Source organism: Oncorhynchus clarkii, chromosome 21 (assembly GCF_045791955.1).
Source record: "Oncorhynchus clarkii lewisi isolate Uvic-CL-2024 chromosome 21, UVic_Ocla_1.0, whole genome shotgun sequence".
Classification (NCBI taxonomy): Eukaryota; Metazoa; Chordata; class Actinopteri; order Salmoniformes; family Salmonidae; genus Oncorhynchus; species Oncorhynchus clarkii.
In genome coordinates, this window is record NC_092167.1 from 20,675,893 (window position 1) to 20,797,788 (window position 121,896).

Here is a 121,896-nt window from a genome sequence, read left to right on the forward strand (position 1 = left end):
AAATAAACATATCCAGGTGTTAGAATGGCCAAGTCAAAGTCCAGACCTGAATCCAATCGAGAATCTGTGGAAAGAACTGAAAACTGCTGTTCACAAATGCTCTCCATCCAACCTCACTGAGCCCGAGCTGTTTTGCTCGAGGTGGCGCTACAAAGTATTAACTTAAGGGGGCTGAATAATTTTGCACGCCCAATTTTTCAGTTTTTGATTTGTTAAAAAAGTTTGAAATATCCAATAAATGTCGTTCCACTTCATGATTGTGTCCCACTTGTTGTTGATTCTTCACAAAAAAATACAGTTTTATATCTTTATGTTTGAAGCCTGAAATGTGGCAAAAGGTCGCAAAGTTCAAGGGGGCCGAATACTTTCGCAAGGCACTGTATACTGGCTTAAGCAGGGGGACACGTCTGGCACTGCAGGATTTGAGTCCCTGGCAGCGTAGTGTGTTACTGATGGTAGGCTTTGTTACTTTGGTCCCAGCTCTCTGCAGGTCATTCACTAGGTCCTCCCGTGTGGTTCTGGGATTTTTGCTCACCGTTCTTGTGATCATTTTGACCCCACGGGGTGAGATCTTGCGTGGAGCCCCAGATCGAGGGAGATTATCAGTGGTCTTGTATGTCTTCCATTTCCTAATAATTGCTCCCACAGTTGATTTCTTCAAACCAAGCTGCTTGCCTATTGCAGATTCAGTCTTCCCAGCCTGGTGCAGGTCTACAATTTTGTTCCTGGTGTCCTTTGACAGCTCTTTGGTCTTGGCCATAGTGGAGTTTGGAGTGTGACTGTTTGAGGTCGTGGAGAGGTGTCTTTTATACTGATAACAAGTTCAAACAGGTGCCATTAATACAGGTAACGAGTGGAGGACAGAGGAGCCTCTTAAAGAAGAAGTTACAGGTATGTGAGAGCCAGAAATCTTGCTTGTTTGTAGGTGACCAAATACTTATTTTCCACCATAATTTGCAAATAAATTCATTAAAAATCCTACAATGTGATTTTCTGGATTTTTTTTTATTATTTTGTCTGTCATAGTTGAAGTGTACCTATGATGAAAATTACAGGCCTCTCTCATCTTTTTAAGTGGGAGAACTTGCACAATTGGTGGCTGACTAAATACTTTTTTGCCCCACTGTATGTATGCTTGCTTGCATTCATGTGTGTAGGTAGCCTACACTGTGCTGTGCACTAGAGATTTGACCACTTCATTATACTACGGTACGACATTTCTGCTGAGACAAAATATTTCATGATATTACATGCATGACGGAGTGCATGCCTGTATACTTCCACGCATGTATGTTGGTAGCCCACATACAGTACACTTGAGATGTGTCCTGCCCAGGGGAATCTCCAGAATTATACCATACTGTAGTTGAGGCAAAATATTGAAATTTGCTTCTCCTTCCTTCTCTGGAATGTGGAATACCATTCGCAACAAGTTTGATTTATATTTTGATGTATATCTAGTTTGAATGGTATGCGTGAAGATACCAGGCAGACCCAGACTTAAATGATGCAGAAAACTGATTTATTTCCCAGATTTACCCATGCTTCATTATTGGAGCATATTGGCTCTGGGCACTGATGTCAGTGTTCCCCAAGAGGCCCTCCCTGCAGGAATTTGTTTGATTGTAGCCTCACAGCTGGCTTGTGATGTGGGCCAGGTCTGAATGGAAGGATGGAGGGAGGAGGGGAGACGGGCGAGTCAGTTGCCCCCAGCTGTGAAAATCTAAAACTCAGTCTGGACCCTGGTGCAGGGTTGGGAAGAGGGAGGAGTTTCTCTCTCTTTTTCATTCTCGCTCTCTCTCTCTTGCTTTCTCTCTCCCCTTCTCTATCTGTTTCTGTGAGAGTGAGATAGAATAGACCAAAAATGCACGTGCACACACATATACCCACATGTCCTCAGCAGCATCCTCGCCTGGATGGGTGGAGGATATAAAAGCCTGCATGGTCCCTGCCCTGCTGTAGAGAGGCAGGACTCCCTCACTGTTTGGCAATTGGGCAACGGAATGGAATAGCCTAAAGTAGAAGTGCCTGCCTGCCTGCCTGCCTGCCTGCCTGCCCGCCCGCCCGCCCGCCCGCCCGCCCGCCCGCCCGCCCGCCTGCCTGCCGCAAATATGTGACAAACAGCAAAAGTAAGAGACACAAGTACGGAACAGACATACCCACATTTCCCATGAGAATATCTGTCATCCTCCGTGGCATGCGGTGTGGAGACATACCAGGGCTCATCTAATTTGTGTCCTTGCTGTGACTGCTGAGAGAGAGAGAGAGATAAAGGGAGAGAGAGAGTTAAAGAGACAGACTGCTGAGAGAGAAAGAGGGAGAGAGGGAAAGAAGCCAGGGAATGAAAAAAGCGACTGAGACCGAGACTGTATTTTGTATTGAGGCACAAACACACTGATGATGCATAGGGGCAGGAGACTTGTTATTGCCGTTATTGCTCCAGCTGTTCCATTTGGATGAAGAATATGTTTCATGGGACGTGTGAATGGACTATAAAACAGGGAAACAGTCTTGGGTGTGAAAACATTGTGTTAACGAGGCCCACTTCCATTCATTCAGGATAAAGAGGGTATTCTCGTAACCTGCACCTCAGCGTTCAACACCATAGTGCCCTCAAAACTCATCACTAAGCTAAGGACCCTGGGACTAAACATCTCCCTCTGCAACTGGAATCTGTACTTCCTGCGGGCCACCCCCAGGTGGTAAGGGTAGGTAACAACACATCCGCCACACTGATCCTCAACACAGGGGCCCCTCAGAGGTGCGTGCTCAGTCCCCTCCTGTACTCCCTGTTCACTCATGACTGCACGGCCAGGCACAACTCCAACACCATCGTTAAGTTTGCTGATGACACAACAGTGGTAGGCTTGATCACCAACAACGACGAGACAGCCTATAGGCAGGAGGTCATAGACCTGACCATTTAGTACAACCTCTCCCTAAATGTGATCAAGACAAAGGAGATGATTGTGGACTACAGGAAAAAGAAGACCGAGCACGCCCCCATTCTCATCGAGGGGGCTGAAGTGGAGCAGGTTGACAGCTTCAAGTTCCTTGGCGTCCACATCATCAACAAATTAACATGGTCCAAGCCGACCAAGACAGTCGTGAAGAGGGCACGACAAAACCTATTCCCCCTCTGGAGACTGAAAAGATTCGGCATTGGTCCTCAGATCTTCAAAAGATTTTACAGCTGCACCATTGAGAGCATCCTGACGGGTTGCATCACTGCCTGGTATGGCAACTGCTCAGCCTCCGACCGCAAGGCACTACAGAGGGTACTGCGTATGGCCCAGTACATCACCGGGGCCAAGCTTCCTGCCATCCAGGAACTCTATACCAGGTGGTGTCAGAGGAAGGCCCTAAAAATTGTCAAAGACTCCAGCCACCCTAGTCATAGACTGTTCTCTCTGCTACCACACGGCAAGCAGTACCGGAGGGCCAAGTCTAGGTCCAAGAGGCTTCTAAACAGCTTCTACCCCCAAGCCTTAAGACTCCTGAACAGCTCATCAAATGGATACCCAGACTGATGCTACTACTGATGCTACTACTCTCTGTTATTATCTATGCATAATCCATAATTATCTCAATTACCTCGACACCGGTGCCCCCCACACATTGACTTTGTACCGCTACTCCCTGTATATAGCCCCGCTATTGTTATTTACTGCTGCTCTTTAATTATTTGTTTTTCTTATCTCTTTTTTTAAAATTTTATTTGTTTAATGTATTTTCTTAAAACTGCATTGTTGATTAAGTAAGTAAGCATTTCACTGTAAGGTGTTGTATTCGGCGCATGTGACAAATAAAATTTGATTTGATTTGATGTCATTTATTGAGTGTAAACTGGACTGTGAATAGGTTGATGTGAAGCAGGATGACTTCTCACACATCACCCTTCGTTCTAGACCAGCGTTGTGGTCATTAGGGCACACTGTGGCAATCCATTTAAAAATGAAAACAAGTGGTTCCTGTTGGACAAGTCCAGGTAGTCCCTCCCTGCTCCCTGTTTCAGTACGTGTTCTCCCGTTTGGTGCCTAATGAACACAACCCTGGCTGCTTCACATGACCAGCCCCTGTTGCTAAGCAGCCAGTTCAGGTCGAGCTATTTTAATGGCTGACACTAGATCACCCATATTCTAATTACATTGGCTGGAGAAGCGGCATCCATCGCTAAAATGATAACCTGTTTATTCAATTCATTGACTGAATGCGCACATGTAATGACTACCATATTACATGCATTCATGAAAGGATGGATGCGGCTGGGCCTGGGGGACCTTCAAATATAATTTATATAATACTACAAAAAAATATCCTTGAGCTCCAGGCATCATTATAGTCGCTATAATATGCATTGGTTGAAACTCAATGTAAAATCTCCCTACCATCATATCTAAGCCAATATGACAGCAATGTCGATGAGAATTCGCAAATCAACTTGATTGACTCGCCTCTCGTCATGATTGTCCATCGTTAGGGCCGTTAGCATTAGGGTCGTCAGATTTTTAAAAAAAAATCCCAAACCTAGCTCAAATTTTAGACATCGGATTAAAACGAGGCTACAGCGTCGATAAAGTGACCATTAGATTTAGACACATTTGGACTGGATACGTTTGTAGGCTCAACAGTTTTGATTGAATTCACAATGAATGGCTCTCACGTGTACATTTCTGACCAATAAAAACCAAGGATGTGCTGCTACCTTTTCAGACCAGTTTCAGAGTTCTAAAACCAGTCGAGCAATTTGGTTGCTGCGCAACAGTAGCAGCTAGCTAGTAGAAAGCCAGCAGCTTTAGGTAGATAGCTAACACCAGTTGGATGAGAAGCAAAATAAAAAACTAGCTAGATATATTTCGCTATGTAAGGTTTTCATATGGCTGAAGACAGTCATCCGTGAAAACTGCTGACCTGGACTGCGCCGTAATCAGAGCACGAACAAATAAGTTAGCGAACATCCTTGGCTGCTATTATAGCCAGTTAGATACACAAACTTTGGTAACTTTGGGGAAACTGCCACATGGCTAATTATAATACATGCATGGCTAATTATAATACATGCACACACCAGACATACCGGTTGCTGTTAAAAGATCAAGAGCAAATTCTAGCCCTTACCTTATGCAGTAATTCCGTTCACTCCCTCTTCTGTCAATGACATTTTCTTCTTGTCATTATAATACACATTTACACTTTTTGATCAACACAGAGTCAAGTTACTTTTCAATGCGTTTCCAAAAACCTGACGTCTCTATCCACAAGTGAAAAGTAGCAGGGATGCAATTTGCACATGAAGCATCCAGGTAAAACAACATAATGATCATTGCTTTTTTTGCACGAGGTCAAAAGAAAACGCCATGCTGCTAACACATTCATGTAAAGCTTAGAGAGGATCTCATGTTAAATACCGTTGAAGTAATATGGCTACTGATTCATCTGCCTCATCTAAAGCCCATTCTTGTGGGAAGCTGCTATATACCACCAAGTGCTAACAGTCAGTATCTGGATAACGTGCGAAATGCTTAATAATGTGATATCAACAGAGAGGTAGATTTTCTGGGTGATTTAAATATCCACTGGCTTTCATTAAGATGCCCAATTAGGCTGTGTAATGAGGAGCAAACAGATGCTGAACTTGACACATTGATGAAATTGCTTATTCCAGTTACTAATAAGCATGCACCCAGTAAGAAAATGACTGAAAACTATTAAACTCTCGTGGATTGATGAAGTATTGAACAATTGTATGGTTGAGAGGGATGACGCAAAAGGAATGGCAAATAAGTCTGGCGGGACAACCAATTGGCAAAAGTATTGCAAATTTATCAAGAACCAAGGTAAGACCCAAGTACAGACTGTGTTAAAGTAACAATGTTTATTACAGCAACATGGGGCAGGCAAATGACCGGTCAAGGCAGGCAGGGGTCGATAATCCAGAGTAGCGGCAACGGTACAGGATGGCGGGCAGGCAGAGTGGTAGGCAGGTGGGCTCAGAGTCTGGACAGGCAAGGGTCAAAACCAGGAAGGCGAGGAAAAAAAGAGACTGGGGGAGGGCAGGAGCTGAGAAAACCGCTGGTTGACTTGAACAAACAAGACCAACTAGCAACAGACAGACCGAAAACACAGGTATAAACACACAGAGGATAATGGGGAAGATGGGCGACACCTGGAGGGGGGTGGAGACAAGCACAAGGACAGGTTAAACAGATCAGTGCGTGACAAAATTGAGAAATCATGTGACTAAACTGAATAAAAAGAAGACACTACACTATCAAACAAAGATAAATGACATCGCAGTGCTAGCTGTGTCACCAGAGACTCTGGGTTCGCGCCCAGGCTCTGTCGCAGCCGGCCGTAACCGGGAGGTCCGTGGGGCGACGCACAATTGGCCTAGGGTCGTCCGGGTAAGGGAGGGTTTGGCCGGTAGGGATATCCTTGTCTCATCACACACTAGTGACTCCTGTGGCGGGCCGGGCACAGTGCACGCTAACCAGGTCGCTGGGTGCGCAGTGCGTCCTCCGACACATTGGTGTGGCTGGCTTCCGGGTTGGATGCGCGCTGTATTAAGAAGCAGTGCGGGTTGGTTGGGTTGTGTTTCGGAGGACGCATGGCTTTTGACCTTCGTCTCTCCCGAGCCCGTATGGGAGTTGTAGCGATGAGACAAGATAGTAACTATTGGATACCACGAAATTGGGGAGAAAACGGGGTAAAAAAAATAAATAATAATAATAATTTAAAAGCACCTTAAATTAAATTTTGGGAAAAAAGGCAAACTCAGCTCAGTCATTCATTGAATCATTCATCACAAAACCGACTGATATTGCCAACTCATTGACATTATTAGTAAACTTAGGCATGACATGCTACCAAAAAACGTTGACACTACTGACCAAATTATGAAAGCCAAGCATTGTAATTTTGAATTCCGTAAACGTAAACTGAGTGTGGAAGAGGTGAAAACATTATTCTTGTCTATCAACAATGACAAGACACTCTGGTCTGACAACTTGGAGGGAAAATTACTGAAGCTAATAGCTGATGTTATTGCCACTCCTATTTGCCATATTTTCTATTTAAGCCTACTAGAAAATGTGTTCCCCCTCATCAATTTAGACACAATAGCCATAATGACAAAGTGAAAACTGGTTTTTAGACATTTTTGCAAATTTATTAAAAATAAAATCAGAAATACCTTATTTATATGAGTATTCAGACCCTTTGCTATGAGACTAAATTGAGCTCAGGTGCATAATTTTTCCATGGATCATTCTTGAGATGTTTCTACAACTTCATTGGAGTCCACCTGTGGTAAATTCAATTGATTTGACATGATTTGGAAAGGAACACACCTGTCTATATAAGGTCCCACAGTTGACAGTGCATGTCAGACCAAAAACCAAGCCATCTGTCGAGGCACAGATCTGGGAAGGGTACCAAAAAATGTCTGCAGCATTGAAGGTCCCCGAGAACACATTGGCCTCCATCATTCTTAAATGGAAGAAGTTGGGAACCACAAAGACTTTATAGTGCTGGCCGCCCGGCCAAACTGACCAATCGGGGGAGAAGGGCCTTAGTCAGGGAGGTGACCAAGAACTCAATGGTCATTCTGACAGAGCTCCAGAGTTCCTCTGTGAAGATGGGAAACCCTTCCAGAAGGACAACCGTCTCTGCAGCACTCCACCAATCAGGCCTTTATGGTAGAATAGCCAGATGGAAGCCACTTCTCAGTAAAAGGCACATGACGGCCTACTTGGAGTTTGACAAAAGGCACCGAAAGACTGTCAGACCATGAGAAACAAGATTTTCTGCTCTGATGAAACCAAGATTGAACTCTTTCGCCTGAATGCCAAGCATCACGTCTGGAGGAAACCTGACACCATCCCTACAGTGGAGCATGTTGGTGGCTGCATCATGCTGTGGGGATGTTTTTCAGAGGCAGGGACTGGGAGACTAGCCAGGATCGAGGGAAAGATGAAAGGAGCAAAGTACAGAGAGTTCCTTGATGAAAACCTGCTCCAGGGCCTCAGACTGGAGGTTCACCTTCCAACAGGACAACAACCCTAAGCACACAGCCAAGACAATGCAGGAGTGGCTTCGGGACAAGTCTCTGAATGTCCTCGAGTGGCCCAGCCAGAGCCCAGATTTGAACCCGAACATCTCTGCAGAGATCTGAAAATAGCTGTGCTGCGACGCTCCCACCCAACCTGACAGAGCTTGAGAGGATCTGCAGAGAAAAATGGGAGAAACTCCCCAAATACAGGTGTGCTGAGCTTGTAGCGTCATACCCAAGAAGACCCGAGGCCGTAAGTACAGAGTAAAGGGTCTGAATACATGTAAATGTGATATTTCAGTTTTGTATTTTTTATGCGTCGACATTATGGGTTATTGTGTGTAGATTGATGAAGGAAAAAAACAATATAGGCTGTAAAGTAACAAAATGTGGGTTAAAGTGAAGGGGTTTGAGTACTTTCCGAATGCACTGTATAATATTCAATAAATACGTTTTATTGTAAATTTCATATTTTGTAATAACTCACTATTGTTTATAGGTTATGTAGTACTAGGCCTTTGGGTGCCAAAGACATCGATTAAGGCAGACCCCCACACCTCTGATTCAGAGGGTGGTTGGGTTAAATGCGGAAGACACATTTCAGTTGAATACATTCAGTTGTACAACTGACTAGGTATCCCCTTTCTTCAGTAAACTTTAAAGCACATTTTCATGTCTTTAGTTAATGGGTACAAACTAACTATCTTAAGGTACTTTAAGCTAGGCTGTTTGAGAATGTTTGACTCCTAAGCAACCTGCCTACACATTGTTGGAAGTACAACAGACATATATAGCTAATGTAGTAGGTCAAAGCTGTGTGCTTGAAAACCTTGGTAGAGCATGGGTGAAGAACGCATTGTGGTGGTCGTGAATTTCCTTGCTTTTTCTGCTTCAGACCAATGCCTACTTCTCACTTAAAATGTAGTTATTTGTTTTTAATATAATTCCATTGACTGATTGAATATATTCAAAGAGGGATGGGGTGTCTCTTTTATTAAGAACACTTATTTATGTCTTTGGGAAATGGGACAAACACTTCAAAGCAGTCAGTTATGAGAGGAGCTTTTGATTTGGCAGGATTAGAGATAGGCAACCCCTAAATGACATAATCAAACGTACTTTACTCCATCATCTCTAGAGGAGGTTGAAAGGCAGAGCAGTAGATAAGAGGCAAGGGGCAAACACATCTATCACATGTATATTTACACTACATTGAAATGGGTACAATGTTTTCCAACACATTCATTTACCAGGACCACATTAAATCCAGTGTCAGGTGTAAATGGACCGTCTTTAGAGCTTTTTTGAGAATTACGACAAAACCAAAGGCAGGTCCTTGTGAACCACATGCAGAGATTGCCTGTTGGTACATTTTCTTTATTGGCTTGTCAAATATGTTTACCACACACTGACAGATTGAAGTTGTGACATCAGGGACCCACTATATTACCAAAGGGTCTTTTGTATTCTGAGCTCTCACCACTGTGAAAAGCTTTCTATCGATTGGCAACAAACTAACAGAGAGGATTTAGTACTGAGGAGAAGCACAAGCCATTTCCCTGGATTGAATATTCAAACAGTTCTTATTTGTTTAGGGACAGATCAAAATTTACCGTGGGGAGGGGTGGTCCAAAATAGGGGAGGGTTGTAAAATTTTTTGTTTTCCTTTGGGGAGGGTTCTGTGATTTTCTGGGGAAGGGTAGTGCGTTTTTTCCCTGGTTTACATTTGCTCTTCTGCTAGTATTTTTCCTATAAACAATGGCTTGATTTACTTTTGATGTTACCCTAATAAAGTTTAGAAAAGTTTGAAGGTGTGGCTATTATTAAGCTTTAGTTACTGCAGGCCTTTGATATGAAGGCAGTGTGCTCCAACCGACTCCGACAGTTGAACTTTAGATGAGGAAGGCTGTTTCAGGCCTACCATAGTCACTCTTACAATCTAACATTATAATGCTTATGTTTAAAACAAATATACGAATTACCCTCCTTCTGTACATCTTTTTGTATACCAGTAGCCATCTGACATAAAGAAATTATCGTAGCATATCTCTATCTCTCTAGGGCTAGGCCTAATCTTCCCTTCCTTTTTTATATAGGCTTCATACACTATATATACAAAAGTATGTGGACACCCCTTCAAATGAGTGAATTTGGCTATTTCAGCCACACCCGTTGCTGACAGGTGTATAAAATTGAGCACACAGCCATGCAATCTCCATAGACAAACATTGGCAGTAGAATGGCCTTACTGAAGAGCTCAATGACTTTCAACGAGGCACCGTCATAGGATGCCACCTTTCCAGCAGTTTTCCAGTCAGTTCATCAAATTTCTGCCTTGCTAGAGTTACTCCAGTCAACTGTAAGTGCTGTTATTGTGAAGTGGAAACATCTAGGAGCTCATGGCTCACGGCTCAGCCACGAAGGGGTAGACCACAAAAGCTCGCAGAATGGGACTGCCGATTGCTGAAGCACGTAACGCGCAAACATAATCTGACCTCAGTTGCAACACTCGCTACCTAGTTGCAAACTGCCTCCGGATGCAACACCGGCGTCGGCTGGAGTGGTGTAAAGCTCGCCGCCATTGGACTCTGGAGCAGTGGAATCACGTTCTCGGGAGTGATGAATCACGCTTCACCATCTGGGAGTACAACAAACAAATCTGGGTTTGGCGGATGCCAGGAGAACGCTGCCTGCCCCAATGCATAGTGCCAACTCTAATGTTTGATGGAGGCACACCATGGTTCACCAGCAGCCCCAAACATCTAAATAAGCTACGAGCCGAACAAGCTTGTAAGAATCGTACTTAAACTCCCCCTTATACTCATCTGGAGGTAGAATTTTGTCTCTATCTCTGTAATGTGTCTGTATCTAATTTAATTGTATACGCAAACCATGATATTGAAGTACTGAAGTCAGTATGCTTTGTTTATTGGTTGCGTGGTGCATTGGCACAGAAACCTGTTGGTGGAAAATTTGTTGTGTATATTTTAATATGGTATAACAATTTTGAAAATCGGATTTTCCATCTAACTGATAATTGTCTGCGGCCAGATCTGATCATAGTGTAATGAAACAGGTAGGGAGAGTGAGCTTGTGTGTGTGGTGGTCGGTGAACCCTCAACTCTATGGCCCGTAGCCCTGTGTGGCATCGACTGTGCAACTAAAGCATGCTGAAGAGGCAAAGTCGACATCCACATTTATAATGTGGGTCGCTACACTTATTGTTATTTGTTGTCGTAGACATGAGTTCATTCTGAGGGGGGGGGGGGGGGGGGGGTGTTCAATTTATTTTACAGTACAAGGGGAGGATCATGTGAAAATATTTTTTACTTTGGGGAGGGGGGTGCATTTTTTTATGACGCCTTGAGTTGGACCAGCCCCCCCCCTTCCCAGTAAAGTTCAATCTGTCCCTTATCATCTCTAAGAATAACTTTTTGGGTTGCACGTAACAATATCAACACAGCCCGCCATAGACCAACATGTACATTTGAGGCGCTGTAGCCCTCTATTGAAATCCAATAGAGTCAACTGTCAAGACATATCTCCTCAACATGGAATGAGTCTCATTAGTTAACAGCACAACCAAGAGTTAACCTTGAATGACCGCATATGACTGCAGTGTGTTCGTGTTTTATCAATTGCGGGAGTGTGTGTGTGCATATGTGTGTGTGTGCCTGCATCTTCACCAGTGTGTGCATGTGGGTGTGTGTGCCTGCATCTTCACCAATGTGTGCATGTGTGTGTGTGCCTGCATCTTCACTAGTGTGTGCATTTGTGTGTGTGTGTCCCAGCATCCCACTCAGCATTATATGTGTGGTCCCTGTCACATTAGCATTACTGATATGTGTGCTGTGTGCAGCATTACAGAGAATTAAGTGGCTGACTACCTTAAGCTGTCAGTGCTCTGATTAAAATAACTCTCTCTCAGGCTGATGGAGGAGCAATGGAAAGCTGCTAATTAAATACATTAAGGCCACATTCTGGACAAAAGGACTTCTTTAAGGTCAACTATCATGTTTCAGGTAAGACCCAGATGCAGACTGTCGAAGTAACAAAATGTATTACTAGTACAGGGGCAGGCAAAACGACAGGTCAAGGGTCGAGGTCAAGGCAAGATACATAACTGCAGGCAGGCTCAGGTTCAGGGCAGACAGGGGTCAGTAATCTAGTGTGGTGTGGCAAGATACATAACTGCAGGCAGGCTCAGGTTCAGGGCAGACAGGGGTCAGTAATCTAGTGTGGTGTGGCAAGATACATAACTGCAGGCAGGCTCAGGGTCAGGCCAGGCAGAATGGTCAAAACCGTGAATCTAGAAAACAGGAACTAGAAAAGCCAGGCGCAAGGGGAAAACCGCCGGTAGGTTTCACGAAACAAAACGAACTGGCAACAGACAAACAGAGAACACAGGTATAAATACACAGGATGATGGGGAAGATTGGCGACACCTGGAGGGGGGTGGAGACAAGTACAAAGACAGGTGAAACAGATCAGGGTGTGACATTAACAGTGTCAAAACAGTTTGCTTTCATTCCTATATATAGAATGATTTGTATTGAACCCCTTATAATAATCAGAATCGGTAACACTTATTTGGTTAGTCCATCTGTAGATGCTCTACAGACTATCTACCAACAATAAACATAGCCCTAACTTTATCCAGGCTCTAAACTTAACCCTTTGCCTAACCCTACCCCTAACCCTAACCGTAACCTTAGCAAGCAGTTGCTTATCAACAGATAGTATGACCATCTGTAGTCCATCCGTAGAAGCTCTATCTGGGCTATCCAAATAAAGTGTGACCTCATAATCTGTTAGATTTCATGTTAACAGTTGTGTTTATGTTCAATGCACCAATGTGAATGTTCATTTACCGAATTGCCATTCGAATGAAGATTGTCAAAGAAAGTTGACTTCATCGGTGAGATCCTGTTTTGTCTTAGCGAATATATTATGTAGGCTACAGACAACTATCCCCAGTGCACCCATTTCCTATAGTCACACAATGGTAGGTAAAACCTCCTTATCTTATTCCAGTGCGACCAGAGGGAGACCATAGTCAGTAAGCTGTCCTTGTCACCAGCCTTATTATCAGTTAAACATGGATTTAGAGGCCCCTAGTGTATGCTTCAGCCACACATCCTCAGCCACTGTACAGAATACTGAGTTTGACTTTCAATATGAGAGTATAGGCTATGGACGATATGTGAGTCTGGGGGTTTAAAACTTATGACCCAGCAAAAGGTCCAACCAGTGTGAGCTATTACTGTGTCCAACACCATCCATGCCACACCATTCATTACCATCAATAACCGTAATAATATTTGCACTGCACCTGGAATTGCTTTTCCTTTTTATATTTCAGTAGGATTTATGTTGTGTGTGTGTGTGTGTGTGTGTGTGTGTGTGTGTGTGTGTGTGTGTGTGTGTGTGTGTGTGTGTGTGAATGCATGTATGTACACCTGTGTGTGTGTAAGCGTTTCAACCATGTTTAAATACCCCCCCCCCCCCCCCAGCAGCCCGGCCTAGGCCCTGTAGTGAGTGGTCAGCAACCATGTTTCAGTGATATTAGTGAATTGATTTATATGTTGAGAAACACTGTGCACTCCCTCTAATAGAGCTTTAAGACAGGATGATGGAGAACTCCTCTGGATAGACTGCATTGCTGCATTTCTCCACCGTTAAAAGCAGCTGAATTTATTGTCGCTCTGATGTGATGAATTAAGCGCTCAGGCAAATTTAGCTTGTGACCTTTCTCATTCTAATCAACAAAGCAGGCGGCCAAGCCAAATATGTATACCCACACTGATCCCTCAGAACAGGTGTGTTTGGTTCAATACAAGAGGCAAATCAACATCGGGCTTGGGTCACAGTTCCACATTCCACCTCTTTGAGAAAGCCATACCGAAAGCAGTCAATGAAGCTATAGCATACTGTAGCCTGCCAAACAACATTCTGGTGACTTTAAGCCAATTAAGGACCCAAAATCAGCCCAGTCTATTTGCATATGGACCACATATACAATACCGCTGATTGGCTGGTAGATAATTGGACCCCCTCAGCCAGATGACAACAGACTAATTGACCTGCGTTGACATTCTCGACATTGTCGGACTAAGTCCTCCACCCGAGGAGAGAGAAATCACAGCCAATCAGCCAGAGATATGCAAAGGCACATGTGGAGGATCTTGAGAGTTGAGACCGTAAGGGAGGGGATCAGCTGCCCTAACAGGCCACCCTGTCTTGATCTGAAAACCATCCACTCTGTAGAAGAGAGGCGCCAAAGAGCCCAGACATGACTAATTTCGAGAACTAAATTGCTTTCACTTGAAAAGGCAAGACGGTGTTACGAAACAAACCCCTCGCAGTGTGAGAAGTTAAGTTGGTCTGTCCCCAAAAAATGGAATGGGGAGGAAGCAGCAAAACGTTTGGCCGCACCGTCGCTACCGTCTGCACTTTTCCTGCTTTAAAACAAACCCCTTGTTTGTCAATATTGTTGTGGCTCTCACCTTGTAGCCCTTGTGAGTGCACCGGTAAAACTGGAAATAAAATCTGAGTCCCGTAGTCACACTCTCCATCTCTTACGAGTTTCTCTGAGTGAAGGGGCCTCTTGCCACTCTCTCGATCTTCGGAGCTGGTCTGTGCCACAGGGAGCGGATTTCTTATTTGTTGCATCAGTGATTCGGACTGAGCTGAGAGAAGAGGAGGAGGAGGTGGAAAAGAGCGGAGTCTAGGCAGAGGAGGGGAGGACAGTGGCCCTCCAGGACTAGCAGTGTCCCTGACCTTCAGGAACTTTATTGGCTTTCACAAATGGCTCTGCAGGGTGTCGTCTCCAGCTAGCCTTAGCCACTACTGGCCCGACGCCACCTCCACCACCACTAACCCCTTTAATGATTACAGCTATAGGCCCGGTTTACCATATCTGAACCGGAGCTGAGGCCATCATAACGTGGGCGCAGCACTTTTCTGTAGCATTTTGCTGTTACTTTACGTCTTGTTAACAAAAAAAAAATCAATCACTTGTTTGTTTTCAGCCTTCAGATGAACCTGCTGGGTCTGCATAGGCCTACAATTAGTTATTTATGGAGAATGTTTACACATAATGACCTGATAATCGCTGACTACCACTGGTACAAATAGCTCGTCTTTTGGATGAACGCCAGCCTTCGGTACAGCAGCAAAGAAACTAACATAGATTACTTTATCGTTTTTGCCTGGTGACCTTTGTCTTTCTCCTCCTCCCCTTCTCCCTACTCCTCTCAACGCCTTCTCCTCTACCTCTCGCCATAATCTGTGTGGTTCCATTCTTACCCATTCTCTACCTCCTCTCGCTGTCCTTCTCTACATCCCGTTCTCTCTCCCTTTGTCTCTCTCACTCCCTCTCTCTAGTTCTCCTTCTCGCTGCCTCTCTCCCACACTCTCTCCCTCTCCTTCCCTTTATCCCCTCCTTCTTTCTCTCCCCCTTTATCGCTCCCTTCCTTCCTTTCTCTCCCTCCCTCTCTCAGGAGAATTATTCATAGAGGGACTCTGAATAGGGTTTCAAGGTTAAGTGGCAGTGTGTTCGGCGGTCGTGCTGAGTTGTGCACTCTGTGTCTGTTCTCTGTACCGTGGGGGGGGGGGCTGGGAGACAGCCTATCACATCGTCGCACAACAAACAGGGGGGCTGTGCCCTGGCCTGGAGTGAGAAACACAATAAGAGGCAATCAATAGGTTTCAATATGGCCCGCCGCAGGCTGGAGATGAAACTCAATTTTATTTCGCAATCTGGTGCATTTATTAGATGAGCGGATATTGATGGAGAAAATAGCCCTGGTGGTGCTCTGTCCAATACACACACGAGCTGGGTCTGGTTTATAGGCAGATTTCTTGAGCCAAGACGAGATGAGACACAGTGTCTTTTGTTAATGGATGCTATACTGTAAATAGATCCTTATACAAATACTATGTCGATGTATACAAAACATCAATTAGATTAGATACTTCTCAGAAAAGTCACAGTTGTCACCTTCCCTTCCTCACTCCCCACTGGTTGAATCAAAGTTGTTTCCACGTCATTTCAATGAAATTACGTTGACTCAACGTGGAATAGACATTGAATTGACGTCTGTGCCCATTGGGTCATCCTCCTAACCCTTCAAGCATATACCTGTAGACAGCAACCAAAGTAGAGACCTTCCTTCCATGTAGTGACTTTGGTTAATCAAGAGTCACAGCCCCACAGCAGATGCTGGAAGGGAACGTCCATCCCACAGATCCCGCAGGGCCTATCAGGAGTTAACACGATTAAAGTGGATCAAGGCTGATTGTGCCTAATTCACCAGTTAAGTAATCAGAAATACTATAGCAGATGGTGCTCTGCTCTCCATCCACTATCCCGTTCTATACTTTGCTTTCATCCTCCTCTCTCTGTCCCCCCCCCCCTTCCCCACCACCACCACCACACACACACTTTCCCTCTCTATCAACCAAGGACAGGGTCAGGGGGTCGAGATGTGTGGATGGTGCTTGTGTGTGTCTGGCTGTGCTGTTGGGCACCAAGATATGGTGTTATTACAGGACCCGGGGTCTGTGGTAGTGGTGGTGATGGTGGTGGTGGTGGTGTCAGTGACTGCGGTGATGGGATTGGTTGTGAATGCGGCTATTGGTTGTGGTATAAAGCTAAGGTAAAAAAAAGCTGCATGTTTAAGTCATGTCAGGGATAAGTTTATAATAATTCTTTGTCCTCCAAACACGACGAGTTGAGTTTTTACCAAAAAGTTATATTTTGGTTTCATCTGACCATATGACATTCTCCCAATCTTCTTCTGGATCATCCAAATGCTCTCTAGCAAACTTCAGACGGGCCTGGACATGTACTGGCTTAAGCAGGGGGACACTGCAGGATTTGAGTCCCTGGCGGCGTAGTGTGTTACTGATGGTAGGCTTTGTTACTTTGATCCCAGCTCTCTGCAGGTCATTCACTAGGTCCTCCCGTGTGGTTCTGGGATTTTTGCTCACCGTTCTTGTGATCATTTTGACCCCACGGGGTGAGATCTTAGTTCAAGGGAGCCCAGATCGAGGGAGATTATCAGTGGTCTTGTATGTCTTCCATTTCCTAATAATTGCTCCCACAGTTGATTTCTTCAAACCAAGCTGCTTACCTATTGTAGATTCAGTCTTCCCAGCCTGGTGCAGGTCTACAATTTTGTTTCTGGTGTCCTTTGACAGCTCTTTGGTCTTGGCCATAGTGAAGTTTGGAGTGTGACGGTTTGAGGTTGTGGAGAGGTGTCTTTTATACTGATAACAAGTTCAAACAGGTGCCATTAATACAGGTAACAAGTGGAGGACAGAGGAGCCTCTTAAAGAAGAAGTTACAGGTCTGTGAGAGCCAGAAATCTGGCTTGTTTGTAGGTGACCAAATACTTATTTTCCACCATAATTTGCAAATAAATTCATTAAAAATCCTACAATGTGATTTTCTGGATTTTTTTTCTCATTTTGTCTGTCATAGTTGAAGTGTACCTATGATGACAATTACAGGCCTCTCTTAAGTGGGAGAACTTGCACAATTGGTGGCTGACTAAATACTTTTTTGCCACACTGTATAGGACAAAATGCACATCACAACAAGAGAGACAACACAACACTACATAAAGAGACCTAAGACAATCACATAGCAAGGCAGCAACACACGACAACACAGCATGGTAGCAACACAACATAACAACATGGTAGCCACACAACATGGTAGCAGCACAAAACATGGTACGAACATTATTGGGCACAGACAACAGCACAAAGGGCAAGACGGTAGAGACATCACACAAAGCAGCCACAACTGTCAGTAAGAGTCTTTGAATGAAGAGATTCCGATAAAACTGTCCAGTTTGAGTGTTTGTTGCAGCTCGTTCCAGTTGCTAGCTGCAGCGAACTGAAAAGAGGAGCGACCCAGGGATGTGTGTCCTTTGGGGACCTTTAACAGAAGGTGACTGGCAGAACGGGTGTTGTATGTGGAGGATGAAGGCTGCTGTAGATATCTCAGATAGGGGGGAGTGAGGCCTAAGAGGGTTTTATAAATAAGCATCAACCAGTGGGCCTTTTGACGGGTATACAGAGATGACCAGCTTACAGAGTATAAAGTGCATTGATGTGTCCTATAAGGAGCATTGGTGGCAAATCTGATGGCTGAATGGTAAAGGACATCTAGCCGCTCGAGAGCACCCTTACCTGCCGGTCTATAAATTATGTCTCCGTAATCTAGCATGGGTAGGATGGTCATCTGAATCAGGGTTAGTTTGGCAGCAGGGTGAAAGAGGAGTGATTATGATAGAGGAAACCAAGTCTAGATTTAACTTTAGCCTGCAGCTTTGATTTGTGCGGAGAGAAGGACAGTGCACCATCTAGCCATACTCCCAAGCAATCGTATGAGGTGACTACCTCAAGCTCTAAACCCTCAGAGGCAGTAATAACACCTGTGGGAAGAGGGGCATTCTTCTTACCAAACCACATGACCTTTGTTTTGGAGGTGATCAGAACAAGGTTATGGGTAGAGAAAGCTTGTTGGACACTAAGAAAGCTTTGTTGTAGACCATTGTATCACACAATCCGGGGAGGGGCCAGCTGAGTATAAATGGATGAGACAGCTTCCTACTGCCTGAGCTATGTTGGTGATGTAAATTGAGAAGAGCATGGGGTCTAGGATTGAGCCATGGGGTTCTTCCTTGGTGACAGGCAGTGGCTGAGACAGCAGATTCTTTGACTTTATACACTGCACTCTTTGAGAAAGGTAGTTGGCAAACCAGGCCAAAGACCCCTCAGAGACACCAATACTCTTTAGCCGGCCAACAAGAATGGAATGGTTTACCGTATCAAAAGCTTTGGCCAAGTCAATAAAAATAGCAGCACAATATTGCTTAGAATCAAGGGCAGTGGTGACATCATTGAGGACCTTTAAGGTTGCAGTGACACATCCATAACCTGAGCGGAAACCAGATTGCATAACCGAGAGAATACTATAGACATCAAGAAAGTCAGTCAGTTGATTATTGACAAGTTGTTCCAACACTTTTGATAAACAGGGAAAAATAGGCCTATAACAGTTAGAATCAGCTTGATCTCCCCCTTTAAATAAAGGATGAACCAAGCAATGGGAACCACCCCAGAAAGGAGAGACAGGCTTGGCGATGATAGGGGCAGCAACCTTAAAGAAGAAAGGGTCTAAACCATCTGACCCAGATTGTTTTTTGGGGGTCAAGTTTAAGGAGCTCCTTTAGCACCTCGGACTCAGTGACTTCCTGCGGGCAAGGGAAAAAGAGCACCGGGGATAGTCACATTAGAAGGGGCGGGAGATGAGGAAATGTTGAACGGGCAAAGAGGCATGGCTGAGTCAAATAGGAATCCTGACTTAACGAAGTGGTGATTAAAGAGCTCAGCCATGTGCTTCTTGTCAGTAACAACCACAGCATCAACATTAAGGGACATGGGTAGCTGTGAGGAGGAGGGTTTATTCTCCAGGTCTTTAACCGTTTTCCAGAACTTCTTGGGGTTAGACTCACAGAGAGAGAACTGCTCCTTAAAGTAACTAACTTTGGCCTTCCGGATAGCCTGAGTGGACTTATTTCTCATTTGCCTGAACGATAGCCAGTCAGCCTGAGTATGCGTGTGCCAAGCCTTTCGCCAAATGCAATTCTTGAGGTGGAATAACTCTGCAAGATCACGGTCGAACCAGGGGGCTGAACCAGTTTTTTTTCTTTATGGGGGCGTGTTTGTTAACAATACCACTGAAAATATTAAAAAAGAAGGTCCAAGTGTCTTCGACAGAGGGGATCAAGCTGATTCTGTACCATTTTACAGTGTGAAAGGACAGTGTGAAAAGGAAATATCAGAGAAACCACAGTGTGCAGTTTGTTCGGGCCTGTGACGTGAATCAGGTATAATGGTCCCCTTGGCATCACCACTGGTCCAAGGTGAGTTGTGGCCGTGGTGGGATGACGCACTGTATCTAAAGTCTGATGGGGACTCATCAGGTTGGGGTTGTCTTCTGTCTCCATCTGTAACCCAGCATGCATCTCTTTAGAAATCTAATCGCACATTAAGGGACAACAACCTTGAGATCCAAACAAGTCTCCCTTCATAGAACTCCCCATTACTAATCTGTTGTCAGGGAGGGACACCAATATGGTGAGTTAGGGAAGGAGGAGGAAGAGTGAGTTACCGATGTGAACTCTCATCCTGTCCGTGCTCATTTTCAGCATCAAATTACCTCGCGAGTGCATCACCGTGCAATAACTGTAAATCACCAAATGAGAAGAAATTATTTAGCCATTTCTAAAGGGCAAAAGAGCTCAGCCGATGAATTACAAGGTAGGGGATCTAACTGAAGCAAAAGACTAATTAGAAGACATCAATAACCAGGCGAGGAGGAGAGCTGTCCACGGCCAGCAGACCAAAGGTTAATAGATAAAAGGATAGCGATCCCACTCCATGGGTTTTCAGTGACACCCGATTTGACTCTGAATATTCAACGACTTGTATTCATCCCTTTGACATGCTGTCAAAATGGAAATCTATCATTTGAATTGAAAGCAGTCAAGCACTTGCTTTCATAAGTGAGTGTGAGAGAGGGTGTTTGTGATTTTTTGTCATAGACAGGTGTTCTCTGTCGGCCGGGTGGATGCAACTTGAGAGTGTTATTTTGGAAGATATTATACATCATTTTTTCCTCCCCCTGGTTGTTACAGCGACTGCTTGACTGGTTGAGAGAGGAAATGATTTGTACAGCTGAATGAGTAAGCCACTGATGAGAAGTAAGGCTAATTAGAATTGTTTCTGTGATATTTAATTAGTTAATGTTATATCATTGTATTAATTTTCTCCACAGAGCAGTGAAGATCACTTCTCCTGGGTATTTTGGCGGCGCAAAAAAAGATTAGACTTATCAACCACATATTCATGATGTGATTATCCTTGCTGATTTGCACGTGAAATACTAGATCTGGTCTGTGGTTTGTGTGTTACACAGGGGAATGCAAATCAATTGGATGTGCAATGTAGTAAACTGAATTTCAACCCAACAATGTCCCTCTCTTCAGTTGTGTTTGGGAAGACATGCGCAAGTCAAAGTGACATTGTATTGTCAAGTCCGTTCTGTTGCTGGCTGAGTCTGTAGGGAGGTGAGAGAGACTGCATCTGAAGGGCCATTCTCCGAAGACGGACAGACATAACATTAGACATACACACATTCCCACAGGTGAGGGGATGACATAATGCATCAGCTGGGGGATATTGAATGCATGAAACCGGAGTGTTTGTCTGGAATGTGATTACCATTTTGATGACTCTTCTCATTTCTCCCTCTGGATTATCGATGAGATTTTCATTTGTTACATGTCTATCAGCTGTGATACATCGTATTTTTTCTGATGAATCCAGTGCCTTTTTTCCTGGTCTAGCTAGTCATTGGCTTTCTCTTTCGTGTGCGATGACTGGGGAAAGCAGAGAATTCAAATGCCAGTCACATCATCTGAATATCACGGTTTAAAAGGTTACGTGTGGGCAGAGCCTGGAGCTGAGCAGCAGTCTGTGATTGTGCTTCACAGAGAGACTCAAAGTCAGACCAGAACATCCTTCAGCAGCACAGTGGCAGGCCAGAACATCCTTCAGCAACACAGAGGCAGGCCAGAACATCCTTCAGCAACACAGAGGCAGACCAGAATATCCTTCAGCAGCACAGAGGCAGACCAGAATATCCTTCAGCAGCACAGAGGCAGACCAGAATATCCTTCAGCAGCACAGAGGCAGATCAGAACATCCTTCAGCAGCACAGAGGCAGGCCAGAACATCCTTCAGCAGCACAGAGGCAGGCCAGAACATCCTTCAGCAACACAGAGGCAGGCCAGAACATCCTTCAGCAACACAGAGGCAGACCAGAACATCCTTCAGCAGCACAGAGGCAGGCCAGAACATCCTTCAGCAACACAGAGGCAGGCCAGAACATCCTTCAGCAGCACAGAGGCAGACCAGAACATCCTTCAGCAGCACAGAGGCAGACCAGAACATCCTTCAGCAGCACAGAGGCAGACCAGAACATCCTTCAGCAGCACAGAGGCAGACCAGAACATCCTTCAGCAGCACAGAGGCAGACTAGGGACATCATTCAGCAGCACAGAGGGAGACCAGAACATCCTTCAGCAGCACAGAGGCAGACCAGAACATCCTTCAGCAGCACAGAGGGAGACCAGAACATCCTTCAGCAGCACAGAGGCAGACCAGGGACATCCTTCAGCAGCACAGAGGCAGACCAGGGACATCCTTCAGCAGCACAGAGGCAGACCAGGGACATCCTTCAGCAGCACAGAGGCAGACCAGGGACATCCTTCAGCAGCACAGAGGCAGACCAGGGACATCCTTCAGCAGCACAGAGGCAGAACAGGGACATCCTTCAGCAGCACAGAGGCAGACCAGGGACATCCTTCAGCAGCACAGAGGCAGACCAGGGACATCCTTCAGCAGCACAGAGGCAGACCAGGGACATCCTTCAGCAGCACAGAGGCAGACCAGGGATAGGGTATCAATGCAGCTACTGATGGTAAACGACTGTTGTATTTCAAAAGTATTTCTTGTTAGTGAGAACAAAATGCTACAGTAAACTGGAAAGCGGTGACAGTACTGATGGAAAAGGAAATGGCCGCCATAAATAATGCCAATGTATTTACTGCCCTTGTAAAAAAATATGATGGAATACATTTGAACCCTGAATGCATAGTAAAATGAGTTGAAGGATATATGGCGGATGGCTAACTGACTGTAATTGCGCCTTAGCAATAGGCCTTTCCTTTAAAGTGTGTATGTGGAGTAGTAAAGATAACCTTATCTATTGTAGAGGGGTGTTCAGACGGCTGACATACTGTATGGGAGTATTCCTTTAGAGGAAGTCATTGCTGCTACCCGCAAGGATAGCCAGCCTGGCACTTGATGACCTTGTTGAATTCACTGGCACACTCTCACACTCTTGCTGAGACACACGTGCACAAGCGCACACACACACATGGATACGTACACACGGACGTGCACAAACTCACGCACTCACACTCACGCAGACCGGCCACACACTCACATGCATGCACGCTCACATACACACACACACACACCAGCCAATAGATCTCAGTCTTCAGTGTTATCAGCAACCAGAAGCCACAGACAAGGAAGCTCTGTGAAGTACTGTCGACTCTACATCTACATAGATTCGGCTGTGTTCTACGATCCTCTCATGTTAATACACAGTTATCTATTTTCTGCCTCACACAGCTGCCCTTTACATCCTTTTATCAGGTTAAAGATCACAGAATGTTATAAAAATCCCTCCTTTCACAGAAAGCACAATACTTCCATCCACACCGTTTTGTGATCTTGGCATAATGATACACTCATCATTTGTGTGATTACGATCCTGATGATAGATCTGTCAGATGAAAATGAGTTTCCCTCACCTTGGCTACTGTACTGTAGAGCTGATATAAAAACAGCTCCTTTGAAACAAACCTAATTAAAAGAGGGTGGGTTGATGGGGAGTGTAATGAGAGAACCGGTGGTTGGTGGGGGAGATGGGAAAACGAGTTAAAAGGTTCCTGTTTTAGAAGAGCGAGAAGACCGTCTGACTGGTGGGGGACGCTCCCGTCATGGGAAGGAGCCAATCAGCTTGCGCTCTCCCTCTGAGCCGCTTGGCAACAACCTCCTCGGCAAAGGCAAGCTTCTGTGTGTGGGAGGAGTGTGTGCCCGTGTTAATCATACGACAGCCAGTACATGCCCCACTCCTCTGTATTCAGGTATTGTATGAGAGCCAGCTGTTTAATGCACTCAGGTTAGACAAAACACACACAGGCACAGGCGCGCGCACACACACACTTTCATTTGAGCTATAAAATGCATGATTCAGGGGTGACCACTTTCATCCCATGATTGACAGATAAATGGATGACCTCATGAATTTATAATGAAGGTCCAGCTATAAGTAGACATGGCACTACGGTCTGTATAGTTGGGACCAGAATATACAATGAGCCTTTACAAGCTCCAGTATAAACTGATAGTCCCACATGGAAAACATAAAGAAGAATTGAACAAGACTCTTATGTTCTACCTGCAGCGAAGACACATACAAGATTTATAGAAGATTCTTGTAATAGCTGACTTACTGTTTGTGTTGCATGTGTTGCATTACAAACCATTCAAGAGACGTGTAAACCAAGCCTTCTAAGGTGGGGAAATCACCAGTCATGTATTTCAATCAAACCAAATGTATTTATAAAGCCTGTCACGCCCTGATCTGTTTCACCTGTCCTTGTGCCCAGGTGTCGCCCATCTTCCCTATTATCCCCTGTGTATTTATACCTGTGTTCTCTGTCTGATTGTTGCCAATTTGTCTTGACCGTTCAAGCTTACCAGCGGTTTTCCTGTCAGCTCCTGTCGTTTCCCAGCTTCTCTTTTTCTCGTCCTCCCGGTTTTGACCTTTGCCTGTTCTGACCCTGTACCCGCCCACCTGACCTCTCTGCCTGACCCTGAGCCTGCCATCCTGTACCTTTGCCTGTTCTGACCCTGTACCCGCCCGCCTGACCTCTCTGCCTGACCCTGAGCCTGCCATCCTGTACCTTTGCCCTACCCTGGATTTTCAACCCCGGCCTGACTTGACCTGTCTTTGCCTGCCCCCGTTGTTACAATAAACAGTGTTACTTCGACAGTCTGCATCTGGGTTTTACCTTGATTCCTGATAAAGACTTTTTTTACGTCAGCAAATGTCACAAAGTGCTTACACACTATTCAATTGTGTTTGCCACATAAAGGCATTTACGTTAACGTATACAAATACAACCAATGACATATAATCGTCCAGAATATATTCTTATTTTGATTATTCTTTTCCATATGGATTTATAAACATCCTTTATCATATATGTATCAAGGTTAGTCCTATTGAGATACTGAGATCTCCATTCTATAAGGAAACCCAGGGCAAGAGGAAGTATAATAATTTATTAACCAGTGTAAAAAGGCTACGAACGGGTACAGTATATTCTCACTCACCAGCATATTAAGGGAATGAAAGGGTGTTCAGCACATGATATAAGTAAACTCCACTATTGGCTGTGTATCTCTCCGTTTCTGTCAGGGTGGCTGTGTTTTGGGCTCCTAGGCAATGTTTCTAGAGGAGATCAAGTCGGGTTCCCGCTGAGGCGTTGGCTCCACTGCCAGAGCGCTAGCTGGCTCGTGCTGCTCACTCACAGGTGTCTTCCAATGCACCCTGGCCTCCTGTATCTGGCAGATACACACAAACAGTTGTCAGCCTCAACGGGGGCCTGTATGTGTGTCACTGGCCTCCATCATGGGAGAGAGGGGGATGGAGGGAGAGGGGGGTAGTGGGGAGAGGGGAGGGTAGTGGAATTAGTGTAGTGTGTGTGCGTACGTGTACATGCTTCGCTGTGTGTACATATAAGTCACACATAGAGTTGTAGCTACAATGCATCTGTGCCCAAGATGAAAAATGCGCACCACTTGATTAAGGTTCAGAAAACATTATGTATGGACACCCTTATGGTGTCCGTCAGAGTGACATAGACTGACGGGTTTCTGTTTTACCTTGCGGATTCATTCAACAAACTATTTCATCGGTCTGTTAAGTGATTATATCATCTGATTTAAAACACAAATGCATATATTTTCTCATGGCAAACAAACATTGTTTTCGTAAATTCAGTGAAGTAGATCTGCGTCTGTTGAATGTTTACTGAAATGCAAATGATGCTAAATCTAATTTTATTGGTCGGTTGTAGCGGGTGTAGCAAAATGCTTGTGTTTCTAGCTCCAACAGTGCAGTAATATCTAACAATTCACAACAATTCACACACATTTAAAGTAAAGGAATTCATAATATATAAATATTTGGACGAGCAATGCTGGAGCGGCATACACTAAAATACAGTAGAATAGAATGCAGTATAGACATATGAGATGAGTAATGCAAAATATGTAAACATTATTAAAGTGACTAGTGTTCCAATTATTAAAGTGCCCATTGATTTCAAGATTATGTATATAGGGCAGCAGCCTCTAATGTGCTAGTGTTGGCTATTTAACAGTCTGATGGCTTTGAGATAGAAGCTGTTTTTCAGCCTCGCGGTCCCAGCTTTGATGCACCTGTACTGACCTCGCCTTCTGGATGATAGCGGGGTGAACAGGCAGTGGCATGGGTGGTTGTTGTGCTTGATGATCTTTTTGGCCTTCCTGTGACATTGGGTGCCTTAGGTGTCCTGGAGGGCAGGTAGTTTGCCCCTGGTGATGCGTTGGGCAGACCGCACCACCCTCCGGAGAGCCCTGCAGTTGTGGACGGTGCATTTGCCGTACCGGGCGGTGATATAGCCCAACAGGATGCTCTCAATTGTACATCTGTAAAAGTTTGTGATGGCTTTAGGTGCCAAGACAGAAATAATTGCTGTTGCTGTTGCGCCTTCTTCACCACACTGTTTGTGTGGGTGGAACATTTCAGTTTATCAGTGATGTGTACCCCGAGGAACTTGAAGCTTTCCACCTTCCCCACTGCGGTCCGGTCGATGTGGATAGTGGGGTGCTCCCTCCTATAGCAAAGTATATTGAATTCAGAATTCAATATATTTTGCTATACATTACAGACACAAGAACACAGTAGAGTAGTTTCAGAAGTGACAGAAGCACCAATGTGCTATTCCCAAGGCGCTCTATTTGTAAAGCATAGTGCATAAAGACCTGCCATTCCATTCAGTTTAGTGGTAAATAACTGCCACCTGCTGGTGAAAAATAAAAACTACAGTCTGCTTGACATTACTCAGACACACGTGTAAATGTTTTTTTTTAATTATAAAGATGAAGACATAAATACACAATTCTAACCTGTTTAAAATAATGTAATATACAACGCAATCAAATACCTCCTATTATAAATTTAGATTATATCGCAGTACAGTACAGTATCCCTTCACCCCTTCATAATCATTTATTTGATTGAAACATGCTCTAAATAATCCACTGTGTCATTCTCTCCTCCCATAACAGAACCTGGATGATATGGGAGAGGAGAGGGACAGTCACAGAGCCATATCATCAGGAAATAAATTGTGCCATTAACCCATACGGGCTCTTTTGAGATAAGTGCTCCGTTCAAGTAGGCCCTGCATCAAGCGCAGCAGACAGCACCAAGACAAAAGGCTTATGTCTAAATCCTTTCTAAGAACTGCTTATGAGGCTGACGATGAGTGACGACCCTCTCTCTCTTTGGCAAGCATGCCGTTTCAACATGCGTTCTGCTTGTGTAAAGTGGATTGTGAGCCACGCTCTCCTGTGAGTGTTGAGAGAGGAAGACTGAAAGGAAGGGGTACCTCACTATGAGCAGCGGCTCTGGCTGAGGTCCAGGTACTGTTGAAGGAGAGTCTTCCACAGTCTCATCTCCCCCAGGTAAGTCCTCTCCACCTCACTACCGCCTGCTAACTCACCCATCCAAGATGTTGTCACAACTGAGGACACAACATAGAAAGATAGAGATGATTGAATGATTGCTTAAATGAATGAATGAATAGGGGTATAAATATGTTGTGTACAATATATGCCTAGCATAAAGCAGGTAGGATTGGGTTTCTTGAGTGATGTAGGCCTCTAGCATTTGAAATAATGCATGTAGGATATTGCTAGGTTACCCATGAGATAGACAGCGTAGGCAGACAGCAACAGGATTAGCAGCAGAGCCAAAGTCAGGAGGATGAAGAGGATGAGGAACAGTCTGGGTCGAGGGTGAGTGTGTGATGTTTTAGTGAACTCCTCTTCCTCACTGGTGTGTCGTGTCTTAATGCGCTCCTCTTCGATGCCAACAGTACTGTGTCCATTCACCAGCTTCATCACACCACCCAGGCAGCCTGGGAGATGAATAAATACTTTAACCTTATCGTCGAGCGTCATGTTTTGTTTGTAGAGGTAGATGGAGACACTGCCTCTGGCTCTTCTAGAACATATTTTGCATGCCAAGGAGCCTTATCTATGTCTATTGATAGTACTTTGATTGATCCCTGGTAAATTAGTAGGAATGGATTCAGAGGTGTCGTAGACATCTTTTTTTAAACATATAATTAGGCATAATGATTATGGCTCTAGATTGCAAGAAAAAGCTGTTTCAGGTGTTTGGAAAATGCTAAATTCGGCAAACCCCCCTCCATCCTCACATACTTCGCGCCCCCTCTACAATAATGGGTGCATGACACCCCTGAATAGATGTGTATACTTTGCCACCCTTACCTGCTGCAGGCCAGTGTTATGATACTGATGATTTGTCGTAACAGATGGTTTGTTCACGTTCTACCGTTGTGGCTAGATGGAGTTGGCCTACAGCTCCATCTAGTGGTCATGTCGGGGACAACAGTGGTTGACAACTGTAGCAATGAAGCTAAACCTAACCCTAACCCTTTCCATGAGCATAACCTCATTCTCCTAACCTGCTACGTTAATTCACCTAACCTGCCAGGTTAATTATTCTAACGTACCATGTTAGTTATCCTAACTTGCTTTGTAAACAAACCATACCAATGGCATCACCACACAGGTCAGTGCTGTTGGCATTCTTCCCTCTTCTTTCTCCAGGAGTGGGTGCGGTCTGAGAGCTCATTGGCTGTTCTGAAACCAACCAGAAGAGAGGACAGCCTACTACTATATCTACCCGGAACACTTAAAGACCAATCACGCTACCAAAGAAAATAAACCATGACATTATAGATACAAGTCATATACTGGACCATCATGACTGGAGAATTTATAACGCAATCTGTTGTAACTGATTCCAGGCAAACCATGCGAGGGACATTTTATTTCCTGGATTCTGTCAGATCTCTGTCTTTGATCAAAAATAAATACATGTCTCACCATGGGGGATTATCGATATGCACACATTAATAATCAGAGTACATACAACATGCATGTGCATATATGAATATCTGAGTACATACAACATGCATGTGTATACATGATTATCTGAGTGCCTACAACATATACAGTACATTTTGCATATATATATATATATATGTATGTATCTGTATTTATCTATCTGGATTCTTGTTGATGAGGAAAGATAGAGCGGGCAGAATATTCAGGAAATGATCATCTCTTCCTTCATTCCTTCACCGTATTGGTGCATGCTCAATCTCAATGCATAATTTCCTCCTTCCATCATATTTCCTTCTGTAAAAGAAGATTGATATCCACCGTATTGAAACAAGGCCAGTAAAAACACCTCACTGTGAGCCTATATGTGTACCTGCACCTCTCAGTGAATGTTTCTCTGACACAACCACAGCCCCACACTTCCTTTGTGCCTTGTCACTAAGGCAGAGAGCCTCAAGGCCAGAGCTGGCTAATTATACCCCAGCGGAGGTGACACACTAACAGGTGGCCGCTCTCCCAGTCTCCCTAGGGACATGGACAACCGTGCCACCACTGCAGCCAGCCAGCACTCAGCTCAAGTCTGTTTTTTTTCTCACTCTTACAGTACCTCTGGAGACTAGTTTGCTGCATCTGATTTAAAGGCACTCAACATACGCCACCATGGAGAGGTTCAGATTAGATATACTGTAGATGCTAGCAGTCACCTGGACATTGTGAAAGCAATGCATGCATCTTCCAGTGTGTTCACATCCATCAGTGGGAGCTGCCATTTTGTCAGTGAGGCGTTCTGCGTCAGTTTTTTATTTATTGTGATAGGCAGCAGAGCTGGCTGGCTGGCTCTGGGGCCAACTGTATACAGGGGTGGAGGGATGATGGGGGGGGGGGGGGGGGGTAGCTGCTGAGGAGATATAAAAATACTGTGCATGAAAGTGGTTAGCATCCATGTGGAAGTGTGTGTGGCGTGCGTGCGCCGACGTTGTCGCACCTGTTCGTAGGCTTCAATAGGCTGGATGCCTCTAACACCCTGGGGGGACTAACCAGCCGTGGTAATGACTCGCTCACAGCTTTGCACCTCCCCACTTTCACTAATAGTTTGCACTAAACACATCAAACATACTGTATAATACCTACGCACATATGCAATGCCAGTGCATTGCATGCTATTAACATGCAATGGAGACAGTTTAAAGTTCATTATAACTCTAACATGATTGGAGACTGAAGGATAACTACTCATCACTATCAGCTATTCCATGCTGTTCAGACCTTCAAGCTCACAAAAGGTCTAGACGATATTCTCCTTCACCATGGAAAGCTCATATTGGTAATCCTAGAGAGGTTTAGTGAAGAAAAAGTGCTAAGTCATTCAGTAAAACAAGGCCAGCCATTGAGTCTAGACAAAAGTGAGGACAGAGAATGCATTCAATAGTCTGACGGAATTTGTACCAGCCGAGGAACATTCCTAAGCTTCTTCTTCGTATCTCGGACTGAATAACCCGCAGACAGATAAAGAGCTCATATATTGTAAGAATCCACACAGCCTCGAGAGAATAGTGTATGTGGACTGACTGACCTAGTCTGCATGCATATGATGTGGGAATGAATAAGACAAGTCACTAATAAACAGACACCAACCTGTGAGTTTCAGCAGGTCCTTGGGGTCGGCACACACGTTCATCTTGTGGAGGTCGTTCAGTGATTTTGCCGTGTACAGTTTCCTCTCCTTGTCGAAGCATTCCAGGTATAGAGATATCTCTGTCATTGTCTCTGATGTTAGGAACAACTTGAAGACAGGAAAGACTCTGTCAATGGAGTGTTATCACAAACTTAACCAGAGAGCGCCAATTCCATGCCTGAATTTAACCTTTATTTAACTAGGCAAGTTAGTTAAGAACAAATTCTTATTTACAATGACGACCTACATCGGCCAAACCCGGACAATGCTGGGCCAATTGTGCGCCGCCCTATGGGACTCCCAATTACAGACGGTTGTGATACAGCCTAGAATCGAACCAGGGTGTCTGTAGTGACACCTCAAGCACTGAGATGCAGTGCCTTAGACCGCTGCGCCACTCGGGAGACCAAGCCCCTTCAATAAACTAGATACTTTCAAAACAAATGGACTTCAAAATGAGTTGAATCCAAAAATAGTCCAAATTAAGAGTCTAATAGTCTGTTGATGAAGTCAGTCAAATAGCCTGGCTTTAGTAATGGGTAACCCAGTGGCCCCTGAGAAATGAGTCCAGGGCTGGGCATGGACCCCCTGGGGAGGCATGTGGGACATGACCCACAGCAGGTCCATCCGGTGTTATAGTCTGGCACTGCCATCCCCTATATCCCTCCGTCGCTCCCAATTCGTCTGACAGACAGACAGCTTTGCCCTTGCCTTTTCCAATGGGTCCCTGATAAATGACAGCTCAGGGGGATTTAGAGAATGCCATTTGCCATAGCCAGGAAGGGTCTGACATCACACATTAAAGGGTCAGTCCATGTCCATTAGCACGCAGCCTTCACCCCGATTAACACTGATAGGTCTATCGGTCTCTGGTTCAAAGTGCCTTATAAAGTGACATGTACAGTAGTCTGGTCCAAGAACCGTATGTGATTTATCCAATTCCCCTGAGTATCATTATTATACATACATTATATAGCATGATAATAGACTGTGGAGTGAGTTATCTATTGCCTGCCTTGCTCAAAAGTTTTCTGGCAGTAAGTCATTGTTTTTCGATCACTGTACTTACCAGTCTGTAGGAGAAAAATGAAGCCCGAAAGATAAAGGATTTCCAAGCTGGATCACAATAAACTTGTGTGGTTGTTACCTCAATAACCCAGGCGGATACAGTGTTATTATCACAACATTGTGTGTGTGTGTGTGTGTGTGTGTGTGTTTGTGTGTGTGTGTCCTCCTTTGCATGACGATCCATTTATCCCGACTCAATTTGGCCCGAGAGAGACAGAGCAGAGGATCAGGTTTCCAAATAGGCCCACTACTACCCACCAGAACTTTAGATAAAGACCCTCCCGTTCCCAATGTAAGTAGAAACCCAAGGCATGAAAGATGCATCTGTCTATTTGTTCCTGACTTGGTGTTAAGCGATACCGTTCTCATAGCCTAAAGTTCAAAGCTTTGGTAGACTAAAGGGATAGTTTATTCAAAACATTGATTTCCTTACCCTATAAGCAGTCTATGGACAAGGTATGACAGTATGACATAGGTATGACAGTACACTATATACACTGCTCAAAAAAATAAAGGGAAACACTTAAACAACACAATGTAACTCCAAGTCAATCACACTTCTGTGAAATCAAACTGTCCACTTAGGAAGCAACACTGATTGACAATAGATTTCACATGCTGTTGTGCAAATGGAATAGACAACAGGTGGAAATTATAGGCAATTAGCAAGACACCCCCAATAAAGGAGTGGTTCTGCAGGTGGTGACCAAAGACCACTTCTCAGTTCCTATGCTTCCTGGCTGATGTTTTGGTCACTTTTGAATGCTGGCGGTGCTTTCACTCTAGTGGTAGTATGAGACGGAGTCTACAACCCACACAAGTGGCTCAGGTAGTGCAGCTCACCTAGGATGGAACATCAATGCGAGCTGTGGCAAGAACGTTTGCTGTGTCTGTCAGCGTAGTGTCCAAAGCATGGAGGCGCTACCAGGAGACAGGCCAGTACATCAGGAGACGTGGAGGAGGCCGTAGGAAGGCAACAACCCAGCAACAACCGCTACCTCCGCCTTTGTGCAAGGAGGGGCACTGCCAGAGCCCTGCAAAATGACCTCCAGCAGGCCACAAATGTGCATGTGTCTGCTCAAACGGTCAGAAACAGACTCCATGAGGGTGGTATGAGGGCCCGACGTCCACAGGTGGGGGTTGTGCTTACAGCCCAACACTGTGCAGGACGTTTGGCATTTGCCAGAGAACACCAAGATTGGCAAATTCGCCACTGGCCCCCTGTGCTCTTCACAGATGAGAGCAGGTTCACACTGAGCACGTGACAGACGTGACAGAGTCTGGAGACGCCGTGGAGAACGTTCTGCTGCCTGCAACATCCTCCAGCATGACCGGTTTGGCGGTGGGTCAGTCATGGTGTGGGGTGGCATTTCTTTGGGGGGCCGTACAGGCCTCCATGTGCTCGCCAGAGGTAGCCTGACTGCCATTAGGTACCGAGATGAGATCCTCAGTCCCCTTGTGAGACCATATGCTGGTGCGGTTGTCCCTGGGTTCCTCCTAATGCAAGACAATGCTAAACCTCATGTGGCTGGAGTGTCAGCAGTTCCTGCAAGAGGAAAGCATTGATGCTATGGACTGGCCCGCCCGTTCCCCAGACCTGAATCCAATTGAGCACATCTGGGACATCATGTCTCGCTCCACCCACCAACGCCACGTTGCACCACAGACTGTCCAGGAGTTGGCGGATGCTTTAGTCCAGGTCTGGGAGTAGATCCCTCAGGAGACCATCCGCCACCTCATCAGGAGCATGCCCGGGCGCTGTAGGGAGGTCATACAGGCACGTGGAGGCCACACACACTACTGAGCCTCATTTTGTCTTGTTTTAAGGACATTACATCAAAGTTGGATCAGCCTGTAGTGTGGTTTTCCACTTTAATATTGAGTGTGACTCCAAATCCAGACCTCCATGGGTTGATAAATTTGATTTCCATTGATCATTTGTGTGATTTTGTTGTCAGCACATTCAACTATGTAAAGAAAAAAGTATTTAATAAGAATATTTCATTCATTCAGATCTAGGATGTGTTATTTTAGTGTTCCCTTTATTTTTTTGAGCAGTGTATATAAAAGCATGTGGACACCTCATCAAATTAGTGGATTTGGCTATTTCAGCCACACCTGTAGCTGACAGGCGTATAAAATTGAGCACACAGCCATGCAATCTTCATAGACAAACATTGGCAGTAGAATGGCCTTAGTGAAGAGCTCATTGACTTTCAACGTGGCACCGTCATAGGATGGTGCCACGTTCAAGTCAGTTTGTCAAATTTCTGCCCTGCTAGAGCTACCCCGATCAACGGTAAGTGCTGTTAATGTGAAGTAGAAACATCTAGGACCAACAACAGCTCAGCCGCAAAGTGGAAGGCCACACAAGCTCACAGAACTGGACCGCCGAGGGCTGAAACGGGTAAAAATCGTCTGTCTCTGGAAGCAACGTCAGTCAGCACAACAACTGTTAGTCGGGAGCTTCATGAAATGGGTTTCCATGGCTGAGCAGCCGCACACAAGCCTAAGATCACCATGCGCAATGCCAAGCATCGGCTGGAGTGGTGTAAAGCTCGCCGCCTTTGGACTCTGGAGCAGTGGAAACGTGTTCTCTGGAGTGATGAATCACGCTTCACCATCTGGAGGTCCGACGGACGAATCTGGGTTAGGCGGATGCCAGGAGAACGCTACCTGCCTGAATGCATAGTGCCAACTGTAAAGTTTGGTGGATGAGGAATAATGGTCTGGGGCTGATTTTCATGGTTTAGGCTCCTTAGTTCCAGTGATGGGAAACAATGACATTCTATACAATTATGCGCTTCCAACTTTGTGGTTTGGGGAAGCCCTTTCCTGTTTCAGCATGACTATGCCCCCATGCACAAAGCAAGGTCCATACAGAAATGGTTTGCGAAGATCGGTGTGGAAGAAGTTGACTGGCCTCAATCCCATCGAATACCCATGGGATGAATTGGAACACCGACTGTAAGCCAGGCCTAATCACCCAACATCAGTGCCCAACCTCCGTAAGGCTCCTGAGGCTGGATGGAAGCAAGTCCCTGCAGCAATGTTCCAACATCTAGTAGAAAGCCTTCCCAGAAGAGTGAAGGCTTTTTTAGTAGCAAAAGGGGGACCAACTCCATATTAATGCCCATGATTTTGGAATGAGATGTTTGACCAATTGGGTGTCCACATACTTTTAGTAAGGTAGAGTAACTACTATATGGTACCTATGTTAGCATGTTCACATTTCCCATTCAAATCATATATAAATAACTTGAGTCACAGAGTAGATTTTTATACTTTAGGTTGATTTGGACACGAAGCACAAAATGCTTCCATTGACTTGCATTGGTGCAAATATGTCATTATGCAATTTGGTTGATCTATCCCTTAAAGCTAGAATCCTTAGTTGCTACATCAATTTTTGGACTTATAAATTAATATATACACGTAACACCTCATGACCTTAGTTCAACTGTCGTTGAACCCAAAATAAGCTTGTTTTACTCCGTTTGTAAACAAACACTTTATAGCCTCGAAAAATGGTTAAAACTATACGTTTGATATCATGCATGGTCAGTCAGTCCTTGCATCCATAACTCTGAATTTGAGTGTGGTTACATTTCTCCGTAACACTATTTTGGTAGTCCGCCTGTAGATGCGCTACAGCAGCGATCTACTTACCCTAACGATGGCCGAACCAAATATTGTGGCCCATTCCTCATCTTTTTTTTTACCAAAACAGAGGCGGGTGATCACTTTATGGTTTTAATTAAGGACTCCATAACTCGTATTTTTTATTCGATAGCAGGTATTTGGGGCCCAAACTCCAGAGCAGGGACGTTCTTGGTTGTTTGACCAGTTACCGAATCATGCATCTCTGCTGTGCTGCAGTGTAGCGTTAAGTGTTCTACGAAAATAAAACAGGCATACTTGTGGGAAAGAACATCAAGTACTGTAATGCTAATATCTTCTTCCCCTGTCCTTTCCTCACTCAGCTTGCACAAGCACATCTCTCTGGAGGACCCATTTTACAGCCATATGCACAAACTGCAACATTCTCTGAAAAAACAGGTTTAGATGGACACATTGACAACTACACATTTCCAAAGCAACTGTAAAGCAGTTCCTCTTCCTCAAATGTGAAATCAGCTTCCAGGAAAAGCTGAGACTAGGTTAAATTAACCAGAAATTCACTTTGTGCGCATCTGAGAGATTACATAATGACATACTTCCGCTCAATATGCTACTTATCCTCTGACTGGTCTGAAGGCTGGCCATAAACAATGATTGACCTGGAGATAAGTACTGAAGAGCAAGAAATGCACATTGAGACTGGTCCATAAGTATTTTTTTTGGTATCTCACTTCCCCAATAGACCTACTAAAATACAGTGAGTGTACAAAACATTAACACAATCTTTACATGACAGACTGACCAGGTGAAAGCGATGATACCTTATTGATGGCACTTGTAAAATCTACTTCAAATCAGTGTAGATGAAGGAGAGGGGTTAAATAATGATTTGTAAGCCTTGAGATGCGGATTGTGTATGTGTGCCATTCAGAGGACGAACAGGCAAGACATATTTAAATGCCTTTGAACACGGTATGGCAGGTGGTGCCAGGCACGCCGGTTTGTGTCAAGAAATGCAACACTGCTGGGTTTTACACACCGTTTCCCCCCCCATGTGTATCAGGAATGGTCCACCAACCAACTTGACAACTGTGGTAAGCATTGGAGTCAACATGAACCAGCATCCCTGTGGAACACCCGACACCTTGTAGTCCATGCCCCGACAAATTGAGGCTCTTCTGAGGGCAAGGGGGTGACTCAATATTAGCAAGGGGTTGCTAATGTTTGGTATACAGTGTATAACAAAATACGTCAGGATTCAGGGGGTCCATAGGAAATGTTAACCAATTAGTGCATTTTCAAATAATACATCAATGTTAAATGGACCACAAACAAAAACAGAGCAACAAAGTCTACATCTCACATGACACTTTATTCCCTACAGACACTCTGGCTAAAATTGGTGCACAGGCAAGTTTATATGGGGAATTAAGGCATCACTTGAGACAGACATGATTACTCATATTTACAAATACCAACCACTTGACCATCGGATAAATTAAGGATAGTAACAGTGATATTCAAGATTGTTAATAAAAAAAAGAGCAGGTCCGACCCATTAAAACTCCCCGACGTCAACCCTCTTGTCTCTGAACTTGTTCCTGGCCTTTGTCCGAGCCTTGAATGCAGCTGCGTTGTAGAGATGCTGGAAAAGACCGCAACGTGAACACAATAAGAGACCGGTTCTTTTTTTTTTTTGCACTGGAAGTATATCCTTGCAAATGTCATGCCAATAACACATTTCAAATGTAAAATGGGATAAATAATTAAACGCAATGAGTCCATTTGGACTCCTAGACCATTTTCGATATTGTGCGTTTCGGCTACTGACTGCTGGGTTGTACCTTTGGATTCATCTAGTTCTCCTAGATCCGTTGGTCTGTGTAGTTAACGGAGGGGTGGGGTGAGCTAGAGCTGTGTTTGCGAGACAAGGGCGGATCCCGAAGGGGCTAGGTCTTTACAGACTGGTTGGGAGCTACTGTTTATGTCAAATTGTTTTTTTTTAATGTACTTGTAGACCTGGTTGTCCTGAAAATAAAAACATTTCATTGGGAGGCTAAATATAAGGGCTGGACAAATTTTGATCAATGAAAAGATGATTTTTGGCTGGGGTCTCGAGACTGGTTCATTGAAAGAAAATACACTTGTGACATTTTTAAAAACATTAGTCGCGTTAAATTAGCCATCAAAGAAAGAAAAGCATGCAGTCTAGTAAGGATAATTACCCTTTCGAAGCGGGAGATTTTCATGGACTTCAGTGTGGCCGTGTCAACCAGCACGGGTGGTCCCAGTTCAAACACACCACGAATAAACTCATTGGCCTGTAGGTGGTAATTCATACCAGAGCCCACAAACTCCCTGAAGGCATCGTATGTCCTCTTCCTCACCCAGCTGTCGATGGTCATACGCTCAGTGCTGAAACGAATTGTCTCAGTCTGAAAGTCCCTCTCCTAAAACACACACACACACTCTGTACACTGTTCTGGTTTCTCACAAGACAACAAAATGGGTAAACGTTACTGATAACTAGATGGGTAGATTATATCAACACAGGCACACAACTCACGCCATGAATCAGCAATGAGTCATCACATGAAATTCAAGCTCTATTCCCCAGACAGTGACCTACTATTGCATAATATGCCCACTCACCTCCACAGCCTTGAGCACATCCCTGAACACAGACCTCTGCTTCCTCTTGTCAGTCTTGGCACGGTGTTTGTTGCAGTCGGTGGCCAGAGAGTTCAGCTTGTCACACAGGGGCTCCCAGTCATCATACTCAAACGCCTGAGAACATCACATCAGAGCACAGGTCAGTCATCACTAAAGAAGTGTATACAGATTAACACGCTTTGCTGGCACTGCATTTCAGTCAAATTCAATTTTAAATTCAGTACAGGGTGGGGATGTGCACAGCGAAACAAAACAGACAGTATTCAAATACTTGTGAGTATTAATTTGAGCAAAAACTATTTATAGGTAGGTATATTTTAATTGAAAAGGCTTTGTCTAAATTAAAATATCCATGTGACATTGTTACATACAAGGTTATACCATAACACTACAAATTATACATTTTATCCAAACATATTTTTCAATGTGGATATTGGGGTGGCAGGGTAGCCTAGTGGTTAGAGCGTTGGACTAGTAACCGGAAGTTTGCAAGTTCAAATCCCGAGCTCACATGGTACAAATCTGTCGTTCTGAAAATAAGAATTTGTTCTTAACTGACTTGCCTAGGTAAAATTAATTTATTTTTATGAAATGCCCCAATAAAACAAGCACAACTGGAGCCTTCACGTAATAGCTTATCGTTTATGTTAGCCATTCAAAGCAGCTAAATGTTTAGCATATGATTTAAAATAATTATAAAAGTGACTGAAATGAGAAGGAGTAGGCTACTAACAGGAAGGCCATTTCATCTGAATGGGTGTTGGGGAGAAACCGCAAAATGTTGCCTCAACTAGCTAGCTTTTCAAGGCTACTCCAGGCAAGGCGAAATGGAATAAATAACATTGCGACTGCTACAAGTTAGCTAGTCTTGGCTGTAGCGTCCCCATCTCTGCCGACATCTGCTCGCTCCAACCTAACCGGCACCTCCGCAGCTGCAGCCTCTCCCATTTTCTTTTACATTTTAGATAAAAAGAAGACATTTTCTTCAAACAAAGATAAAATGACATGCTACAAACAGATGCACAGAGAGCCCTTTACTTTTATTGATGGACATGTTCTAAAAGCGAGTGATGAGAGTTAATGGTCTGTGTTGTTTATAAGTCGGCTACAGGCGCTGGAGGAATGGTGTTTCTTCAGTAGACTACCGTGTGTGTGTGCCCTTGTGGTTACTACATAGAATCATGTAGTAACCAAAACGAGTGTTAAATCAAAATATATTTTAGATTCTTCAAAGTAACCACCCTTTGCCTTGAACGCTTTGCACACTTGACATTCTCTCAACCAGTGTCATGAGGTTGTCACTTGGAATGCATTTGAATTAACAGGTGTGCCTTGTTAAAAGTTAATTTGTGGAATTTCTTTCCTTCTAAATGCGTTTGAGCCAATCAGTTGTGTTGTGACAAAGTAGTGGTGGTATACAGAAGACCGCCCTATTTGGTAAAAGACCAAGTCCATATTATGGCAAGAACGGTCAAATAAGCAAAGAGAAACGACAGTCCATCCAAACATGAAGGTCAAGTCAATACGAAACATTTCAGAAAAACTAAGTTTCATCAAGTGCAGGTCGCAAAAACCATCAATCGTTATCAAACTGGCTCTCATGAGGTCCGCCACAGGAAAGGAAGACCCAGAGTTAACTCTGCTTCAGAGGATAAGTTCATTAGAGTTACTAGCCTCAGAAATTACAGACTGTTGCATTGCAACTGTTCAGAGGATACTGCGTGAATCAGGCCTTTGTGGTCAAATTGCTACAGAGAAACCACTACTAAAGGACACCAATAAGAAAAAGAGACTTCCTTGGGCCAAGAAACATGAACATTAGACTGGTGGAAATCTGTCCTTTGGGCTGATGAGTCCAAATTTTAGATTTGTGGTTCTAACCACCATGCCTTTGTGAGATGCAGAGTAGGTGAACGGATGATCTCTGCATGTATGGTTCCCACCGTGAAACTTGGAGGTGTGATGTGTGGGGGTGCTTTGCTGTTGACACTGTCGGTGATTCATTTAGAAGTCAAGGCACACTAAACCAGCACGGCTTCCACAGCATTCTGCAGTAATACGCCATCCCATCTGGTTGGCAGTTAGTGGGACAATCATTTGTTTTTCAACGGGACAATGACCCAACACACCACCAGGATATGTAAGGGCCATTTGACCAAGGAGGAGAGTGATGAGTGCTGCATCAGATGTCCGGTGATTGTAGAGGCCAGGTCCCCAACCCAATTGCGATAATTTGGGATGAGTTGGACTGCAGACTGAAGGAAAAGCAGCAAACAAGTGCTCAGCACATGTAGGATCTCCTTCAAGACTGTTGGAAAAGCATTCCAGGTGAAGCTGGTTGAGAGAATGCCAAGAGTGTGCAAAGCTATCAACAAGGCAACGGGTGTCTACTTTAAAGAATCTAAAATACATTATGATTTGTTTAACACTTGTTACTACATGATTCCATATGTCTTCACTATTATGCTACAATGCTGAAGATAATAAAAAATAATAAAAAATAAAAATAATAAAAAACTTAAATGAGAAGGTGGGTCCAAACTTAGTACTGTAGATTATTTAGAATGTCCGGATATCCGACAAACTCATGATGCTATTAGAATAGTGACATTTCAACCCCCCCATCCCTAGTATACGGGGATTGAAAATCCAATGCAAGATTTGAACAGCACTTTCTAAATGAAATAAATGATTCTCCTGAATTTAAAATGGAACTGAGCCACAGACCAAAGAACAGGTGAGCACTTACAGGGTCCATATCCCTAGCCAGCTCAAACAGCAGAGCGATGGTCTCTCCCGCTGCTATTCTCATGTTGACATCATCATTCTCCAACAACCGGGGTAGTTTGGGCAGGTGCCTGACAAACATATTCCAGTCAAAAACAAGTAGAGTCTCAATTTAAGACTCCCCATCCCCATTATATTTCCTTTATCTACGCTGGTAAGACAACTGGACAGGTAAAAACATCTCAAGCACACATTCACTATATTGTTTTGATCAGATGCATCCAATGACCTATAGGCTGAAACGGACTGAAAGTCGTGTCCCAGAGAGACTTCGAGGTTCACGTTAAGTACTTGTGCGAGTACATACTTGCGTGTGACTGCTTTGACCTGGCTGCCTGTGCAGATTGTGAGCAGCAGGGCCCAGGAGAGGAGGGCGTTGGTGTGGAGCAGGGTGGTCTGGGGGTTGAGAGAGGGGCAACTCCCATCCTCCTTCACATAGGAACGCATGAACAAACTCTCAAAGCTCTCCATGGTGGCATACACATCCTGGAGACCCAGAGAGAAAGGGGTTAGTCATTTATGTTTAACCAGGGTGAGATTGGACTATGCAGACATTTGGAGAGTAGTCTTGGTTTCTGTAGCTTGTGCCAAATAATGAACAGAAAATGCTAAACAGAATGCCAAATTTTTCAGCAAAACAACGCATTTCCACACACACACACGCAAGCATAGAGAATATCACATTGGAACATCAAATACAGCCACATACCAGGATGTCATCTTCCACCACGAGAGTGCACAGGCCCAAACTTGTTGCGCACTATAAAAGAAAGAAAAGGCTTTCAGTAGAACAATAAAGGCCACTTCTAGGAAACCAAACTTATTTTAAATGATAGGTTCCGGGCAGATACTCACCGCTTGTCTGGTTTGGATGTTGGCCGCTCCATCCAACAGAATGTTCTTGAAAATGGGTTTGAGGGTCTTGAACACCTCCTCGCTCTCAACGCCTGAGCCCAGCTGAATACACAGCAGACAGGCCAGGGAGGCTGCTGCACACTGCTCCTGTCCTTTACCTGGGAGAGGGATTTGATTTATTAGGATCCCCATTAGCAACAGCTAGTCTTACTGGGGTCTGACAAAAAAATACATTACAGACAAAAGATTTTACATACATTAACATGTAGTGTGCGCGCATCGATCAGTTCCACATACACACAAGTAGGTCAGTACATACACACAAGTAGGTCACATGGGGGAGAGGCATTGTATTTGTTTCTTGAAACCAGGTTTGCTGTTCACTTGCGCAATATAAGATGGGAGTTCCATGCACTCATGGCTCTGTATAATACTGTACATTACCTTGAATTTGTTCTGGACCTGGGGACTGAAAAGACCCTTGGTGGCATGTCTGGTGGGGTAAGTGTGAGTTTAAGTTGACTACGCAAATAATTTGGAATTTCAAACACATTGTTTAAAAAAAAGTGACCAAGTCAGTCTTTCCTCAACTCGTAGCCAAGAGAGACTGGCATGCGGTGTCCCTAAACCGGGTCAGTTGTTGCTCAATATGCAATTAGGTGACTAGAATGACATTGGAAACGGACAGCTTTCCGGGACATAGACATGTCTTATATGGGCAGAATGCAGTTAAATTAACAATAATTTAATCTGTGTCCAATTTACAGTAGCCATTAGTGAAAAAATACCATGCCATTGTTTGAGGATAGTGCACAACAACAAAACACTTATCACAGAACTTGGTTTGATACATTCACCTCTAAAGGTAAATAATGTACTTACATTCAGTAATCTTGCTCTCATTTGTCATCCTGGGGGTCTCAGATATAAAATGTAGCGTAGTTTTGTTTGATAAAATCTATTTTTAATATTCAAATGTAGGAACTGGGTTCTACAGTTTGACCCCACTGCAGTCTCTGGCGCCACACCCACCCCGCCATCTAGTTGTGTTACGGTTAGTATCTTTTCTGCAGGGAAGCTAATGATCCATCTTGTATTTCATTCCTGGGAGTTCGTAAACACAATTTTTTATTACCATAGCATTTTTTGTATGATCTCTATAGTTATGTACTCAAATGTATAAATTGACCAATTTATACAAGACTTGATACAAAATATTGTGTAGTGATCTAATTCTTCACTGGATCTGTCTGAAACTTTGCACAAATTGCTGCCATCTTGTGGACAACATCTAAATTACACCTACAATCCTACATCACTGTCTGGCCTTTCTCTTGTATTTCAAAGATGCAAAAAAGAAAAACACCTGTTTGTTTTATGTTACCAGAGCTAATGTGTTATATTCTCCTACATCAATTTCACATTTCCACAAACGTCAGTGTTTCCTTTCAAATGGTATCAAGAATATGCATATCCTTGCTTCAGGTCCTGAGCTACAGGCAGTTAAATTTTTTTTTTTTTTAAATCTAACAATTTGCTAAGCCCTCGTAGCAAGCTGATAGGTCTGCTTTACTACTCTTGGGTACAGGAATGACTTTGCCTTCTCTCCAGGCCTGAGGACAAAGACTTTATTCTAGGCTCAGATTAAAGATATGACATGAGTGGCTAGAGTCAACTACCATTATCAGTAACTTTAAGGGGGTTATAGTAACTGCTGAAAACTCAATACTACAATGTTGCTGTATTGGTATTCGGGGAATATAACACATGACTTGGTGAAAGACTGAAAGCCTGTAGTAGCTAACCTTTCTTGAGACAGCGCTCAATGCTGTCGGTGATGGTCATCCTCCTGTCTGAAATGAACTCGTACAGGATCCTAGTTGCCATGGCAGCCTTCAGCCCATCCAGAGCTCCTTGTCTGGTCTTGGCACTGTCAATGAGGTAGAACAGTAAAAGATGTAGGCCTAGTGTTTGCAGTAGCTTATGTAACATCTACACAATTCAGTTTTCAGCAGCAATCTTATGAATGGAAGGGTTGATGTCTTGTTGCATTGTGTTCATTAGTTAACATCTCAGGTTCTGTCGATCCAGTTCTAGGCCTATGTGATCTGGTTCCACATCTTCTGAAAGAGATATAGCTAACAGAAATAGCAGGTAGATCAGTTTCCCCACAGTGGTTTAGACTTGCCTCTTATCCACAGTGCTGTCAATGAAAACATTCAGCTTGTACTGTAAATCCTCCTGGGCTGTCTCCTCACCTGCTTCCCCTCCTACACATAGGAAGATGAATACAATACACCATGAGAAATACAGAATTGTACTATGCTATTCCCCTAGTAGTTCGTATTTTTTTAACCATTTAAGATAGAAACATAAAAAGGCTGTATGACATTTATCACAACATCACAGGTCAATTGTTACAGCGCTTTTTACTTGCCTGTTGTTGCTTTATGAATGGGACACAGGCAAGCGTGTGCACACGATCACATACCTTCGTCTGCCACACTCATGGCATCACTGAAGCTGCTGCAGTGGCTGAGGGTCTCGATGGAGGCATCCTCATCGCTGAAAGGTTGCACAGCTCCATGAGGCCCCCCTAAAACAATTACATGAACCCCCCCCCCCCAAAAAAAGTATCATACATAGTCATGGTACAATGTGTGCATTCTACTCTGGGGGTTTAACCAGTACACATCTATGCAAGCACAATGTAGAACTTTAAATGCAATTATTTGACAGGACAAAAGCCATATAGCTACTTTTATGGGATATGCACTTGATATTTTCTCCCTCAAAGTCAAGGGCTCCCTAAAGCCCCTTAAGTGTGTAGCTGGCCAGGCAGTGACAATCTAAACCCAGATGGTGCAGCTTATTATGTTAAGTCTGTTCCCATCTAAGAGGAAGGGCCACACGGTCTGCTCTGCACATGTGTAAAAGTGACCATGTTCACATGGCAATCCAATGCTTCCTTCTCAGACCATAGCACTGAACAGACAATTCTGGGGGGAAAAAAGTCGACTAACATGATCCTGATTTATATCAATGCTGGCCCTATAACGTGTGCCAGCTATGTAGCTAGCTTGTTGTAATGTGAATAACTGGTTAGCTAGCTAATCCAGCGAGTGTTATATAACATTGAGGGGATTGGATGAATCTGTCCCGGTCAAGCGTGTTTTACACCGGGTGAAAGTTGATAGCATTCGTTTTGAGCCAGGTGCCCCGTTCAAAGTCCACGGCGAAGTCGTCACAAAACAAAAAGTTAGGTAGGCGCGTGCAGTAATGAGTAGTATTTGGTGTTCTCGCATGCAAAGGTGAATGCTTTTGATATCTGCCTTCCAATGAAAGCTGGTTAATTTCAAACGTATTTTATGGAAAAGCATGTTGTACATTTCTGGATGATCCACCATGCTGCCTTGTTGACAGCATGACCAACACGCATAAATAACTGTTTGACTTGAGAAGGGCGCTCCTCCCTCACAGTTTTTGAACGTTAACGTCACGGGGCATAGGACGGTGCCCTGCGGCTCAGCATAATCGATTTAAAATTATTCATAAATATTATCCTGCCAACCACTATATGAAGAAGTTTAAGGAAAACATAAACTCAAATTGCTCCTTTTGTAATGACCACCCAGAAACAGTTTTGCATCTTTTTTTGGCATTGTATGCATGTAAGAAAACTGTGGCAAGACATCAGTAGGTTTATAATTGAACACATTTATGAAGATTTTACACTATTGTGGAGAGATGTACTGTTTGGATTCTTTACATACAATAGAAATAAGCTGAAACATTTATGTAATTAATTTCATTATTCTTTTGGCCAAATTTCATATACACAAATGTAACTTTACAAACAGAAAACCACATTTTCGTACCCTACAAAAAGAAATTGAACTGTATTTTAAGACGGTTAAATGCTCTACTAACAAAAAAAGCTGTTAGAATTGTAAGTATATGCATGTCCCTTAAGGTCCTTGTGTAATTGTAATGTGATATTGTACCCCCTAGCTCGATTGTCTATTGTTTGTAATCTATGAATGCTTGTGTTCCCTCATGTGATTTATGTATTGATTTGTTGTTAATAAAAATATTTTTTTTTAATAAAAAAGGCTCAGCATAATCGAAGCCGCCCCTTATTTCACTTGATTGCCTGCCGACCTCACGCAACTGTTGTGGCGTACTTCCAACTAAAGTTATTGTACTGAAACAACCATCCCTTTGCAGGAAGGGAGTCCAGGAGAACTCGCTAAAAACTAGCACACACGACTAACACTGGCAAACTGACGTTATGTTGCTAGGTAACAAATTCGTTTCAAAAGTCAATCTAAAAATAATGTAATCGCGGTATTGGGTGTAATTTCTATAATCACAATACTTATACAATGTCAGCAAACAATATGATATTGATCGTTGAAGTTAATTACAATTGTTTTAAGAGAAAGCGAGTTATGTCTGAAAGCTCTTGGCCTGATGTCAACATAGGCAATGATGCCACTTTTGTAGTCCTGTCAGACATTACTTGTCGTTGATCTCAACACGCTTTAAGAATGCACATAACTACAATTCCTACAATGCATAAAACTCAAAACCACGAGAGTAGGCCAAAATCTACCCGGTATGTAACGATTTACTCACCCCTGGAACTCCTCTTCTTGGATCTTGGCATTTTCGTGCAGAAATATGAGAATATGAGCTAAAATAAATCAGCCGACACACGACCAGTTTTTATTAAACTGTATCATAAATTGATAATCTTTCCGTGGCACGGTAGAGAGAAAGGAATTAAAAGCGATCCTGGAGAAAGACTGTGGGCGAAGACGATACATTTTTCCTCGGGAAAAAAATAGAGCTGCGTTAATGTCGCGAGGTTCTAAGAATTTATACGACCAACGTCACATGATCAAACATGGGTTTACCCCTACACCAACGACCAATCATGTTGCATAAGTGTATGACGCATTGTGATTGGCATCTCTTTGCTGTCTGTGGGTCATGTTCTCTGTGGTCATGTTCTTTGACAGCCACACGAGAGTGCTGCTACCCTGTCCACAAAAGCCCTGCTGTATCGGTCGTTGCTATTCGGATTCCTTTGGACGTCCAATTCTGACGTCACCATATCGAAGTTGAAAATGGTTAGGGTTACTAAGGTTATGTAATAGTTTAGGTTAGGGTTTATGATGAATAATGGTAAAACATTAAATAGGGTTTAGGGTAGGGATGTCCCAAGGATGCCAGATAGCACTAACCCTGCTGTATCCCTGGCCTAAAATACAGTTTTTCACAATTCCTGACATTTAATCCTAGTAAAAATGCCTTGTCTTAGGTTAGTTAGTATCACCACTTTATTTTAAGAATGTGAAATGTTAGAATAATAGTAGAGAGATGTATTTATTTCAGCTTTTATTTCTTTCATCACTTTCCCAGCTTCTACTTTTAAAAAAAACACCCTTCCAGAAACAAGTCTCTCACAGTTGCCGCTTGTTATAGACCTCTTCAGCCCCTAGCTGTGCCCTGGACATCATATGTGAATTGATTGTCCCCCATCTATTTTCAGAGTTCGTACTGTTAGGTGACCTAAACTGGGACATGCTTAACACCCCGGCCCATCCTACAATCTAAGCTAGATGCCCTCAATCTCACACAAATTATCAAGGAACCTACCAGGTACAACCCTACATCCGCAACCATGTGCACCCTCTTAGATATCATCCTGACCAACCTGCCCTCTAAATACACCTCACTGTCTTCAACCAGGATCTCAGCTATGCCTCATTGCCTGCGTGCGTAATGGGTCCACGGTCAAACGACCACCCCTAGTCATTGTCAAACGCTCACTAAAACACTTCAGCGAGCAGGCCTTTCTAATCGACCTGGCCCGGGCATCCTGGAAGGATATTGACCTCCTCCCATCAGTAGAGGATGCCTGGTTGCTCTTTAAAAGTGCTTTCTCACCATCTAAAATAAGCATGCCCCATTCAAAAAAATGTAGAACAAAGAACAGATATAGCCCTTGGTTCACCCCAGACTTGACTGCCCTTGACCAGCACAAAAACATCCTGTGGCATTCTGCATTAGCATCGAATAGCCCCCGTGATATGCAACTTTTCAAGGAAGTCAGGAACCAATATACTCAGTCAGTTAGGGAAGCAAAGGCTAGCTTTTTCAAACTGAAATTTGCATCCTGTAGCACTAATTCCAAAAAGTTGTGGGACACCATAAAGTCCATGGAGAATAAGAGCACCTCCTCCCAGTTGCCCACTGCACTGACGATAGGAAACACTGTCGCCACCGATAAATCTACAATAATCAATCATTTCAATATCAATGATGCCGCTCTTGCTGCTGGTGATTCTCTGATCCACCTCTACGCAGACGACACCATTCTGTATACATCTGGCCCTTCTTTGGACACTGTGCTAACAAACTGCTAAATGAGCTTCAATGCCATACATCACTCCTTCTGTGGCCTCCAACTGCTTTTAAATGCTAGTAAAACTAAGTGCATGCTCTTCAACCGATTGCTGCCCGCACCCTCCCGCCCGACTAGCATCACTACTCTGGATGGTTCTGACTTAGAATATGTGAACAACTACAAATACCTAGGTGTCTGGTTAGACTGTAAACTCTCCTTTCAGACTCACATTAAGCATCTCCAATCTAAAATTACATCTCGAATCGGCTTTCTATTTCACAACAAAGCCTCCTTCACTCATGCTGCCAAACATACCCTCGTAAAACGAACTATCCTACCGATCCTTGACTTTGGCAATGTCATGTACAAAATAGCCTCCAACACTCTACTCAGCAAACTGGATGTGGTCTATCACAGTGCCATTCGTTTTGTCACCAAAGCCCCATATATTACCCACCACTGCAACCTGTATGCTCTCGTTGGCTGGCCCTCACTACATATTCATCGCCAAAACCACTGGCTCCAGGTCATCTATAAGTCTTTGCTAGGTAAAGTCACGCCTTATCTCAGCTCACTGGTCACTATAGCAACACCCACCTGTAGCAAGCGCTCCAGCAGGTATATTGCACTGGTCATCCCCAAAGCCAACACTTACTTTGGCTGCCTTTCCTTCCAGTTCTCTGCTGCCAATGACTGGAACGAATTGCTAAAATCACTGAAGCTGGAGTCATATATCTCCCTCTCTAACTTTAAGCATCAGCTGTCAGAGCAGGTTACCCGATCACTGTACCTGTACACAGCCAATCTGTAAATATCACACCCAACTACCTCATCCCCATATTGTTACTTATCCTCTTGCTCTTTTGCATCCCAGTATCTCTACTTGCACATCATCATCTGCACATCTGTCACTCCAGTGTTAATGCTAAATTGTAATTATGTAGCCTCTATGGCCTATTTATTGCCTTACCTCTATACTCTCTCTTTTATACATTTTGGAGCATGCATCTTAATGGAACCCCAAATTACATCATATGACTTTTTGACCACATTGTCTGTTGTTGGCGTGTTTAATTTAAAATGTATATTTTGCAATCTGGTGTGTGGGATGTTTAAACAAAATATTTTCTATCAAAGAACCAGAGCTCAAACACTCTATAGCAGGGTCACAGCCAAGCATAATGAAATAAAATAATCAGAATTTCAGAATGTGGGACAAGTCCCCCCCTGACCCCCAGTGAAAGTTGCACCCTTGTGCTAAACTGTGCAGAAACCACACACAATCTAATTGGGTAATCATGAAAGGGTTGGTGACCATAAAATACCTATATTCATATTCTATCGACCGTTAGGCCTATGTAAAACGAGTTGATTGCACTTACCAGCCAGATGTCTTCTTCACCGTTGATCTCTGACTGTATCACTGGTTGAAGATAAGTAGTACTTCAATCACCCAGAACCCATGCTACATACACTAAAGCAGGAGTGTCACTTTGGTTTTAGAAGTTGAGGGGACATGACCTGCCGGGGGGTCAGGGGGTCCTCCCCCATAATTAAAAAAAGCTAATTTCCTGCATTTTTACACAATCCAATATGCCTTCTCCATGTAGAACAAAAAGTAAGCAACAATGCCCACAGTCATCAAGCTAGGTAAGATATCATTATTAAATGTGTTTAACCTTTCTAGGGTAAGTGGGATGGTAGCGTCCCACCTGGCCAACATCCAGTGAAATTGCAGCGCGAAATTCAAAAATACAAATTTCAAATATTTAACATTTTTGAAAATATATGTGTTAGACATCAAAATAAAGCTTAACTTCTTGTTAATCCAGCAGCCGTGTCAGATTTCAAAAAGGCTTTATGGCGAAAGAAGGACAGCGCGCCACATACAAGCACATGAAAATCATATTTCAATCAGGCAGGTGCGACACAAAAGTCAGAAATAGCGATATAAAAAATGCCTTACCTTTGACGATCTTCTTCTGTTGGTATTCCAAAAGGTCCCAGTTACATCACAAATGGTCCTTTTGTTCAATAATGTCCTTCTTTATATCCATAAAAAGTTTAGCTGGCGCGCTACAGTCAATAATCCATCCATTTTCCCTCCATCAAAATGCATACAAAATGAATCCCAAACGTTGCTAATAAACTTTTACAAACAAGTCAAACAACGTTTATAATCAAACCTTAGGTATCCTAATATGCAAATAAACGATAACATTTAAGACGGAGAATCATTATTGTCTTTACCAGAGAAAAATACCAAAGAACGCGCTTTCTTCCACGCGCTTGGAAACACTACTGCAAAACTACAATTTATGGGTCATTTTTTCAAAAACCAGCCTGAAACTCTTAATAAAGACTGTTGACATCTAGTGGAAGCCCTAGGAAATTCAATCTGGGAGGACTTGACCTTGTAATTAAAGTAATAGCCATTGAAAAAAGTGGTAAGCTGATTTTTTGGGGGGGGTTGGGATGCTTTGTCCTCTGGGTTTCGCCTGACATATCAGTTCTGTTATACTCAGACATTATTTGAACAGTTTTAGAAACTTTAGAGTGTCTTCTATCCAAATCTACCAATTATATGCATATCCTAGCTTCTGGGCCTGAGTAACAGGCAGTTTACTTTGGGCACACTTTTCATCCGGATGTCAAAATATTGCCCCCTACCCCAGAGAGGTTAAGTGATTAATAAGACTGAACTAGATCTAAGGTAATTCAATAATAAATATTGTGTTGCACCTTTAACCAAATGCCTAACAAATGAACAACTCTTGAAAAAATACAAAGACTTTTGATTGTCTTTATTAAGACATCCTCTATATTCCATTTTAGCCAGAGCGACCAGTCAGCCCGGGCCACCTGCACGCAAGACCCCCACCAGTCTAGTCAATGACTAAACTCTCTCCCAACACAATTTATTTTGCGGTACACAGCTTACATTGCTTTAATTCCCAAGGGAAGGTTTGGAAACTAAAAACTAAAAACTCACATACACATCAAATATACATTAACACACAGAAACAGCAAATCCTCCCTGTAATTAATCTCATAGGACTAATTGTACTGTAAAGCTCTTTTTACTTGCACACAATATAGCTGGATAGCACACAATGCATTTCTTAGCCGGTATAAATGATTGGTTACACAGTTTCTTCAGATAACAGTCTCCAGTATCAACATTTCCAAGCAAACAAAAACAGGGAGTAGGGGGAATCTGTAGACTTGCTGAGATAAAAGAACATACTCTTTGCCAGAATTCAGCCATTCCTCACAAGACCATGACATATGCAAATATGTCCTCTTTTGTGTTTACACCTCCAGCAGAGGAATTCCATTTCTGAGTAATTCAGGATCACTGGCATATACAGTGGCAAAAAAACGTATGTGAACCCTTGGAATTATCTGGATTTCTACATAAATTGTTCTTAAAACTAGATCTGATCTTCATCTAAGTCACAACAGACAAACAGTCTGCTTAAACTAATAACACACACATTGTTGTATTTTTCTTGTCTATGTTGAATGCATCATTTAAACATTCACAGTGTAGGTTGGAAAAAGTATAGGGTGTGTTCAATAAAGACACGAAAACATATAATTGTGTGTTATTAGATTAAGAAGACTGTGTTTGTGTATTGTTGTGACTTAGACGAAGATCATATCAAATTGTGTGACCAATTTATGCAGAAATCCAGGTATTCCAAAGGGTTCACATACTTTTTCTTGCCACTGTAGTATGTTCTATGGATGGCCTTAAATTGCAGTAATTTATGTCTGAGATTATATGATCATAACGGGGCATTCAAACACATCTGTATCCATTCATCATCATCAATAGCTTCTACTAGGTCTTCCTCACATTTTTGTTTTACATGTTTTGTATCATCAGGAAAAGTCTATCAACCCTTGATACAATTTGGAAATGAACTTTGGAGGTTTGTCAGACTGCCATAAAATAGCATCTGGCTTGTCCAGTGTTTGCTGCACAGAGGGAACAAAGTGTTGTAACTGCAAAAATTCACCTCACCTCCATCACAGCCTGGTCTTCCCTGGCTGCCTGACCCTGCTGAGACCCCTGTCGCCATCTGATCCTCCTAAAATGAGGCATGACAAAGAATTACCTTGGTGTACATTTATACATTATATTATCCAAGAATAAAATCAATGGTTCAATAATTGAAATGACCATTATTTCCAGATCCCGGACTGTAGCTTTAAGTTTAATCTGCTGTCCTGTAGCTACTGTTGGTCTACCCATCAAGATGGAACTTTGTATCATTTACTGATATTTTTAATAAAGGCCTCCTACAAAATTCACCTGAGCTCTGTAGACTGGCTGTCTGACCCTGCTGGGACCCCTGTCACCATCTGATCATGATAAAACATGAGCACTGTGCTGTGTACTGACTACACTAGAGGGCTGCATTCCCTCTATTCCCTCAAATGCAACCACGCGCAATGATCTCTGTCGGGACCCGCAGGTCCCACAGGCATCCAGCGGGTCCCGACAGAGATCATTGCGCGTGGTCGCATTTTTCATGCTACAGAGGGAGCAGGGTTTCAGACAGACAACTTTGGGATGAAAATATTTTTGTTGTCCCACAGCTTATTGGAAACGGTCCTCTTTCATTGTATTAAAAACATATTTTTATTTGTCTCTGCCTGCAAATCGTCCTCACAAAATGTAGGCTATATCATATAGGCCTATGCAAAACGTAGCAAGTGTCGCTGTCATCATTCTTGATGCTTCCAGTTCATTAGCCATACCTGCGAGATCATGTGCGAGTGGGATCTCAAAATAGAGTAGGCTAAAGCCTATAAATGGGCGGAGAAGCACTGGCAGTTATCTTTCCAAGGACATGTTCTTCCTTAATAGGCCTATGATTATAGTTTACTACATAGCCTAGAAATAGTCCTGAAAATATTGATCACCCATATTTCTCCATCTGAAAATCTTCCCTCTCCTAAAAGGTAGGCTTTGAAAAATAGTTATAGAGAAAGTGCAAGTCTCTCCAAATCTGTCTGCTGTTGGCTGATACACTGTAAAAAATATTGTGCCCCTTTTAATTCAACATTTTTTAGTAACTATTTGCATCAGCCTTTTAAGTAAATCCAACAAGGAGGATCATTTAAGTACAATATTTTAGTGCATTACAAACTCAAATATATTAAGTGCAAACAACTAACAGGATCTCAAAAATTCATTTCATTCAACTTAATTTTATCAGGTTCAGAAGTTTTTTCTAGTTTGACCTGCTTAAGTCCTTCAAGTCCCAGAACTAATGTTATAAGTTTGATATACTTAATGTAATCAGTTACAGAACTAATATTGTACGTTTAATTTGCTGAATTTACTCAGTATCGTAATTTATATTCTATGTTTAATCTACAAATGTTTTTTTGCTCAGTTACTTATGGTACTCAAGTTAGTAAAATGCATTTAAATTGGGTTCCTACTACTCAAATATATACTCACAGCTATACTTAAAAAGCTGATGCAAATAGTTACCTCAATATACTTGGGATAATTGATTAAAAATGATTATTTCTAAACAAGGGAATATGCAAAAAGAAACAACAGTGTTCAGCTTCAAACTTCAACACCTTTATTTTGAATAAAGGTTTTCTTCAAACTTCAATCTCAAATTGCCCCTTAAACCCTACTCCTTAAGCATTTGTGGAGATCTCATTATTTTTTAATCTGTAAGCATTCTGGGTATAACTCCACCTTGCCTCCTAAAGTTACATCCAGATAGCTTGCATCTGACTACAAATAATTTCAGATCTTCACAACTCTATAAAGTTTAGGTGATAGTTTGGGATTAGCACTTTGACCTCACATGTTGTACATTTTGGCAAGAATTCTCTAGTGGTCTGTGTGCCCCTTAACATCAAAGCGATATTTTACCCTTTGAGAGTTTTTATAGATATCTTTAGATATCACTGAAAACTGAAAGATAACTTCATCTTTAGAGCTTGGACCCGTGGGGAGGTCCTGAGATCATCAAGTTCCAAGAATACTTTTTGGAACACCTCAAAGGTATATTTCAGTTCTTTGGGGTACCTTAGAATTAAGCCATAGATGAGGCCCAAAAGCAAGGCTTGGGGGTAGAAGCTATTTAGGAGCCTCTTGGACCTAGACTTGGCGCTCCAGTACCACTTGCCGTGCGGTAGCAGAGAGAATAGTCTATGACTAGGGTGTCTATGGAGTCTTTGGGCCTTCCTCTGACACCGCCTGGTATAGAGGTCCTGGATGGCAGGAAGCTTGGCCCCGGTGATGTACTGGGCCGTACGCACTACCCTCTGTAGTGCCTTGCGGTCGGAGGCCGAGCAGTTGCCATACCAGGCAGTTATGCAACCCATCAGGATGCTTTCGATGGAGCAGCTGTAAAACCTTTTGAGGTTCTGAGTACCCATGCCATATTTTCAGTCTCCTGAAGGGGAATAGGTTTTGACGTGCCCTCTTCACTACTGTCTTGGTGTGCTTGGACGATGTTAGTTTGTTGGTGATGTGGACGCCAAGGAACTTGAAGCTCTCAATCTGCTCTACTACTACCCCGTCGATGAGAATGGGGCTGTGCTCGGTCCTCCTTTTCCTGTAGTCCACAATCATCTCCTTTGTCTTGATCACATTGAGGGAGAGGTTGTTGTCCTTGCACCACACAGTCAGGTCCCTGACCTCCTCCCTTTAGGCTGTCTCATCGTTGTCGGTGATCAGGCCTACCACTGTTGTGTCATCAGTAAACGTAATGATGGTGTTGGAGTTGTGCTTGGCCACGCAGTCGTGGGTGAACCGGGAGTACAGGAGGGGACTAAGCACACACCTGAGGGACCCCCGTGTTGTTGCCTACCCTTACCACCTGGGGGCTGCCTGTCAGGAAGTCCAGGATCCAGTTGCACAGGGAGTTGTTTAGTCCCAGGGTCCTTAGCTTAATGATGAGCTTTGAAGGCACTGTGGTGTTGAACGCTGAGCTGTAGTCAATGAATAGCATTATCACATAGGTGTTAATTTTGTCCAGGTGTGAAAGGGCAGTGTGGAGTGAAATAGAGATCGCATCATCTGTGGATCTGTTGGTGTGGTATGCAAATTGGAGTGGGTCTAGGTTTTCTGGGATAATGGTGTTGATGTGAGCCATGATCAGCCTTTCAAAGCATTTCATGTCTACAGACGTGAGTGCTACAGATCAGTAGTCATTTAGGCAGGTTACCTTAGTGTTCCTGGGCACAGGGACTATGCTTGAAACATGTTGGTATTACAGACTCAGACAGGGAGAGGTTGAAAATGTCAGTGAAGGCACTTGCCAGTTGGTCAGCGCATGATCGGAGTACACGTCCTGGTAATCCGTCTGGCCATGCGGCCCTGTGAATGTTGACCTGTTTGAAGGTCTTACTCACATCGGCTGCGGAGAGCGTGGTCACACAGTCTTCCGGAACAGCTGATGCTCTCATACATGTTTCAGTGTTACTTGCCTCGAAGCAAGCTTTGAAGTTATTTTGCCCGTATTGGGCAGCTCTCGGCTGTGGTTTAGTTTGTAGTCTGTAATAGTTTGCAAGCCCTGCCACATCCGACGAACGTCGGAGCTGGTGTAGTACGATTCTATCTTAGTCCTGTATTGAAGCTTTGCCTGTTTGATGGTTCATTAGAGGGCATAGCGGGATTTCTTATAAGCTTCCGGGTTAGAGTCCCGCTCCTTGAAAGCAGCAGCTCTACCCTTTAGCTCAGTGCGAATGTTGTCTGTAATCCATGGCTTCTGGTTGGGATATGTACGTACAGTCATTGTGGGGACGACGTTCCTCGATGTACTTATTGATGAAGCCAGTGACTGATGTGGTATACTTCTCAATGCCATCGGAAGAATCCCGGAACAAATTCCAGTCTGTGCTAGCAAAGCAATCCTGTAGTTTTTTTATACAATGAGTCAATGGTGCTTCCTGCTTTAATTTTTGCTTGTAAGCAGATATCAGGAGGATAGAATTAGGGTCAGATTTGCCAAATGGAGGGCGAGTGAGAGCTTTGTACGCGTCTCTGTGTGTGGAGTAAAGGTGGTCTAGAATTTGTTTTCAACTTGTTGCACATTTAACATGCTGATTGAAATTAGGTAAAACTGATATAAGTTTACCTGCATTAAGGTCCCCGGCCACTAAGAGCGTCGCCTCTGGATGAGCATTTTCCTGTTTGCTTATGGTGGTATACAGATCATTGAGCGCGGTTTTAGTGCCAGCATCGGTCTGTGGTGGTATGTAGACAGCTACGAAAAATACAGATGAAAACTCTCTAGGTACATAGTGTGGTCTACAGCTTATCATGAGATACTCTACCTCAGGCGAGCAAAATCTTGAGACTTCCTTAGATATTGTACACCAGCTGTTGTTCACATATATGCATAGGCCCCCACCCCTTGTCTTACCAGATGCTGCTGTTCTGTCCTGCCGATGGAGCGTATAACCCGCCAGCTGTATGTTCTTAATGTCGTCGTTCAGCCACGACTCGGTGAAACATAAGATATTACAGTTTTTAATGTCCCTTTGGTAGGATATACATGCTTTCAGCTCGTCCCATTTATTTCCAGCGATTGAACATTAGTTAGCAGGACGGAATAAACACTAGTTTAGTTTTTTTTCTGTTAAGTTAAGCAGCAGTTAGGGCCTCCCGAGTGATGCAGTGGTCTAAGGCACTGCATCGCAGTGCTAGCTTTGCCACTAGAGATCCTGGTTAGAGTCCAGGCTCTGTCGCAGCCGGAAGCAACCGGGAGGCCCACGGGGATGGCGCACAGTTTGCCTAGCGTTGTCCGGTTTAGGGGAGGGTTTGGAACAGGGATGTTCTTGTTCCCTCGTGCACTAGTGACTCCTGCAGCGGGCTGGGCGCAGTGTAAGCTGGCACGGTCACCAGGTGTACGGTGTTCCCTCCGACACATTGGTGGGGCTGGCTTCCGGGTTAAGTGGGCATTGTGTCAAGAAGCAGTGCGGCTTAGCTGGGTTGTGTTTCGGACGGCGCACGGCTCTCGACCTTCGCCTCTCCCGAGTCCGTAACTACCAATTGGATATGACGAAATTGAGGAGGAAAAGGGGTAAAAAATGTAATAAAATAAAAGTTGAACAGCAGTTACATTGCCAGCTACATCAGTCAACTAAAGAGGAGCCAGTCTCTGCTCTGCTTGCCTTTAAAACTTGGTGAATGGGCACAACACATACACACTGAACAATGCTCAACTCTCCAGTGTTGATCCAGCCAGCCTTCCAGATCCTTTGCCTTCACACAACTTACCCGGCCGCTCGGAAGAGTCTGCATGGTCCTAAACCACTCCATTGCCACCTTTTTTTAATCACATTGCTATGATAAAACTGGGGGGACAAAAATGCAATTTCAGAATGTGGGGAGGACATGACCCCCGTCCCGTCCCCGTCCCCAGTGAAAGTTGCGCCCCTACACTATAGTCAAACATGATCCAAATATATGCGTGCGTGTGTGCTTGTGCGTTCCTCCACCCTGCTGACGGCTTACCCTTTCAATGACTATTTCCCATAATATGCCCGTGCTTACCTGTATGGTAGCATACAGTGGGGCAAAAAAGTATTTAGTCAGCCACCAATTGTGCAAGATCTCCCACTTAAAAAGATGAGAGAGGCCTGTAAATTTCATCATAGGTACACTTCAACTATGACAGACAAAATGAGAAAAAAAATCCAGAAAATCACATTATAGGATTTTTTATTAATTTATTTGCAAATTATGGTGGAAAATAAGTATTTAGTCAATAACAAAAGTTTATCTCAATACTTTGTTATATACCCTTTGTTGGCAATGACAGAGGTGAAACGTTTTCTGTAAGTCTTCACAAGGTTTTCACACACTGTTGCTGGTATTTTGGCCCATTCCTTCATGCAGATCTCCTCTAGAGCAGTGATGTTTTGGGGCTGTTGCTGGGCCACACGGACTTTCAACTCCCTCCAAAGATTTTCTATGGGGTTGAGATCTGGAGACTGGCTAGGCCACTCCAGGACCTTGAAATGCTTCTTACGAAGCCACTCCTTCGTTGCCCGGGCGGTGTGTCTTCACAAGGTTTTCACACACTGTTGCTGGTATTTATTTACACGGATCAGTCGTCCTGGTCCCTTTGCAGAAAAACAGCCCCAAAGCACGATGTTTCCACCCCCATGCTTCACAGTAGGTATGGTGTTCTTTGGATGCAACTCAGCATTCTTTGTCCTTCAAACACGACGAGTTGAGTTTTTACCAAAAAGTTATATTTTGGTTTCATCTGACCATATGACATTCTCCCAATCTCCTTCTGGATCATCCAAATGCTCTCTAGCAAACTTCAGACGGGCCTGGACATGTACTGGCTTAAGCAGGGGGACACGTCTGGCACTGCAGGATTTGAGTCCCTGGCGGCGTAGTGTGTTACTGATGGTAGGCTTTGTTACTTTGGTCCCAGCTCTCTGCAGGTCATTCACTAGGTCCCCCGTGTGGTTCTGTGATTTTTGCTCACCGTTCTTGTGATCATTTTGACCCCACGGGGTGAGATCTTGCATGGAGCCCCAGATCGAGGGAGATTATCAGTGGTCTTGTATGTCTTCCATTTCCTAATAATTGCTCCCACAGTTGATTTCTTCAAACCAAGCTGCTTACCTATTGCAGATTCAGTCTTCCCAGCCTGGTGCAGGTCTACAATTTTGTTTCTGGTGTCCTTTGACAGTTCTTTGGTCTTGGTCATAGTGGAGTTTGGAGTGTGACTGTTTGAGGTTGTGGAGAGGTGTCTTTTATACTGATAACAAGTTCAAACAGGTGCCATTAATACAGGTTATTAGTGGAGGACAGAGGAGCCTCTTAAAGAAGAAGTTACAGGTCTGTGAGAGCCAGAAATCTTGCTTGTTTGTAGGTGACCAAATACTTATTTTCCACCATAATTTGCAAATAAATTCGTAAATTCATTTTCTGGATTTTTCCCCCTCATTTTGTCTGTAATAGTTGAAGTGTACCTATGATGAAAATTACAGGCCTCTCTCATCTTTTTAAGTGGGAAAACTTGCACAATTGGTGGCTGACTAAATACTTTTTTGCCCCACTGTATCTGTCAATGATCAACAACATTTAATGTAGGTCTAAGTACCTGGAACTGATATAATAAAGTGTCGTCATTTTCCAGCCCTACCTGTGGATGTCTCATGAGTCGCAACAGTATGAGTCACAAGTTCACAACAAAACATGTGACAATGTGTGTGTGTGTGTGTGGTAGGCTAACTGAGGGCATTTCACAGGAGACATTTTCCAAGAGAAAATACTATTGCTTGCCTCTGACTTTATTTCCTGTGTTTTGAATGATTGTTTGTTGTTGAGGTGGGGCAAAAGAGAAGTCACATTTACACAAGCCTGTGAAAGACTCCCAACCTTCAGAGTGGGATAGAGGACAGATAATAGGGTGGTTGAATATCATGGGTGCCTGCTAAAACTAACTCTGGGGATTTCCTTAAGGAATAGAATATTATTGTTGTCCATTTTGAAGGTAGCTGAATCGCTCTATCCAGTCTCAGAGAGACTTATATCAGTCATAGACTATGCCTGCAATATAGTCACAACCTTTACCCATTACAGCCAGCAGGTTGATATGGCCTATACAGACAGGGAACAGACTGGCAAGCAGTTAAAGTATGTATTATTTTTGGAAGGGGATACATTTGATAGACATTAGGAATAGTCCAACACCAACGGATTGTATAATTGTGTCCTAATATGTGAATAACTATCAATTTAGAAGAACAGATAAAATAGCAATGTCATTGTTTTGTTTATTTAACATGACTAGTTCACCACGGGGTTGACGTGTCACTATTTGGGGGTTCTCACATGTAGGTAAAACAATCGTCATGCCAACTTGGTTTCAATTTCGACCACATACAAACGTCGCTCTGACGTTTACGGAAGACAGGTTATAAAGAAACACCAGGAGTCAGTCGGACAGGCAGCAGCTAGCAGGCAGAACGAGAGTTTTAAGAATCAGAAGAACGCTCATTCACCGGCGAATTTATAACTTAAAACGTTGGCAACTAGCGCAGACGTAGTACTGTTATACGTAAGTAGGCATGGCTTTTTATTTGATAAATAAGTAAGTGCCGATTTATTAACTTAAACTTTGTTAAAGTTTTACTGTCCCTGGTTGGTTTCCCAGTACGCGCCTGGTAGTAGACGTTTTTGTGAGAAATCTTCCGAACAAGAATTTCGCATTAATATGAAAATACTTCATGTAATGTCTCAAAGTCGATATATATCTTATCTCGATATTGTGCCGAAAATCTCCCCCCTGGCAGAATTCTTTATTTTTTTCCCCTCAGGCCACCATTGAATTATCCCCTCCAATAACCTTTGAACGAATTATGTTGGCGACATGAGGTTTGAGCCATTGGCTTTCTTAGAGGAGTATCTACACAATTAACACATTTTATTTTACACATTGGTCAAAATATGCGTTTTTGATTGTCTTAAATAGTAGTGTGTACATTCTGGATAATTTAAAATGATTATAATTTGGTGGGTACGTATTTGTCCTATTTAACACATTTAGGCAGCTACAAGTGTGTTGTACTTGTATGCGCATTGGAAATATATATATTTTTGTGTCCCAACTCCAAGTGCTTTGCTCACGGTCACATTTACATATTTTTCACCTTCAAACTAGCAACCTTTCAGATACTGGCCCAAAGCCCTAACCACTATGCTACCTGTCACCTATTGATGTCTTGTCAGACTCAGAACTCACAGGACTAAAGGGTGTGCCTTGGTATGTTGTCTTCCCATTTTTTGGCATCAGTTACGCCCTTTACCACCACATGAGTGCTGCTGCTCTCTAGAGGTTGTTTTAATGTTTTTTTTTCAGTAAAAATTCTCATTCTCTATTCCCAATGTGCTGTTTGGGGGGACTGTGCATTGCACTCTTCCAGGAAAGTATACATTCATAAACTGTTTTTAAACTGCATTGGAAAACTTACAGATCAATGTTGTTGGATTTGTGTAATAGGCTGTTGCAGCTATACACTCACTTCCTGTTCCTGGTTTGTTTGTTTATTTTTGTTTAGGGAGATGGCAAACAGCAATGCCAATGGGAGTACCAACAGTAATGTGAATGGGAGTGCCAAAGCTGGGCTGCCAGGGGATATGGATGGCATGGAGGACAGTGTGGAGTTCAGGCTGATGATGGCGTACGCCCAGAGGAGGAGACCTAGGGAGGTGTTGTGCCCGCTACCTCAAGGCACAGACACCCAGCCGGGTGGTGCACAGACACTAGAGGGCCATGCAGACACATTTATAAAGAAGGAGAAGAAGAGGAAGAAGAAGGGGATGAGAATGAGGCTGCAGAGCTTGTTGAGCTGTATCCGACCCCACAGAGACAGTACAGTTGTAGCATCAGGACCACCAAGAACACCATCGCCACCAACGGGCACCCAGAGGTCCTCCTTCAGATCCTTTGGCAACTGTGAGTTTGTATCAGGGGAAGGAGAGACGGGAGGGTTGTTTGATTGCATGTGTTGGTGTAATACACTGTTCCTTACATTTTAAAGTATGTTTCTTCTTTAGGCAGATGGTTTGTTGACATGCCAAGTATACTAAAGCTGTGTGTGTTTGTTTCCGGTTTAGCGAGAGATGTGCTGGGGGAGGTAGCTGACCGGTTGACTCAGATTGCTGACGGAGTGACCTTCAGTTCTGAGGACCTGGAGACTGACGGAGAGGAAGGTATAAGACCAACTCAGCCGTCATATATGGGATGTATTCATTAGGCACCAAATGGAAAAGGGACTGAAAATGGGAGGGACTACCTGATCTTGTCAAATAAGAATTGCAAGTAAAAACGTTTTTCTACGATGTGCCTTAATCAATACGACCCTGAACTCCTCTTTGTTTTTTACTTATGACCTCTAACCCTTACCCTCTTATCTCTGCCTTTCAGATGCTATAGAGAGGCTGGTGGGGCTTCTGCTGAGAGGAGCGGGAGACAAACTCAATGAGGAGGTAAAGTATGGCAGGAAATATATCCGTTTCTGTAGATAGAACCTGTGTGATTGTGTAGTTCTCTGCCCACTTGGTGTCCCTCTACACACAGATAATATTAGTCTATCTGCAAGACTGGGATCCCCTCACAAAGAGAAACGGAAAAAATGGTGTTGCATTTATCATTCATCCATTTTTCATCACATTCACCCAGAAAATTCTTGTGGGATTGGGGTGTAAACTTTATTGTCCTCTATCATGTCCCTGGCAGGTCCTGAAGGACGCCTCTCTGTCCTCAGAGCTCTTTGGCTACAGCTTGTATGAGAGGACCATCTCCACCTTCCTCGGCAGACTTGGCCTGACCTCGGACCCCAGCACTCAGGGGTCACCCACGGCCCAAATCGCCATGACTTGTGAGGTAATCATGACAGAATTACATTTACATAAAACATTTTTTTCCCAATCCTTTTTCTAACTAATGGCCATTTTCCCAGACACATATTTGAACATACTCCTGGACTAAAATGCATGCTCAAGAATCCCTATTGAAAGTGTTTTTTACTCCAGAAATAAGCTTAATCTGGGTCTTAGAAACTGTCCCTGTAAGTGCTTTAGATTGTATGCGGCTAAATCACCCATCGGAGTACCACAAGCATGTATACCCATTGGTTGCATGGCAGCCATTTTGTGTCAAGTCTCAACCCTCTGCTCCACCAGGTGACCAGTCGCCTGTCAGCGGTGGACAGCCTCCCTATGAGCCGGGTGCTGGGATTTGGAGCGAAATACCTGCAGGATCACTTCTCTTCATGGGCCATACAGCAGGGTGGATATGTACGTACATACAGAGAGATCTATCGCCTATAGTACTGGAGGTCCACCTTCTTGTTCCTATCAATGATCTCCAGCTGACAAAAATATCAATGTTATTTTGTGAGATGTTGGTCAATACAGCTTTCATTTCTCTCTCAACAGGAGGAAGCTTTTGTGAATGATGAGGAGGAAGTCGACTGAGTCAGAGGGATTTTCCCCATCCTATACACCCATTGGTTCTTCCTGATTATCCACCCTTTTCCCAAAGTATGCTCTTGCGCACTTTCTTCCATGGATCAGAATTTCATTGGTGTAGGTATTGGCTAAAGTGAGTTTCCACCATTGTTAAATACATGGGAAAGGGTGGAGAATTGGGATGTCGCCCTCTAACCCCAACCCCTAGAGAAGTTTCAACTCAGGTTAATATTGCATGCCCAATTTTACATTGATTTTGCACAAAGAAACATGCACATAGAAATATAGACTGTCTTCCAGAGCCATAGTATATAAGAAAATGTACATCTCAAACCCCATTCCTTTTTTTTGAATTATACATTGATATGATATAAGAATGTATGTGTAAGTACAGTATTCAGGTGTTTTGTTAACATTTTAATTTGGACTATAGGAATGTAAAAAAAAAAAATAGAAACATATTTACTTGATTATTTTATTTTTTATTGTAAGAATAATAATGATGATGAGACTGTCGACTATTGATGTAGCCTATACTGTCTGATCCAAATAATGTTTACATAAAGCAAATAAGTCAAAGAGGTCAACATACCAGACCTCCAGGACTTATGTCCTTAGTTGATCCAGAGATTGAACCACTACATGGTTAAACCATGACTGGACCAAAGACTGGGGCAGCTACTGTAGCCTACATATACTGTATGGAAGTGCATCTATTCTTACTGCTATATGGTCACACTTTCATTCTGTGTGCTGAGTCTATGCATTGGAATGTCTGACTTGTTTAGGAATAATTAAACAAATTCCATGTTATGATTATAGTGTTCAATGTTAACACTGATTTAGACAGCTTTGTGACTGATTTGTTTCAATATTGATTTATTGAATAAAAATAGTTCTGTTGAAGACTCCTGACATTGTGTAAAATGATTTAGGACCAAGTGGTAATTTATATTGAAATGCAATCTCAGAATCATCACGCACAGCATGCATGTGCAGGGATTGTGTACAGGTACGTCACTCATGGAGGGAGGGGGGATTTCTTAGGGTCTGTACTGAAATTAATCTAAATGGTTTCTTGCACCTGCTCAACCTGCTTACAGACAACAAGAACAGGCCAGAGCGAGGAAGCAGTGTCATCTATTCACACAATGTGGATTTCAACATGTAGGTAACATGTACCAAACTAAACACCTTGTTCTGTATCTCATCTGTGTTGCGCACGAAGAAGACTCATCGTTGCTGTCGCCTGTGTGCCCGAAAGAGTGCGTACGATCATGCACCAAAGTAGGAAGTACTCACCGATGCGCTACATCGCGTGATCGGTGTATCACAGTTAGCTGTGGATATCGCTAATAAATCAGCACTGAAGACGGTGAACTACAGTCGAGGGGAATTGTTCAACCCGCCTAGGATGTACCATTCGAAAGTCAAGGTAGTCCGAGCCGCCCGAAGGCATACCTCTACTCCAAGCAGGAGTCTGGAGAACATCGAGGCGGTCTGGTGCAAGATCAGAGCGGACTCGTTACCAAACCTCGAAGAGAGAAGACCGGAGCCGGTGAAGGTGATGAACCCCGCGGAGAACGGCTGCCCTGTCCGCGGCAGTAGGAAAAGGGGGTTCAAGCCCCCGGATGTGAGGACCATATTCTCCCCCAGTGAGAGAGACTCCCAGATGAGGGGGGAGGGACACACCTTCTACCTTGGTCTTTCGGGCGCATGGTGCGATGTTTGCCGCGTATACATCCTCCACTTCTCCCTGATGTGTTCAGGTGAGTTCTACAACTGTATTATGTTTCAGTTGAGATCGCTTGACTGTCTTAGAATCAATATCATCTACTACAGCAGACAACATACTGGTTAACAGAGAGTCTCAAGGTATGAAACTTATCAATTTAATGATTTATCAACTGGATACCTAAACTGCCTTATGAAACTAGACTTTCTTACAGGCTCCATACAATCTGGATATTAAGATATATTCATACCCCTTTGCTTATTCCACATTTTGCTGTGTTAAGACAGAATTCAAAATTGTTTTTTTGTCACCCATCTACATACAATGTTTTTAGACATTTATTAAGACCTGTATTCAGAGTGAAAAACGGAAATATCTCAAATACACAGGTATTCACACCCCTGAGTCAATACTTTGTAGAAGCACCTTTTGCAGCGGCGATTAAAGCTGTGTGTTTTCTGGTTTAAGTCTCCAAGAGCTTTCCACACCTGGATGGTGCAGCGTCTTCCCATTATTCTTCAAAACAATTCTTCAAGCTTTGGCAAATTGATTGTTGATCATTGCTCGACAACCACAGAAAAAGTCAAGGGTTGGGAATACTTTATGTTGGTTGTACATGTTCAGGAAGGCATGGCTACGTATAGTCTACCCCTACACAGGGCCGGGCTCTACGCACACACTCACACCGTGCTGATAAACTGGTTTATAAACTGTACATTTGTACACGTGCTTTCCTCTCGGCTCAGCTTTCTCTGTATTCTTCCACTGATAGGCATTCACTTCCTCGATCTAATGTCCTAGGAACCTGTTTACTGATGATTGATACAGTACATTCTTGTTGTTACTCCTATCATTGCTGCATTACTCCCCACTGGGCAAAAACTGGTTGAATCAACGTTGTTTCCACGTCATTTCAATCCCCCTAATCTATGTTATGACGTTGAATCAATGTGGGAAACTGATTGGATTTGCAAAAAGTCATCAATTTAAGGGCATTTCTTTTAACCTAAATCCAATGACATGGTGACATTTGTTGATTTCACATTAGTTGACAACTCGACCTTGAACTGACGTCTGTGCCCAGAGTGGTCCATCAGTCATCACACGTTTAAAAGCATTGCTTGTACATTGATGGTTTCAAAGTGTAACAGTATAGCTTCGGTCCCTCTCCTCGCCCCTACCTGGGCACGAACCAGGGATTTGTTTAACAATTTCTTGGTTATTACATGATTACATTTGTGTTACTTCATAGTTTTGATGTCGTCACTATTATTCTACAATGTAGAAAATAGTAAGAATAAAGAAAAACCCTTGAATGAGTAGGTGTGTCCAAACTTTTGACTGGTACTGTATATGATGATTCTATGTGAGTGAGTGTGTGTAGACTCAGCATAATTGTATGTGCATAATACAGTTGAAGTCAGAGGTTTACATACACCTTAGCCAAATACATTTAAACTCAGTTGTTCACAATTCCTGACATGTAATCCTCATAAAAATTCCCGGTCTTAGGCCAGTTAGGATCACCACTTTATTTTAAGAATGTGAAATATCAGAATAATAGGAGAGAGAATGAGTTATTTCAGCTTTTATTTCTTTCATCACATTCCCAGTGGGTCAGATGTTTGAATACACTCAATTAGTATTTGGTAGCATTGCCTTTAAATTGTTTAACTTTGGTCAAACGTTTTGGGTAACCTTCCACAAGCTTCCCACAATAAGTTGGGTGGACGATTCCTATATCGAACACAACCTGAAAGGCCGCTCAGCAAGGAAGAAGCCACTGCTCCAAAACCACCATAAACTATGGTTTGCAACTGCACATGGGGACAAAGATCGTATTTTTTGGAGAAATGTCCTCTGGTCTGATGAAACAAAAATAAAACTGTTTGCCCATAATGACCAAAAAAAAGGGGGGAGGCTTGCAAGCCGAAGAACACCATCCCAACCGTGAAGCACGGGGGTGGCAGTATCATGTTGTGGGGGTGCTTTTCTGCAGAAGGGACTGGTGCCCTTCACAAAATAGATGGCATCATGAGGTAGGATAATTATGTGGATATGTTGAAGCAACATCTCAAGACATCAGTCAGGAAGTTAAAGCTTAGTTGCAAACATGTCTTCCAAATGGACAATGACCCCAAGCATACTTCCCAAAATTGTGGCAAAATGACTTAAGGACAACAAAGTCCAGGTATTCGAGTGGCCATCACAAAGCCCTGACCTCCAATGCTATAGGAAATGTGTGGGCCGAACTGAAAAAGTATGTGCAAGCAAGGAGGCTGCAAACCTGACTCAGTTACACCAGCTTTGTCAGGAGGAATGGGCCAAAATTAATCCAACTTATTGTGGGATGCTTGTGGAAGAGTAGCTGAAACGTTTGACTCAAGTTAAACAATTTAAAGGCAATGCTACCAAATACTAATTGAGTGAATGTAAACTTCTGACCCACAGGAATGTGATGAATTAAATAAAAGCTCAAATAAATAATTCTCTCTACTATTATTCTGACATCTCACATTCTTAAAATAAAACAGGGAATTTTTACTAGGATTAAATGTCAGGAATTGTGAAAAACTGAGTTTAAATGTATTTGGCTAAGCTGTATGTAAACTTTGTGACTTCAACCGTAAATGTGATATTTCAGTTTTATATTTTTTATAAATTAGCTAAAATGTCTTAACCTGTCTTTGCTTAGTCATTATGGGGTATTGTGTGTAGATTGATGAGGGAAAAATACTATTTTGGAATAAGGCTGTAACGTAACAAAATGTGGAAAAAGTCAAGGGGTCTGAAACTTTCTGAAGGCACTGTATGTGATGGGATTTATGGACAGTATGTGGATCAAATATGTACTCTATCTGAAGAATACGTTGCATACAGTAGTATATTTTCAGCAGTAGTTGAATAGGATGGACCGGACGAAAATACAGTATATTCATATGAAATGGGTAAAACAGTATGTGAACATAATTAAAGTGACCAGTGTTCCATGTCTATGTACATAGGGCAGCAGCCTCTAAGGTAACCATGTGGTAGCCAGCTAGTGACAGTGACTAAGTTCAGGGCAGGGTACTGGGTGGAAGCTGACTAGTGATGGCTATTTAACAGTCTGATGGCCTTGAGATGGAAGCTGTTTTTCGGTCCCAGCTTTGATGCACCAGTACTGACCTCGCCTTCTGGTTGATTGCGGGGCTCGGGTGGCCTTGATGATGTTCTTGGCCTTCCTGTGACACAAGGTGCTGTAGATGTCCTGGAGGGCAGGCAGAATGCCCCTGGTGATGCGTTGGGCAGACCGCACCACCCTCCGGAGAGCCCTGCTGTTGCTGACGACGCAGTTGCCTTACCAGGCGTTGATACAGACCGACAGGATGCTCTCAATGGTGCACCTGTAAAAGTCTGAGGTTCCTAGGTGCCAAGCCTAATTTCTACAGCCTCGTGAGGTTCTTCACCACGCTATCTGTGTGGATGGACCATTTCAGATTTTCAGTGATGTGTACGCCGAGGAACTTGAAGTTTTCCACCTTCTCCACTGTGGCTCCGTAGATGTGGATGGTGGCTTGCTCCCTCTGCTGTCTCCTGAAGCCCACAATCAGCTCCTTCATTTTGTTGACGTTGAGAAAGAGGTTATTTTCCTGGCACCACTCCGCCAGGGCCACTCCGCCGCGTCATTGTTGGTAATCAGGCGTACCACTGTTGTGTCGTCTGCAAACTTGATGATTGAGTTGGAGGTGTGCGTGGCAACGCATTCATGGGTGAACAGGGAGTACAGGAGGGAGCTGAGCACGCACCCTTGTGGGGCCCCTGTGTTGAGGATCAGCATAGTGGAGGTGGTGTTGGCTACCTTCGCCACCTGGGGGCGGCCCGTCACAAAGTTCAGGACCCAGTTGCACAGGGCTGGATTCAGACTCAGGGCCCCGAGCTTGAAGGGTACTATGGTGTTGAAGCCTGAGCTGTAGTTATTGAACAGCATTCTTACGTAGGTGTTCCTCTTGTCCAGATGGATAGTGCAGTGCGATGGCGATTGTATCACCCGTGGATATATTGGGGCGGTATTTATCCCTGTCATTCACACAGAACCATTGGCCTTATAAGCCCAAATGGTCAGCTAGGCCTGTGGGCCTCGTCCATAGCCATTTACATGGAGAGGTGAGAAGTTCGTGAAATTAGATTAGACACAGAGGAGATGGGGGATTAACATGACCATTCATTCACCACGGGGAAGTGTTAGAGACCTGTTGTGCTCCTGGATTTGAAATAACTTGTTGTAATTCCCCATGACTAGATCAGCTTTCATTCTCGACTGAAGGCTGTGTGTGTCTGTGTGTGTCTCTGTGTGTGTCTCTGTGTGTACTTGCCTGCCTGCGTGTGTGTTTTCCCTAGCGCCCAGCTGCTGTTTGTGCAGGTGCAGTGACAGTGTGGCTCCAGAAGACACTACTCTCTCATTGTGACAGGTTAATGACCCATCACAATGACCACACACACTTTATGTATTACTATCCTTGTGGGACCTAAAATGTATTTCAATTCATAATCCTATTTATCCTAAACCTGACCTTAACCCCTAACCCTAACTCCTTCACCTAACCCCTAATTGTAACCATAACCCTTAACCCAACCCCTAAAATAGCCTTTTCCCTTGTTTTACTATCCTTATGGGGATTTCCAGTACTCACGAGGATAGTAATCCTCACACACACACACACGCACACACGCACGCACAGGGTGAATGGGGGGGTGACAGTAAGGGGAGGGACTAGCACAGGCCAGACATGACACAGAAAAGCCAGACAGGGCAGGATAGAGGGGGAGAAAGAGAGGAGGAGAAAGAGGGTAGAGAGGGGCCAGAGTGAAAGACAGTCTGGGATTTGCAGGACCGGGGCAACCTTATGTTGGATCTGCGCAGTGCTCTCTGCAAAATGGAGCCCACTATATATGAGTTGGAACCTGGGTGTGCGAGCGTATGAGTGTGTGTGAGTGAATGAGCAATGGGGCTGGCTAAAGGATTTGGGAGGACTCTGAGAAGGTTATCAGGTTTCTTCTTCCGTGTTCCCAAACTGATCCGCCGCTCTGGACGCCTGGAACTAAGCCTGCTTTGGAGGAACTCTGGTGAGTGTGTGTGTTTGTGTGTCTGTGTGTGTGTGTCCGTGTGTGTGTGTGTACATTTGTATATGTGAGTGTGCGTATCTGGGCCTGTGTTTAGCCAACCCCAGAGCATGGTGTTAAGGCAGACAGACGGTTTGGTGTCACTTAGAGGCCATGAGCTGAGAGATAAAATAAGTGTATAAACACATTGATTAGGGACCTACAGTTCAGGTCCACAGATGCAGTGTTGTGTCCACAGACAGATCACTCAATGTCATCCCTGACCTGTCATGAAACACCCAAGACTCAGCACAAACACTTTGTGTGGAAGACATGCAGGTAAAACAGACAGACAGACTCTGCAGAGAGACCGAAAGACAGAGGAAGGGATACCCGTGAGAGGGAGAGTGGAAGATATGCACGTTCCATAATTAAGTGTGTGTGCATTTCAGTTAGGTGTTTAGCAGCCATGTGTGAAAAGGCTCTTAAGTGCTGAGGGAATGGGTTTAGTCCCGTCGCTGGTGTCTATGGGAAACGGATTACCGTTGACTTAGGAAAACAACACTACCACAGTGGAATGACAACCCTTCCGTCTCCTCCACTGACAGTCAGCACGGTCTGAGACCACCTGCTGTCCTGGCAGTGTGTATGTGTGTTTTTAGTGCGGTGTGTTTTGTTAGTGGGGGCCTGAGTGGAGCCGGATAGGAATGAGAGATGTGGAATTCCGAATTGAAGTCTCCGAATGTGGAATGGGGAACTAAGAGGGCTGTTAAGTTTGCGCAATGCTGCTTCAAGAAGGAGATCTATTTTCTACAGTCTAAAGAAAGCGCAGGAACAAATACAATGCACCACCTGTCTGGACTAGACACACAAACACACAGCTCTCCAGCCCCAGACCATTCTACTCCTATTACAGTCCAGAGCCTTAGTGTCATACCAACTGCCTCAGTAAGTTGATCACGTCAACCCACAGCCCAGATACAGCTATTGTGCCTACTGAAACACAAGGCTTCACTCCAGATTTGATTACAGGATAAGAAAACTATATCTCACACACACACACACTCCATCCCCAAACACGCACACAAGTCTACCTGGTCACAGCGGGACTCCAAGAAGAGTAGGCTTGAGTACTGTTATGTCTTCTGCAACCACACAGTGTCCTCTGGGTGAAGGTCTGGCCCTCTCTTACTTGCTTTTAAAACCAAGGCTATGGTCTTTACATGTTGGGATTGATACTGCAAGATGTGTGTGTTGTGGGGAGGGGGAGGCAGAGTTTGGCTGAATTGGCTCTTGGCACGTCAGTGAGAAAGTCGCCACAGGTTCCTCATCTCTCCTCCCAGCACACAGAGACATGGTTAGACAGCCAGCTCTAAATACTACACACAGCTGACACTGGCTAGGCTCAGGGGCGAGTGGTGTTGGTACGCATCTGTTTGTGGAGTGTGTTGTTGTTCTTTGTGGGAGTGTGGGAAGATGCTGACTTGCGCTCTGTTCTCCTCTCAGCTCCACTGATTAAGTCCGATCGATTGGTTTTGCCTGGCTGATTACAGGAAGGGCTATTATCAACGAGACAGCACAGCTATACACACACACACACACACACACACACACACACACACACACACACACACACACACACACACACACACACACACACACACACACACACACACACACACACACACACACACACACACACACACACACACACACACACACACACACACACACACACACACACACACACACACACACACACACAAAAACACTCCCCACAGGCCCAGGAGACTCCCAGAGAGAAAAAAAAAAGTGCTTAACTCATCAGACAGACAGTAAAAACCATCATCAGATCGTCAGTCTTTTGCAGTTGTGTAAGACATGGAAGTGTGTTTTATTTCTCCTCACTGGGGCGAGACAAATCTCTAAGTTCATGCATCACAGGCATAGGGCCTTATGTCTGATGACATAGCCTGTTGTGGTGTTTGTTATTATGTCATGGCGTCGTGGACGGACAGTGTACCGTTTCCTCTCTGGTTCTGTCCCAGCGCCAGGGCCTAGCTGAGACAATACCCAGGCTTTGCCTAATTGTATCGAAAGCTACAGAGGGTTAGTGAGTGTTAGGGCAGGAAGCCTAGCAGACAAGAGCTGACCACCCTCTTTGTGTGCTGGTGAGCTCAGAGAGGAGCATCCCTGGCCTACACCCACACACACGTATGCACACACTCTCGCACACACGCACGCACGCTCGGACACACACTCTCTCTCTCTCCCCCCTCCATCTCTCCCTCTCTCTTCTCTCCTACTGTCTGTGTGTCCATCACTGTGACCCACTGAACCTCCATTTGACAGGCAAATCACCCACTCAGCACTACCATACATAGAGAGTGGGAGGGGGAGACCGAGAGTGAGTGGGCGAGTGTGAGAGAGAAAGCGAGAGAGAGTGGTAGCAGCTAGGCAAATGAGTCTCTGTGTAGGTCTGGGCTAGCGAGGGAGGTGGGGGGTTCCCAGTCCATACAGGCTATTGTTCCTGATGCTTGTTGTGCCTGTGTGTAAGAGAGTGAGTGCGTCGAAGCTGGGCCTGTTGCAACTGGCCAGTGGTGGTCAAGGAGTATTGGTTGAGCAGTGAGGGAGAGCTTCAGAGAGAAGAGTGTGTGAGGCAGGAGGGAAATGGTGTGCTGGTCGGGGATGGGAGCAGCCATCTGTAGACTGTCGGTGAAGCTCAGCCGACAGGTGAAGAGGAGGTCCTCAGGTAAGAGAGGAGACACAGACAAACGCACGCGCACAGGCACTCTGTTCCTGTACACCGGTGCTAACAACGAGGACTCGCTGGATGTTCTGTACTCTGCAGAGGGAGTGTCACAGTGATGTGTAATGTATTCTGTGTTGTTAGCGGTCTCTCCCTGTCTCTCCTCCACGCTGGGTTAATTCTAAGTGGGCTGCTGGATGCTGGCCAAGCCGGCGCAGAGAACGAGAGGGGAAAGAGAAAGAAAGAGAGGACACATTAGAGATTCCATCAACCTTTTTGTTCTGCCGTGGCGGAGTTACAGTGTGCACGGGAGGAAGTGTGTGTGTCACTTGGAGACTTTTCCCCGACCTGTCAGACAGATCTGATCGAAGGGCAGCGGAACAGTTCCCCTTGTTCTTTGTCACTCCGATGTATTATATCATGTTTACATTTTTCTTGCACTTGGAATAGTTTGGAATGGTGACTTCTGTTTCACTTGGCTGAACTGAATGTTTTCGAGAGCTCAGGTGAAAGATTTTTTGCACTGGTGACTGTGAACGGGGTCAGTGGGAGTGTTCACATACTGTGGACAACCTCGTTTCCATCTCGTCCTTTCCCTCCAGACACAACACAACCTCGCCTGGTCATTCATTGCTGTTGCTGGAGACCCGAGCCTGGAGTCCCAGGGAATATTTGCGTAGCAGCTTGGGGTTGCGTTACAGATTAAATAAGTTAGTGGCTGGGTTATACATTAGTTATTTGGTTATGGGTGAAACCTGTTAGGGGTTGGCGGAGTATTTAACATAGTACTTGTGACCTGAGTGAATCCACGGGTCTCTGTTAATGATCGCGCTGCTATTGAGTCCAACACAGATGAAATATTTGAACTCCTCCTGGCAAGGAAGTGGCAGGAGTCTTCAAGAGGTGGAAGAATAACTAGAAGTATGAAATGAGGGTATTTGGTGCAGTGTTGAACGCCGCCCGCTCCGTTGACACACACCGCGAGACAATGCAGGCTCTATGAGTCTGCCAGGTCAGGTCAGAGTGTGCTCTTTACAATTATTTAACAAGCTCCTCTCCTCTTGCTCCAGGGTGTAAGTATACGTGTCACCCAGAGTGTCGGGAGCAAGTGTCATTGGACTGTCACCCCGGTGGTCCTGTTGCCGTTGACACCCCCCTCAGCCAGGACCACCTTAACAACAACACACCGGCCATTGTGAGTACCCACCTTCTCTCTCACTCCCTCTGTGTGTCTGTGTTGTCTAATTAAAGGGTCAACACTTTGTTCCTTGAGATGAGTGCTGATATTATTTTCTGTGATGGTCACATTATGACTGTATTTTGTGTGGTTCACCACAAGGGGGCGTTAGAGTGCATAGAATGAGTATTCGCCCTGCCTGTGATTACAGTGAGTGACTGAGACGTAGTTCACCAATGTACCACCAGATGACGCTCTCTCTGTCTCTATACTGTATCTCTTGTCATAGAACTCTTGGCTGGAGTGAGTGACTCTTTGGGGGATGTGTTGCTCTTAGGGTTTTTTTGGGGGATAAATGGCTTGGCTCTAGGTAGTCTGATGGTATCATACTGAAGGGTGCGTGTTTGGGATTAGCTAGGTGGGGCCAATGTTTTGAGACCAGCTGTCCATGTCATTCTCTATATAATAGGAAAGGGAAATGGAAAGTGGGGGATACCTAGTCAGTTGTACAACTGAATGTCTTCAATTGAAATGTGTCTTCCACATTTAACCCAACTCCTCTGAATCAGAGAGGTGCGGGGGGGGCTGCCTTAATCGACATCCACGTCTTCGGAGCCCGGGGAACAGCTGGTTAACTGCCTTGCTCAAGGGCAGAATGGCAGGTTTTTACCTTGTCAGCTCGGGGATTCGATCCAGCAACCTTTCGGTTACTGGCCCAATCAAATCAAATGTATTTATATAGCCCTTCTTACATCAGCTGATATATCAAAGTGCTATACAGAAACCCAGCCTAAAACCCCCAAACAGCAAGCAATGCAGGTGTAGAAGCATGGTGGCTAGGAAAAACTCCCTAGAAAGGCCAAAACCTAGGAAGAAACCTAGAGAGGAACCAGGCTATGAGGGGTGGCCAGTCCTCTTCAAATCAAATCAAATTTTCTTTGTCACATACACATGGTTAGCAGATGTTAATGCGAGTGTAGCAAAATGCTTGTGCTTCTAGTTCCGACAATGCAGTAATAACTAACGAGTAATCTAACCTAACAATTCCCAACAACTACCTTATACACACAAGTGTAAAGGGATGAAGAATATGTACATAAAAATATATGAATGAGTGATGGTACAGAACGGCATAGGCAAGATGCAGTAGATGGTTTAGAGTACAGTATATACAGTGCCTTGCGAAAGTATTCGGCCCCCTTGAACTTTGCGACCTTTTGCCACATTTCAGGCTTCAAACATAAAGATATAAAACTGTATTTTTTTGTGAATAATCAACAACAAGTGGGACACAATCATGAAGTGGAACGACATTTATTGGATATTTCAAACTTTGTTAACAAATCAAAAACTGAAAAATTGGGCGTGCAAAATTATTCAGCCCCCTTAAGTTAATACTTTGTAGCGCCACCTTTTGCTGCGATTACAGCTGTAAGTCGCTTGGGGTATGTCTCTATCAGTTTTGCACATCGAGAGACTGACATTTTTTCCCATTCCTCCTTGCAAAACAGCTCGAGCTCAGTGAGGTTGGATGGAGAGCATTTGTGAACAGCAGTCTTCAGTTCTTTCCACAGATTCTCGTTTGGATTCAGGTCTGGACTTTGACTTGGCCATTCTAACACCTGGATATGTTTATTTTTGAACCATTCCATTGTAGATTTTGCTTTATGTTTTGGATCATTGTCTTGTTGGAAGACAAATCTCTGTCCCAGTCTCAGGTATTTTGCAGACTCCATCAGGTTTACTTCCAGAATGGTCCTGTATTTGGCTCCATCCATCTTCCCATCAATTTTAACCATCTTCCCTGTCCCTGCTGAAGAAAAGCAGGCCCAAACCATGATGCTGCCACCACTATGTTTGACAGTGGGGATGGTGTGTTCAGGGTGATGAGCTGTGTTGCTTTTACGCCAAACATAACGTTTTGCATTGTTGCCAAAAAGTTCAATTTTGGTTTCATCTGACCAGAGCACCTTCTTCCACATGTTTGGTGTGTCTCCCAGGTGGCTTGTGGCAAACTTTAAACAACACTTTTTATGGATATCTTTAAGAAATGGCTTTCTTCTTGCCACTCTTCCATAAATGCCAGATTTGTGCAATATACGACTGATTGTTGTCCTATGGACAGAGTCTCCCACCTCAGCTGTAGATCTCTGCAGTTCATCCAGAGTGATCATGGGCCTCTTGGCTGCATCTCTGATCAGTCTTCTCCTTGTATGAGCTGAAAGTTTAGAGGGACGGCCAGGTCTTGGTAGATTTGCAGTGGTCTGATACTCCTTCCATTTCAATATTATCGCTTGCACAGTGCTCCTTGGGATGTTTAAAGCTTGGGAAATCTTTTTGTATCCAAATCCGGCTTTAAACTTCTTCACAACAGTATCTCGGACCTGCCTGGTGTGTTCCTTGTTCTTCATGATGCTCTCTGCGCTTTTAACGGACCTCTGAGACTATCACAGTGCAGGTGCATTTATACGGAGACTTTATTACACACAGGTGGATTGTATTTATCATCATTAGTCATTTAGGTCAACATTGGATCATTCAGAGATCCTCACTGAACTTCTGAAGAGAGTTTGCTGCACTGAAAGTAAAGGGGCTGAATAATTTAGCACGCCCAATTTTTCAGTTTTTGATTTGTTAAAAAAGTTTGAAATATCCAATAAATGTCGTTCTACTTCATGATTGTGTCCCACTTGTTGTTGATTCTTCACAAAAAAATACAGTTTTATATCTTTATGTTTGAAGCCTGAAATGTGGCAAAAGGTCGCAAAGTTCAAGGGGGCCGAATACTTTCGCAAGGCACTGTACATATGAGATGAGTAATGTAGGGTATGTAAACATAAAGTGGCATTGTTTAAAGTGGCTAGTGATACATGTATGGGGCGGCAGGCTAGCCTAGTGGTTAGAGCGTTGGACTAGTAACCGGAAGGTTGCAAGTTCAAACCCCCGAGCTGACAAGGTACAACTGTCGTTCTGCCCCTGAACAGGCAGTTCACCCACTGTTCCTAGGCCGTCATTGAAAATAAGAATTTGTTCTTAACTGACTTGCCTAGTTAAATAAAGGTAAAATGTAATTAAAAATGTTTTTTTTACAAAAGATGGCAAGATGCAGTAGGTGGTATAGTGTACAGTATATACTGTACATATGAGATGAGTAGTGTAGGGTATTCTAAACATTATAGTAAGTGCCATTGTTTAAAGTGGCTAGTGATACATTTTTACATCAATTATTCCATTATTAAAGTGGCTGGAGTTGAGTCTATGTTGGCAGCAGCCACTCAATGTTAGTGGTGGCTGTTTAACAGTCTGATGGCCTTGAGATAGAAGCTGTTTTTCAGTCTCTCGGTCCCTGCTTTGATGCACCAACTGACATTTACTCAGTTTACTATGGCTGTGCCGGGTGGAGATTATAACAGAACATGGCCAAGATGTTCAAATGTTCATAAATGACCAGCATGGTCAAATAATAATAATCACAGTAGTTGTCGAGGGTGCAACAAGTCAGCACCTCACGAGTAAATGTCAGTTGGCTTTTCATAGCCGATCATTCAGAGGGGGGGGGGGGGGGGGGCCTGTCCCTAAGTCCATGAGCCTTGGTCAACCTAATGTACGCAAGCATGCACACACACACAACTCTCGTGTGGGATGGATGGATGGATGGAAAGAGTGAGGGCATTACGCCATATAGACACACCTCTGGATCATATTCTATTATGGCACAAGGTGAGACCCAGATGCAGACACAGGAGGCAGACGGTTGGAGCCTTACAATATTTATTAATCCAATAGGGTAAGGCAAGAGAATGGTCGTGGACAGGCAAAAAGGGTCAGAACCAGTTCAGAGTCCAAAAGGTACCAAAGGGCAGGCAGAATCAAGGTCAGAGCAGGAAGGATGATCAGGCAGGCGGGGAAGTAGTCCAGAGTCAGGCAGGGGTCAAAACCAGGAAGACTAGCAAAAAGAGAATAGCAAAAAGAGTACGATAAAAACACGCTGGTTGACTTGAGTAACCTACAAGACGAACTGGCACAGAGAGACAGGAAACACAGGGATAAATACACTGGGGAGAATAAGCCACACCTGGAGGGGGTGGAAACAATCACAAGGACAGGTGAAACAGATCAGGGCGTGACATATTCAGCATGTCAGGGATCTTCAACTCTGTCAAAAACAGTCTGGCTTCAATACTGCAGTGAAACAGTTTAGTGGTGAGATGTTAGCTCAGCAGAAACCTGGGACCAGTGCTGAACAGTGCTGCTGAGACATGCAGATGTCTGTCGTTGTTGTTTCACAGTGTCGTGTTTCTGTTTCTGTGTTAATCTGTGGTTGGGTGTGTGTGTCTGTGTGTCGTCTGTGTCTCTGTGTGCGTGTGTGCGTGCGTGCGGCCGGGTCAGACAGCGGGAGGCATTGTTGGGTTTTGATCAAACTCTCCCATGTGACTGCCCAGAACCAGATTCCTATATTTATATGATCCTTTATTATCCTTATATAAAGTACTCTGAACCTCCCAGTAGACCGTAGCTCTATCTCTGTCCAACTCTCTGTCTCTGCTCTGTGGTCTGTGGTTCCAACTCTCCTGAAATGGACAGATAATGATATGAACCCATGAGACAGGAAATGTCTCGGTGAAGGAAATGGAATCGGAGAGAGGCTGGATGGATGGATCTTCTCAGCTTCTGTTATACCCAGAGGACACAGACACAGGAAGACAATGAGCTCCTTATCCTAGTTTAGAAGTCTGTAATAAACTAGGAATAGAGAGGGCCTCTACAATATTACTCAGTAACTATCACGATTAATAGATTAACACCTAGTGGTTGTCTGTCTGTCTGTCTGTCTGTCTGTCTGTCTGTCTGTCTGTCTGTCTGTCTGTACGTACGTACGTACATACGTACGCACGTACAGTGGGGCAAAAAAGTATTTAGTCAGCCACCAATTGTGCAAGTTCTCCCACTTAAAAAGATGAGCGAGGCCTGTAATTTTCATCACAGGTACACTTCAACTATGACAGACAAAATGAGAAGAAAAAAATCCAGAAAATCACATTGTAGGATTTTTTATGAATTTATTTGCAAAGTATGGTGGAAAATAAGTATTTGGTCACCTACAAACAAGCAAGATTTCTGGCTCTCACAGACCTGTAACTTCTTCTTTAAGAGGCTCCTTTGTCCTCCACTCGTTACCTGTATTAATGGCACCTGTTTGAACTTCTTATCAGTATAAAAGACACCTGTCCACAACCTCAAACAGTCACATTCCAAACTCCACTAGGGCCAAGACCAAAGAGCTGTCAAAGGACACCAGAAACAAAATTGTAGACCTGCACCAGGCTGGGAAGACTGAAGAACCACATGGGGGGACCTAGTGAATGACCTGCAGAGAGCTGGGACCAAAGTAACAAAGCCTACCATCAGTAACACACTACGCCGTCAGGGACTCAAATCCTGCAGTGCCAGACATGTCCCCCTGATTAAGCCAGTACATGTCCAGGCCCGTCTGAAGTTTGCTAGAGAGCATTTGGATGATCCAGAAGAAGATTGGGAGAATGTCATATGGTCAGATGAAACCAAAATATAACTTTTTGGTAAAAACTCAACTCGCGTGTTTGGAGGACATGAAGAATGCTGAGTTGCATCCAAAGACCACCATACCTACTGTGAAGCATGGGGGTGGAAACATCATGCTTTGGGGCTGTTTTTCTGCAAAGGGACCAGGACGACTGATCCGTGTAAAGGAAAGAATGAATGGGGCCATGTATCGTGAGATTTTGAGTGAAAACCTCCTTCCATCAGCAAGGGTATTGAAGATGAAACGTGGCTGGGTCTTTCAGCATGACAATGATCCCAAACACACCGCCCGGGCAACGAAGGAGTGGCTTCGTAAGAAGCATTTCAAGGTCCTGGAGTGGCCTAGCCAGTCTCCAGATCTCAACCCCATAGAAAATCTTTGGAGGGAGTTGAAAGTCCGTGTTGCCCAGCAACAGCCCCAAAACATCACTGCACTAGAGGAGATCTGCATGGAGGAATGCCCCAAAATACCAGCAACAGTGTGTGAAAACCTTGTTAAGACTTACAGAAAACGTTTGACCTCTGTCATTGCCAACAAAGGGTATATAACAAAGTATTGAGATAAACTTTTGTTATTGACCAAATACTTATTTTCCACCATAATTTGCAAATTAATGAATAAAAAATCCTACAATGTGAATTTCTGGATTTTTTTTCTAATTTTGTCTGTCATAGTTGAAGTGTACCTATGATGGAAATTACAGGCCTCTCATCTTTTTAAGTGGGAGATCTTGCACAATTGGTGGCTGACTAAATACTTTTTTGCCCCACTGTATGTACAGTACGTATGTACGTACCTGTACTACTAAATGAATCACAGACGTTACGCGATGAAGTTCACAGGAGTGAAGCCGACTCAATATGGCTGCCAGTCAACACATGGTGACATTTTATAACTAGGAATCCTACACACTGTAACACAGCCTCAGAGTGTGACAAGATCTGACAGTTGTTAGGAGGAGAAGAATGTTGATGTATTCCCTCTGGGCTTCTTTGCTGCTCGTTAACCCCAAAATGTTAGCTTAGGATAACCTGCATAAGTTGTTGAACTTTAACCTTTGACCTTTGTGACACCTCTGTTAATATGTGCATTCTTCACAAACCTTCACAGAACTCTTTATCTGTGGCGGAATGCTCAGGGACTCTACACCTCTCTGAGCTCTCAGACTAACGGGAGTCTCCCTTATTCCCTTCCCTCTTCTCCTCCTCATCGTGCGCGGGGTAATGTAGTACGTCCTATAAGGTGGCTTGCGTCATGTCATAGGTATGCTATCTTACCTGCTTCAGTCAGGTTAAGCTATGGGCCAAAATCAAAGGATACCGTAAGTATAGACAAGAGGACAGGAAAGGCTCTACATAGATCGAACAAAGCTTTAGACCTCATGCTGAATGAAGATTCCTCAACAGCACACTGTGCAGCCAACAGAAATAGCCAACAGAAATAGCCAACCGTTTCCTTAGTGACCCCAAATGTTAAATACAATTCTGCGTGGCTCCGTTGGTTTTTCATGGTGCTTGTAATGCCAAGGTTGTGGGTTCAATTCCCATGGGGAACCCGTGTGAAAAAAGTATGAAAATGTATGCACTCACTACTGTAAGTCATAAGAGCGTCTGATAAATTACTAAAATGTAAATGTTTAGTGGAAATACCCCCGAACACTGTTACGATTCTCTTTTTCACTTTTGCTATGTTAATCACTGAAAGGCTGCTCTGTCACACGGCTCTCGTTATAAGATATAGGCCTACACTCCTCTGATAACAGAACCCAACCTCTCAGCAGAGTGCCTGGTCCTGGAACCGTTCTCCAACCCAGAACCCAGAACTCGGAAACAAAATCCACCAAATCATATATTGCGTAACAGCTCTGTTCTATATGATTAGTGGGCTGTAATTTAAGATAGTTTACCTTTTAGTGACCTAACCTCAACTGCAGGGATATTGCGAAACACACAGTTAAAAAGGACTTGGTTCACCAAGTCACACCCGGTCCTGATTTACTGTAGATGTTGATGTCGGGTTTTTATTGTTACGTGGTTGTTGTGAGGGAGCGGGGTCAGAGTTCAGCCCAGATTGGTTCATCATGTTGCTGTTTTACAGACAGGGTGTTCCAGTTATTTCAATGTTCCCTCTCTGTGTCAAACTGGGCAGATAAAGATGTACGATAACATCTTCAACACACCAGACATCCCCAGGCTTTCCCCATAACCCAGCTACCTCTGACAGACAGTGTTTCCTATCAGCAGACATAGCAGACATGACTGTCTGGATCAAATAATCGTCTGGGACTCTACAGTGAACTCTATTGAACTAGAATGTCTATCACTACTAGTCAATATTCATTTGGTCTGCGATACATCAGTGGTCATCCCAGTCCCTTATGGTTCCAGCGTAGTTCCCCTATCATTCACAGCCCTACAAGAAAACCTTATGTCGAGCCACAAGACAGAGTGGCTTCTGTGCCACGATCACAATCAAAACCCCATCACGATCACAGCCTGAGGACTTCCAGGTCAGCCTGTAAAAACTGGATGTATTATTGTTTCTTATCTGCACCTCCTCTCCCCTGTTTCCCATCGTCTCCCATCTTTCCTGCCAGTCCGTAGTGTAATCAGTGAGTCATTGTGTTGTGACCTGAGCAGAGGAGACGTCCATGTTGTTGACAGAGCCAACAGCTCATCAGAGCCTGTGTCTAATCCAAGTGTGACGAGGGGATAATCTCACCTGATGTTTTATGTTGCCTGTAGTGGCTGTGTGTTTTAACTGTAGCGTCGCTGTGCTTCCCCCTCAGTGTCTATAGGTAGTGTTTGTGCTTCCCTCTCAGTGTCTATAGGTAGTGTTTGTGCTTCCCCCTCAGTGTCTATAGGTAGTGTTTGTGCTTCCCCCTCTGTGTCTATAGGTAGTATTTGTGCTTCCCCCTCAGTGTCTATAGGTAGTGTTTGTGCTTCCCCCTCAGTGTCTATAGGTAGTGTTTGTGCTTCCCCCTCAGTGTCTATAGGTAGTGTTTGTGCTTCCCTCTCAGTGTCTATAGGTAGTGTTTGTGCTTCCCCCTCAGTGTCTATAGGTAGTGTTTGTGCTTCCCCCTCGGTGTCTATAGGTAGTGTTTGTGCTTCCCCCTCAGTGTCTATAAGTCCCCCTCAGTGTCTATAGGTAGTGTTTGTGCTTCAACCTCAGTGTCTATAGGTAGTGTTTGTGCTTCCCCCTCAGTGTCTATAGGTAGTGTTTGTGCTTCCCTCTCAGTGTCTATAGGAAGTGTTTGTGCTTCCCCCTCAGTGTCTATAGGTAGTGTTTGTGCTTCTCCCTCAGTGTCTATAGGTAGTGTTTGTGCTTCCCCCTCAGTGTCTATAGGTAGTGTTTGTGCTTCCCTCTCAGTGTCTATAGGTAGTGTTTGTGCTTCCCCCTCAGTGTCTATAGGTAGTGTTTGTGCTTCCCCTTCAGTGTCTATAGGTAGTGTTTGTGCTTCCCCCTCAGTGTCTATAGGTAGTGTTTGTGCTTCCCCCTCAGTGTCTATAGGTAGTGTTTGTGCTTCCCCCTCAGTGTCTATAGGTAGTGTTTGTGCTTCCCCCTGTGTCTATAGGTAGTGTTTGTGCTTCCCCCTCAGTGTCTATAGGTAGTGTTTGTGCTTCCCCCTCTGTGTCTATAGGTAGTGTTTGTGCTTCCCCCTCAGTGTCTATAGGTAGTGTTTGTGCTTCCCCCTCAGTGTCTATAGGTAGTGTTTGTGCTTCCCCCTCAGTGTCTATAGGTAGTGTTTGTGCTTCCCCCTCAGTGTCTATAGGTAGTGTTTGTGCTTCCCCCTCAGTGTCTATAGGTAGTGTTTGTGCTTCCCTCTCAGTCTCTATAGGTAGTGTTTGTGCTTCCCCCTCAGTCTCTATAGGTAGTGTTTGTGCTTCCCCCTCAGTCTCTATAGGTAGTGTTTGTGCTTCCCCCTCAGTGTCTATAGGTAGTGTTTGTGCTTCCCCCTCAGTGTCTATAGGTAGTATTTGTGCTTCCCCCTCAGTGTCTATAGGTAGTGTTTGTGCTTCTCCCTCAGTGTCTATAGGTAGTGTTTGTGCTTCCCCCTCAGTGTCTATAGGTAGTATTTGTGCTTCCCCCTCAGTGTCTATAGGTAGTGTTTGTGCTTCCCCCTCAGTGTCTATAGGTAGTGTTTGCGCTTCCCCCTCAAATATACAGACAGAGTGGGGACCTGATGATTCTAAGCCCTGTGTCCATCTAAGGGCCAGACAAAGGAGCCACAGTTAGTTACTGTATATGGGGCATAAGGCGGGGAGAGAGCAGGTCTATTGTCACTCTTTAAGCGAGTCCTGACCTGCCTATAGTATTATGCCTGTGAGCAGCAGCTGTTCCTGTGTTGTCTGCAGTTATGAGTAGGATAAAGTTGCCCCTATACATTTATAGATCTGTGCCTATGTGCTGATCGTAGGGTAGCCAATGGTGTGGTATGAATCGGGTCTGTGTGTGTTTATGTTTACAATGCTGCCTTGAACTCTGCCCACCGTATCTATCCGTATAATCGCTGCCTCCTCCTCCTCCCGCTCCTCTCCAATAAGCTTCCACTGCAAATGGCACACATTCGTCACTGATAAAGGTATAAATGTACAAAATTAACGTTGAAAGACTTGAGATTCAACTAGATTTGAGAATACAGAGAGCGTGTGAAGTGGATAGTGTTGATCTGGCTGTGTTGGCAACGACGAGTGTAGAATTATGGGCAGCAGCTCAACTCCCCAAAGAGTAAGTATGTTACCCAGTATAATAGTCCCTTTGATCTCTCCGGGGTCAACGCTGGGTGCCAGGTTCTTTACCGTTTGAAGTGCAAAATGGAGGGTGGTTTGTGTAGCTCAGAAACCAGTTAAGTGAAATACAGTAGTCTGCACATAACTAAGAACTTTTTGTTGTTGTTGTGAGCTTGTGAGAATTAGGTAACTACAGAAGCAAATATGGAATATATTACAGTAGCATAGTGTCCGTATCCAAGCATTCCTATGGTGTTTGCTCATGAGTGAGTGGCGCTTCTTGGCTGTCAGAGAATGTTGTGAGTTACTGTGCCTCAGAGGAAGAGAGGCAGCAGATATATTTCAACACACACACTCACTCCAATGCACTCAGTGCCTCAGAAGAAACACAGGAGAAGTCAAAGTTGAGTCACTCAGGCCTTATTTGGCGAAGTAAAAGGGGGTAGGGACAGGTATCCAGTACTATTCTGGTGTAATCTAACCTCGTATATGGCCACAGGTGTTGAACAAAAAAACTCAGCAATCTACACACAATACCCCATAACGACAAAGCAAAAACAGGCTTTTAGAAATTTTTGCAAAAGTATTCAAAATAAACAACTGAAATATGTATTACATAAATATTCCGACCCTTTACTCAGTACTTTGTTGAAGCACCTTTGGTAGCAATTACAGCCTTGAGTCTTCTTGGGTACGACGCTACAAGCTTGGCACACCTGTATTTGGAGAGTTTCTCCCATTCTTCTCTGCAGATCCTCTCAAGCTCTGTCAGGTTGGTTGGGGAGCGTCGCTGCACAGCTATTTTCAGGTCTCTCCAAAGATGTTCAATCGGGTTCAAGTCCGGGCTCTGACTGGGCCACTCAAGGACACTCAGAGACTTGTCCCGAAGCCACTCCTGTGTTGTCTTGGCTGTGTGCTTCGCGTCATTGTCCTGTTGGAGTTTGAACCTTCACCCCAGTCTGAGGTCCTGAGCGCTCTGGAGCAGGTTTTCATCAAGGATCTCTCTGTACTTTGCTCTGTTCATCTTTCCCTCGATCCTGACTAGTCTCCCAGTCCCTGCCACTGAAAAACATCCCCACAGCATGATGTTGCCAACACCATGCTTCACCGTAGGGATGGTGCCAGTTTTCCTCCAGACGTGACGCTTGGCATTCAGGCCAAAGAGTTCAATCTTGGTTTACCAGAAAATCTTGTTTCTCATGGTCTGAGAGTCCTTTAGGTGCCTTTTGACAAACTCCAAGAGGGGTGTCATGTGCCTTATACTAAGGAGTGGCTACCGTATGGCCACTCAACCATAAAAACCTGATTGTTGGAGTACTGCAGAGATGGTTGTCCTTCTGGAAGGTTCTCCCATCTCCACAGAGGAACTCTGGAGCTCTGTCAGACTGACCATCGAGTTCTTGGTCACCTCCCTGACCAAGGCCCTTCTCCCCCGATTGCTCAGCTCTAGGAAGTGTCTTGGTGGTTCCAAACTTCTTCCATTTAAGAATGATTTCACGGTATATGATTACACCTGTTGTATTCGGCGCATGTGACAAATAAAATTTGATATGATTTGATGAAGCCCACTGTGTTCTTGGGGACCTTCAAAGCTGCAGAATTGTTTTTGATACCCTTGCCCAGATCTGTGCCTTAACACAATACTGTCTTGGAGCTCTACGGACAATTCCTTCAACCTCATGGCTTAGTTTTTGCTCTGACATGCACTGTCAACTGTGGGGCCTTATATAGATAGGTTTGCCTTTCCAAATCATGTCAAATCAATTGCATTTATCACAGACTCCAATCAAGTTGTAGAAACATCACAAGGATGATCAATGGAAACAGGATGCACCTGAGCTCAACTTCGAGTCTCATAGCAAAGGGTCTGAATACTTATGTAAATAAGGTATTTGTTTTACATTTTTTATACATTTGCAAAAATTTCTAAAAAACGGTTTTTGCATTGTCATTATGTGTGTAGATTGATGAGGAAAAAATGTATTTAATCCATTTTAGAATAAGGTTGTAATGTAACAAAATGTGGAAAAAGGAAAGGGGTCTGAATACTTTTCCGAATGCACAGTATACAGTATACTGAAACTAGCTATCCATCACTCTTATGAGTGAGCATTCCTCATCTGTGTTTTATCTCAAGCACATCATATATCATTGCTCATAGGAATATTTGTTGTACTTCCTGATAATAAAATAGGGTGAATTATTACAACAATGTCGTCATTCTAGATGATAAAGGTAGGGGAACTCGGACTCCCACACTCACTGATTAGCCTGAAGTAGAGAGTGTCAGTTTTCTCACAACACTCTCTCCACAGACTAGCCTTTGTGGTGGAAGTCTCATTTATGGAGTCATTTATGGGACATTCCTTACGCCTCCCCGACCTCACCCACTCACCTCCTTATGCACCTACCCCTTTTACCTCACCCTCACCTCTTCTTACCCCTTCACCTATAACTAACTAAATCTGCAGCTTGGAAACAAGCAGTGTGCTGAGAACCTTAACCCCCTGTCTGCAGAGGAATGTGGGTAATGTCTGCCAAGGGCTGTAGCTTTCAGCCAGAGAGACTACAGGCCTAGTGAAGGTTCACCTCTTTCTCTCTCTCTAGCCTGGCCTGCCTGACCGCTCTCTCTCTCTCTGTGGAGATCGGGAAGGGGGGGGGGGGGGGGGGGGGGTTCAAGCCGAGTGTCCATTGTTTTACACCAGGGAAGGGAGAGGGAGTTTGAGGGGGTTGGGACTGAGAATGAGTTTCCATGTGTCTGAGACATTCTCTGTGATTTTTTTTCACACGCTCCCATGCACCTACAGGAGCCTATCTGTTGGTTCCAAAGTCAGCACAGTACTACAGAAATACAGGCCACGGAAGCCATAACAACTAGTGCCCATCACTCCACCTGACCAGAAGCTGTTGGTTAGACAGGGTTCTAGTGGAGTGTATAGTTTGTCCTCGACAGACATGTGGGCAGTTGGCTCTGAGACTGCAAGAGAACTGGACAGAGAGGCCAGCTGTATGAATCTTCTCTGGCCAGGCTGTGGTGTGGTTGAAGGGTTTGGCTGTTCCAGTGCTCCTAGGTTATTTTTAGGTCGCCTCTGCACTCTGGGTTTAAATTAGGGCTGTCCCTCCATAAACCCCAAAGAAGCCTGCTACAGTATGTGTTGGGTGTGGTCAGGATAAGGGTTGTACGCCTTATTCACTACAGATGTTACATACGTTTGACCCAGTATCTGACATTGTAACATCCTTTCTAGTGACTGGGTGGGCTAGTTAGTTGAATGATATTAGTGTGTTAAAGAACAGGCCACACAGGAGGAGCCATGTAGAAATGTACTCAGAAAAAAGCCTTAGGCAACTAAAATCCTAATAGAAATTAACTGCATGCACTTTTCATTATGGCTGTTAAAGCATTATAGCTCTGCTCTCTGAGAATCGCAGTAATGGGTTCCATTTGTTGGCTGATGCAAGACAACTTTATCAGACACTAAAAACACCACCACTGAGTTAAAACATGAATAAAAAACATATTACACATTTATAACCAAATAAACCCAGGAGCCAGCTAGCCTCCCCACCGTCAAACACCAAATGTGTTTTTAAGAATGTTTATTAATACTTATACAACAGATTATCTGACACTGCATGGGGTGGTTGTCGTAACAACAGCATGAGAAGCTGCTGATGAAATGATTACATTTTCATGACTCGCTGTGATCAATGCCAGTAGGAGAGAAAGCCAACCAACATCAGGGAATGAGAGTCAGTAGCAGAGAGGGGTTTATTCCTGGCTAGAACCCAACCCAGTCTCATGTCTAACAGAGAACAAGGCTTTAATTTGGGTGTTTTTATTCAGCTTTTCTTCATCCATGCCAAACATTTACATAACTAATGTTGTCCTCATATGGTAGAGATGGACCAGAGATGGACTCCATAACCAAAGCCTTGACCAGTTTGGATTGAAAAGTGAGAATGCAGTTGAACCGGAGTTCCTGCGTAGGGTTCTCGTTGTCCCATTTCCTGGTTACTGATGATGTCATGTTACCCCTGGCTACAGAATCCCGTCCGAGCACATTGAGCTGTGTTAGGGTGGATCCCATAGGCCTATGCAGAGTTTAGAAAGGGGCAAGACATTCTGATTTTATATATAGGTTATATGTGGTTCTGGTAGATAGGCAGGGGTTTTTGACATGTACACACTAAGAGACACACAAACACACACTACCACAACTATCAAGGGTCACTGGGAATTTTAAAAGGTTGGTCTGACTGAACGCCTGATGTTCCACCCATTCATCTGGGCGTATGTAAGTCTAAAGTATTAAATGCCTTTGGTCTGCATTTTTAGTTTAGTTGGTCCTGGAGCTCGGGTAAAGCAGCATGTTGCAGGGAAGGAAAATAAGAAAGCTAGCTTCGCTGTGCTGCATGTTCATTGAGGTAAGTGGCAAGCAGATGTTATGTTGTCTCTTTAGGATGTGTGCACCTATGGATTCATATGGATTATTTGATGATGAGTGGAAGTGCTGAGCATATAGACCTACAGTATAAAAAATAATGTCACCTTTATTTAACTAGACAGTTAAGAACAAATTCGTATTTACAATGACGGCCTACACCGACCAAACCCGGACGACGCTGGGCCTATTGTGCGCCGCCCTATGGGACTCTCAATCACGGCCGGATGTGATACCGCCTGGAATCTAACCAGGGACTGTAGTGACGCCTCTTGCACTGAGAAGCAGTGCCTTAGACCGCTGCGCCACTCGGGAGTATGTCATCAAGTGCCACACTGACTAAGGAAAGAAAAGTATGAGAGGCAGGAAGTAAGAAAGAATGAAATAACTATTGGTTTCACTTCATTGATGTGAATGTAATGGAGAAGCCGGTGGAAACTGTTGGTTGGGAAGAGGCGAAAGAGGTGCGAATGGCGCATAAGATCAGAGGTTTGTCTCCTGAGTTTGAGGAGTACATACTGTACATACTTACGTCTCCTGATTACAAACCAAGTCATCTTACTTATAGGTCTTCATGCTCTCTTGAGAACCTTGAGGATCTTGAAATGGAGTCAGTCGGCAGTGGTGAGCACTCTGAAGTTGAGCCAGTCCAGGATGTAGTGGTCCTACATGCGGCAGCAGGTGTGGTAGAGTCTTTCAACGTTTGCCCCGAGAATCCTACCGGAGAGTGAGATTTTAGAAAAGGGTTGATTCCGGCTTTTTGGGCAACCCGTACGTTGTGTCAAGCTGGGTAAAGGATAAACTGGGAATGGTTACATCTGAAGTTTCGAGAAGTGGAATTGTTTGGATTTTTTATGTATCTGCCTCCCAGAGGAAGCGGGTGCTTTAAGTCACGCAGCTCGGGGTTCAACCTGTGGTGTGCTTTGCTCTCCGGAGCAGGGCACCGCTGAAAGGGGTGCCCTGTGGGGAAGTGTTGAATGTAGAGGTGGATCAAATGAAAATGAAGATTCCTAGTGTTTGTGACTTCCGCCATTTGGTGAGATGTAGACCCAATGGCAAGACTGAAAATACCCTGTCTGTTTTGTTGAGCTTTGACCCAGAGTTTCTACCTGTTAAGGTTAGGTTATATTTGCTATTCTGTGAGGGCCTATGTTCCGAACCCGCTACGGTACTTTTAGGTGCCAGGGTTTGGACATGTTGCAGCAGTAATGTAGAAGGGAAATCCCACGATGTGAGAAATGTGCATGAGAGCACAGTCAGAGGGAGTGTACTGTTGGGATAAAGAAAGCACTGTGTGTCAACTGTGAGGGTGCCAATGCAGCTGGGGATACGAAGTGCCCTGTGAAAGAGAGACAGGTTGAGATTGCCAGGGTTCGAGTGGGTCAGAAAGTTTCCTATGCTAAGGCAGCCGACTGGGAGCCCCCCAGTGAGCAGGCATGAAGAGAGCGAGCCAGAGAGGATAAGTTTTAGTAAGGTTGGATTTCTTGCGGTTATAGCCATGGTGATCAACTGCACTTCACTGATGGAACAGACACCACTGAAGATAGATGTGGTAGTTGCAGTAGCAGAGAAATATTTGGGTGTGGGAGATTTTAGTGCAGAAGTTCTACAGGAAGGTTTGAGAGAAGGGGTTCCATCCATCGGGCAAAAATAGTGGAATGGGGTGGTGGGTTTTTGGGGATAGTGTATAGTTGCATGGTTAGATGGTGGTGCAATTTAAATGTGTCCAATTCCTCTTTCCCTTTTTTGGGGGTGACCAAAATGTGCAATTTGCTCTCCGACCTGTAAACGGCAGCAACACAGCGTCTAGTCTGCCGGAAAACCACACGAAGAAGAAGAGGAAGAAAGTCAAAGGTGATTTCTATAGAGGACTTTTCAATGAATTCTAGTAGGCGTGTCTTCAGAGCGGCTGACAGACAGCGGCTCCATAGTTGCTAGAGTGTGAGGATTCATCAGTAGTTGGTTGAAGAGTGAACGGAGGATTCGAGCGTTGGAAAGTGTTCGGCTTTTTGCGGTTCACAAAACAAGTTTGCGGAGGTGTAGCCAACTTTATTTTCAAGTTGTTGCTTTGCTGCAGCCAAATTTGAAGAGATTAGTTTTCTCCTCAAATGACGTGGACTAGCACCATGAGTAGTGGCTACAGTAGTTTAGAGGAGGACTCCGAAGAGTATTTTTTCACCGCCAGAACTTCGTTCTTCAGGAAGCCTTCAGGGAAACCAACCCAGTACAAGGTACATGAACTTTAATTTGTGCCAACGTCTCACCTGTTAAATACTGTGTTTTGTCATATAAAGTTAGCAACCTGTTGCTAACGCGTTAATTTAAGGAGTTACCAGTTTCGCGTGCAGTCCTGCTCTACAGTATGTTCAACGTAACCAATGGTAGGCAGGCTGGCTATCCGTCTCATGAGCTAACTTTAGCTATCAATTATTTGTTTAGGCTAAATCCGTATTGGTTTGCCAGGCTTTATGATTTTAGATTTGAATGGAGCTAATCTGATGGTGGACAATTATAGCCGTAATCTGAGTGGCACGTGCAGCTAATATATTTCAGAACCACGTGGGATCATACTTTGATAGGGGCACCTAAATTGCTATCCTAACACTTTATATTTTGAGCTATAGTCAACAATTAAATTGTATAGTTGTATTTTAAACAGTGGAAGAGTTGGTTAACGTGCATGCCAGAGGTGCATGCCAGAGGAGACCTTTAGCCCCTGATTGGGTTAAAGCCCATGACATCCTGACTATGGGTTCTGGAACTCATAAGTAGGTCAATTTGTGCTCATCAATACTGGTCTGTCTCCCAGACTCAAGACTCTGCATATAATGTAAGTTATTGTCCTGTCTCTCACACACAACTGCATTCACTATGTGTGTGTTGAGCTTGCAAACTCTTCTCAGCCTGACCTCTCATATTTCCATATGACCTTGACACAGTCATATTCCATGCCAGGCTGCGGACAAAGTGGCCCATGCAACACACACACACACTATGCCATGAAGGGACTTGCCCACTAAGCATAATGCTGTGTCTGCACCCACAATTGTGTTATTGTGAGTGAAACGTCACTCAGAGGGTCTCTCATAGTAGCCCCTCCAGCAGCTCAAATCCTGCTGTATGGGGTTCTATTCATCCAGTACCATGTGGAAGACTTAATGCCTTCTTTTTAAATGTACTGTTCTTCATGGTGCCATTGGTTATGCCACTGCTACTTGTTTCAAATAGGTTTCATGGGCTTAGATAACTCTCTTTCCTTACCCCCCTGACAGCCCCAGCAAACAACAGTTTAATGATAAAGATGAGGGGCTAGTTAGGTTCTTCCGTAGCAGTGTCTCCTCTTGCGCAATGGTTTTTGTGACGATTTAGATTCTCTGTTGGCCTTGGCCCATGTTTAACCAAGAGTGCCTGTTCATTGTGGTGTGTGTCTTTACAAGTCAAAATTTCAGCTTCAACATGCCTCTAGTCTTTCTGTTTACCCCTTAGCACCATGGACATTCAAAGCTCTGACTGCCTGGGCTGCTGGGAAACAGCAGCAATAGACACACACGGCGGCGGCACAGCTTCTGAGTGACGGGGCCTCATAACCCTCCTCAGCTAGTCTCTGTCTCCAGAGTAGCTAGCTAATACTGTGGACTACTCAGTAACTCACAGCCCTCTTTCTTTATACGGGAGGAGAGAACCCTAATGGGTTTGTAGTGGAGCTATGTGATAGATATATTGCTGTATAATACATTAATCATAATAGTAGGTGTGTGTAGTGTTAGTTATGGTTATCGTATTAGCTCCTGAGTGGCACAGCGGTCTAAGGCATTGCATCTCAGTGTTAGAGGCGTCACTACAGACCCTGGTTTTGATTCCAGGCTGTATCAACAACCGGCCGTGATTGAGAGTCCCATGGGGCGGGTCACAATTGGCCCAGCGTCGTCTGGGTTAAGGTTTGGTACGCCGTCATTGTAAATAGGAATTTGTTCTTAACTGACATGCCTAGTTAAATAAATACTTAAAGTAGTTAGATTTTAGTAGAGCTGTTTGGGAGTGAGTTGGTCTGTTTCAATCTAACATGGCAGCCGTGTAGGAAGAGAGGGCTGCTGTTTGTTGCTCTGCTCCAAAGTCAACAACGGCAGACGCTTATGTAAGATAATCATCACGCATTATCTCCTCTGGCAGTCTTCCTGTATAAAACTATAGGCTGCCTCGGTCACAGAGAGGGCTGTTGGTTGGGTTGAGTGGAGGACAAGCGGTGGCTGTTTGTGTGTTTAGGGTGCTGTACAACAATAATGCATTTCAGGTTCTCTCCTTGAGTGCTCTCTTTTTCCAGATGGAGAGGGTGGGAGAGAGATCTGTCCAACAGAGGGAGGGAAAGAAACAGCTTAGTACCGGTCTTCCTCAGACATCAGAAACACTGCTCCGTCCGGACCAGAGGATGCCCCAGATTACTAGAAGGGGATGGAATCACACCCATGATTTCTGTGTTGCTACAGATAAAGAAGCTGCTTTAGCCTCCCTTCCGGTCTCTTCTGCTGCTGGTGGGAAAAGGCCCCTTTTAGTTGGATCTCAGTCCCGCAGACTATATTCCTGTGTAAGTACAGGAGGGTTTTGATGGCAGTGGCATTGCCCCCACACACGTTCAGGGAGGCTGGGTTTGACTTGTCTATGACATTACCTGGCAGCATGGTGTGCAAACGCATGTCAGGACCTTGATCAACCACACAATCCATTAACACACCCTCCCTCACGCGTCTCCCCCTCTGCCACCCCTAGTTCCTCAGCTATTGTGTTGCAGTTCCTGCTTGTTCCCAGCTTTGTATCTGGTTCTCTGTTTGCTGTCACTTTCAGTTCAAGTTGTGCATAACGTATTTTTTAAAATTTGTGCTATCCAATTGGTAGTGACAGTCTAGTCCCATCGCTGCAATTCCCGTACTGACTCGGGAGAGGTGAATGTCGAGAGCCGTGCATCCTCTGAAACATGACCCCGCCAAGCTGCACTGCTTCTTGACACATTGCTCGCTTAAAGCGGAAGCCAGGAAACACCGTACACCTGGCAACCTAGTCAGCGTGCATTGCGCCTGGCCCGCCACAGGAGTCGCTAGAGCGTGATGGGACAAGGACAACCCGGCCGGCCAGCCAAACCCTCCACTAACCCGTACGGTGCAGGGCCAATTGTGCGCTGCCTCATGGGTCTCCCGGTTGCGGCCGGCTGTGACACAGCTTGGGATCGAAGCAGGATCTGTAGTGATGCTGCACACAATACTTTACATACTGCAGGTTTTTAAAGGACCAAAGAGTTTGGTCTGCTTCGTGTTTTCATTTTTGCCATCCAAAAAATATTGCGCTATTGGTATCGTCCTTGCCCTAATTATTACAGTATCACATTTACCACAGTTCCTCCATTTTGTCATGCTTGTCATCTTGCTGTAGGAAATGAGGAAATGTAAACAAACATGCAAGTCCAAAGTACATACAACAAACCTGTTCACCAGGCCTGCTCTTCCTCCTGGGCCGTACTGTGCTAGCGTTTACTTAGCACTAGCTTTCAGGGAGTGGAAAAGGTCTGAGTGAAAGAGAAGACTTCCAGGAGCCCCAGCCAATCTCAAACTCACACTAGAACCTTCAGTCTGCTGTGAGTTTACATAACGGCAGCCAGACCTCTCCAGACGCCTGTTCCAGAAGAAGTGAGAACGCCTGAGAGCTTTGTCTGTTATTCAGGGACGGGGTGTCCGTTTTTTCCAGCATACCGGTCTGTGTGTGTGTGAGAGAGAGATGACTCCTCTGACTTGAGTTCAGATTTGGAGATGAAGAGAGTATGTCAGTGGCACACCCAGCCTAGACAAAATGTAGGATCTGCTCCAGGGAGATCTCCAATAGATCTGTGTAATTAACAAGTTATATATATATACTTGCTGTCCAAGCGGTGAATGACTGGTGCCACGACAGTTGTACCTTCATCAACCTTACACAAAGCCTTTCGTGTCTCTTTATGTGTGTTTCAATATGGCGTGTTAATGATAGGCGATAGAATAGCATGACTAAGCAGTGGCAGAGGGCTCGGGGCACCACTTGAGGTACAGACTGTTTGAAGAGGAGTCCCTGAGGCTTTCATCTGTTTATGTTCACAACCTAGCCAGCCCTAAACACTGCTCAGCTCGACTCAGCTGTGTGTGCCTTGTAACCAACCGTGTGTTTGTGTCAGTGGGTGCCATGCAGGCCTGTTTCCTTCCTGCTGTTGTGAGTTTTGTTCTGCTGCAGAAAGGAGAGAATGTCAACTGTTTCTCTGTTTTCATACTTCAGCTAAACAAAGCAAGACCCACACAGCATACTCCACCAATTCAGCCCTCGCAGCTACTGATAAAAAAAGGCTGATTATGGAAACGTGCTTCTTAGTTTAGAAATGCAAAACGGGGCCCTACGTCATCTAGCCTACATACCAAACAGAGCCATGTTGAAAAAAAGACTGTGCTCCAAAGGTGGGTTTTACTGCAGGGAGTTGGCATGGGAGTAGGCTGCTTCATGATCCGTGGCCAGTCTTCCTCTCTTATGTTGCTGTTGCATGACCTGCCTGCATGTTACATAAAGCCCTTTTTATAACTGCCTGCTGCTCTAAGTGTTCTGTTCCAGAGGAAACTCAATTTGATTGTTTTTGCAATGGCCCCGGTTGCTATCGCAGTCTCTTCCCCCCCCCCCCCCCCCCCCCCCCTACACGCACACACAGAGCAGGCTCCTTGATAATATGATTACCTTTCAGACTGCCTGCGTCATGGAGCAGATGAGGTGTTTGTTAAACACTGGACCCGTGTGTGTGCTCGACTACTCGTGCATGCACAGCCACATCAGTTATGGAACGGCAGCACTTGATCAAGCTTCCAGACCTACTGAACTGTATCACCTGTGGTCATGTCCCATCCTAGCAAGACAACAGAACAGGTGGTCTATTAGACACACCCCCTCACTGTCTGTGAGAGAATCCCCTCTCCTCTGGACAACAAACTATCATTATCCTGAATAATGCCCTGTATTAGAACTACTGAGTCCCAATAGGAGCTGGTTCTTACTCATAGGTCCTAGAAGACACCTGGCCTAAAGGTGTCTATTACACACTAGGAAGGGTATCCAGGTGGTCATTTAACTGATGGCTGTCAGCCACCACCCTCTCATTTCCCCTGGCTAGGGTCAGAAGCCAACTGGTACAGAGCAGAGAGTTGTGGGTCACTATCCTTGAAGATCCCTGGCTACCATATGCTGTTTCTGGGAGCAGTTAGAGAAATTGGCTGTGGCTGTAATTACTCTACCGCAATCACACACACTCTGCACATGGTATCTACACACATCATTACACACTACGTACAAGCTCCACACACACCATTGCACACTACGTGAGAGGAGAGCGAGAAAGGGAGGACATGCCAACAGCATGGAGTGAATTGGATCTCGTAGCTACTTGCTAGCTATACCTATTGCCATGTGTACATTTAAATGTATACAGTGTATCAGCTGCTCAATCATGTCACTTGTAGGTCCATGAAACAGGACGTCTTGGAGAGATGCGATTGAAGTTGCTCAGGCCAGAGTGTTGTGGAAACCCAATCTTTACTGTGGGCCTAATGTGTTTATTGCTTTGTTGGTGGGTATCCCAGCACTCTCAATACACTCGTATGGGTGTACCAGCCCTCACAGCATAATGAACACCATTTGCCTAATTCAAATCAAATTGTATTTATCACATGTGCCGAATACAATACTGTGAAATGCTTACAAGTTCTTAACCAATGCAGTTTTAAGAAAATAAGTTTTAAGAAAATATTTACACAAGTAACAATAATGAGGCTATATACAGGGGGTACTGGTATTGAGTCGATGTGCGGGGGTACAGGTTAGTGAAAGTAATATGTGTTAGTGGTGCCCTTGACTGGTGTGTGTTTGGACCATGATAGTTTGTTGGTGATGTAGACACCAAGGAACTTGAAGCTCTACTAAGCCTCGTCAATGTGAAGGGGGGCATATTCGATGCCCCTCCCCCTTTTCTGTAGTCCACGGTCACCTCCTTTGTCTTATGTTGAGGGAGAGGTTGTTGTCCTAGTACCACACTGCCAGGTCTCTGACGACCTCCCTATAGGCTGTCTCATTGTTGTCGGTGATCAGGCCTACCACTGTTGTCGCCAGCAAACGTAATGATGGTGTTGGAGTCGTGCTTGGCCACGCAGTTGTCGGTAAACTGGGAGTACAGGAAGGGACTAAGCACGCACCTGTGTTGTTGCCTACCCTTACCACCTGGGGGCTGCCTGTCAGGAAGTCCAGGATCCAGTTGCCGAGGGAGGTGTTTAGTTCCAGGGTCCTTAGCTTATTGATGAGCTTTGAGGGCACTGTGGTGTTGAACGCTGGGAAAGGGCAGTGTGGAGTGAAATAGAGATCGCATCATCTGTGGATCTGTTGGTGCGGTATGCGAATAGGTCTAGGGTTTCCGGGATGATGGTGTTGATGTGAGGCATGACCAGCCTTTCAAAGCACTTCATGGCTGCAGACGTGAGTGCTACGGGGCAGTACTCATTTAGGCAGGTTACTTTTGCCTTCTTGGGCACAGGGACCAATTATGCCTATGGATTGTGGCATTGTAAAACAACAGATAAAGGTGCAATTACTGGTGTTTTCACTGAGCCTTATTATTTTTCTCTGGGTTTTAGTCACTGCCCCGCTATGGCTGGCTGCTACAGTCACCGCCCCGCTATGGCTGGCTGCTACAGTCACCGCCCCGCTATGGCTGGCTGCTACCGCCCCGCTATGGCTGGCTGCTACAGTCACCGCCCCGCTATGGCTGGCTGCTACAGTCACCGCCCCGCTATGGCTGGCTGCTACAGTCACCGCCCCGCTATGGCTGGCTGCTACAGTCACCGCCCCGCTATGGCTGGCTGCTACAGTCACCGCCCCGCTATGGCTGGCTGCTACAGTCACCGCCCCGCTATGGCTGGCTGCTACAGTCACCGCCCCGCTATGGCTGGCTGCTACAGTCACTGCCCCGCTATGGCTGGCTGCTACAGTCACTGAACTGTGTGGCTATAGCTGCTGGTCTCCGTCCTGGCTAGTACTGAAGCTGTGTCTGATTTTAGTGAAGGCTTTAGCAACGGCTCCTGTCAGCATAGTCCTCTCTGTCAGCCAAACCATTCATATCACACTCCATTGTGCCAGAGATGGGCCTGTTCAGGTTTCTATTGGTGCTTAGAGGTGACTGAGCCTCGGGGGTCTGTGACCTGTCATGTCCAAGTTGTATGGGTTTATTCATGGTAGGAAAAGCAACAACACACCCCTGTCCCATTCCCTCACAGAGAGCGTGGACAGGTTGGTAAGTGTGACTTTGTAACCCTATAGAGCCTCTGTGTGCTGTGTTTCTGCACTTGGTTAGTGCCTGACTATGGTCTAAGCATGCATTAATGCGTTACACAGCCCTGGTATCATGTGTTCTTCTACTTTGAATGGATTTAATTCAGCACTTATTCCGTTTTGAACATGCTCATGGTAAAACGTGACTACTGTGTTGTAGTAGGCTACTGGCGCTTATCTATCTAATGTCTCTCACACACACACACACACACACACAGACAGGCTGAGTTAATTATTGTCACAGGAGAGTAGCCTATAGTTAGTTAATGCCGGTTAGCTAGCTGCCTTTAGGCCAATATTGTTAACAGACCTTCAGTTTCACTATAAGAGGCTTGTCAATATCTCCATACTCCAGGTTGAGAGCCTTTCATCAACGTTGATTTAAAGTAGTGCAGTTTTGATCGTCAGAGTTTAGTCTACAGTTATAGTGTTAGCCTGTTTTGACTGGCTTGGAACTGTTAGTACAGTAGCTTCCCAGAGGTTGTGTTTGATGTGACAGTCTGTACCTTGCAGCCAAGGACCTTCAATTCATTTTCCACTGCAGGTTCCCTGCAGCCATGCCGACTGAGTGGTCTAGCGGAGCGTGTTGGTGCTATTGCTCTTGTTACGCTCTCTGCAGAATGGTTCCTGTCTGTCTTTGCTAAGTGCGGGTTAGACATGATAGTGGGTCAATGCTACTCCCCATAGACTAGTTCTACAGGCTAGCTCCCTGCCGCTTCATACCTCCGTGGCAGTTTTTTATGGTAAATACTCTGAGTCGTTAGTCAGACAAGTCTACTTCCTCCCCGAGTGAACCACATAGTATCACATCTGCTCAGTCATCCCCATATTCCACATTCTGCTCTCTTGTGTGTTCTATTGTATTCCTGTCTCTTGCCACAGACACACCTGTTTTTCATCCCTCTTTATTATCCTCATTGTGTTGCTCTATAGGAATGTTTTCCATGTTACTGTAACTAGACCTGTCTGAAGCCAAGCCTGTTTTGTCTCTGAGATGGAGATCCACTCTAAAGTGAGAAGTGGATCAGGAAGACAGAGGAACAGTGCTGGGCCTAGTGCTATTTGTTACTGTATTCCCTATGTGTCTCCCATTGCTCAATGCCATGTTATAGGCCTAGGCTACACTATAGCCAGTGTGTATTGTGTGGGCCTCTCACATTAGGTTAAGAACAAGCTGACCCAGCACATTGGTTTGATGTATGATGAATCCTCCCCAGGCAGTTATGTGAACTGTCAATCATCCCGGTCTCCCTCGTTAACAGGCCTGTGTGTGTCTGGTCTGTAGTGCAGGGTCCAGGTTTCCACAAAGCCAGCTAATAAAACTCAACAGTGGAAGTTTGGGTTATTGTTGACCTGGGTTCTCAAAGGACTGGTGTCTTTCAGTGGTGTGAAATGTTCTATTGCCTCACACACTAACATAGCTACTGAAGAACAGGGAAGTCTGCCTTTCATAATGTCACTTCTCACCACCCCATGCTTACTCCCCATTGTTGAAAAACACACACGGAGTTGGGTAACAGTGGCTGATCAGATGAAGAGATTAGGGAGGATGGGGTGTGGTAAAAAGCCTGAGGAGCTGAGGCGTGAGGAAGTAGAACAGTCTTGTTATTGGACCACAGTGATGTAATGTCTTTATTACAGGCCTAGGCTATGTGCTGCAGTAATGAAACCTGTCTGTCCAGGCAGTCGTACTCCGCGCACTGATATTAAGCCTATATTTCAGGAGTCTTAGAAAACCAATAACTGTGCTGGAACATCCTGGCAAGAAGCCACTTGGGGTTGAGGGGTGAAGAGTTGCATTATCAGCAGTCTTGTGTGGTGACGCTTTACAGCTGTGTTGGCGGAGAACTGACCCCCTTTAGTCGGCTGGTCGATTGTTTGGTTGGCCTAGAATTATTTTTTTTTTCTTTAGTCGCTGTTACAACAACTAAAACGTCTTGATTGACACCTGTCTGTGGCATAATCCATTGCGGAGGCCGCGCCAATGGCTCACCAGTATTTTATATATACAGTGCCTTGCGAAAGTATTCGGCCCCCTTGAACTTTGCGACCTTTTGCCACATTTCAGGCTTCAAACATAAAGATATAAAACAATATTTTTTTGTGAAGAATCAACAAGTGGGACACAATCATGAAGTGGATCGACATTTATTGGATATTTCTAACTTTTTTAACAAATCAAAAACTGAAAAATTGGGCGTGCAAAATTATTCAGCCCCTTTACTTTCAGTGCAGCAAACTCTCTCCAGAAGTTCAATGAGGATCTCTGAATGATCCAATGTTGACCTAAATGACTAATGATGATAAATACAATCCACCTGTGTTTAATCAAGTCTCTGTATAAATGCACCTGCACTGTGATAGTCTCAGAGGTCCGTTAAAAGCGCAGAGAGCATCATGAAGAACAAGGAACACACCAGTCAGGTCCGAAATACTGTTGTGAAGAAGTTTAAAGCCGGATTTGGATACAAAAAGATTTCCCAAGCTTTAAACATCCCAAGGAGCACTGTGCAAGCGATAATTTTGAAATGGAAGGAGTATCAGACCACTGCAAATCTACCAAGACCTGGCCGTCCCTCTAAACTTTCAGCTCATACAAGGAGAAGACTGATCAGAGATGCAGCCAAGAGGCCCATGATCACTCTGGATGAACTGCAGAGATCTACAGCTGAGGTGGGAGACTCTGTCCATAGGACAACAATCAGTCGTATATTGCACAAATCTGGCCTTTATGGAAGAGTGGCAAGAAAGCCATTTCTTAAAGATATCCATAAAAAGTGTCGTTTAAAGTTTGCCACAAGCCACCTGGGAGACACACCAAACATGTGGAAGAAGGTGCTCTGGTCAGATGAAACCAAAATTGAACTTTTTGGCAACAATGCAAAATGTTATGTTTGGCGTAAAAGCAACACAGCTCATCACCCTGAACACACATCCCCACTGTCAAACATGGTGGTGGCAGCATCATGGTTTGGGCCTGCTTTTCTTCAGCAGGGACAGGGAAGATTGTTAAAATTGATGGGAAGATGGATGGAGCCAAATACAGGATCATTCTGGAAGAAAACCTGATGGAGTCTGCAAAAGACCTGAGACTGGGACGGAGATTTGTCTTCCAACAAGACAATGATCCAAAACATAAAGCAAAATCTACAATGGAATGGTTCAAAAATAAACATATCCAGGTGTTAGAATGGCCAAGTCAAAGTCCAGACCTGAATCCAATCGAGAATCTGTGGAAAGAACTGAAAACTGCTGTTCACAAATGCTCTCCATCCAACCTCACTGAGCTCGAGCTGTTTTGCAAGGAGGAATGGGAAAAAATGTCAGTCTCTCGATGTGCAAAACTGATAGAGACATACCCCAAGCGACTTACAGCTGTAATCGCAGCAAAAGGTGGCGCTACAAAGTATTAACTTAAGGGGGCTGAATAATTTTGCACGCCCAATTTTTCAGTTTTTGATTTGTTAAAAAAGTTTGAAATATCCAATAAATGTCGTTCCACTTCATGATTGTGTCCCACTTGTTGTTGATTCTTCACAAAAAAATACAGTTTTATATCTTTGTTTGAAGCCTGAAATGTGGCAAAAGGTCGCAAAGTTCAAGGGGGCCGAATACTTTCGCAAGGCACTGTACAGTGGGGCAAAAAAGTATTTAGTCAGCCACCAAATGTGGAAGTTCTCCCACTTAAAAAGATGAGAGCATTTGGATGATCCAGAAGAAGATTGGGAGAATGTAGGTATGGTGTTCTTTGGATGTAGACCTGCACCAGGCTGGGAAGACTGAATCTGCAATAGGTAAGCAGCTTGGTTTGAAGAAATCAACTGTGGGAGCAATTATTAGGAAATGGAAGACATACAAGACCACTGATAATCTCCCTCGATCTGGGGCTCCACAATACTTATTTTCCACCATAATTTGCAAATAAATTCATAAAAAATCCTACAATGTGATTTTCTGGATTTTTTTTCTTCTAATTTTGTCTGTCATAGTTAAAGTGTACCTATGATGAAAATTACAGTCCTCATCCTTTTAAGTGGGAGAACTTGTGTAATTGGTGGCTGACTAAATACTTTTTTGCCCCACTGTGTGTGTGTGTGTGTATATATATATATATATATATATATATAGTGCTGGGCCTAGTGCTATTATATATATATATATATATATATATATATATATATATGAGATTATTAGTCTCGTACAGTTTTCATAGTTAGAGTGAACACGTTGTTTGCAGAGCGCACAACCTAGGCTACACAAGTTTTGGTTTGTTTCGTTCAGTTTACGAGTTATCAATATATTCATTGTGTTTTGTTTGGAGCACTCCTGTCAATGTTAAGTAAGGACGCGCGTCTGATTACGCGTAGAAGTAGGCCTCGGCTACCTGGCCTGCGCGCAAATGTAGGCTTATAAATGTGCCCATTTGGGGATCTGATCGTATTTCTGATTTGTCTTAAGCTCCACGGCTCATTAGTGGGGGAGAGTTATCAAATTAATTGTTTTTTTCTCCTCATTCGGCAAGTTAACAAAGTCTGTTTTTACATCCATTTCCAGCTCTCTCAGCTTAGGGGGAAAAGTACAAATAAAATCATGCTCTTATCCAGTGGAAACTTCATAAAATAGGCCACCTGATTTACTTCTTATGCTTCTTATTGTGCAAATAGGCTACAGATGTGTCTGTCTGGTGCTCACAGGTGTGGGATAACTCTGAGGGCCCAGAATATTTTACACGATGCTTCAAGTTTGTTAAAACCAGCTTCCTGCATTTTTATCAGGATATTTTCTACCTGCAGGCTGCAATATTATTATTTTTGGGGCTTTATGTAGTCTATTTTTACAAAGTTGGCAATAGAAGTTACTTTTAGATCATGTGTAATTGTAATTTGGATACGAAGGCTTTATTATAAAATAAGTAACTGTAATCAAAAATATATATAATCGTGGTCGACCAAGAGTCGTCCTGTTCTTTCGACCAATCGATTGGTCAAAATGTTTAAATGTATTCTTCCATATATAGACACATTGTTTGAATAAAACCAACTGCAAATGCACTGAGCTTGTCTGTTTGATTAAATAATAGACACACATGACTCCAAGCCCAATAGTCACACTGTTAAAAAAGAAAATGACAGCAAGTGCCTGTGTGACTGGTGCATGTTGTCTTTCTCTCCTCCCTACTGCAGTGAAAAGGCACCATAGCAAAGCAAGTGTTTATTGCACTGTCACCACTGTTCTGTTACCAAAATCCCTAATTTGTTTAGAGAGAACCTCCCATTAACCCTTGCTCTCTTTATGTGAAACATGTAAGCATTGCATGCATGTGACCTATAGCCTACAAAATCACAGAAATTGCTTATAACAAACAGCAAAATGGATGTGTAGGACGTGAAAAATAAACCCGAAACGGGCAAATGTTTACTGGTTGTTCAGGAGGGAAAGGGGAAGTCAGATCTGTGGAAGACATTCAACTTAGTTGTGGAAACTACTGGAGCTCAAGAAGGAGGGTATGCGAGTATGATGCATGCCAAACAGTTGCTGTTAGATTACAAGCTCCCTGTGTGATGACATGAACAAATTAATAATTCATTGATAGACACAGTAGCCTAGATATTGAAATATACGCCTAAGTAAGTTATGGTATTAAGACCAAGCAGGACACGCTCTTAGGCCTACAGCTCGAGGGTGGTTCTACAAGGCTACTATACCACGCCTACTAATGATAACATGTTTTGTGACACAGGCTCTGTTAATTACACTGTTCCAAACAACAGGCAGAGAGAATATTGTAAACAACCAAAAATACATTCCAAATAATACCAGCCTCTTCTAACAAACAAAAAATAATTGCTTAGCTGTTATTACAGCATTGCAAAGATTTAAAACAGCCAAATCTGTGAAATTACTTTTATTCAACATTTTGCACTTGCATGAGGCTTGGCGCTCACGGAATCAGTAGGCTAATAAACAAACACTCAAACAGGCAACAGAAGCAAGCTACGTCTTATTTCTGTAGATGTACAGTACCAGTGAAAAGTTTGGACCCCTTGATGACAAAGCTGTCATAAAGGGTGGCTACTTTGAAGAATCTAAAATAAAAACAAATCAAATTTTATAACACTTTTTGGCTACATGATTCCATGTGTTCTCATAGTTTTGATGTCTTCACTATTATTCTACAATGTAGAAAATAGTACAAATAAAGAAAAATCCTTGAATGAGTGTGGTACTGGTACGTATGTGGATGATTTATAATGATAGGCACTTTTTTTTTTTTTTTTTGAATTTTACCCCTTTTTCTCCCCAATTTCGTAGTATCCAATTGTTGTAGTAGCTACTATCTTGTCTCCACGCTACAACTCCCGTACGGGCTCGGGAGAGACGAAGGTTGAAAGTCATGCGTCCTCCGATACACAACCAACCAAGCCGCAGCTTCTTTAACACAGCGCACATCCAACCCGGAAGCCAGCCGCACCAATGCGCCGGAGGAAACACCGTGCACCTGGCCACCTTGGCTAGCGTACACTGCGCCCAGCCCGCCACAGGAGTCGCTGGTGCGCGATGAGACAAGGACACCCCTACCGACCAAGCCCTCCCTAACCCGGGCGACGCTAGGCCAATTGTGCGTCGCCACACGGACCTCCCGGTCGCGGCCGGTTACGACAGAGCCTGGGCGCGAACCCAGGACTCTGATGGCACAGCTGGCGCTGCAGTACAGCGCCCTTAACCACTGCGCCACCCGGGAGGCCCCTTGATAGGCACATTTAACAGTTACGCCGTTGATTATAGACCTAATTAGGTTGGTTTGCGCGCTCTCCTCATTTTTCTTAGACAATTAGGCTAAGCCACATTCACATATTCCACAGGATGATTCTGACTGGATTTGTTTTTTTCCAAACTGCCCCCTCAAATTCTTTCTTTTTTCCAATGTACATTTTTTTTTCTAGGGGCAAAGATTTTCAAGTCCAGGCGATAACAGGACTACACTGATAACTCGAGCTTGGTTCCCAAGTTCCTAAACCATACCAAACTATCATTGGTATAGTGTCGCCATAATATTTGAATTGAGGAAGTGCGATCATAGAGGTCGACCGATTATGATTTTAACGCCGATACCGATTATTGGAGGACCAAAAGGACCATGAATTTTTTCTCATTTTGTCTGTCATAGTTGAAGTGTACCTATGATAAATTACAGGCCTCATCTTTTTAAGTGGGAGAACTTGCACAATTGGTGGCTGACTAAATACTGTTTTGCCCCTTTCATGAGCAGGGGGACCTTGCAGGCGCTGCAGGATTTCAGTCCTTCGGCGTAGTGTGTTACCAATTTGTTTTCTTGGTGACTATGGTCCCAGCTGCCTTGAGATCATTGACAAGATCCTCCCGTGTAGTTCTGAGCTGATTCCTCACCGTTCTCATGATCATTGCAACTCCACGAGGTGATATCTTGCATGGAGCCCCAGGCTGAGGGAGATTGACAGTTCTTTTGTGTTTCTTCCATTTGCAAATAATCGCACCAACTGTTGTAACCTTCTCGCCAAGCAACTTGGCGATGGTCTTGTAGCCCATTCCAGCCCTGTGTAGGTCTACAATCTTGTCCCTGACATCCTTGGAAAGCTCTTTGGTCTTGGCCATGGTGGAGAGTTTGGAATCTGATTGATTGCTTCTGTGGACAGGTCTTTAATACAGGTAACACGCTGAGATTAGGAGCACTCCCTTTAAGAGTGTGCTTCTAATCTCAGCTCGTTACTTGTATAAAAGACACCTGAGACAAATCTTTCTGATTGAGAGGGGTCAAATACTTATTTCCCTCATTTAAAATGCAAATCAATTTATAACATTTTTGACATGCGTTTTTCTGGATTTTTGTTGTAGTTATTCTGTCTCTCACTGTTCAAATAAACCTACCATTAAAATTATAGACTGATCATTTCTTTGTCAGTGGGCAAACGTACAAAATCAGCAGGGGATCAAATACTTTTTTCCCTCACTGTGTACACTGACACTGCGTGCAATGAATGCAAGAGAAGTGACACAATTTCACCTGGTTAATATTGCCTGCTAACCTGGATTTCTTTTAGCTAAATATATACTTCTGTGTATTGATTTTAATTAAGGCATTGATGTTCATGGTTAGGTACACATTGGAGCAACGATACGCACCGCATCAATTATATGCAACGCAGGACACGCTAGATAAACTAGTAATATCATCAATCATGTGTAGTTAAGTAGTGTTTATGATTGATTGGTTGATTTGTTTTTTATAAGATAAGTTTAATGCTAGCTAGCAACTTACCATGGCTTACTGCATTCGTGTAACAGGCAGTCTCCTTGTGGAGTGCAATGAGAGGCAGGTGGTTAGAGCGTTGGACAAGTTAACTGTAAGGTTGCAAGATTGAATCCCCCGAGCTGACAAGGTCGTTCTGCCCCTGAACGAGGCAGTTAACCCACCGTTCCTAGGCCGTTATTGAAAATAAGAATGTGTTCTTAACTGACTTGCCTAGTTAAATAAAGATTAAATCAAGGTGTAAAAAAGTCGATTTCCGATTTGTTATGAAAACTTGAAATCGGCCCGAATTAATCGGTCGAACTCTAATCATTAGGATATTTTAGCAATTCGCAGTAGACGTCCTAAATGCCCCCCAGCCTTCAGATGTGCGCTAAACAGTGCATTTGCACTTGAGATGCGTTTTTAAGGCTATGGATACAAATGTGAACATTTCCAGATGTTTAGGTCAGTTATATGCTGCTTTGCGGTCTGTTAACAGCACTAGTTTCATTAAATAGCTGTAATATTTTTTTTTTACTGATGCATTTGGCAATATTCAAATCATACAACGTATGAACAAAAACATTCACTGTGAAGGTTGATACATGTAGACCCTTCATATATAGGCTATGAGCAGCACTTCGTTCAATTGATGATCAAATCAGTTCATGTTTTCTTGCTCAAACGGCGAGCAACAGCTGTCAAACTCAGACATTTCTCTCAAAACACAGGGATCAATCCCAAAATGCTGGTAAAATGTGATATTATGCACATATCAACATAGAGAAAGGCGCCAATTCTACAGCGCACTAAAGATTGTTTCAGAACAGCGGACAGCAACTTTATCCAACGTCGGATAAAGCAAGTGTTATAAAATATTATATTTACATAATACAACCATATACAATTTCCGTATATCACAAGTCTTAGTGATGGACTCTGCCATCCCGTGGCCTCCGCAATGGATTAGTCCACTCAGACGGGTGTCTTGTGCACCACAACATTTTTTTTTTGCGACTGCTCGACTAAAGAAATCTCGGTCGACCGAACAATTGACCAGTCAACTAAATGGGGTCAGCCCTAGTGTGGGGGGGGAAAGACATTTTTTAAATTTTGGTTGTTGTCGGGAACAGCCCTAGACGGTGGGACCAGAGGAGATGGTAATTCCCATCAGTTTGACAGAGAGGACCTGACTTTGATGTGTGGAGCACACGGATGCATGCAGACTAGAGAGAAACCGTGAGAGGGAGATCATCAAGAAATGGCCCACAAGAAAGCACGAGCCTAGGGTCTGTCCCTCAGTCATCGTCAATTCCTTGTCCTCTGACAAGGGTTTGGAATTGCCACGGACCCCACGATACGATATCACGGTACTTAGGTGGTGATTCGATATGTATTCCGATTCAGTAGTGATTATTTTCTTGCGCTTCACTGTTTCTAAAATATTGCTCAACATATGTCTGTGACAGAGGGACAAGCGAAAGCCGTGATGTGTTTTGATCAGTCATGGAAATAAAGCTACTTAAAACCAATTGGCTCCCTATTTTTAAAAAGACGGAGAATAATTAAAGAAGAAAAAATACTGGATGCTGCATGTACAGCCAACTAGCGCAAAAATATTGATCTCCTTACTCCTCTTGGAACTACCCATCCTGGATCCGGGAGAATTGTCATCAACTACACTAGCGCAACGTTCAAAAGATATTACTACAAAATATTCATGAAATCACAAGTGAAATATAGCGAAACACAGCTTAATCACCCTGTCATCTCAGATTTTGAAATGATGCTTTACAGCCAAAGCAAGACAAGTGTTTGTAAGTTTATCGATAGCCTAGCATAGCATTATGTCCAGCTAGCAGCAGGAAGCTTGGTCACGAATCAGAAAAGCAATCAAATGAATCATTTACATTTGATCTTCAGATGTTTTCACTCACGAGACTCCCAGTTAGACAGCAAATGTTCCATAAAGATTATTTTTATACCTAAAATACCTCCGTTTGTTGGTCACGTTATGTTGAGAAATTCACCGGAAATAGCGGTCACGACAACGCCGAAATTTTTTCCAGATTATATCCATACTATCGACAAACATGGCAAATGTTTTTAATAATCAATCAAGGTGTTTTTCAAATATCTATTCGATAATATATCAACCGGGACAATTGACAGAGCCCTCAGCTGGCCACTTACTTTGTAGTCGTTTACGCTCATTCTTCAACAAAGGCGTAAAACTACGTCTAAAGGCTGTAGACACCTTAGGGAATACGTAGAAAAAGGAATCTGATTGATATCCCTTTCAATGGCCAATTTGGGATGGATAGGAACACAACGGTTTCAAAATAAGAGGCACTTCCCGATTGGATTTTCCTCGGGGTTTCGCCTGCAATAATATCAGTTCTGTTATACACACAGACAATATTTTGACAGTTTTGGAAACTTTAGATTTTCTATCCTAAGCTGTCAATTATATGCATATTCTAGCATCTGGTCCTGAGAAATAGGCCGTTTACTTTGGGAACGTTATTTTTCCAAAAACAAAATAGTGCCCCCTAGTTTCAAGAGGTTAAGTAAAGCCACTTTCAGTTATGAGAGTCCATCGACACCACAGGAGGCAGGATGGACTTGCTCACTGTCACCCTCTCACTCTGAGCCCACTGAGCAGGAATTCACTTCTGGTCTACCCTGTGGGACACTAAGGGATGGATCACACACTCCTGCTGCAGTCATTGGAGTGGTTTAGTCTTTCCTATGCTATTCTGTGTATGCAGTACTGGGTCGGACTCCAGTGCGGCAAATAACTGTTGGAATCCCTCCAGGTCCAAATTAATACTGTGTTTTGTAGTGTGTTGTCAGGGAATTGGCTGTGGTTTAGTGGTAGTATAGGAGCTCTCCAAGTGGGCTTGTACTGAATGAGGTGTATGCAGTGCTTGATTTTAAGTCTACATAACCTGCATTAGTTATCGATGTCTGTTATGCGGAGGAAAGGCGTGGCTGCTGTGGACTTCCCCTCTAAGCTGCAGAGGAAGTCTCACACGGGGGGGGGGATAGTTGCTGTGGCACTGATTGAGACGGTCATCACAAAATACCATAACACATGGTCAAATTGCTCTTCCCATACCAGATCTTTATGTAGAACAATATCCATGCCCATCCAGATCTAGATTAAGTCAGGGGTGTTTAGTCTATTTCCAGCTTTTCCTATATGTATCTCTTTTTGTTGCTCTGGATCTGTCCGTCTGTAAACGGATTACCTACATAGCTGATGTTATCTTAGTCAGTCAAACCTGTTCCTCGCCTGACTGAGAAGCGCTGGAGAAACCAGTCTGACGACACAGCATAGCCTAATCTCTATTCTTAGAACACACCACACACATTACTTCACACGTTAAGCTACACCACCTCTACTTAACCCAGCACTGAACTCATTGTAACTCTACTTACTAAGGCTTACTCTAAGCAGTCAATCCCAGAGCATCTTTACCGAACACTATCCCTCGTTGCTCGGCCTACTGACTCTTTACCCTAAAAAAAAACGTATCTTTATCAGTCCTGCTCTTATACCGTTGCCACCCCAGCTAACCCTGCCTGCCCCAGGAAAAGTTGCTTAACTGCTTACTTCAATCCGAGTACAGAGGGAGAGTATAGGCTTGTAGTTCATTTAACGGAGTCTAATCCGACTGGCATTCATTAACCTTGATGCTGCAGTAACTACAGTGATGGGTGAAGAAAGAGCAACAGGTTGAACTCTCAGGGAGAGTCTGTTCTGCTGTCTTTCTGTTCTCCCCCTCACCGGCTGCAGTGTAGTGGCCCGTGGCTATAACAAACACTGTGTGGGAGTGAGAAGGCTGTTTTTTTTTTTGTTGGTCCATTACCTCATTGGGATGTTTGTTTGTTTAGCCTTTTGCCTGTCATGCTCTGTCTCACTGGTGCTCCTCTTAACCCTCTCCTGTCTGCCCCATCCTCATCTGTCTGTATGGACTCAAATACACTCTCTTTTATATACTCTGCCCTGTAACCCAAAGTAATGATACTGATGTTAGTTTGTTCAAGACCGCGGTCATGAACTGGCTCGGTGCGGCGTCATCTGATGTAGTTGATCATGACCTCTGCGAGGTTCTGTTTGAAACCGAGGTAATCCTATAGAGCTGGTTGGAGAGGGTGAGAAGACAAATAATTTTTAACACAGTAACCAACCCAAATCTTTTCTCTCACAACCCCAGAGTGGTTATGGCCCATGCAATAGCGGCTATTAAGTGTTGTCATAACCATCACCAACCTCTTTCGCTGTGGCTACCCATAATCCCCTGGGTCTTACTGTGAGCCACCTGAATCAGCTGTGACCTAGGTGGACTTGACCAACAGTTTTCCTCACAGGCCCATCCTACTACAGCTCCACCAAGCCCAGTTCCCAGTCTGCGAAGACAGCTGGCTGCGGCAGGAGTCTAAACCACAGCATTAGACCACATCCATTGCTAACCGTAACAGTAAGGAGCTCTGTTCTGTTACTTTATGAGCCTGTTATCCTCTGTGGTAGGCAGTAAAAACAAGTCAATCAGAAGCACCTCCAGAAGGGCATGCATGCTTTTTACTGCCTTGATGTTGACATTAAAGAAAACACTAGTATTAGCTATTAGAACCATACCACTCCACTATCAATGTTATTGCCTAAGGTGGATTCTTCTGTGTGTGTGTGTGTGTACACAAGTTGGCACCCTGGTCTCTCGTGCAGTGTGGCCTTATAAGGTGTACAGGGCCTGCTCGGTCTTGTCAGGATACTGACTGGGGTTTAGGTTTGTTTTTAGTATCTAGGAGCCTTAGAGCAGAGAAGCACTATGCCCATGTAAGAACACACAGCGCTGTCTGGACTTTGGACCTTCAGGCACACACGGAGGATGACGCGTGTCTGCTTTGACTGCATGATCCAGGGTGAAATGGAGAGGAAGCTGCAGTCATGTCCATTAAGAAATATGACTAAAATTCAGTTATCGTTATCAATGAACTCTGAAGTCAGATCCTTCTACTTTCTAGGAGTTTAAACTTTGTGTGTGACGGTCACAGCCTTCAGCAGAAAGACTCTCTCTGGATCTGGGGAGAACATTCGTTACATAACTATGGGTTGGGCCTAGCGCCTTTTTTCCTCTGGATGAATCGTCTCTGCTGTGGTGGACCCTTGCCTTGAGGGGGAGACCCAATATGAGGGCAGGGCGATTCCAACTACTAAACACATATAAATGCAACATGCATCAATTTCAATGATTTTTACTGAGTTACAGTTCATATAAGGAAATCAGTCAATTGAAATGTATTCATTAGACCCTAATTTATGGATTTCACATGACTAGGCAGGGGCGCAGCCAATCAGAATGAGTTTTTCCCTTACAAATGGGCTTTATTCCAGGCAGACATAATCCTCATCAGCTCTCCGGGTGGGTGATCTCAGATGATCCCGCAGGTGAAGAATTAAACATTTATTTTTTGGGGTGTATTGCCTTTTTGACTAAGTCAGTGAAAAACAAATTCTTACTTACAATGACGGCCAAACCCGGATGACGCTGGGCCAATTATGCGGCGCCCTACGGGACTCCCAATCACGGCCGGATGTGATACAGCCTGAATTTGAACCAGGGACTGTAGTGATGCCTCTTGCACTGAGATGCAGTAGACCGCTGTGCCACACAGGAGCCCAAAGAAGCCGGATGTGGAAGTCCTGAGCTGGCACGGTTACACTTGGTCTGCGGTTGTGAGGCCGGTTTGACTTACTGCCAAATTCTCTAAAACAACGTTGGAGGTGGCTTATGGTAGAAAATTAACCAAAACATTTCTGACAACAGCTCTGGTGGACATTCCTGCAGTCAGCATGCCATTTGCACACTCCCTCAAAAGGGAGACATCTGTGACATTGTTGTGACAACTGCATGTTTTAGTGGCCTTTTATTGCCTCCAGCACAAGGTGCACCTGTGTAATCATGCTGTTTTAATCAGCTTCTTGATATGCCACACCTGTCAGGTGGAAAGAAAGCAACGCATAACCACAAATGAAGCACTTTTCTTAAAAGGAAATGTTGCCAAAAGTAATTAGGAAAGAAGTGACGTGAGTCAAGGTGCAACAAACATTGATGCTTTGTTTTATTTAAACAAATACTAAAAGGTTCTAAAAGTAAATAGGTCGTTTTAAAATCATCTGAAAACTAAGCATCTCAATAAATAACAAAGAATGCAGTGTGTCGTTAGGTAATGCAAAATTCCAGTCTGAAGGAAGTATGCTTTGAATTCATTTCCCTCAGTCATTAGACATGTTTTTTGTCACACTCCCTTTTAATGAGTCCTTGTGTGTATGAGGGAAATAGAAGGCACGTACGTATCTGTTCCTTAGTCGTAGCTTTCAAAAATGTGGTCATAATATTTTAACTTAATCCGTTCAAACGCTAGACTCCATATGTAGAATCAACATGCCACATAGGCGCTAGAAACCACACTATAGACAACCACCATAGTGCTTGTCGTTCTGGAACTGAACGTCCGATATTGGCATTATTATTATTATTATTATTATTATTATTATTATTATTATTATTATTATTTTAAATATCTTTCATTAATGTTCACAATTAATCAAAGGGCCAGTATAAAATAATAAACGGGCTAGATCTGGCCTGGGCCCCGCCAGTTGAATATCCCTTATCTAGGTCCTCCAAATGAAGGTCAGGACAACACTGGCAGGCCCAGGGCTGGAGGCCTGTCAGTGTGTGTGTGTGTGTGCTCTGTCGATCTGTATCAGCTGATCTTACCAATCTCTTCAGGCCATAACACATGTAATAACACCACTTAACTCTCTCTGTTTCTGTCTATCAGGATGTGGAGCAGGAAAGAGAGTTACGGACTCATCTCAGCAGAGAGGAGATCAGACAGAAGGTCGAGCTGTACAACTCCTCCTCCAAGGACCACCTCAAAATGACCCTGGTAAGTAACCTCTAACCCCGACCCCATCCACTAACCCATAACCCAACTCCTCCATCAGACATTAGGCTTCCTCGGTTTATCATCCCTTCTGACCTAGCTTCCCACTTTTGACCCCCTCATCCCTAAACGAACTTGTATGACCTTTAGGCTCTGATGGTTATCTCTGCCACGAGTGTGTGCGTGGTTCTGCCAGCCTTCAGAGCTGAACTGTAAAGGCTCATTCAGCACTCATGTGTTGTGCGTTATCTATCCCCTCCTGATCCACGCTTGCTTGCTGCATGTTTCCACCACATCTCTCCTTCCTTCCTCTGTTTACTAATGATAAGGATGATGATTGAACAGAAGCTCTGTTGTCCTGACCTCCCCTGTTATGTGGAAGACAACCAGCTCTGTCTAACTGACTGCTCAGTGCTCACCAAGCTGCGGGCATGATGGTGGCACACAGCACATGTTCACCAGACTAGCTGTCTGGAACAGGCCTGTCTGAGATGTATCAGATGAATAACTAGCATACTTACTTCCTTCTGGGTATGGGTCAAAGTTTGAAACCACTGTTCTTTGATTCACATTGATGTCCATCTAGTCCATGCGATCAGACCCGTCAGTCATCTAAAACATGCAGTCAGGCTGGCATAATGACTCTTCTGCGGTCTTGTTGTCTTTTAGAATGTCTTTGTTTGCTCCCACTTCTCGCCTCTCTTTGTGTCCCTGATCTGTCCATCTATCGCAACCACAAGTCACTCTTTGTTCTCTTTCTCTATAGAAACATAACTCTGTGATGGTGCATTTTAGTAGTGGCAGTCAGCTGATTGATGCGTTTCATCTCTTCTCCTTTAATAACCTTCTCTCTCTCTTACCCTTCTAAACACCAGTGGTGGACAAAGTACCCCATTGTCTTTTTTTATTTTTTAATTTAAAGTAAAGATACTTTCATAGAAAATTAATCAAGTAAAAGTGAGTCATCCAGTAGAAGTCTAAAAGTATTTGGTTTTAAAAGTATGGATAATTCCTTATATTAAGCAAACCACACGGCGCCATATTTTGTAAAAGCGCACTACAGCACAGACATTTACAAACAAAGCATTTGTGTTTAGTGAGTCCGTCAGATCAGAGGCAGTAGGGATGACCAGGGATTTTCTCTTTAGATGTGTGTGAATTGGACCCTTTTCCTGTCCTGCTAAGCATTCAAATGTAACGAGTACTTTTGGGCGTAATGTATGGAGTAAAAAGTACATTATTTGTTTTAAGAATGTAGTGAAGTAAAAGTTGTCAAATATAAATGGTAAAGTAACCCCCAAAAACAACTTAAGTAGTGCTTTAAAGTATTTTTACTTCAGTACCTTTACACCACTGCTAAACTCTCTCTCTCTCACTCACTCACTCTCTCACTCACTCACTCACTCACTCACACACAGTGCTGTCACGTCCACAGGGGGATGGCATGTGAAGTACTGGGCTTAAAGATGGGCCCACAAATCTGGGCTCCATCTGGTAATTAATGTGAAGCCCCCACCCACCCCATCTGGTCATCTCTCACACAGACATGACAGAGCTTACTGTGTGCGAACATGAGTGCTTGTGTACCTGTTCTGTGTTACCCTGCAGTATCCTAACCGGCCCCCCCCCCCCCCCCCCCCTCCCTGTAGAACCCCAGTGGTGTGTATACGGGGTTCATTAAGGTGCAGTTGGAGCTGAGGAGACCCGTCACAGTACGAGGGGGCCAGGGAGGAGAGGAGGCCTTCTACCTCCCCCAGGGGGCGATTAACACTCTTCACATCAGCTCCAACAACACCGTACGGCAGGTGGGTCTCACACACACACACACCGTTTCGTACAACCTGCGTGCAGTGATTTCGTTGAAAATGGCTATAATTATATATGAACACTGATGCTAATCTTTAATGTTTCCATCAGGTGATTCAGGCCCTCTTGACCAAGTTCACTGTAGCTGACAACCCTGCTAAATATGCCCTGTACAAACGCTGCCGCAGGGATGAGCAAGGTAAGTGTGTGTGTGTGGTCTGTCTTTCTGGCTATAGGAGACATTGTAGTTGGTTTGTCATGCTATAGATGCCAGTCTGTTAGCTGGCTGGATAGCATGCATGCCAGAACTGGGTTGGTGTCTGAACATAGTGTGTGTCGGTATCTGTAGGGTTTAGGGTGTGTATTTCTAGACGCCTCGCCCTCATGTTGGTGAATGCCACAGGGCTGCCCACACACACACACATTACTTTTCACCCCTGTGGCTGGAATACCCCACCAGGGAAGGAACACACACACACCGTGTACAGCAGCAGCTGTTCTCAACCAGCCAGTCTGTGGAGAGAGGTCCACAACAGGTTTCAGTACAGTTTACAGTAGCAGCTGGTGTCTTGGTCTTCTGTTCTTCCTATTTTAGGGCTCTGCTAGATAAGATGGCGAGGGCAACTCCCTGGTGAGGTTCAGCATGGACCCCCAGGAGACAAGCAAAGATGGATCAGTCCCTATACCACAGAGCAGGAGATAAGCCCATCTTACCGAAGACTGGTTGGGGGTAGAGTAGTCGGGAATAGGAGTGCAGGTAGCTTATGGTTGTGAATAGGTCAGACTTTCAGCCCAGTTGCAGTGCCGCCCGTGCAGTCTGTCACGGTCTGTCTAATCTCACACTGTTGTGTAATCTGACAGCTCTTCATTATGTCAAGGGAAATGCGCACACCCGCTATCCCAGACTTCTAGGACAGCGTGACTCGGACGCTAGCTCTGACGTTGTGTGTGTTTGCAGTGTTTTCCCTTCGGTACATGAAGAGGGGAGTTCTTAGCCTGTTAATGAGGGTCTGTCTAGACAGTCTATACTGTGGTCCAATTAAAAATGGGGGGGGGGGGGGCTTATGTGTGCTGGGCTGTGGGGCACGGACTCAGTTCGTAATGGTTAGGATTTGAGGCGTCATAACTCTGACCCTAGATCTGTGGTTACTGCGTGATCTATGAAGAATGGTAAATGTATGCACGTCTGTAACTTATGACCCATTCCGATGGTGTAAACTTAAAGCACCTGCCTGCCGCAAGAAATGCCACGGTGGTGTCTGAATCCGGCATGGAATGCAGGTCTCTCCCAGTCCTGCTGAGATGGACGGCAAAGGTACTGTACTACCATGGCACCATCTGGTACATAGCTGTGTAGAGCTAGTCCCTTTCAGCAGCTGTGTTTTTTTAATAGGAGAGCCTGTAGGCTTGGCCTAGCAGGCAGGTGGGAGCCTCTACTGTAGAGGGACAGGCTGAGAGCATGGTGTGAGCTGCTGTCTCTGGATATGGAGCATGCAGGAGGGTTTAGGGCTGCCTGGTGACTTGACTCGCATGAAAGACGTCTGTCTCTCTGATCTGACCGGGCCGCTTTCTGTGTGTGCTTACCCCCATGGCATGGAGCCAAAACGTAATTTTTTTTAATGATTTTTTACTAAAGCTCTCATTAGTGTTTTTACAGCACATCATCCCCCCTGACTTGACATTGAACCCTTCTGTAAAATAATCCTTAATAATCATGAATTATAACCACATAATATTATTGTGTGTTTCCTCCTGTAGAGTACATGTGTAAGCTGTCGGAGGGAGAGCATCCGTTGTTCCTGCGTCTGCTAGCAGGTCCCAACACCGACACGCTGGGCTTTGTCCTGAGAGAACAGCAGACTGGCGAGGTCATGGTAAGACGCACACTGAACTCCCACCCACACACACACTAAACACACACTCATGCTCCCTGTATTAACCATACCTCTCTCCTCTTCCAGTGGGAAGCGTTCTCCATCCCAGAGTTGAGTAACTTCCTAAGGATGCTGGAGAAGGAGGAGACTGAGCGGGTGTGTTCCGTGACGCGTCGCTACGACAACTACAGACTCAAACTGCAGGAGGCCATGAGAGCAGCAGGGGGGCCGGGGTAACTACTGTCCCCGGAGGAGAGAGGGCTGGGAACCAGAATCCAGTCTGAGGGACACTGAGGGGCAAACTGGTCCAACCTGATTCAGAAACTGGAGAGAGCTGGAATAAACTCTAGATTGTACCTGTGGACCCTATGTGCAATACACTAGATGGACACTAGAGGGCATCTGTGGTTCCACTGCGTTCAGCCTGGACTTGGCATTAAGCACTCAAGAGACTAGCTCCATGTCTTTACTGAGTAGGCCTACACCCCTGTGTGCCATATCCACTCTTCTGTTCACTCTTTTGATCCTTCTGGTTATTGCCTTTTTTAAATTCTTTTAGAATGACCTTTTTGAACACGTGAATGATTCAAACCCCCGAATATTTGAATCCATTTATTTAGCATTTTTATTTAATTGGTGGATGCAAGGGTTTGTACATATTGTCGTTTTTAATTTATGTGGGTGAAGCTTTGTTCTGTTTCTTTGCAGAAATTGTTTTATTGTGTTCTATGAAGGCGTGGGAGCAATCCAACCCCCAAAGGGCCCGACTCGTGTGCTCACTGATTTCTCTCACAGGGGTTAATGCACAGAAAACATATCAGCAACATAAAGGCTAGACTGGTTTATCATGGAAAGGACACAGTATTAGATGGACAGGATGAAATAGAAACTAGAAAAGGCAAATGATACAGACCAGAATAAGAGTGGTGTATTTAAACTGAAGGTTGTGAGGGTCTTGAAAGGAGAAGAATATTTGGTGCAGTTTGTAGAGTCTGACAGTCACAAGCTGTTTGGGGTTTAGAGGTCAGGATGGAAGTGTGACCGCTTGTGACCAGACTGACAGTGGAGTTTGAGCTGACCGCTCACCTTTGACCTCTGGACAGAGACTAGTTGTATCAGAGGAGAAGAGGTTAGCGCTGTGAGAATGGAAAGATTTTAGGAAGTTGACTAATGGTTTTAGAGGAAGTAGATAAGTAAGACTGTAAAAAAAACAACAACAAATTAAATGGAGTTTTTGGAGTTCCATGTTAAAAGAGATTTTCTATTCCGAGAAAGTTCAGGGCCTCTTGGAGCCAGCGCCAGGCCAGTGGCCACAAATAACATGGTCAGGAATAGCAGCAAAGGACAATGGCTATATTTCTGTTCCTCTGGTAGTCATTGAACATGGCTACATCTGTCCTAATCTGCTTCAGGGCTGGTAGGATAAAGTCAGTTTATTGTAGAGGCGACGTCACATGGCCATGTGTTCAGTCTCCTAGACTAGGAGAAAGCGGCTAGAACCTGTTGCTTTGAAGTTCTCGCATTTCGCCTCCCTGTCCGTCTCTCTCTCTCAGTACTGTATTTACATCTACCAGGGTTGTATCGATTTTCTGGTAGTTACAGGAGAGGTCATTTGAACAGAGACTGTACTTTGGAATAGATGGACAATCAATTGAACGGACAGAGCAACTAGTGAGCGCATTTTGGGCCATCAACCCTCGGCACAGTATCAAAACACACTGACCAAATGCAAGAATATATGTTGATTTGGCATGTTTAAAAGCCTTGTTGTTTATCTGCCAGTACTATATGACGTTTTTTCTGATGGTACTGCATTAGTTGCCATGTTTATCTCTATAGAAAGAGTAGTGGTGTGGTTATATACCCCCACCTTGTGGATAAATGCTGTAACTGTGTCCTCTCGGTCTGCCTGTTGGTGATATGATGTGCTGTTGCTTATGTTTTCATGTTCTATAACCGAAGCTATTATAAAATGTTTGGATTTATTTTAGGTTTTGCCTGATGCTCCTAGAGGCCTCAAATTAAGGGAACATTTTATAGCTAGAGTTTATTATAAGGGTTTACACACCCAGAACTTAATTTACGTTTAAACACTGGGTTAATGGAATTAGATATGGTAAAATCTATAACATTTTTTATCCTAAAGCCATTATTTTCTTTGCAAGCCTTGCTAAATGGTGTTGCAAAGCACAGTGTTACATTGACAGATACCACTGGCCAGGTGTTAGCTAGTTAGAGGTCTGCACATCTCAGCATCAGGGCTTTGAATCAGACAAGTTAATATCTATCTACAGAGCTTCTATCGGACCAGTTTATGATCTACTGAAGCTTCTGGGCACTTTACCTTTTAATTCAGGGATTTTTCTTTGCCTTCTCCATTTACCAGATGCCAATCTTCCACTATTATAATTCTACACAATGTTTCATAATTAGGCCTTATTGAAATGAGTGGCTTTTATGAAAGATGTAAGGTGTTTCTGAAACGTGACGTTTGTACAAGCTCCTGTATGATTTGTTAAGACTGTGAAAGTTGGTTTATCTTCAATTTGTATCATGGGCGGCTCTCTCTGGTTAGCTTTGTTAAGTGGGATGTAGGAGGATGACTGCTAAAGTAACCCATATAAATATACTATAAAGCATGCATCATCTACACCTAATGCATATAGGTCTACTATGTGGCTCTTAGGAACCAGAGGCCAGTACTGTTGAACTTGGAAATGTATGAAAGTTTTTATAGATAAACATAAACTAGTTAGATGCATAACTGTTATTTGCCAAAGATTGCTAGCCCCCCTGTCTCTTCAGCTATGCCCTTGTAATGTTCTACGCTGCAGTGCTATATGCAGTGACTGTAAGATCTATACCTGGAATGATTCTGCTGACAGTGTTAGTGATGGTTCAGTACCAGGATGTGGATGAACACAGCAGCTGTGGGCTCAGCTTGGAGGAGACGGGATTGAACCGACATGTTATAATGAAAAAAAAAGTTGCTATATTCTATTTATATTATTGATGATGCAGATTTATTTTTGTAGGCAACTTTTTTTCTTTTTGTTGGATTGTTACCAAATGTGGCCTTCTCTAAAGGACTGAATTCATCTATTAAAGTTTTAAATTGTACAAAAAAGGGAATATTGGTGACTCCAATGATCTGGCCACTGAATCAAAAATGCTGAACTAATAATGAGACCTGACTGCACTCCTATAGGCAGCTCCTAAAGGGGCAAACAGCAGTTGCTACGTAAGATGACGTCCTCGTCGATGATCTCCAGTACATAGCCATACTGGGGGTAGCTCATTAAGGTGTTGCAGCATAGCAGGGGCATCTGCATCAATAGGTGGGCAAGTCAGCGGTCGCCCATGTGTGTGTCACCTGCTCATAGACCTCCGGTTTCTACACCGGCATGTCTTTGCCTGTGTGCCTGGTGTCTCAATCTTCAGAGGGTCCCTGGAGTGAGCTTCTTCCTGTGGACTTCGGAGGCTGCGCCAGTGTGAAGCAGCCTCTTCATCATCCCGCATATCTCTGTAGTCAGGTCCTTCGTGTAGGTGGCTGTGAACTCAACTTACAGGTCCTGCTCTCTTCTCTTCGTCTGAATAGCATCTCGTTGATGTTATTGGGAGGGCTCTCTAGGGGCCGGGCTGGGGCAGCCCAGACAATCTTCCCCGCTATTGGATACATTCAATCACTTTCAAATTAATTTACAGAGCTATCGATGTTAAGACACCATCCATGATATCAAAATCTAGTTTTAACCATGTTATGAGGTAATACACTTTTGTTTACATCGACCTTGTTTACAAACACTGGAGTAAAGCAAGCTTATATTTGGGGTTCTTACAGGACAGTTAAAGGGCAATGCCAGCACTTTTCAACTTAATTTTTATTATTTACAGCACAATACCAGGGTTAACATATGCGAAAAGGCATTTTGTTGAGGGGGGAGAATGATCTGGGATTTTGAAGTAGTGACATTTGCAGTGACAAGGGGAGCACAAAAATAGGGCTAGAAACCTGTTTAAGGTTTTTATTTATTTTTATTTTTAACCCTACCCTGTCACAAAGAGGCTTAAAAAAAAAAAAACGTTTTAAACACATAATAGAAGCACGCCGTTAAAACAGAGTATGTAGACAGGTTTGGTGCTGCAGATGATGACTGCAGCACCAAATGAATGAAAATGTGCGGAATTGCCCTTTAAACTAAGCTCAAAGTATTTATAGGTGTATATTCTTCAAGAATCAATGGGTTCATATCAATTCATAAGTCCAAAAATGGATGTAGACTGAATTTATGCAAAATACAACCATTTCAAAGATTTTACTCTCTTACAGTTCATATAAGGAAATCAGTCAATTGAAAATAATTCATTAGCTTGGGTCTAGCTGATCCTGGGTGTAATCATTAGACCAACAGTTGAAAGTTAGACAAATTAGAAAGACCAACAAGTTAGAAAGACCAACAGTTTCTATTAGACAAATTCAGGTTTGTTTATCCCCGTTTTCCCTTTGCTTCCGTTTAAGAGATATATATATATTTTTTTCAATAGAATCGGCGGATTGAATACATCCCTGATCACGAGTAAACACGGTTCACTTTCATAGCAGCCAAGTTGCATTCCTTCTCGCATCTCTTCTCACCTCTTCCCTTCGCGTGTGGACTTCAATGCACAACACATCAGCTCTGTGACCAGGCGAAAAAACCTTTCCAAGCCAAACCGTTATACACAGCCTACATCGCTGTCACCATATTAGCTAAAGTAATGTCAAAGTCAGCATAGCTAATATAACTAAAGTGTTAGTAAACCTGCTACAATCATGCAGTAACGTTACAGTGAGCAGTTACACCGGTGGGCCCCGGTGGCAATAAATTAGTAACACCAAAAGCTTACCTTGACTTGGAAGTGTTCCAGTGTTGTGTTGGAAAGTCATAGCCAGTTAGCTAACATAACATCCCTCTGTTTGAGGAGGGTGAAACTGGAAAAAAATGACACTCGCTATTTCTGTCTTAAATCTCCATTTTGGAAGAAATTGATTTATTCAAAAGTGTTCAACTATTGACTTTTTCTTAATTTGAGGCA

At 44.0% G+C, this 121,896-nt stretch overlaps 3 protein-coding genes across 5 annotated transcripts; 2 read left to right on the forward strand and 1 right to left on the reverse strand.

Annotated features, from left to right (window-relative positions):
- Positions 1 to 36,692: 36,692 nt before the first annotated feature.
- LOC139378731 (interferon-related developmental regulator 1-like) lies at positions 36,693 to 46,519 on the reverse strand. 2 transcript variants are annotated; one of them, XM_071121173.1, is made up of 11 exons: positions 46,293 to 46,519; positions 44,146 to 44,250; positions 43,843 to 43,924; positions 43,460 to 43,584; positions 41,655 to 41,812; positions 41,509 to 41,559; positions 41,107 to 41,285; positions 40,762 to 40,870; positions 37,992 to 38,126; positions 37,565 to 37,789; positions 36,693 to 36,984 (listed from the first exon to the last, which is right to left on the reverse strand). In XM_071121173.1, exons 1-11 carry the CDS (start codon positions 46,321 to 46,323, stop codon positions 36,898 to 36,900), a joined length of 1,287 nt encoding a protein of 428 aa, XP_070977274.1. In that variant the 5' UTR covers positions 46,324 to 46,519; the 3' UTR covers positions 36,693 to 36,897. The 2 variants fall into 2 exon arrangements, with proteins under 2 accessions (XP_070977274.1, XP_070977275.1); XM_071121174.1 differs by having other exon boundaries at positions 38,001 to 38,126; positions 46,293 to 46,508.
- A 13,499-nt stretch (positions 46,520 to 60,018) lies between these two features.
- On the forward strand, positions 60,019 to 63,966 carry LOC139379357 (apoptosis facilitator Bcl-2-like protein 14). Its single transcript, XM_071122164.1, has 7 exons — positions 60,019 to 60,143; positions 61,144 to 61,541; positions 61,703 to 61,798; positions 62,013 to 62,074; positions 62,325 to 62,471; positions 62,771 to 62,884; positions 63,026 to 63,966. The coding sequence occupies exons 2-7, from the start codon at positions 61,148 to 61,150 to the stop codon at positions 63,062 to 63,064; spliced, it is 852 nt and encodes a 283-aa protein (XP_070978265.1). The 5' UTR covers positions 60,019 to 60,143; positions 61,144 to 61,147; the 3' UTR covers positions 63,065 to 63,966.
- A 369-nt stretch (positions 63,967 to 64,335) lies between these two features.
- Positions 64,336 to 119,947, forward strand: LOC139378732 (ras association domain-containing protein 3-like). Of its 2 annotated transcripts, XM_071121175.1 has the most exons (8): positions 64,336 to 64,366; positions 64,399 to 64,827; positions 73,695 to 73,819; positions 113,036 to 113,143; positions 114,790 to 114,945; positions 115,058 to 115,145; positions 116,705 to 116,820; positions 116,908 to 119,947. In XM_071121175.1, the coding sequence occupies exons 1-8, from the start codon at positions 64,336 to 64,338 to the stop codon at positions 117,055 to 117,057; spliced, it is 1,203 nt and encodes a 400-aa protein (XP_070977276.1). In that variant the 3' UTR covers positions 117,058 to 119,947. The 2 variants fall into 2 exon arrangements, with proteins under 2 accessions (XP_070977276.1, XP_070977277.1); XM_071121176.1 differs by lacking the exons at positions 64,336 to 64,366; positions 64,399 to 64,827; positions 73,695 to 73,819 and adding an exon at positions 90,364 to 90,770.
- Positions 119,948 to 121,896: the final 1,949 nt, after the last annotated feature.

Coding starts and splice junctions, on each gene's coding strand:
- LOC139378731 (XM_071121173.1), bottom strand. CDS start 46,323: ATGCCAAGATCCAAGAAGAGGAGTTCCAGGG. Junction 44,251..46,292: donor CAAGAAGAGGAGTTCCAGGG/GTGAGTAAATCG, acceptor TAATTGTTTTAG/GGGGGCCTCATGGAGCTGTG. Junction 37,790..37,991: donor ATGTGCTCAAGGCTGTGGAG/GTGAGTGGGCAT, acceptor TGTGTGTTTTAG/GAGAGGGACTTTCAGACTGA.
- LOC139379357 (XM_071122164.1), top strand. CDS start 61,148: ATGGCAAACAGCAATGCCAATGGGAGTACCAACAGTAATGTGAATGGG. Junction 61,542..61,702: donor CTTCAGATCCTTTGGCAACT/GTGAGTTTGTAT, acceptor TTTCCGGTTTAG/CGAGAGATGTGCTGGGGGAG. Junction 62,472..62,770: donor AAATCGCCATGACTTGTGAG/GTAATCATGACA, acceptor CTGCTCCACCAG/GTGACCAGTCGCCTGTCAGC.
- LOC139378732 (XM_071121175.1), top strand. CDS start 64,336: ATGCACCAAAGTAGGAAGTACTCACCGATGC. Junction 113,144..114,789: donor ACCACCTCAAAATGACCCTG/GTAAGTAACCTC, acceptor CCCTCCCTGTAG/AACCCCAGTGGTGTGTATAC. Junction 116,821..116,907: donor AGCAGACTGGCGAGGTCATG/GTAAGACGCACA, acceptor CTCCTCTTCCAG/TGGGAAGCGTTCTCCATCCC.